We start from the raw sequence: 110495 nt of genomic DNA on the forward strand, positions 1-110495 counted from the left end.
ATGTAGTGAGCAAAGTTCACCCTTCACCTCTAAAGCTTCTACCAGTGACCATTGAATAGCAAAGTTGCAGAAAAAAGCACCACGGCATTTTTGACTTCTTGGTTGTGGATGATTTGTTGGGAGGGGATTCATCACCTGCAAGACCCTAGCCTTGTGGTGGTGCCTTTTTGGACGAGAGGAAGGAAGGGGATGCTTTGCAAAAATTCTGAAAGCTATGTCGTGGAGCCAACCCCTGACATATTGTCACCTCCAGCTGTATTTCTCCCCATAGGTGCGCTGAGTACACAAATGGCAATCCTCCTGGCAGTGGTAGAATGGGAATTGAGGCACTGAGGAGCTAATGAACCAGCATTCTCCTGTCAGCAAGGAGACCCGACTGCAATTATCTGGACCTCTACAGGGTTATGTTAAAAGCTGGGGAAAGTTCTAAGGCAGCACATGAGAAGCAAATACAGTCATATGGAGGTATATTCCCCGCAGATTGATGCCTCAAGTGCTTTTAATTCTTGTAATGCTTTCATGTCTATGCCTTGGTGCTGCTGACAAAGTCAATATCTGTTGCCCATCTCTAATGGCCCATGAAGTGAAAGGCTTTCTGGGCCATTTCAGAAGTCATTAAGAGTCAGTGGCTTCGCTGCTGTTCTGGAGTCACGAGCAGACCAAACCAGGGAAAGGATCCCGTATTTTTTTCTATAAGGGCTATTAGTAAACCAGAGTGATTTGAAAATATTTGGTAGCAGTTGTTCTGGTCACCATTACTGAGACTAGCTCCATATTCTACATGGTGTAATTGAATTGAATTTCTCAAGCTGTCGTCTGCACTTCCCCATAACATTAACGTTGGGAGGCTAGTCCGGAAAAATTACCACGAGGCTGTTGAGTTGCCGTATAAACTGCTGGCCACACCCTCTTATTTTCACTCTCTGACTCCTTCCTCACTTTCTCTTATTTTGCCTTCCATTTATATTTTATCCGATCAGCTAGGCCAAAGTTCCTTATTGCCCCATCCAGGCGTTAAAATTGAGGCAGACTGTCGTTTCGAAGAGTGTGGTGCTGGAAAAGCACAGCCAGTCAGGCAGCATCCGAGATGCAGGAGAATCAACGTTTTGAGCATAAGCCGTTTATCAAGAATTCTGCTGAAAGGCTTATGCGCGAAACGTCCATTCTCCTGCTCCTCACATGCTGCCTAGCCAGCTGTGCTTTTCCAGTGACTCCAGACCCACAGCAATGTGGCTGACTTTTAACTAGCTAATTAAGGATGGGCAATAAATGCTGACCTAGCTAGTGATACACACGTCCAATGACTAAAAAAGAATTCCTGATCTTCCAGTGGCCTTCCGGATACAATAACACATGTTCACCACTGGAAACTTGATTTCAATTTGATATGTTCCGTTTAAAGTTTTGTTTTTGACACAATGACGTGAAATGCCTCTTTCAAATGGGCTTTCTTTCTTTTGTCTTTTTATATCATTTATCAACACAGAGATCACAAATGTTGACCTTTCTGTCAGTGTAGTCTAACTATGATTCTAAACAAGTTGAACAGAACCTCCTAGTAGTTGAATGTCATCCCTTTAAGAAGGCCTGTGTACGGGCTCTGCATCGGGTTAAAATGTTACTTTATGCATTAACCAATAATGGGTTTCAAGAGGCAAGATCATGCCAGTGGGCCTGATAATGAACTGCTTGGGGTCAATAGTGACGATTACTTACAGTGTGGAAATAGGCCCTTCGGCCCAACAAGTCCACACCGACCTGCATCCCACCCAACAGTACGGGCAATTTAGCATGGCCAATTCACCTAACCTGCACACTTTTGCGTCTGTGGAAACCCACGCAGACACGTGGAGAATGTGCAAACTCCACACAGTCAGTCGCCTGAGATGGGAATTGAACGCGGGTCTCATGATGCTGTGAGGCAGCAGGGATAATCACTGTGCCACCCTGCCGCCCATGCATGATGGTGGTTTGCTGACACTGATGAAAATTCAACACACTTGGAAAACTCACTTGGTCTCTAATTAGAAACCGTGGTGTATTTGAAAGATTTTTTTTCTTCACTGTCATTCTGTTTAATTAGCAAGGCAATCAAAAAGGAATTGCCATTTTGGGATTGGAGAGTGTAAAGAAATGACCAACTTTATATAACGCAGTTCACAGCTTTGGATCGTGGCCAGGGTTCATCGCCTATAAAATACTTTCTAACTGTGGTCTCAACTCCATATTGTTACCTACCCGTTGATCTATCTCGTCCAGCCTTAACGCATCCAGTGTTCCAGCCTAACAGTGCTCTCTGGAGAAGGGAATTCCAAAGAATCTGAGAGAAAAACAAGCCCTCATGTTCGGCTTAAGTAGATGACCTCTTATTTTTACACTCTGTCTCCTTCTTCAGATCCCCCTCAAAATAACATCTCACCACTTCTGTTAATTTTTCTTATTGTTTTGCCTGAACTCCTTCCTGACCGACTTTTAAAAAAATAATCTAGACGCCAATGCTTAAATATTTGAATATTTCTCTGTATTTTTCGCAACTGTTTAACGTACGGGTTCCCTCGCAGGAAGGGGAGAAGAATGCGCAGGAAAATATCACAAATCCATCAGCTCCTGCAAATCCATTAGCTAATAAGAAAGTATCAATTATTGGAGGTACACACTGGAGTCAGTCGGTATCTGCCGGTCAGCCATCCCTTTCTGACACTCTCCCTGTGAAACCCTTCTGGTGCATTTGCCCTTCATGTTGTGAGCGATACAACATTTTGCGTACTCAAGGTATTTTATTATTTAATCAGGTCTCATTGTAAGACATTGATACAGTACACGGAAATTAAATGGCGTTATCTTGCTTAGAGATATGAAGGTCAAAACCTTGAAGGAATCAACATTGTAAAATTGGATGGGTTTCAAATTAAGAAACAAATTATGAAATGGAAAGTTATTTTTAACAGTAACACAGAAAATACAACATTTGTAACAATAAAGCATTCTAACATCTTCATCAGATGCAGCTTGATTTCCTGATGCTTTGCTCAAGTGTGGAGCTGAGGGTCTGGTGTTGCACTCCGCAGGAGTAAAGCTCGTGTGAGGTCCACTCAGAAGCTGGCAGGGTGAGGTAACTGCTTACACTGTACGTCTGGTCAGAGTCCTGTAGGGTTGAGCTCGTCTGGATGCCGGTCTGCCTGACTTTGCCGTCCACACTCCACACCAACGTCACCGACTCCGGGTAGAAATGACTGACCATACACACCAGCGTCGCCTCGTTGGCTCCTGCAATCTGCTGTTCAGATGGGGGGAGGAGCAACACTGTGGGCTTGCTTGGCTGACGACCTAGAAGCGAAAGGCCAAACACTCCTTGTGAGTTCACTTACACATATGAAAAATAAACTGTGTTAAACCCGTATTTAAACGCCGAATATGTCTGATTCTGAGCTGCAGAGACTTGTACTTGCCATGGGTTTGTATTTCTGAGAAATTTTACTTGGATGCATATATACTCATTAGTAAGTTCAACAAACGTATACAAAGCCGAATATCCTTAAACTGCAACTAGAAAACGAAGCGTTCTGTCACTCAGTCTTGCCGAAGAGTCTGAAAATTGCTGTTGTGGCGCAGACATATTTACAATGGGCTAAAAAAAGTCTGATTTTTTTTTAGATTACTTACAGTGTGGAAACAGGCCCTTCGGCCCAACAAGTTCACACCGACCCGCCGAAGCGCAACCCACCCATACCCCTTACCTAACACTACGGACAATTTAGCATGGCCAATTCACCTGACCTGCACATCTTTGGACTGTGAGAAGAAACCGGAGCACCCGGAGGAAACCCACGCAGACACGGGGAGAACGTGCAAACTCCACACAGTCAGTCGCCTGAGGCAGGAATTGAACCCAGGTTCCTGGCGCTGTGAGGCAGCAGTGCTAACCACTGTGCCACCGTGCCGCCCTTTTGACGCCTAGCTCTCAAAAATCGATATACATAATGGCAAGGAGGAGTGGTTCTTTGTGAAATAGTACAGCATTTGACTCTGGGGGGCTGCATTTTGAGAGCACTGCAGCATCAAACGCTGTGTTCCAGTAAGATGGTGGTCATGACATTCGACTAAGAGGTGAAAAGAGCCCAGTTCACAATCAGGCCAAAATCATCAATGCTGCCCTTATTTGGGGTTGGTGTGATGCAGTGGCAGCATCCCTACCTTTTGAGGCTTGGGATTCAGTTTTAAGTCCCATTCATTCGGGTATTGTGTAATAAACAGACACTCTGCTTGCTGGCAACTACCGAAATAAAAACTGGCACAAAGTCTTTTGTATTCACAAACATAGAAATTGCTCGGAAAACTCAGCAGATCTAGAAAAACTGAAGAAAGGTCACTGGAACTTTGAACATTCTTTCCAAAGACGCTCCACGTTCGCAGTCCCCAATACTCACTATCTGAACATTTCCTGATGAGCACCCTTAATGTATTTGTGTGGACAATTTCAGGCATAAAATACGTCTAAACCACAGGCATGTTATTTTAAACCCGACTGCTTTGTGACAGAATCGAAGAATGTGATGCTGGAAAAGCACAGCCGGCCAGGCAGCACCCGAGGAGCAGGAGAATCGACGTTTTGAGCATTAGCTCTTCATCAGGAAAAAAAAAATCCTCTTTGACTCTGATCTCCAGCATCTGCAGTCTTCACTTTCTGTCTTGTGACAGAGACTGGCTTCCATTTCAAATTGCGGAGCAATGTGTACAGACTTCCACGAACATCAAGCAAAGACAACTTTTACCCAAATTGTACATTTGACACACCCTTAGTCCGGCCCGTCTGAATTGATGTGAAACTAAAAAAAGTGACATTTATTTCAACTACATGATTTAATTCAAGTACTTCAAAAATGTCCTTTCTGGTGATGTGCGCTGATATCTGAAACTATTAATCATTTTTGACGAAAATTGAACCATTATGCTTCAGGACGTGATATAACCACAAGTGAACTTCCAATTACAGGAGACTTATGGATATTCACACATGTCGGCAATTAAATAAGGTGAATATAGCAAGTTGCGTTAGAGCTCTGTGATGCAGTGTTCCGACCTCCTATCTATTTCGGGGGTGTATAAACACACTTCGAAACAAAAATTATCTGCAACAGATTACACCAATTCGATTTTTGAACCAATACTACCGAATATTATTAATATTGAATCGTCCTTCACGATGACTTCTAAATTGCGTTAGTTATATTTTAGATTGATTGTCCCAGTATCACTCGGCTGAATTTTATTTACTCCTACGAAGACTACTGACCACTAGCAATGCCAAAACAAAGTTAGGCAGAATTATCTGGAGGGGATCATCAGTTGTGCCTGGTTATTCCTTTCTCTGATAGGTTCACGAGAAAATTACCGAACTCATTTACATACATACGCCTGTGACTGTACCAGAAACGTTTTCTAAATTATTTGTGTTAAGTCTAAACAGAATATGGGTTTTCCATTATTCATATTCCCTAGCGCAACGTCTTTGATCTGCAAATCCTAAGCTATATTTTCCAATGTATCTTTTTCTTACCAATAAAACACGTCACCGGAATCACTGTATTCAGCCCAATCGGCCAGTTATTGCCGAATTCTACCGAGGGGCCCGATTTCCAAGAGATTAGCCAAATCCAAGATCCACATTTAGACCCAAATTACAGCGCGGGTTCAGGAATGTCGCTGCGAGAGTTTATATTTCACCCGAATTCCCCGTTTGAATGTCAGGATCTGCCTCCACCACAGCCTCAGGCAGTACATTCCCGATCCTGAACACACCGCGTCTAATATGTTTCTCCTCGTGTCGCCTTTAGTTCTTTTGCGTTTCACTGTAAATCTCTGTTGTTTGGTTTGCCACCATTCCAGCAAGGGGAACATTTCTCCCAGTGGACTCTGCCTAGACATTGCATGGTCCTGGACGTCCCTATCAAATCTTGTCAGCTCCTCATTTTCTTTCAGGAGAACACTCTGCTTCTTGAATCAATCTGCATCACTGAAGCTCTGAACAGTGGAACCATTTTCATGCATGTTTTCTTTTCACATCTGTCTCGAAAGCCCTCACAATCCCTGCCAACTTGATCCGAAAGCACCTGATGTGGACGATTTAGTGTGTTATGAAAGTTCATGAAAACTTCCTGAAGGTAGTCTAATTCTACCTGCCGATGTGGAACATGGTCATGAAATCACCCCGTGGTTTGGTGCGATTTACACGAATGGTCTGCAAATGGAAACAACGTTGACCCCCGTTTCTACATGGGTTATCTTCATGAGTTTGAGCAGAGGTCGGCCAAAGGCAGATATTTTACTAGCCCATGGGGGTAGTGTTGGTGTGGGACGGGTTCCATGGGATTCATGGAATATAACGTGTTGGTTGAGTCCCCCGATTGTTTCCTATCAACATGGGCTTTTTCAAGACGGATCTCCAGTTGTTAATGGTTACCCGCTCACGCAGCGGTGGGAAATGGAGGGTAGAATTAGCACCAGTCAGCATTGGCGTGCCATTTTTACTGGAGGTGAGCAGAGCCCTCAGTCGATGTGCTCGCAGCAGCTTTATGCAGATTGCATGAAATTTTGTGGGGATCATCTCACGATATAACTCTCTATTTGACTCTCTGCGCTCACCTCTGCTCCTGGAGGCTGCCCCCATCCCCCCGCTCCTCACTGACGTCGACTCCATGGTAAATCCATGAATGCTGGAGAGGAGACGGCCGAAGCGCCGCTGCGCCTAATATTAAGCCAGCGAGTGCGCAACTCAAACAGGAGGGCTCAAACAAGTTATTCCCTTCATCTGCCTGTAAAAATAAACTAATTTCTCGTCTCTCGGTCATTGAATGATTCGGGCGGACGTTTGGGGTACTTGAGGATTGGAAGAGGCTTGGAACACGACTGAAATATCAAGTTACACTTAGTTAAGGGAAACTCGCAGTTCCAACATGAAAACGAGTTTCAATTTCTATCCATCACAATGTTTCAAGCTATTTGGATTTAAACCGCCATATCATTGATTATTGGAGAACATGGTAGGACTCCAAAACGAAGCTTCTTAAGATTTTAAAAACGTCTGATACATTAAATATATCACATACTAATAAACCTGGTATTTCTTTTGAGGATGTAACTCTGAAGATGGACGAGGGAGATCCAGTAGATGTAGTGTACCTGGACTTCCAGAAAGCTTTTGATAAAGTCCCACATAGGAGGTTAGTGAGCAAAATTAGGGCGCACGATATTCGGGGCAAAGTATTAACTTGGGTTGAAAGTTGGTTGGCTGAGAGGAAACAAAGGGTAGTGATAAATGGCTCCATTTTGGAATGGCAGGCAGTGACCAGTGGGGCACTGCAGGGGTTAGTGCTGCGACCGCAGCTTTTTACAATATATGTTAATGATATGGAAGATGGTATTAGTAATAACATTAGCAAATTTGCGATGATACTAAGCTGGGTGGCAGGGTGAAATGTGAGGAAGATGTTAGGAAATTACAGGGTGACCTGGACAAGTTAGGTGAGTAATCAGATGCATGGCAGATGCAGTTTAATGTGGATTAATGTTTGGTTATCCACTTTGGTGGCAAGAACAGGAAGGTAGATTACTACCTTAATGGAATCAATTTAGGTAAAGGGGCAGTGCAAAGAGATCTGGGTGTTCTTGTACACCAGTCAATGAAGGTAAGCATGCAGCTACAGCAGGTAGTGAAGAAGGCTAATAGCATGCTGGCCTTCATAACAAGAGGGATTGATTTTAGAAGCAAAGAGGTTCTTCTGCAGCTGTACAGGGCCCTGGTGAGACCACACCTGGAGTACTGTGTGCAGTTCTGGTCTCCAAATTTGAGGAAAGACATTCTGGCTATTGAGGGAGTGCAGCGTAGGTTCACGAGGTCAATTCCTGGAATGGTGGGACTACCTTACACTGAAAGACTGGAGCGACTGGGCTTGTATACCCTTGAGTTTAGAAGACTGAGAGAGGATCTTATTGAGACATATAAGATTATTAAAGGATTGGACACTCTGGAGGCAGGAAACATGTTTCCACTGATGGGTGCGTGCCAAACCAGAGGACACAGCTTACAAATATATGGAAGACCATTTAGGACAGAGATGAGGAGAAACTTCTTCACCCAGAGAGTGGTGGGTGTGTGGAATGCTCTGCCCCAGAGGGCAGTGGAGGCCCAGTCTCTGGATTAATTTAAGAAAGAGTTGGATAGAGTTCTCAAGGCTAGTGGAATCAAGGGTTTTGGAGATAAGGCAGGAACAGGACACTGAAATTTCAGCTACAGATCGACTTTCCCTTCTGTAATATCACTGGTTCTTAAAATCAGTTCATCACAGTTTTAACCTGAGTTTTAACATTGGGCTATGGTGACAGATCCGAATGTAGTTTAGGATTGCCTTATCATTTGCTGGTGGTAAACGATAGATTGCCCCTGTCTCCCACACACATACTGCACATCTCATTCAGTACAAGCAATGTATTTGGTTCGTAACAGTGCAGGTCAACTCATGCTCACTGATTTTGTAGAAGGAGCAGCGATGGAAAGAGGGCAAATTCTCAGAACATTGCTCAGCATTGAGTCCCCCACTTTGACACCGCTATGAGCATCCTCCTTGATTGTGTGACAGGCTAGAGCTACCAAAGGGAACCAGGTATACAGAGAATGCATTCAACATCGAGTTACTTCTATATAGGGTGTCAGTTAGTTCAGTTGCCTGGATGGCTGTTAAGCGGGGGTTCAATTTTTAGACCAGTTGAGGTTACCATGAAAGGTCCAGCTTTTCAACCTCTCCCCTCACCTGATGCCTCTCATGTTAAACCAGCTCCACTTCTCTCTCTCTCTCTCGCTAATGTGTGCACCGTCCTCTGGGAACATTATTCTTTTCACACCGCATTGTAATTTTAATTTTTAAAAATAAACGATTCTATAGTTTGTTTGATGTAACAGCGGGCAAATCAGATTCAGTCTCAGGACCAATTTTGTAGGAAATTGACAAAACAAACATTGCGTTTACATGCCGAAAAGCAATTTGATTTAGAGGCGTAAAGAATAAGTCACTTACTCAGAATATTCAGCCTGGTTCCGCTCCCGAAGTACCCGATGTAGCTATCGTCATATGAGTAACAGTAATAATCGCCAGCGTCCTCCGGCTGCACATTAGTGATGGTCAAATATCCCACGTTGGTTGATTCTTCTTCCAGGCCTGTAAATCTCTCCGAGATACCCTCACCTCTGTCATCGGTCCCATACAGGATAAATCTTGGGGCTCTGTCTCGTTTCTGGTGGTACCAAAAAACATAGCTTTCTGAAAGGTCGATTCCGTGGACTGTACAGGTCAGGCGAACAGTTTCTCCAGGTGTTGTGGACTCGGAAGCTGGTTGGACCAAGCGGACCTCCGCGCTCGTGTCTGTAAAACAGATAAACCATTTCATGATTAAAATCCACCGGTAAAAACGAACACCGTTCGACAACGTTACATTCAGATCATTATCAGACTGTGGATTAGGCCTAGGCTTTGTTTTAAAAGAAAAAATCCTAACGCTAAAGAAATTACAAATATTTGATGACACTTACAGGTCAGGCCAATTGTGAGCAAAAGCAGAACAAGAGTAGCGACCATTGTGACGGTGCTGTTGAAGAATGAATATCCAATGTTTCGGATCAGTGAATGTAAACTTTTATATCAAGGCTGGACCAACTTAAATATCACCGTCTTATTAAATAGGCAAACATATTGTCGTCCCGAAAGCGTTGATTGGTCACCCGAGCAGTATCCAGGTTCTTGTAGCCAATTGTATCAGTCACAGTGATTCGAAACAGGAAATTCACACGATAGAATTCAGCTTGTCCACTCTCCCTCCTCCTCACTAAGACGTACCTCTTTACATTATCGCTGTGACTTTAACAAAAATCCAAAGGCTAAAATATTTCCAAGCTAATATTTTGTAAAACCTAAAATTTGATCATATTTTACATTTTAAATCCCTTATAATTCGCATTTTCAGTCGCGTAATGTACTTAACAATTTTGTCATTAAAGCATTGACATTGATTCCTAATTCAAAAATGAATGAATATATCAACGTTTGTACTGTTTACTTTACACTTAAAATATGTAGTGGGCAATTTTTAATCGTGTGGAAAGTACAAAGTACTGCAAATGTAATTTACTGGTAAACTTATAAAATTCTAATCTTACTTTTCTTAAAATAATTAGTGCATAATGGCGGATTAAATTCACACATCTGAAATATCCAAGATTGAAAACATTTAATTTGTGTTCTCTCTCTATTTTTACCCTTGCTGTCACATTGCTGCAATGCTCCTTTAAATCACAAATTTCCAGCAAAAAATTAATTGTAAAATTTCTGGGCTTTCAGGCATCGATATTGGTACAAAGGGTAACTCTTTCACGAATTGACCTCTCTTATATGTGTCATAGGGTAACATTTATGAGTTATCGCTAAACAACACAGATATTTCGCTAAAGGAATGAAAGGGTATAGGTTTGATGCTTCTTGTAGGACGCCATCGCGAAAATAGGGCCACAACAAATGCCGTTTATGACGAATTTCCAAATGTTGTAAATCGAATAGTAACAAAAGATCGGTCTTTTGAACTGAACAAATTGCTGTTCGAGTGATTCTGTGCGTAACGTCTTTAAGTCGTAGTTCTCGGAGCTTCAGAATTCTGTGCATTTACGTTAGCATTGAATAAAGTTGGCTACTTGGAATTTAAAGGGTGTAAGAGAAATATTATTATAAATCACTGAGAGTTGTGAGGGGTTCATATTTTGCTTGCAGTCCTCTGACCATTTTTAGAACGGGAAATCCCCGGACAGAAGCTGCTCAGAGATAAGCAATGCAGTCAGCCTTTGGTAAAGGACAAAATAAGCAAATGTCAACGATATATTTAGTGTTTCTATATGTACACGCTGTTACACTGAAGTCGGATATTCCACGTGTATAATGCACGATAACCTACTCATCTAGCAGTACCTTCTTGCAACTTTTATCGTGCAATTAATGACCTTCAGTCGTGAGATTTTTGTGTCATTTATTGTTGAAGTCAAAATTGCCTTCCTCTACATGTGTTCCAATATAGTGTAATGAGCTACAAAATAACGGCATGAGCCCTTATTTTCTGAAGAAGGGCTCATGCCCGGAACGTCGACTCTCCTGATCCTTGGATGCTGCCTGATCTGCTGCGCTTTTCCAGCAACACATTTTCAGTACAAAATAACGGGCTGCATTTCAGTGGGATGTATCACTGCTTTGTTGTTGTGTTAAGAATCTTTGGTTGACTGGACAAAACTGATCAGACAAATGAGCCGCCCAGATGAAAGCAAATAATCTCCCCACATTTCCACGCAGTTTGTCTTAGAAGCAGGTCTGATCGAAGGCAAATAATTTTCATGTTGGATGCGGCTGATCGCACCGGGGTTAAACACTGTAACCAAAGCAAAGTATTGGAGATTCGAAATATGCTGGAGAAACTGAGCAGCTCTGGCGGCATCTATTGAGGAAACAACCGCTAACGCTTCGATTTCAACATGTCTCTTATTCAAAAGATTATATTTCTGAGTTCTGAAGAATCCAATTGGACTGGGAACATTCTCCTTGTTTTTATGCATGGTGCTCCCTGAACTGCGGAGTTTCTCCAGCATTTTCTGTTCTTCTTTCTGCCAGAGGAGCTGTTTACACTGCAGACACTTCAAACTCGCACATGAGCAACTGGCTAATTCTCAATTTCAGCAACCCTTCGCATTCGGCAACACTGCTTTAACAATGTGACAAAATGCGGTAGTCATAGCATATACTCTCAACCCTTAAGATTATCATTCTGACGGGTTGTTTTTCTTTAGCTGGATTATTATTTCAGAATACTGAAGTTACTATATGGGTGTGTCTCCCGCTCTATCTCCCTTCACTGCTTCATTTTACAAGGTGTGGGACTCAACGCAGCAATTACATTACCTTGATGCTTCTTTACTAGTTTGTCTTGTTTGGATTTGTAGGACTGAATGGTTGACAAGGGACTCTTGGAGAACGGCTTATTCATTGCCAAAAGAATCCAAATCGGAACGCCAAGTTGGCAATGTCAAATCCAGGAACAGAGGCCCCTCTGGACAAACTCCTTCAGCAAATGCGCTCTTGGTCTTCCCCTCCCTAAGGCGAACAAACCCGGTTTCTCAAATTTATCCAGGAATTGAAGTCTCTAATCACTAGGCCAATGCTCGAAACTCATTTCTGAATCAGGTCGAGTAGTTCCACAACCACCCGGCAACGTGCGGTTCAGAACTGAACACAAAACGGCAGCTGAGGCCAGACAACGCTTTATGAAGTTACACCATAAACTCTTTAGTTTTATACTTTGAGACACTTTATAGAGCCCAGGATCTGTGTCAGTTCTAACTGCTTTCTTAGTCTGCCCTACGACTTTCAATGCTTTATGCACCTCTGCTCCAGGGCCCCTAACGCTATAGAAATATATTTTACAGCCTTTTCATTACTTTTCTGCTTCACTTTTCTATGAAAATCTTCATCGTCCACAATGCTGTCAGACGTTTTGAGTTTTCTCTGCATTTTTTGTTTCGACCTACAGCATTAGTCTGAACCTCTAAATTATTCAGTAAGTCATGTTACCATTAGTCCGTCTCCACTTAACAAAAATCAATAAGTAGTCATTATACCAATCACTATACTAATTCCTATTTTTTTCTGACTCGCATATTTATATTTTCATTCATTTTCTCATTATCTCTCGTTTCACAACTTACACCTGTCTTCGATTTCCTGCAAAGGTATACAAGCAGTCTCAATATTTTCTACGTCTGCTCACTCCTCCAAGTTAACTATGATCAGTTTCTCTTCGAACTCCATCTTCATGTTGCTGTTTCAAAGATTTCCTCCATAAGGTTTCATGATTTTCCCACCAAGATCAGTAAAGCCGAAGCAGGCCAAATAACCAATCACGTTAACTGGCCCAATACCAAGCCTCCAGCTGAGTTTTCATTAATTCCAAAGGTGCGACCTTCATTAGGCAAAGGTTTGTTCCTGGTTCTTTGCCTGGACGACGTATATCCTTCCATTTCCCTTTGATTTATAATCATAGTCTAACTAAAGAAGACTGTGTTTTATTTCTTCGTGCTAGTTTCTTGTAAAAATGTAATTACTGACAATTACTTGAAATTGACTTGTTTGTTGAAGTTTTCTATCGTGCACACATCAGGACAACTTTAAAGAATACCAATTTATGGGAAGACCAGTATTTATAATGTATCAGAGGGGCGTACTGATTGACGGGAATGCGGAATCTGATCAGTAGAGAACCTGCCAGAGGCAATGCACCAGATCATGGTGACTAGTAGTTAACTGCCAGAGCATTTTGTAATGTAATACCAAATAGGTTGACTTTACTTGATTAAGACATCACCCTGAGAAATGAAAAAGTGAATCACTGTCACCTATTCTGTTCAGCTGAAAAAGGAGCAATGCAGGTAAATGTTCTCTTTGCTGGCAAGCAACAGGGCGTCCTGTATTAAAATATGTAGCCTCTGGTACACGTAAGTGCCCCACATTTTGAGCTCAATTAATAATCCAAAATTGGTCGCTCTGCAATTCTTCACAAACTTGGGAATATCTAGTAAATGTTGTCCAGTTGCACGATTAAATCCAATGTTAGATTGTGTGATGTAGGATCTACAGGCATGGATTGATTGTGCATAATCAGTATCTTACATGCTGCAAACAGCCAAAAGGATCCATTGTTTCACATCACCCACCATTTGTTGGGATGCATGGGCAATATATCTGATATCTGGTGAAAAGCTTCTACAAAGTTTGTTTTTCTAGAAGTACTTACGTTCTGTGTTACTACATGATTTAGAATTTTGTTTTTATTTTAGCAGCAAAGGGAATGAGGTTTAGAGGCAGTTTACTTTTCAGAAAGAAAAGGGGGATTTAACCTTCTTTGCACTCTACACTGAGTTTCCTTCACTGGATAGTTGATTTATAGATTCTTAAGGGGGTTGACAGGGTGAATATTGAAAGGATATTTCCTCACTTGAGACAATTTTGAACAGGAGATATTGTTTCAAAAGAAAGAGATGTTAATTTAGGTCAGATTAGAAGAGAAATTTCATTCCTCAGAGGGCTGAAAGTCTCTGGAACTTCTTGCTACAGAGAACTGGGGGTGCAGGGTCCTTATGGATGTATAACACTGAGATAGATAAATCCTTGATCAGTAGGGGAATCAAGTGTAATGGAGAAAACGTAGGAAAGCACATGTGAGAAAGTTTGGATTAGCCGTAATCCCATTGAATGGTGGAGCAGTGTCAAGAGGCAGAACGGCCTATACCTATTTCTGTTTCTTCTGGATTCATCCTCTTTTCGAGCAGTTTAAATTGTTTCAGCTGTCAATATTCCAGAATTACTTTCTTGTTGTGATTCAACTGACTTTAAATGATCCCAGAATTATCATCACTGTGTCTTACTCTCATTTCAGCATATTGAACGCCTTTATTTTTTTCAGAAAAACATTGCCTTGGTTTCAATCCTGGATATCCCACATATCATTTTCAGTCTGCACCCTCATTTCTTATTCGCGTTTTAACGAAAGGTATTTTTGTTTTTGCCTTTTTGTAAAAGTTGACAGCACTACTGTCTCTTTGCTGGAACATTTGCTGAACTGGTCCCACGATATGATATCTCTTTTTAATCCAGTATTAATTCAATTTTCACCATGATTTGCAACGATCTTTCCTTCAAATATGATACCATGAAACAATCCATAACCCATTAACTATCTGTGCAAATAATTTCATACTAACTTCTGACTTTTTTATTTCCTTCCTGACAAGTTTAAATGGAAATCTCTTGTCGCTGATATCTGAATAAGAGTAATGCTGTCTCTCAATTTGTAATGTCAAAGTATAACTCAAACTTTTGTTGAGCTCTTTGTTGCTTTGTGTGGACGCTCCAAATCTCCACTCAATTAACAATGAACCGGCTTCAAAAAAAAACGTAAAACGATATTTACCGATGATATCTATCGATTTCTATCATTAGAAATAGAACCAGAAGTAGACGTTCCATCCCTTGAGCCTGCTTTGCCATTCAGAAGGGTCATGGCTGATTTGACATTCAGCACATCCACTTCCCTGCATTCCCCCAGAACTTGTGATTCCCCTGCTCATCAACAATCTATCGATCTCAACCTTTTATATAAAGACTCATCCGCTTCCCAACCCTCCCCAAACAGGTCGCTGTAGCCAGCAGTTCCAAAGACTCACAACACTCATGTCATCTTAAAATGTCTCCTCTTTATTCTAAGATTATGTCCTTTGGTCCTACACTGTCCCATAACGGGAAGCATCTGCTCAGCATTTACCCCATCAAGGCGCTTAAGAATCCACCCAAGGAGTTGCTCATAAGTCAATCCCCCATACTGAGAATCTTCCTAGTCAGTTAAACAGAAATTAATGGGGAAACTCAGCATGCAGCATCTGTGGGGAGAAAACAGAGTTATTGTTTTGGATCCAGTGACATTTCTTTGTCCCAGTGAACCTTATCTGAATTGACATCTTTCCTGAAATAACGGGTACAAAGCTGCTCATTGTACTCCAACTGTGGTTTCACCATCATCTCGTCAAGCCGCAGTAAGATTTCCTGACACTTTTATTCCAACCCCTTTGAAATAAGGGCCAGTAATCCATTAGCTTTCCTGATTACCTGCTGCACCTGTGTATACGTCTTCTGTGATATGTGTGTAACTACGTCCAAGTTCCTTGTGTTGCAGCTTTCTGCAGTTCTCCATTTAAGTAACTCTATGTTTTTTTGCTTTCCCTTCAAAACGAACAACTTCACATTTTCCCACATTATACTGCATTTGCCAACCTTTTGCCCAATGACTTAACCTCTCAAAATTTCCCACTGAACTGTTTGTGCCCCTTTAGCAACTTGCTTTTCCACCTATTTTTGTGTTGTCTGCAAATGTAGCGACAGTGCATTTGCTTCCTTCCTCCAAGTAATTAATATGAATTGTAACAGATGTAATCTTATCACTGAGCACTGTGGAAATCCACTGGCTGCATGTTGTCAACCTGAAAAACAGCCATTTATCTCACTTGGTTTCCGACATTTATGGACAGAATAAATCCCCTCAAAATGTATGAAGAAGATATTCAAGATCCTACCTTTTTCTTACCTGAAAGGCAAGTGCCAGAACTTGTGATTGGATGTAATTTGGTTGGTCAAACTACCAGTATTCACGCAAAACACACTATATATACATATATGTATATATATATATATATATAAATTACTAATAATTAACTGTTCCATTATAGTAACGTCCCATAAACACACCCTTGGCAAAGGCAAATTCTGTCAAATAGGTTGTCTCCAGTAGGAGGACAAATATTCAGAGAAAACTCGGAGAGAGGAACAGAGCAACAGGAAGAGATGTACTGCAGCTTCCAAACCCGGCTTCAAGACCCCAACAAATGTTACTGAAGGTTAAAGCTGAAATCACAACCCTGGTTCTTTGGAAGCTGGATTCCATCATTTCAGGCTGCCTCTGATGTTACAAAGGCATCACAATGTACAGTAAAAGGAGGTTTGGGGTACATGAAAATCAAATAACAAGATTTTCACATGGAGGCACGGGGCACAGCTGAGACATTCACATTTGTTTACAAAGGAAGAAGGTAATTAGATTAGATTAGATTAGATTCCCTACAGTATGGGAAACAGGTCCTTTGGCCCAACAGATCCACATCAACTGTCCAAAGAGTAACCAACCCAGACCCATTCCCCAACCCTATATTTACCCCTGACTAATGCACCTAACATGATGGGCAGTTTAGCACTGCCAATTCTCCTGACCAGCACATCTTTGGATGAAAGAGAAGATGATTCAGACCCTTAACGGATTCAAAATCAATAAGAATGAGAGATTGTAGAGGCAGACTGGCACAAAGTGTGATATTGCACTGGACATGTTATGATACATCCAAGAATACTGAGGGAAGTAAGAATGGAAATTGCTGAAGGTCTGGCCATTTTCAGTCTCTCTTCGTGTCTAACAGCTGAAGAATTGGAAATTTTCAAAATATTGCAAAAAATATGCCTGACACAGGCCATTCATTACTCACCTCTAGATCCTACGTTGCATAGGTTTCTTCCTGTACAACAAACCCATTTTGAACTATTCACATTTCTTGTCATACCATGCCCAGCATTTACCACTCTCTTGGTTTATCCTTGGCTAACTCTTTTTATGACTGTACCCCTTTCTTTCTCTCTCTCTCTCTCACTCTGTATGTGTGTGCCCTATTTCCATGCACTCAATTTCCAACTCCCTCCCCATCCCATCATTAACATAAATATCACGCTTTTCCCCGTTTTCATGCATGAGCAACAAAAGATTAGAATGCATGGACAGCACATAATCGAGAAAGCTGATCAGAGGCTATCCTTTTTTATGAGTCGATCTGAATATACAGTTGAGGGTAGATGATGCTGGAGAACTTCAGAATGTCTGGCAGCATGTATGGCGAGAAAACAGAGTTAACATTTCAGGCCAGAAGAACCCTTCTGGAGTGAGTTACTCTTAGCCTCTTATCTGCTCTCGCTGCCATTGTAGTTATGTAGTCAGTTTTTGGTCAATTTTATTTTTATCTCAAAAATATTCCTGGTTCATAATACAATCTTTATATGTTCACATACTCACTAATATAACACTGTATATTATTTACATATGGAGAACAGATAAATGTTGGAGTGTGACTTTCTTGGCCGTTCCAACAAACTAGCCCAAGGAGTTTCTTACATATGAGCGATACTATTTGCATATATTAGAGGCAGCGGCGGGAGCGGGTTGGGATGGGGGGTGGGGTGGCGGAGCGTCCAGTAACTAAATGCACTCCCCACAATTGTACGTCGGCCGAAAAACCTCAGTTGTTCCTCACTGGGCCCTAGCAGCAGCGGCCCCAAGCATTAGTGCATCCCACAGCACATCCTAGACCTTCGAATATGCCATTCTGCATCATTCAGTCAAGGTCTCCTCGTTGGAAGACCAACAAATTTCAGGCGGAGGAAAGAGTGTCTTTCACCAAGTTGGTGGTTCTCCAGGTGCAGTTGATGTTTGGACTGGCGTATGTCCTGGGGAACAGACGGCAGCAGCTTGGGAGGTACCTCGATAAAAATCAATGCATCTCTATCCAGATCTTCTTTGAAAAGTCATTTTCCAATAGGAGAGGTGTGAGCGTCTCAGCATCTACCCCGACCCCCCCCCCCCCACCCCATGCCCTCACAGATTGCAGTGATACACAGAATGCAGGCTCACATGAAAGTTCTAACAGATAGTGCTCTTCTCACCACCAGCCAATCGGTGTCTTCGTGCTGATTGGAAAGTTTTGACGGTGAGACTTTCTGCCAAACAACTTTGACAATCTGCTCAGGGAATCAGCCAACAGGATGCATCTCTTCTTTTCCCAGAGATTCTCCAAGATGCTACCTGCTAACTACTTTCTGATGGATTTGTGGTCTGGGGTATTTTTCTTTGTGAATTTCTTCAGGAAGGACAGTTGCCACGTAATGCTCCAACTACTTGAAGTTTTCCGCAGTTCAGATGCCAGATCCATCTTTCATAACACCAGGGACAGGGAGAACTGAAGTATATAGTGCAATCTGCTGTTTGCATATGGAGGGTTTATGCACTGCTTGATGCAGTCACACATAAAGGTGGCCATTTGAATGAGGGGGGACACTGGGTACATTCTTATCCCCCTTTTCCAGAGGTTTGTACATGGAAACCTTGAACGCACACAATATTTTCTAAAATTCTGTTATGTAAATATCTGATGGACAGTTTTAAAGCAACACCAGGTGCCTGCATTCGAATAGGTTTCTTTTAGGGCAGCCATAGGGTTCTTGTGGAAGAGTGGTACTGTCACGTGCCACCAGATCCAGAGGTGCATAATATACACACATGAACGTGCTGATGAGAGGGCAATGTTGCACTACATACACTTGTTCACAGCAAACCGAACGCCCTCTCCCAACTGAATGTTTTAATTTAAACATTCGAAGGTTGTGTAAAGCACATTTCAATCGAAATATTAACAACCTAAGGTATTTGTATTCAAATTAACAGTCATTAGTTACATAAGACCTTAGATGCCTCAATTTTTAAAATGCATGTTTCTTTTGCACTCATGGAAGACAGGGAGAACTCGCCATTTGGATACAGAACTGGTTTGAAGGTGAAAGGCAGAGGGTTGTAGTTCAGGGTTGTTTTTCAGACTGGAGGCCTGTGACCAGTGGTGTTCCACAAGGATTGGTGCTGGGTCCACTGCTTTTTGTAATTTATATAGATGAATGTGAACGTAGGAGATATAATTAGTAATTTGCAGATGACACCAAAATGAGAGGTGTAGTGGACAGCCAAGAAGGTTACCTCAGAGTACAACTGGCACTTGTACTAATGGGTTGAGCAGTGGCAAATGCTTTTAATTTAGCTAAACGTGAGGTGCCACATTTTGGAAAGGCAAATCAGAGCAGGACTTATCCCCTTAATGGCAAGGTTCTGGGGAGTGTAGCTGAACAAAAAGATGTTCAAGTGCAGGTTATTTGAAAGTGGATTCGCAGTTAGATAACAAAGTGAAGAAGGCCTTTGCTATGCTTTTCTTTATTGGACAGATCATTGAGTGTAGGATTTGGGATTTGTTGTGGCATTAGACAATAGACAATAGATGCAGGAGTAGGCCATTCTGCCCTTCGAGCCTGCACCACCATTCAATATGATCATGGCTGATCATCCTTAATCAGTATCCTGTTCCTGCCTTATCTCCAAAACCCTTGATTCCACAATCCTTGAGAGCTCTATCCAACTCTTTCTTAAATAAATCCAGAGACTGGGCCTCCACTGCCCTCTGGGGCAGAACATTCCACACAGCCCCACTCTCTGGGTGAAGAAGTTTCTCCTCATTTCTGTCTGAAATGGTCTTCCCCGTATTTTTAAGCTGTGTCCTCTGGTTTGGCACTCACCCATCAGTGGAAACATATTTCCTGTCCCCAGAGTGTCCAATCCTTTAATAATCTTATATGTCTCAATCAGATCCTCTCTCAGTCTTCTAAACTCAAGGATATACAAGCCCAGTCACTCCAGTCTTTCAGTGTAAGGTAATCCCGCCATTCCAGGAATTGACCTCGTGAACCTACGCTGCACTCCCTCAATAGCCAGAATGTCTTTCCTCAAATTTGGAGACCAGAACTGCACACAGTACTCCAGGTGTGGTCTCACCAGGGCCCTGTACAGCTGCAGACGAACCTCTTTGCTTCTATACTCAATCCCTCTTGTTATGAAGGCCAGCATGCTATTAGCCTTCTTCACTACCTTCTGTACCTGCATGCTTTCCTTCATTGGTGTACAAGAACACCCAGATCTCTCTCTCTGTACTATCCCTTTACCTAAATAAAGGTAATAAAGGACATTGGTTACGTCATCTTTGGAGCATTGCGTACAATTCTGATCTCCCTCCTATCTGAAGGATGTGAAAATTGAAAGGGTTCAGAAAAGATTTACAAGGGTGTTGCTAAGATTGGAGGATTTCACGTGCAGCGAGATGCTGAATAGGCTGGGACTGTCTTCCTTGGAGCGTAGGAGGCTGAAGTTTATAAAATCATGAGGTTTATGGATAGGATAAATAGACAAGATCTTTTCCTTGGGTGGAGGAACCCAGAACTAGAGGGCAGAGGTTTAGGGTGAGAGGGGAAAAAATATAAGGGACCCAAGAAGTAGGTGTTTCATGTAGAGGGTGGTGCATGCATGGGATGAGGTACCGGAGAAATTGGTGGAGGATGGTACAATTACAACATTTACAAGGCATCTGGATGGGTATATGAATAGGGTTTAGAGGGTTTAAAGGGTTATGGGCTAAGTGCTGGCAAATTGGACAACATTAGGTTAGGATATCAGGCCCTTCCTGAAGAAGGGCTCATGCCCGAAACGTCGACTCTCCTGCTCCTTGGATGCTGCCTGACCTGCTGCGCTTTTCCAGCAACACATTTTCAGCTCTGATCTCAAGCATTTGCAGTCCTCACTTTCTCCTATCACGTCATTATGGGCAAGTTGGACTGAAGGGTCTGTTTCCGTGCTGTATATCCCTATGACTCTCTCAATCTATTTGCCTTATAGTGAAATAATCTGTAGTTTGGGTGTCCTCAAAGATCGTCCATCCGGTTCACCGCTGCTCCAGCCTTGTGACTGTACATTAGTCAGAAGGAAAGAGGTCAGCAGCGAACACAGCCTCTACTCCCCTGCACATCTGCTGTTGCTCGCTTCCACTTTTATTTAGCCGTGACTAGCTATCGCCGCCTATATTTCTCCCCGTGATCCCTTCATACTCCTGCTCTGTCCACGTTTTCTCTCTTTATGTTTCTCTCTCTCTCTCTCTCAGGGTTCCTACCAAGCACAAAGAGTGAAAAGCAGGCAGTTCCACCTCATTGATAGCCGCAGTTGAATATTTGTCTTTCAGCACACAGCGTCATACAGACCGACAGCCCAGATTCAAGGTAATTTGCGAAAAGAAAACAACAGTGTGGAGATGGAGGAAAAATAAGAAGCAATTAGATTACTTACAGTGTGGAAACAGGCCCTTCGGCCCAACAAGTCCACACCGACCCGCCGAAACGCAACCCACCCATACCCTTACATTTACCCCTTACCTAACACTACGGGCAATTCAGCCAATTCACCTGACCCGCCCATCTTTGGACTGTGGAGCACCCGGAGGAAACCCACGCAGACACGGGGAGAACGTGCAAACTCCATACAGTCGCCTGAGTCGGGAATTGAACCCGGGTCTCAGGCGCTGTGAGGCAGCAGTGCTAACCACTGTGCCACCGTGCCGCCCACAAATGTGGAGTAATAGAGCAAATTAGATTAGATTACTTACAGTGTGGAAACAGGCCCTTCGGCCCAACAAGTCCACACCGATCCGCCGAAGCGCAACCCACCCGTACCCCTACACCCTACAATTATTTTTCTATAATTGCAAATATAGTGGCTAACAGATGGTGAAGGAGCACTTGGTAATAACTTAGAAAGGACAATAGCCAAATACCTGAACGCAGGGGATATGGGAGGAAATGGATAGAGAGGAGCCAGGGTTCTAACTGGATAGTTCTTTCATAGAACAGAGACATGGAAGATGATTGAATTGGGCTTCGTCTGTCCAAAATGAATGCATGACCAAATGTCCCTATGAGAAAGTAGTCTTTTTTTTCTTTGTGAGTGCAATATTCTTAATCTGTTGGAAAAAGATACCATTAGTTACTTATGAAACTTTGCAAATGATAACAGAAATTACTTTCTATGATGACATGTCATGACTGTGCAATGATAACGCAATAAATATTGCAAAGACGGTTAACGTGGCAAATTTAAATGGACAAATTAATGCAGAATGTCGCCGTCAGAAGGCTCGCTACCCATGCTGGTTAACTGTGCCAGAAACATAAACCCGCTGGTGCGTTACTTCGGCATTAATCAGAATGCGAGACATTTTGAATTCCATTAACACTTGGTCAACACAAGAGGCCCTCCCATAGGTGTAGGCTTTCAAAGCTTCTGAGATAAAAGTTCTGAGAAGACCGAAAAGACATGCAGTAAGTGTCTTTTCCTTTACTCTCTGGAGCAAGGATTCATTAAAGTTAACATAGTATCCATCTTAAATTTTGATCTGTATCAGACAGATACAGATTTTAGTTAGACCTCCAAGAAGAACTGTGAGAGATACCGTCCAGGAGACACCATCAGGGAGAGACCTGGATCTCAACGGGGAATCGAAAAAAGGAAATCCAATGAAAGGATTGTTGCACTGAATCAGGCTACTAAAGGTCACAGTGTGCAATGCCAGAAAGCAAGATCAAGGAGCCTGCACTCAGTCCCAAAAATTGTTCTGCTCATGCATCAATGGGAGAAGCTTCCGACTATTCAACTACAGAGGTCATTGCATTTGGTGACTTCACTTTTCCAAACTGTTCACCTCAGAAATAACAATCTTCTTCCCAGAACATATCTGATCACAGTGTCACACCTTCTAACTGAACAGAAACCCGTTACCTTTGAATAGTGGTTGCTTGGAAACCACTGAATCTCTTATACACTAATATCACAATAGCACTCTCAAAGTACCTGTATTGTAAACCACGTGGCCCTCACCCAAAACTGGCCTTACTTTTATCTTATAAGTATCTGCTGAGCTGTACGTACTTTTATACAATTGTACCAGAATTTTGTCAATAACTATTACACTTTACTAACTAACTTCAAGCAACAGTTTGCTAATAACATGATCATTATCTTGTTAGGATTTAAAGCTTTGCTGCTATTCGTTATTTTATAATTGAAATATCAGAAGAAAGTAATTAGAGTTGAGTGAACAGCACAAACTTGTAGGTAACCGAACAAGCTGCAGATATGTCTGTTGTAATCATTATTGATGGAATCTTTCATTCTTCCTCTTCTGCATGCCTTTTAGTTGGACAATGGAAATGTTAGTCTTTCAATTGTTCGTAGACATTTTATTTGTGTCATAAAGTATTGTGGGGTTATCGAAATAATAAGAGTTCGAAATAGTCAATTCAGCGTTTTATTGGGCCCATTCTGGACTCTGGAGAACAATCCACCTTCTGGATCAGTGGTGTTGGAAGAGCACAACAGTTCAGGTAGCATCTAAAATGCAGCAAAATCGACGTTTCGGGCAAAAGCCCTTCATCAAATGCGAGCTGGCGTTTGGCCTCAGCAGTGTAAAGGTTGGTGCGCCAAACTACTACCGCGCCTCCCTTGTCTGCCGGTATGATGGTGAGGTTGGGGTTGGAGCGGAGGGAGTGGAGGGCTGCACGTTCCGAGGGTGAGAGGTTGGAGTGGGTAAGAGGGGTGGACAGGTTGAGGCGGTTAATGCTGCGGCGGCAGTTGGATATAAAGAGATTGAGGGCGGGTAAGAGGCCAGCACAGGGTGCCCAGGTGGATGGGGTGTGTTGGAGGTGAGAGAAGGGGTCGTCAGAGGGTGGGCGAGAGTCTTGGTTGAAAAAGTAGGCACGGAGGCGAAGGCGGCGGAAGAATTGTTCAATGTCTCACCGCGTGTAAAACTCGTTAATCTGAGGGCATAGGTGAATGAAGGTGAGGCCTCTGCTGAGGACTGATCTTTCATCCTCAGAGAGGGGGAGGTTTGGAGGAATGGTGAAAACACGGCAGGAGATTCCCCCCCAGACGTGATCGACGATGCCTTCCACCGCATCTCCTTCACTTCCTGCTCCTCCGCCCTTGAACCCCGCCCCTCCAACCGCCACCAGGACAGAATCCCACTGGTCCTCACCTACCACCCCACCAACCTCCGTATACAGCGTATCATCCGCCATCATTTCCGCCACCTCCAAACGGACCCCACCACCAGGGATATATTTCCCTCCCCTCCCCTATCAGCGTTCCAAAAAGACCACTCCCTCTGTGACTCCCTCCAGGTCCACACCCCCCACCAACCCAACCTCCACTCCCGGCACCTTTCCCTGCAACCGCAAGAAATGCAAAACTTGTGCCCACATCTCCTCCCTTACTTCTCTCCAAGGCACCAAGGGATCCTTCCATATCTGCCACAAATTCACCTGCACCTCCACACACATCATCTATTGCATCCGCTGCACCCAATGTGGCCTCCTCTATATTGGGGAGACAGGCCGCCTACTTGCGGAATGCTTCAGAGAACACCTCTGGGACACCCGGACCAACCAACCCAACCACCCCGTGGCTCAACACTTTAACTCCTCCTCCCACTCCACCAAGGACATGCAAGGTCCTTGGACTCCTCCATCCCCAGAACATAACAACACGACGGTTGGAGGAAGAGTGCTTCATCTTCCACCTGGGAATCCTCCAACCTCAAGGGATGAACTCAGATTTCTCCAGTTTCCTCATTTCCCCTCCACCCACCTTGTCTCAGTCCCAACCCTCGAACTCAGCACCGCCCTCCTAACCTGCAATCTTCTTCCTGACCCCACCCCACTCCGGCCTATCACCCTCACCTTGATCTCTTTCCACCTATCACATCTCCATTGCCCCTCCCCCAAGTCCCTCCTCCCTACCTTTTATCTTAGCCTGCTGGACACACCTTCCTCATTCCTGATGAAGGGCTTATGCCCCAAACGTCGAATTTCCTGTTCCTTGGATGCTGCCTGACCTGCTGCGCTTTTCTAGCAACACATTTTCAGCTCTGATCTCCAGCATCTGCAGACCTCACTTTCTCCACACACACACACACACACACACAGACAAAGACCCACAGGCACGCATATATTTTGTGGGGTGAATTTGTACTTGCAGGATTGCATTGTATTATGCTCAAAAACTGCATGCATTCATGTAGAACTCTGAGCTCAAAAACTGCATGAATTTATGTAAAACTCCGTTATCTCACTTTTTAGATTAGAATCAATCTAAACATCATGGCATAGACAGAGAACACAGGGGGTCAACACCTTCAACATATTGTCTAGCGATCACCATTGTTAACAGCTAACCCGAGAATGCAACTTTTTAAAAAAAAGTTTTGTGATTTACACATGAAAGAAGTGAAGCTACCACTGTATTCTAACAGATGAAAGGCTTAACAGACAGTCAATTTTTCAATGTATAATTTCAATTACATCACACTGTAAATTTTTGCTATGAATTCTGTGTTAGGATTGAGCCCTCCACTATCACCTGAGGAAGGAGCGTCGCTTCGAAAGCTAGTGTGCTTCCAATTAAACCTATTAGACTATAACCTGGTGTTATGTTATTTTTAACTTTGTACACCCCAGTCCAACAATGGCATCTCCAAACCGTTCAACTAAGTTCTTCAGAGGCTTGCAGAGTGATGTAAAAATTTAGAGTATTTGAAAAATATGAAACATTGGCTCTGTCCTATATACTACTTAATCATTGGATATTCTAAGACTGATTTCTATTTTTCAGATCCGCGGGGCTCCTTTCTTCAGCACTTATCGTATCAAATCACAGAGAAGAACACGGCGACCCTGGTGTGTTTGGTGAGCGGTTTTAACCTGGGCGCAGTGGAGATTGAGTGGACGGTAGATGGCAGTGTCGGGAATGGGCCGGGGTGTGGGGGAAGTGACGGTGTGGAACCCAGTCGGATCCAGCAGGAGACAGCCAATACGCTCAGTGTGAGCAGCTATCTGACCCTGACAGCCCTAAGTGGAACTCACACGAGCTTTACTCTGTGCGGTTAAAAACGAGGCTTTAGCAAACACTCTTCGAATAGATATCATGAAGTCTAGCTGTGTTTGATTCAAATATCTCATGTATTGATTTTTTTTATGCGAGCTTCAATTTTTATTTAAAATTAAACATGTTGTAAAGTATACCATATCAAACGCGACAGTTTGCAGTTTGTTAGTTGAGTCTCGCTCTCTGCACTTTACAGTGTTCATGCTGACTTGGTCAACACATCGACGTGCAAATACTGGCAGAAATCTCGGAAACAAAAGCAAGTCCACACAAGCTGTTTATGGGCTTTGCAGCAGACCGATGGCCACCTCTGATCTCAACCCCTTCGTTAAAAAAAATAAAATACATCTTTTAAAGCCGTTTTATCCTTGCTACACCACAACCTTGCAAAATTCCAATTCTTTTCTTAAACCATATTTTTGGCATTATACCTTTCTGTTGTTACTCTTTTATATTTGCATATTTTTCCTGTTGCCTTCCTTCCTTATTTCCTACTTTCTTATTCTGGTTTATAACTGCATTAAGAATGCAAGCAAAACTGGTAGCGATGCTGTAGTACTTGATTTACAGCATACGTTTTTTTTCATCTCGAGTGGGCGTTTCTGTTATCCGTCCACTGATCCTGACAATTGAGGACGAATTGGTCCTGCAGAATTTAAAGATTTGTCCCAATCTCAATGTTAACTTATTCAAAGCCGACAAAGGATTCACACATTAAAGGGCATTTCGAGTTAATACTTCAAGGTTATGGTTACAAATCTATGTTGCAACAAGTGTTATCTCTGTAGCAACTGAACCAACTCACATAGTTGTCATGGCTACCCTAGTATTTGTTTACATATTTTCCAAATTCTACATTGGATTAGTTCCAGCTTCAATTTGTCTTCCCAATTCCTCACAATGGGGGTTGGCCCATGGGAGATTAGTCCAGGAATAGCTGGTCAGGTATCTACTACATAAAACCAGCTGGCTGTTTGAAAGCTGCTAGCTGACACTGTCACAGTAACCAAGCATAAACAAACATGCGCCTCCCCTCCCTCCATGTGTTGCAATGGCGCCTTGCTATTGCCTCTAGACACTTGATCCGAAAATCCAGGGAATGCTCTGTGAACCTGGTTTTGATAGCATGACAGATGGTGGGTTTTAAAAAAAAATTTGGAGTTAAATACCGCATGATGACTGTTTGGATTTCTTAGGTAAGAATACTACCGTCCTTATCTGCTTGATCTGCGTCCAGTTTGAGACAATGTAGATTTTCCTTTCATAGTTAATCAATAATGTTTGCTTTGAAGTAGGTGCTTTTAATGTCAACTCATTGATAACAACATTATATATTTTTTATTTCACATGATCTCAGATGTGAGCTGTACATTTGAAATTCACCTTGACAAAAGTAAAATCTCGATGTATTGTTAGTCCATGTTGTTTTCAGACTGATTTCCAAAAGAGTAATTGCTGCATTAATTTCTGCACTTCACAAAATCCGTAAAAGCGTTCAAAAAATTGTAAAATGTAAAATGAAGGCAGACCTGTTCATGTCTAAAGGAGAATAATTCAAATACAAAAAGGTAATGCTAAACATATTTGAACGCTGAGTTGGCCCATTCTTGGAGTAATGTGCATTCAATTAACATTGGTCTTGAAATACGAAGCACAGCCGTATGCAGCCTCTGCCAGGCACTGCTTTCCTGGAGTTTGTGTCGGGTTGTCAGCTTTTCAACGCCATACACCGAAAAATAAGGGTTTGTCTCACAACCTTGAGCATGGCATTTTCTGCGAACATGCCACTGTATCCAGCTAATGATGTGAACAGTGAGAATAAATGCAAATAAAGTGAAACAGCCTCACGCCTCACATAAAAAGCTTGCAGCTTTGCAGCATTTAATTCATATGCACCACTTTGCCGACTGTTCTGCGTATGTAAAAACTTTATCAAAGAAGCATTAAGTGATCTATGTGTACAGGCAGATAGCCACAATCATTCACTGACAGAGGCTGTGTAGATAATCACCACCCTGAGGGTTCACATCATAGGATGACCCTCAGCATTCGGAATGTATCTATAATATCAAGTGGTCATATTGCCGACTTTTTAAAATGCATTTTGTTGTATTTAAGGAAACAGGCCAATAATTAATTTAACAATCAGAGCAAACTTAAAGCAAGGCAGGGTCTCTAATTTTCCAGGGCTGTTGATTAGGCTGTGGATCCAGGGCCCCAAATGTTGCAATTGATCGCTTGCATGTTGCTTTGCAAATTCTGGCAAAAGAACAAACGCTCAACGATATCAGCAGATGGACCTTCCAAACTCAAAATGTTCGCATTAGAGATATTCCGCCCTTTTCTTCCGCAAGGCGAACGCTGTGTGGCGACTTGATAAAAGTTTTCAAAATCATGAGGTGTGCGGGCAGAACTAATACCGAGAAAGACTCTCACTTGCAAAAATATCGACAAACCATAGGGCACCATCCTAAACCAGTCAAAGAAAATGATCTAACTATTCTCATCCCATTTCCCAGTATGCGGCCTGTAACCTTAAATGCCTTGGTATCTAAATACTTCTTAAATCTTGAGACGTTTTCGGTTTCTAGCACTCTCACAGGCAGTGAGTTCCAGATTCCCATCGCGCTCAGAATGAAAAAGAAATTCTCAGATTTCTCTAAATCTCCTGCCTCTTACCATGCTTGAAGTGTACTGTCTGGGTGTCTGCGGGAATAAGTTCGATTAAGACATTCAAAGGACATTATTTGATTATTTAAATAGAAGGACTGAGCAGGGAAAACGTGGTAAGGAAATGGCAAGCATGAAGTCAAAATGCCCAGACAGCCAAAGGCGGACACCATGGGTCGAATGGCTTTCTCCCGCGCCATTCCTATGCTGCCAGTCTACAGTATATGAAATATTATTCAGATAATTTTCATGTCAATACACAATATGGTGAAAATTGTTGCAATTCCTTCTTGATTTTTACAATCGGTCACACACAACTCATTTACTCGTTACATTTGACATTAGACATTTGACAAAAGTCGCATGCATTCCTATTTTATTGTACCAAAACCAGACAGAGTTATAACACCATTGATTTAACAATCCATTGGTCCAAGATAATTTTCTGCCAACAGGGCTCAAATCGTGGTGCTCTGCAGAAACTCCAAGGGTTCCAGCAATAGCATGTCCCAAGTCCATAGTGCTCTCATTAGAACAAAGAAAGAAGGAAAATCATCTGCAAGCTTTCCTCCAAGTGAATTCAGGGCTACACATGCAAGCTGTAGGGAAATGTGATAGTGATTGTGCAATGTTCTAAGTTAGACTTTCCTCGAAAATTATGCAAAAATAGCTGACCAATAAGTTGACTAAGAGCCACTCTAAGATGGGAGTGTTTTGGTGCCCGATGGTGTCTTGATTCCACTGGTAAGGGCAGTGAGTGCCTTTTGGTAATCATGGGCAATTCTGTGTAAATCAAAATCAACAAGCAGTGAGTGTTGCTTTCTTTTCAGTTGACAGTCTTATTCTACTGACATAAATGAATATTTTTGATGATGATCCTTACACAAAAATTAATATTTCTCTGCTTCCTTAATTCAGTGCTCCTGAAGTGGAATCAGAAGTAACAATTTGAAATACTATATGTTTCGTTTGATCTTGTGTACTATCTTTTTTCTGCTGGCTGCTTAATGTGTTGGGACCGTCAATTAGTTGTATCATGCATTGCCTTTTTACCTGGCTTCCTCCAGTATGATGCTGAAGTATAAAGTTTTAACTGTCTTTACAAAGCTCTGCTCTCTAATTTCTATCTGGCACAGCATCCTACACTGTTTTCATTGGATTCACGTTGTTGATCACTTCTCTGCGCACACAGTGATCCAGGAAGCTTTCGTGCTCCGATCACCAGAAATTTCCTGGAGCTACTTTCAACTCCACATTTCTAAGATGTTCAGAAGAAGCTGGACCACAACGGATTAATATAGTCCTGTCAGTTAAACACCATCATCGTGCAATTTATGCAAGAGTACTTAGGGCCCAGAGAAATTCACGATTCACATTCCATAGTCTTGATAAGACGACAATTCTGTTACTACAACCCCTATGCTCTTTCCCAATTTAACAATCATACACTTAATTGGCAGTGTCTGTACATTAACGCAAAAAAAGCAGTACTTTCTAGATTACATAATATTATGTCCGTTGTGCAGGGGCAACAATGACAGAGTTATAACACCATTGACTTAACAATCCACAGGCCCAAGATAATTTTCTGCCAACAGAAAAAGGTATCTTGTTGTGGAATTCCAATTCAATTGGTAAAGTCTGGACTTGAAAATATCATTGATAGTTGGTAATACATATCTATTACAGTAATATCCTCCAGGGAAGGAAAACCTATCTGGGTTGACCTACTTGTGAAACCAGATCTATGGAAATGTAGTTAGCTCTCAGCAACCAAATGAAATAGCTGAGCAAACGATTAGGGATGGACAACAAATGTTGGCTTTGCTAGTGATGTTCTCTTCCCAATTAATAAAATAGGTGACTAAGATGTACAAAATTGTCATCAGGTTCACTACAGCCTTGAATGCCCGATCTTTCTGAAGTTCATAGTTAAGGCTTCCTCCCACAGTCTAAAAATGTGCAGGTGAGGTGAATTGGCCATGCTAAATTGCCCATAGTATTTGGTGAAGGGGTAAATGTAGGGGAATGGGTTTGGGTGGGTTGCGCTTCGGCGGGTCGGTGTGGACCTGTTGGGCCGAAGGGCCTGTTTCCACACTGTAAATAATCTAATCTAATCTAATCTAATCTAAACATCTGATTTGCATCTCAAACGTAGCAGCATGTCACCTCCTTATCTGTCAGCAGGAAGGCGGTGATGATCTCGAGCTGTAATAAGCTATTCCGCCATTAGGTGGTGATATTGTATCACATAAGTTTGTCAAGTAGAAAATCACGCAACACCAGGTTATAGTCTAACAAGTTTAATTGGCAGCACACTTTGTCAAGTAGGACTGTGTGAACGATCTTTGAAAGTCCTGCTGCAAAATACATGACGTTTACAATATAAAAACTACTTAAATAGCACAATTGTATTAAGATTATCTATAATTCTTTGCTTAAGTCCTTTGATGTTTCATGAATTATCCATAACTCCATTGCTTAAATTTGGTCCGTGAAATCTCAACGGTATTCAAAACCTGTGTTAGACCACATCACACTGAATCAATAAGATGAGACATTAGAACTATCTTGCGTATTTAACAATTCATAATTTTATATCGTAGGTTACAGACTTTCGATGTTAAGCGCCCAATGTGATCTTTTCATCTCTACACATGCTCTCTTATTATTACTGCTTCATTAATGTGTGCAGCCAGCTTGGATTTTGATATTAAACATTGCCCCATATTGCTGTCTCTATCCACAGACATCATCCTACTTTTTAACGAGAACACGTTGGACAACTGCACAGAGCAGAAACAGAGATCCATCTTCACATCGAGGATCCCTCCTCCGTATTCTGTGTACTACGACCTTGCTAAGTGGGATAGATAACTGAGCTGTTATGAGTCATTATGAGTCAGTAGCAAAATTGTACCCAACCACCATCTTTAACTGCTAGTCCAGCATATCCCGAACTCAACCATTGCCAAAAATCCTGTTTGAATGCAGAATGTGGAAAGCCATGCCCAGAACAACACCACACAAGTATAAAATTTAATTAGCAGCCCAGCGAAGTTTCAACACAGAAGTCCCTGCATACCAACCAGCAGAAACAGCATGCGATGGACCAAGAATGGATCAGATCCAAGTTCTGCAGTCAATTGTGAATGGTAGTGGACTGTTGTGCAATTCAGTGGGTGGGAAGTCTGCAAATATTCTCAATCTTATTGATGAAGAAGCCAGGCACATCTGTGTAAAAGACAAGGTTGAAGTATTTGCACCAGTCTTCAGTCAGAAGTGCCATGTTGATAATCTACCATGGACTCCTTCAAAGGTTCCCAGCGTCACAGATCGCAGTCTTCAACCTCTTCAATTCACCCCACGTGATATTAAGAAATGATTGATGGTACTAGATACTGAAAAAAGCTATTGGTCCTGACAACATTCCGGCGATAATACAGGAGACTTGTGCTCCTGGGCTAGCTTGCACTGACTCAAGCAACGTGGAAAATCGCCTAATCCACAGGCAAATAAGCATGACGAATCCAACACAGCCAAGCACCGCCGAAACAATCTATTCTCAGTCATCAGAAAAGTGATAGAAAGAATCATCGACAGTATTAGCAAAGAATACCTGATTTGCATTAAGCTTCATATTGACTCTTGGTTTCTGTAGGATTCCTACAGCGCAATAGTGTCTCTACTTTTAAGACAGGAGGCTTGGGTTTAAGTTCCATTTACTCCAGAGATATATAATAGCATCTATGGAGAGATAAATTAGAAAACATTAAAAATGATTGGTTTCAGTTCGTCAGGGCCACTTAGACACTGACCTTATTGTCGAGTCAAAAACATGTCCAGGAGAGCTAGTCATGAGGGGAAGTCAGAATAAGTATCTCTGACATTGCGGCAACATTTTGTCCAGTCCTCCAATAAATATGGCGTTAGGCAGAAAACTCTTAGCAATCAATAATCTGAATTTCAGACATCTCTGCAGGAGTTCCTCAGAGTAGTGCTGTAGGCCCAACCATCTTCTATTACTTCAGTAATGACTTAACTTCCATTATGAAGCTGGAAGTGTGCATGTTCAATGACAATTTTACAATGTTCAACACGCGATTCACGACTTGTCAAATACTGAAGTAATAGGTGTCCATATGTAGCAAGATCCAAACGATAAGCAGCCAGGTGATAAGTGGCAAATGGCATCCACAGAGCAGAAGTGCCAGGAAGTGACATTTCCCACTTAATCAGCAATCTGGCGAATGTCGGTTGACTAGAAACTGAACTGGGCACACTGTGGCTATAAAAATAACACAGAAACTCGGATTTTTGCACTAAATAACTAATCTCCTAATTCCCAAAATCTGCCAATCATGGACAAAGTACGAGGCAGGTATTGATGGAATGCTGCCCATTAGTGTGGATAAATGAAGGCTAAATAACATTCCAGAAGCTCTACACCATCCAGGAAAAGCAACTTGCTTGTCTGACGTTTCATTCAGTATTTCCAACATGCACTCACCTCACCACAGATGATCAGGGACAGCATTGTGCATCAACTGCAAGATGCACTGCAGTAACTCAGTCCACTGCAGTCAGCGCCTCGCAGAACAGATATCTTGATCACATAGAAGGTTAAGGCCAGCATATGTATGAGTGTATCACCATTTGAAAGATTTCCTCTATGTCAAATCCAATCCTAACTTGGAATTACTTGCTGCTCTATAAAAATCCTGAACTCCCTTTCCAATAACACCATGATTATAAAAGTACACATGAAGAACTGCAGAAATGCAAACATTTTATCCCTGTTCAGTAAAACAAATGCACCTGACATCTACAGATCAGGAAAACGTTTGGAGAGACCAATTTAACATAAAATTGTAAGACACGTTGTGAAATCCGGATTCATAGGTGAAATCCAACAAGGATTCTTTAAAGGAAAATTATATTTAACAAACTTGATTCAGTGAAACGCTGAAGAATGCCTCTGAACAGTAAGTATTTGATGTTTTGAAACTGGAGTTATGAACATACCGATTCATAGAGCACTACATATAAGCGTTAGCTAGGTTAACTCAATTGGATTACAGGGACACTATTGAATATGTAACTACGTGACAGAAATCAGAGAACAATGGCGAGTGGTTTTTCTCAGGCTTACGTTAGTATGTGCTGCTCTAACTCCAGAAATAAGTGATGAGGCAGTTGTTCTCCTGTCCTAATGGACTGTTGACGTGGATATGCAGGCATTTTAAAAGAAAATAGTTACAGACAACAATAACTCAGAATGTTAGCAAATCTTGAGGAAAACGATCACACTGGATACAGACAAATGATCGGGCACATGGCAAATGAAATTTAACAAGGTGAGGAGAGAAGGACTTTTGATAGAAATTATGAAAAAATGAATGTAAATGTAACTGAATGACTTCCAACTATCCAGCTTTTAGTACGATCAGTCTTGAACCAACTTCGCTTTCCTGCATATGTATAAATAAAACCTACTGAAGTAACTTGTTCTTCGCCTGGACCTCATTGCTAATTTCTCAGTTGACACCCTCCGTTTTTGCTTTCCTTTATGCTCTTCGGGGGCTTCTGAAATACAAGCATAGCACCATCCAAGCCTCATTTCCAGTTGTGCTGCATCTTTTGTTTCGCTGAATTCAATCATTCTTGTGCAATAGTCTAGGACTTTGATGTATTGTTTCTCTTTTTTTTAAAAGAAAGCAGATTGCAATGCGCTTATGCAAATCCAATTTGAGCCTGGGCTCCCTGTTGGCCGATATCACGTGGTTATTGATTTGCATGAATCATTAAAATTCAGTAATTTTCCTGGTTTGCAGATACTTAATTGAGGGACTGGAAAGATCCCAGCAACACGTTCTTGCCCCAAGCACTAGAACCTTCACCATGTCTGAATGGGTTGGATTTCTCGCCGCACTGATGCTCTGTCTCCATAGTAAGTAAACATGTTAATCGGCTCTATGGCTGCTTTTTACGTTGCTTCTTGTTTGTGTTGTTACACTTGAGTTTAACGGCCGTGAACGAAAAAAAATATTCGTTTTTCCAACGTGATTGACCTATGACTTATTGCTTCACCAGGTACGTACGGGGATCCTGCGCTGACTCAACCAGGATCCATCTCAACATCCCCGGGGGAAACCGTGAAGATCACTTGTACCATGTCCGGAGGCAGCATCGGTAGCTACTACGCGAGCTGGTACTGGCAGAAACCCGGCAGTGCGCCGGTGTTGGTTTGGGACGAGACCAGCGAAACTGCCTCTGGAATCCCAGACCGATTTACCGGGTCTGTGGACTCATCGAGTAACAAGATGCATTTAACCATCACCAACGTGCAGTCGGACGACGCCGCCGACTATTACTGCGCTGTAGGAGATAGCGAAATATTGACATTTGGAAAAGGAACCAAATTGAACCTGAGCGGTAAGTAAACTATCGGTCAACTCAACACTAGGAAAATCACCGAATCGAAAACTCCAGTGCCGAGTCACGGTTGGTGATTGTACCTCGACAGGCAAAGCGCCGCACCAAACATTCAGTACAGTAATTACAATTTTCGCGCGACGCCGTTTCCATTCCACTGAAAGCAGCACCGCGATATAAACGCCGACCCGAGTGTGAGACGGCGGAAGGACAGTGTGGCGTTTTGCTGCAACTCCCTCTCATTTGTCTCGAAGCAGCGAAAACCACACAGTCCAAGATTTTCAGGTTTTTTTTCGCACTGGGCTCAGCAGTTTGATCAACTTTGATCAACGTTGATCCTTTTTCTGCGTTAACGCACACACAGGCAGGGTTATTGTTTTCTTAGTAAATCATAGGACCAGTTGCGCCTACTCGCTTAATTGTTTGGCCATGTTTCAGGATGGGTTTTTCAGGTCATTATCCTTGTGTTTGCGCACGTGCTGCTGCATGTGTAGTTAGTTTCAGTGATGTGGTGTTAAAAACAGAAAATGCAGATAATCAAACACTGTGTAATATCATTATTTAGCGGCACAGAGTGAAATGGGCTTAGACACAATATAAAAGAGAAAGGCGTCCTTTCGCTATACTTGTTCTTTCTTCAAACGCATCTCAGGAGGAGGAATATTTATCGTAAAATACTTTGCGCTTTGAAAATGTTTTAGAAAACTGTTGAATAATCCCGCGTGACACTGTCCGCTTCAGTGTCAGAATATTCAAATATACTCCAGATCGTACAGGAGTTGTGGTAAAGGGAACGTTAACACTTGACTGATCCCTCTCAATTTCAACGTGTACATTTTACCGTTGTAGAGGGCAGCACGGTGGCTCAGTGGTTAGCACTGCTGCCTCACAGCACTGGGGTCTCAGGTTCGATTCCAACCTTGGACAACTGTCTGTGTGGAGTTTGCACATTCTGCCCGTGTCGCATGGGTTTCCTCCGGGTGCTCCGGTTTCCTCCCACAGTCCAAAGATGTGCAGGTCAGGTGAATTGGCCATGCTAAATTGCCCAGAGTGTTAGGTGCATTAGTTCGACGGAAGTGGGACTGGATGGGATACTCTTCGGAGGGTCGGTGTGGGGCCGAAGGGTCTGTTTCCACATGTAGGAAATCTTAAAAAAAAGGAGAATCTCTCAGAATGTGACTGGATTGTTTATTCGAGACGGGTAACTCTGGTGCTGGGTATACGCGCTGATGTGCCTAACTTTGGAACTTCTAGATCAAGAATTGAAATAAGCACTATTTTAATCTTCAGATTATATAAACCGTTTCACACCGTGTTTGCAGCTCACGGTCGTCGGCGCGGACGATTAGTTAAAAATAGAAGAAATTGTAACAATCCTGCTTTGAGATTGTTACAACGACGCTGCATTTTATTTATAGTATCATGAGAATAATTCTATTTAATCAGAAGAAAGAGAATAAAGAAGTTGCTCAACATTACAAGATATACAAGCTTGAACGCAGGAGTGGTGTAGGGCTGGGGAGGTCGGAGAGGGACGGTGGGGGAGTGAGGGCGAGTGTAGTGGCAGTGATTAGATGAGCGCAGATGGTGCCCAAAGAGAGAGCAGCTCAAGGAATTAAGATTGGTATAGCATGTAACAGAACCTCAGGACAGGCCAGTGGCTGTCAATGTATACTGTTGAAGTGCAATCATTTCTGTAGTTTAAAAACCGCGAGGCCATTCACCAGTAAATAGCGCTGCGATAACGAGCCGTTGTCTTTAGCGATATTTTTGGCCAGAGGCATTTGTGTTTGCATTTCGACGACAGTGATGGATTCTGTTTATTCAATAACGACACAATTGGCTCCAATGTTATCAAATATTTGTTGGAAACGCATTCGTTTTGTTGAAACAGTATCTCCTAACACTGATGACACGGATGTCTCCGATTCTGGCATTTCGAATGCGATGGGAGAGCCCTCTGTGATTTTTCAGTGTTGCCACTGACAGGGGTAGGAGTGGGAAAGATGCAATCGATCTGAGCCGTAGGGATAGTAACTAAACAGAAATACAGCTATCAACCTAAACAGCCCACTCTCAAACACAGCCTAAAGCAAGAATTAAGAATAAGACCAGATTGGTGGCAATGGCGTGTATGGAATACATGTCCCAAAATGTTGTTTTGACAGCAGTGATTCCAGATTTTATAACAAATTCTGATTTGCCACTTTAATTTTGTGTCTAATCATCGGTTCCTGGGAGACTACGACAGGCAAAAAAATTGCAGATGCAGAAAATCTGAAACAAAAAGCAGAGAGTGTTGGAGAAACTCTGGCATTTCCTATAAAGAGAAAAGCAGAATTGACGTTTGTAGTTCAATGACTTCACAGGACTTTCTCTCTACAGACAATGGCAGACCTGCCGTGCTTCCCCAATGCTCTGTCGTGTCGAGATTTTATATAAGTTTCGTTTTAAATGTTTTCACTTGAGAGAATCTTCATTTGGTATCTCACAGTTGTCAAAAATGAAAACATCTTCTCGGGTAATATCTTCCCGACAGCTGCAGATCACAGGCTCCAGTTTAATTTACATCAAATTACTCCATTCTCTTAACCATCTCGCAGCTTCAGAGTGACATCGAATTTTAAGAGATTTTAAGAAAGTAAAATATTAATTGCAGTTTTATTACAATTTCATTTATTGCTACTTTACAGAGCCACGGAGACCCACAGTTTCCCTGCTTCCGCCTTCATCGGTTCAAATCACGGAAAAGAACACGGCGACCCTGGTGTGTTTGGTGAGCGGTTTTAACCCGGGAGCTGTGGAAATCGAGTGGTCGATAGATGGCAGTGTCAGGGGGGATAATGTTGAGACCAGTCGGATCCAACAGGAGACGGACAACACGTTCAGTGTGAGCAGTTATCTGACCCTGTCAGCCTCAGAATGGAACTTACACGAACTTTACTCCTGTGGGGTTAAACACGAGACTCTGACAAATCCACTCCAGGGAACTATTGCGAGATCCAACTGCATCTGACAGAAGATTGTCAGAAGATAAATGTTGTGCATTTATCCCCCTTATTAGAGAAGCTTCTTGAAAACTAAGTTCCCAAATTAGCTATTACATGTTCAATTTTAAACGGAACATTTCTAACAAACGCAATAGTTCAAATTGTCGGCTGCGTCCTACTTTCTGTAGTTTAAAGAGCGTTCACCCTGAAATCATCAATGTTTCAATGTAACGTTGCAAATATAGCTTTGTAATAAAATTTGTGTCCCATGATCTCAGATGCGGTTATTCATTTCTGTCCGACATCACTGGGGCCGCTTAGAGCAACATGCTGAGTATGTAAAAAGCCAAATTAATGGTTTATGCTTATTTGGACACATACGGTAGGTTAGTTAGAATTTATGAAATTAATCATACAACTTTAAAAAGATAGACCTCGCTAACTCATATCGGTATGGGAATGAGCGGCACTTCATGCGTATGCTAAAATCAAAAGCACATTGTGAAAGTACTAATGCATCTGGATTTACAAATTTAGAGTAAACGTTACACCTGCCTTTTCTTTTGGGGACCTAATTCTGCAGTGCAGTTTCTGACGTTGCACGACAGTTTCTTTTTTTCCGAAATAGTCCAACAACTTTAATCCTTGCTCATCATAGTTATTTTGACATGGGTGCCAAAATATTTTGTGAAACATAGCTGCAGATTTCATGGGGCTTTTTATCATAAACCAACTCACTTAAGAAACACGCTTTTAAAATCCTACTTCAGAGTAATCTTGAACTCGGTGCAATATCTATTCCTCTATGTTGTCTATTTTTGGAATGACTGAACAATTGAACATTATCACAAATATAAAAAGGTAAGTTGCTAAAACGATCTGAAGTTTATTTCAGAAGGTATTGCTTACAACGAATATTTCATAGATTGAATGCTTATGCGCTCATTTAAGGTACCATAAAACATAACTTATAATAAGAACCTGGGAAGTGATAGACCTGGAACATCAAAAAGTCAATTTGCACAATGGGTGGAGGCAGAGTGAGGCTGTTTAAATAAACTCCGCCATCTGCAGGTATCTAAGGGAAGCAGTTGGCAATTGGTTGAGAGGCAGGAGAGTGCCAACAAAGAGTAAGGATTCATTTCCTCATCGCCTGGGTGGGGAACTGGATTCTGGGAGCAACAAGTTCCAACGCAACCGCTTTTTATAACATATACTAAAGACTTAGATGAAAGGGAAGGGAGATGTATATAAAAGTTTGCAGATGACACAATGCTAAGTGTAACAGTGAGTTACATGACATCCTTAATGAAATCCCGTAGAGAATCTAAATGCCTAAAATATTGACAGCAAATTATCGCAGTGACAAATTATGCGTCCACACTGAACTTGACAGTAACAGAAACGGATATTTTACTCAATCCTTAGGCGTTCGGCATTGTGGATTAGTGAACAGATTTAGGTGTTCACGTGAAAAAGGAATGAAAACCAGAGCATTATTGTAGTAAGACATGGAAAAGACACGTATAATACTTGCTACAATAAGACTGGAAATAATGTTCCTCCAGTACAGAGTCGTAGTCATACCATATCTGTTGTGGTACGCTTAGTTTTTGGCACCAAAATGCGTAATAGATACATTGGCCTTTGAAGGGGTAGAATATAAATTCTTCAAGATGATACTCTGATTTTAAACGTTTAATTGTCTTATCAAATTTCTGATATGTATTTTGTATTCACTTAAATTTGAAGATGGAAAATTGGTCAGGTAAAGTTGTTGGAAACAATTAACAAAACACAGGTATAAACAAAAAAAAAACTGCTGGAGCAGATGATGCAAAAGAAAACTAGCGCAGTATTAAAATTTAACACGATTACCAGTGAAATCAGGAAGAAACCCTTCATAAACTAGGTTAAAAATCAGGCAGCGTCTCGAAAGCTAGTGCTTCCAAATAAAACGATTGGACTGTAACTTGGTGTTGTGTGATTTTTAACTTGGTCCACCCCAGTCTAACACCGGCAACTCCAAATCTTCACAAACTTGCACATTGCTTTCAACAGTGATGCGTAATCTTCAAAGATAATCGGTGAATAGAAATTACCAAGATTGTCATTGCTATATCTTTGTGAGGTAAGGGTAGCCAGAAACCCCGAGCTCAACTTCCACCTGCTCCAGAAGTATGAAGAACACCTCTGACCAGATAAATGATAAAACACCAATCAGAAAATATAGAGCAAAGATGAGCCAAGGAAGAAAAGCTACAGATTAAACATAATCAATCGAATAACGAACGCCTGGTTTAATTGCTATAACAGGATAACGGCGCATTCTATATAATGACAATAATCGGTGTTGATCTGACTTGAAATGTGTGCGTCCTCGAAATGCGAATATTGCTTTCAATCACAACAAACTATATTGTATTAAAGCAATAGGCTGAGGTCATGGGCTCGAGTTCCACCGTTGCATATGGTGGAATTTGAATTCGATTAATAATGAAAATCTGGAATTGAAAGCAGGCTAATCTCATGACATCAATGAAGTCGTCACCGAATATATTTTTCTAAATTACTTCATTTATTAATGTCCTTTACGGATGGTAGCTCTGCTATCCTGAACAGGTCTGGGCCACATGTGATTCCACATCTACATAAATAGTTAACTTTTAAATGCCATCTAAAATGTTCTAATAAGTAGTTCGGATGCAAATGATCCCTACAAAGTCTGCTAAAAGGAGTGAAACTGGACTGAGCTCCCAGCAATTATCCCGGCGCGAGAACCGGTAACAACGTACACCACAAAATTCCTTAATAATATGTTTTATTCATTCACGGGCATAGGCGTTGCTGATTGGGCCAGCATTCCTCGCTCATTCCTCGTGGCTCTCGTGAAAGTCTTAATGAGCTGCCTTCTTGAACTGCTGTAGCCCATCAACTATTTGTAGACCACGATGTTATGAGGGAGGAACTTCCAGGATTTTGAACCAGTTACAGTGAATGAATAACACTGGTTTTCCAAGTCAGGTTTGTGAATTGCTTTGAGAAGAGCTTGCAGCTGGTGGTTGAAATGACTCCACGAAAACCGATATCCTGTCACTAAGCCACCCTTTATTTATACGTACATGATACTGACCTAGCTAGCTCAGAGCCGGCTTCTGGAGTACCCAGAACACTTGACGCTCCTGTTAAGATCTGTCAACCAGGATTCCCTGATTAGACGAGGATAACAGCCCCAGTGAGGGAACTCAAATTCTATGAGGTTTACCTGGCTTAACTCGTTCCAATCACTACAATGGTATTCTCATGCATTTGCAGCCCTTGTTCTTCTGGATGGAAGTGATAAACCAGAAGTTGGACGAAAAGCTGTACAGGCCCAGGTTCTGAGGAAGGGTCACCAGACCTGAGACGTTAACTCTGATTTCTCTTCACACTTGCCGCCACCTGAGCTTTTCCAGCAATTTCTGCTTTTGTTTCTGTTTTGCATCATCTGCAGTTCTTTTGGTTTTTAGATCCTGGATTTGGAAACTGCTGTCATAGGAGCTTTGGCGAATTTGTCCAGTGCATCTTGCAGATAGTGGACACTGCTGCTACTAATTGTTGGTTGTGGAGTGAATGAATATTTTGGACGTGGTACCAATCAATCGGATTGTTTGATCTGGTTGGTATTAAGACATTTGAATGTTGTTGGAGCTGCACTCGTCCAGGCAAATGTGAAGTACTTTTAATCACATTTCTGGTTAAAACCTTGCAGAAGATGAGCGAAAAGGATTTGGGGCGTCAGGAGACGAGTTCTGCCACGGTATTCCTGGACTCTGACCTATTCTTACAACCATTGCATTTATATTACAAGTTCAAATGTATTTCTGATCAATAATATCCACCAGGATGTTGAAAGTGTGGGATTCTATGATGATAACGCCAGTGAATGTTAAAGGGTGATGGTTGTAACTTCTCATTTTGGAGATGGTCCCTGCCGAATACTTGCCAGCCAAGAATTAACAAAATTTTACAGCCAGTTTAATTATAGCTAACAAATATTTCCCAGGTCTTGTTGCATTTGGATATGGAATGCTGCAATATCTGTAGAACTGTAAATGGTGCAGATTATTGTTTAATCGTCAGTGAACATTCTGACATCTGATTTTATGAAGGTGGGAGGATCATTGATGAAGCAGCTGAGAATGGTTAGGCCTCGGACACTTCCCTAAAGGACTCCTTCAGAGATGTCCTGGATATGTGATAAATGACATCTAACAAGCACAACCACTTTCCTGTGTGCTAGGCCAGATTCCGACAAGTGATGCAAATTTTCCTCTAACTCCCATTGTGATAATGCTGCTCCTTCAACAAGGCTATGTTGTCTTTTTTATCAGGAGGTCGTAAAAACACAGTTTCCAAAAAGTAGAGTTTTACAGCTACTTTGATTATAGCAAACAAATACTGCCTCAGGCAAAAGGCTTTCAAATTTTTGAAAAAAAACTTACACATGAAAGAGGAGTGGCCACTTCTCCTGGCTCTTCTTGACTCTGGTTTGGGTTGTCTGCAAGCAGTAGAATTGAAAAAGCTGCTGGACCCAAAGAAGGAGCTATAAGCTGACCCTCCTCTCTCTCTGACATCTCTCCTGTAAGACCGTGTGTTTGATTATACCTTTTGTGTCAAGAGCTGTTTATGGGGATTGTTGCAAATGTTTGAAGCAACAGCAATAAGTTGGGCTTATCTGCTGGGTTTTCCAGTGTGTTAAATTATTCAGGATTCTGTTCTCTTCTGTTTGCGTTTCATTTGGTAACCTTGAAGTGGAATTAACAGACAACCTGTTTGATCAGATCGTGTTGACAAACCAGGAGCAGGTAAGTGACACACCAGGTATCTTTAGCTCAGATAAATTTACTGAGTTACAGCAGAAAGATGAAAATTTAAAGCAATTGCATCAAATGTCACACACAGAAAAATAATCTGAATGTATCCCTGAATGTCATGCTCTTAAAAATGATGTCTTAATTAGGAAATGCAGACCATCACGTCTTCAGGCAGATGGGAAATGGGCAGACGTTCATCAAGTTGTATTGCCAGTGGGTTATAGAACAGAGGTGTCGCAAGTTGTGCACGAGCTAACACTAGAGGGCCATTTACGAGTGAGCAAAGCTCAAGCTACAATGCAAACGCATTTTTACTGGCCTGGACTGAACAATGGTATAGTTGAATTTTGTCAGATATGTCATACATGGCAGGTAATTGGAAAACCACAGGCAATAATAAAACACGTGCACTTAATATCTATTCCTGAATTTGAGGAACTTTTTACAAGAGTCTTAATTGATTACCTACCTAAAACAAAACGTGGGATCCAGCATTTGTTCACAATAATGGATGGATTCACTAGAATTCCAAGGGCTGTTCCATTCTACAATATCACAGCTAAAAGGATTGTAGAGGAATTAATTAAAAACTTTCATGAGATAAGGACTTCCAACAGAGATACAATCAAAGCAACGGTTAAACCTACATCAAAATTATTCAAGGAAATTATGGACAGCTGAGGAAAAAAAAATTCAAATCTGCTATGCACAAACCAGAGTAGCAGGCAGTGCTAGAAAGATGGCATCAGACACTAAATGCCATGTTGAGGGTTATAGTCAGGACTATCCAGATAATTGGGATAAGGGAATTTCGTTGGTACCTTTTGTGAACAGAGACGCATGAAAAAAATCAATGAAATTCAGTTTTTGGGCATGAAGTAAGAAGACCACCAAAATCGATCAAAATCGAGAAATTGGTACGCTAGAATTCAGAGACCACATATTTGGGCTGCGTTTCAAATTTTAGGAATGATTAAGTGGAGTGGGGGAGTTGGCTTGACAGCATTTAAAAGAATCACAGCATACAATGAAACAGAAAGCAGACAGAAAACAAAAACTCACAATTTTGTTATTGTGAATGAGGTGTTAATGTTGCTTCCAGTGATAGGTGAACCTTTACAAGCAAAATTTAATTGATCTTATCAAGTCAAAGGGAAGTCAGTGACATGAGCTACTTCATAAGGACTCCGGGCGGAACGAACTCTCAGAGAGTGTACCATGTGATTGTGCTCAAAAGGTATTTTGGCAGGGAAGGAAAGCCAAAAGAAATTGTTATTGGTTACAACACGGAGAGCAAAAACAACTTCAAAGGATTCTGAATAGTACATTCCTCAAATTTGACAATGAAGAAGTTGTCAAAAATTGGGATAAATTATTGAGTTACCTTCCACAGGAAAATCGGAATTACCTAAAAGAGATTTTACTATCACATGAGGAGGCATGTGGAAATAAGCTGGGATACACTAACCTAATTATGCATGATATAGATATAGGAGATGCTGTCCCGATTAAGCATCATCCTGATAGACATATTCTTTAAAGTTAGCACAGGTTCAAAAGGAACGCATGCTCCAAGACAACATAATCAATGTGATTTACAGTGACTGGATTTCACCCATAGCAATGATGCTGAACCCAGATGGAACCTAACGGTTCTGTGTGGACTATTGCAAAATGAATGAAGTTACACAAGCTGATGTCTGTAAAATTCCACGTTTGGAAGACTGTGTTGAAAAGGTAGGACAAGCAACTAAATTGCACTTACTCAAAGGATACTGGCAGGCACCTTTGTTTGAAAAAGTGAAGGCAAGTTTGGTTTTCATAACGCTGAATGGATTGTATCAGTTTAAAGTCATGCCATTTGGCGTGAAAAGATGTGCCAGACATATTTCGGAGACTAACCAATAAGGTTACTGTTGGATTACCCTACATGTTGATGACCTGGTGATTTTTAATCACACATGGAAGAAACAATTGCAACATTTATCATCATTTTTTGATGCACTTTGGAAGGCAGGCTTGGTGATAAACCTGGCTAAAAGTGAATTTGCCAAGCAAAAGTCACCTTCCTGTATGGTGTTATTGGACATGGATAAATGGCTCCCTGGTATGCCAAAACAATGGTAATTGGGGCGTTTCCCATGCCATCAACAATAAAAACAGTCGTACAATTCCTGGCATTGAATGGATTTTATCGAACATTTATGCCAAGTTTTTACCTGCTCCATTCACTGAATTGCTAAGGAAAGACAAGAAGTTCCAATTGCCAACAGACTGACAGAGGCCTGTCGACACATTTGAAAGCTGTGTTAACCACTGCCGCAGTATTATCCACACAGAATTACACAAAGCCATTCAAGGTGGCTATTGATGCAAGTGATGTGTGTGTCAATGCTGTTCTCTTGCAAGGAGATGACCACAAGATGGAAAGATCTATTGGCTGTGTCTCCAGGAAACTGAACATTCATCAGCAGAAATATTCAACAGTTGAGAAGGAGTATTTGAGCTTAGTGCTGGTGTTATGAAATTCCGATGTTTATGTTATCAGTAACATATCTGAGACAATCTGAGACTGATCAGAACCCATTGATGTCTGTGGAGAAATTTAAGGACAAAACTTCCAAACTGTTTAGATGGGGCTTGTTGTTACAGCCATTCAATTTGAAAGTTGCACATATGGCAGGACAAGAAAATATGATTGCTGATTCATTTTCAAGACTTGAAACAGAAACAGAGGCGTTTGATGGCAGGAGTAAAACAGATTGAAACAGAATGTAACGGTGCATGTTTGCATGTTTATAGTCAATGACATGTATGCATATGCTATAGAGTACGAACAGTTTAGGACTAAGGGGATTTAGAATTAAGCCATCTTCGGGTATTGATGGTCCATTTTTTTAAAGGGGGAGATGTGATGATGATGGTGCTCCTTTAAAAAGGTAATGTTGCCAATGTTTTTTTTAAGAGATCGTAAGAGCACAGGTTCTGAAAACGTTTAGGGTTGAAGGGTTTTATGGTCAGTTTGATTATAGCGAACAAATGCTGCCTCAGGACAAAAGGCTTTCACGTTTTTGCAAAACAAAAACCTGTACAATGAAAGGGGAATGGCCAGTTATCCTATCTTAGCTTTGCTCTGGTTAGGGTGGTTAGCAAGCAGTAGAGTTGGAAGAGCTGTTGGACCCAAAAAAGCAGGTCCAAGCCGATCCTCCTCTCTCTGACATCTCCTCTGTAAGGTCCTGTACTTGATTTTACCTTTTGTGCAAAGGCGTGTTTCTAGGGATAGTTGCAATTATTGGGAACAACATCATTAAGTTCGGATAATTTGCTGGATTTTTGGATAGGTTATGTTAGTCAGTGTTATCTTCTCTTTTGTTTGGTTTCATTTGGTAATCTTAGAATTGTTTATTTTTTATTTGTCATTTCTACCATGTATAACTGATACAGTAAAAACGGGGCAGCTACATGGACAGCACAATTCGTACGTGGCATAAAGTGCATAAGAAGTGCAAAACACGTAATTCACAGTGTAATAGTAGAATGATAAATATAGATATTTTTCTTGCAGCAGTTCGAAGTCGTGCGAAGAATTTCAGATGGAAAGAGTCTGATTATACCATGTTAAGGAGCCTGATGGCTTTGGGGAAGAAACTGCTGCACAGTCTGGCTGTGAGAGACTGAATGCTCTGGTATTTTCTGTCAGACGGCAGGAGAGGGAAAAGTTTGGAAGAGGAGTGTATAAGGTCTTCCACAATGCTCTTAGCCTTCTGCATGCAGCATATGATGTAAATGTCTGCAATGGAGGGAAGAGAGATCCCAATGATCTTCTCAGCTGTCCTCACTATCTGTAGTAGAGTCTTATGATTTGAGATGGTGCAATTCCCGAATCAGGCAGTGATGCAGTAGTTCAAGGGTCTCTCAATGAAGTCTCTGCAGAATTTAATGAGGATGGGGATTTGGGAGCTGGGCTTTCCTCAGCCTGTATAGAAAGCAAAGACGCTGCTGGGATTTTTTGGATGTGGAGCTGCTGTTGAGAGTCCACGTGAGATTCTCCGCCAGATGTACACCAAGGAATTTGGTGCTCTTCATGATCTCCACGGGAGAGTCATCGATGTCCAGCAGAGAGTAATTTCGGCGTGCACTCCTGTCAACAACCATTTCTTTCGTATTTCAGAGAATGTAGTTGCTGGCTGTGCACCAGTCCATTAGTGGCTGCACCTCCTCTGTTTGCTGACTCAGCATTTATGCTGATGAGACCATCCACAGTGACATCATCAGCGAACTTCATGATGTGATTCGACCTGTGCATCATTGCACAATCTTGTGTCAGCAGGGTGAACAGCAGTAGACTGAGCCCGCAGCCCTGGTGGGCCCCGTGCTCAGTGTGATGACATTGGAGATGCTGTTCCCAATCCGGTCCGACTGTGGTCTCCCAATAAGAAAGTCCAGGATCCAGTTACAAAGGGAGGTATTTAGGTGCAGCAGACACAGCTTTCCAATCAGGTGCTGAAGAATGATGCAGAAGTCTCTGAATAGTAGCCTGATGTACCTGTTATTCTTCACCACGTGAGTGAAGGCCGAATGGAGGGTAGTGGAAATAGCATCATCAGTTGAGCAGTTTAGCCGACACACGAACTGCGAGATGTTCAGTTTTGTTTAAAAATTTGGTTTTGTTTAAAAATAGGTGGTTGTACCAATTGCAACACTCCTGGATATCCGTGTTACACCTGCATAAACCAACTCGCAAAGTTAGGGTCTGGGCTACTTTTTGAGAGGGTTAACACGATTAACTCCAGTTTTGCTACAGCTCATTGGCAGCAAACTCAATGAAATGCAGCCTTGATGTTAATAGCTGTCATTCTCACCTCAATTCTGAAATTTGGCTTCTTGTCCATATTTGAACCAAAGTTGTAATGAGGTCAGGAGCTGAGTTAGTCTGGCAGTTAAACAGGGCGTGTTTGTGAGCAGCTTACTGCTAAGCAAGTGCTGCCTGATAGCACTGTTGGTGACACATTCCATCATTTCACTGATGATTAATAGGAAACTGATGAAATGGGAATTGACCAGGGTAGCATTCATCCTGATTTTTATGTAGAGGACTTACCTGGGCAATTGTCCACATTGCTGAGTAAAAGCTACTCTTGTAGCTGTACTGTAATATGTTGACTAAAGGCACTACAAGTTTTGGAGTACAAGTCTTCAGCACAATTGCCTGAATCATCTCAGGGCCATTGACATTGCAGTACCCAGTGTCTCCATCAGTTTCATGATATCATGTGGAATGAATCAAATTGGCTGAAATCTGACATCTGTGATTCTGTGACCTCTAAAGAAGGCCGAGATAGATCACCCACTCAGCACTCTCAGATGAAGGTTGTTACGAATGCTTCAGCATAATGAATTGCACTAATTTGTTGGACTGTTCAATCAGTGAGGATGGGATGTTAGTGGAGTCTCCACCTCAATGAGTTATTTAATTATCTACTATTATGGACAACTGGATGTGGCAACAGTGCACAGCTTACACCTGAACCGTTAATTGTGAGATCACGTAGCTCTGTCTATCACTTGCAGCTTATGCTGTTTGTCAATCAATTAGTCCTGACTTGGAGTATCATTGGGTTGACACCTCATTTTGAGGTATTGTGATTTGCTCCTGCCATGTCGTACTGCAATCTTCATTGAGTGGAGGCTCGTGCCAAATGTAAGAGATCTGAAGTATTTCGGTAAAACAACATCCTGGCCAGGTCAGTCTCATGGATCATACTAAGCAGATAACATCCTGGATACTACCATTTTCTGGTATGTCATGTCCTACCAATAATTGCAGCTGAGGTGATGGTACCACATAGTATGCAGTCAAGAGGGAGTTTCTCTTAACAACATGAACAGTTGTTTAAGTCTTTAACAGTTAGTTCTAATTCCATGAAATCTCATAACATCATGAGAACGATGTGCAAGGCTATCTCCTGTTAATTCTCTTGTAACCTTTCTCATCTATCCCCACCATGAATCAAGTAGCCCCCATTTTGACTTCATTTAAATGATGAATTGAATGTGGCAAAGGCACAGAACGGATTCATGCTGGGCTGCTTTAATATTACTAACCAGAAGTGGATCTGTGGCGCCACTGTTGCTTGAGCTGGCCAAGTCCTAAACGATATAACTGGTAGACTAGGTCTGTTGCAGGCGGTCAGGGAACTAAGGGAGAAACACGTATAGATCCCATCGTCAACACTTTACCTTTAACTGACATATCTGTCCACAACAACTTTTATAAGAGACGCAGTCCTTGTGAAATCGATGCCACTCTTTATGCTAAGGATACCATTTACCCTGCTATATGATCCAACAAATGTGGGGAAATGGTATTAGTTTTGATCACTAACTCAGGACTGAGCATCTGTGTGTCTGTATGGACCATGAGAAGCAGCAGAATTATATTCAATCAGAATCTGTAATGTGATTTTTAGCAGTTTGACCCAGCATATCTCCTTTTCTCCGAACAATATCAAGTCAGGAGATCAACTCTCACATAATCCAGAATTCAACAGAGCCAAAGCTAGCACCTTGCATACCTAAAGAAAAGGTGTCAACGTAACCAAACCACTGCACAAGACGGCGTTCATGCCACGTATTGTAGGAAACACGTGATTGACATAACTAAACAATATCCCAACTAACTGAGCAAATCGAAGCTCTGAAATCCAAACATATCTAGCCCTGAATGATTTTCGACAGCTAAACAACTAACTGGAGGATGTCAGATCATAAATAGCCCCACCTTTAGCCTGATGATCAGTGTAAATTATTATGGCAATGCATCTCTCATCAAAAGCATGTACTTGACAGTCAATCTCAGTCTCATTCTGAAGTTCTTAGCGTCACATATGATAGTCATCCGTCAATTTTATTTACTCTGTGTGAGATCAAATAATCGATCACTGTCACATGTCCCCAAAGGGTTAACTGAAAAGTTTATAAGTGGTCACTTACAACGCCCTGTCAGGTACAAAGATACATAGTTACAATCCCCAGTTACAGATTAGAGAAGAAAACAGTTACATTACAGCTGTACAGTGTGATAATAGGCCAGAAAAAAAGCAAGAGAAAATGTTAGAAAGATAAACATCACAGTTGCCCTTCGAAGGCTCTCCGCAGCAGTCCAATGCAGGGGGCCTCCAAGTGGTTTGACTGCTGGCTGCTGACAGGCTCCACACTGGGCCGTTATCTCCACTCGGCACTGAGCCGCTGATCACTAGCGTCCCCATTCTGCCTGCTGGTCGCAGGCATTCCCGTTCCTTCCGCTGGAGTCTCAGCTGCCCCTGCTTTGGAAGCAGGGAGTGGGAGGCCGAGTAACCAAGACTGAGAGAAGGGAGAACAGAGGGAGAAAAAATGAAAAAAGAGTATGTGGAGCGGGAGAGCTCCGGCTGGAGATTCCCACTCCGCCGCTATTTTACTGTTTGGCTGAAAGAACAGGATATAGGAAAGTCAATTGGCTTTGAGAATATTTCGACAATAGTATGTTTTTAAAAAAATAATACGGACCCCATCCCAGGGTACGCTGTTCTAGTATAGCTGGAACAATCCTCGATCCATGCCAGTAGCTCACCTCGAACACCATGGGCCCTCACCTTACTCAGCAGCCTCCAGTGTGGCACCTTATCAAAGGCTTTTTGAAAGTCTAGATAGACCACATCCACTGGGTTTCCCTGGTCTAACCTATTTTTCACCTCTTCAAAGAATTCTAACAGGTTTGTCAGGCACATCCTACCCTTTCTGAATCCATGTTGACTTGTTCTAATCCGACTCTGCTCTTCAGAGAATTTAGAAACCTCATCCATAACGATGGATTCTAGAATTTTACCAACAACCGAGGTTAGGCTAATTGGCCTATAATTTTCTATCTTTTGTCTTGATCCTTTCTTGAACAATGGGGTTACAACAACGGTCTTCCAATCATCCGGGACTTTCCCTGACTCCAGTGACTTTTGAAAGATCTCAACCAATGCCTCTGCTATTTCCTCAGCCATCTCCCTCACAACTCTAGGATGTAGCCCATCGGGGCCAGGAGATTTGTCAATTGTAAGACCTTTTAGCTTTTCTAGCACTATCACTTTTGTAATGGCAACCATACTCAATTCAGCCCCCTGACTACCTTTAATTGTTGGGATATTACTCATGTCTTCCACTGTAAAAACTGATGCAAAGTACTTATTAAGTTCTCCAGCTATTTCCTTATCTCCCATCACTAGCCTTCCAGCATCAGTTTGAAGTGGCCCAATGTCTACTTTTGCCTGTCGTTTGTTTTTTATGTATTGAAAGAAAGAAATATTCTTGATGTGTGGCTTTTACAACGGGCTGTATTTAATCTTCATAATCATGAGAATAATTTTGTGTAATGAAAAAAAATTAAAGTAACAGTGAACATTGATGTAGTCTGAAACATGACCTTAGGACAATCAATGCAATCAAAGTTAATAAATGACTCCTGAGCAGCAATGCATACCATCTACAAGATGTACTGTAGATAGTCACCAAGGCTCCATGTGCATTCACTTCGAAACCCTCCACCAATGCTACTAATAAAGACAAGAACAGCAAGGGAATACCAGCACATGTAAGATCCACTCCAAGACACTCACAATCCTGACCTGGAAATATACCGCCGTTCCTTGATTGCCACTGGGTTAATATCCTGAATCTCCCTCCCTAAGTATGTCACGAGACATAGCACGAGAACTGCAGTAGTTCAAAAGGCCGTTCACCACCACCTTGTCACGGGCAACTAGGAAAGGCCAATAAATGCTTGCCAGCTAGAGACAACACATTTCTCAGCGAGTTCACAAAAAGTACTTCAGAAGAGCAGACTTCGCTGTAAAGTAAGAACGCGGCAGGCCAGTTGAACACAGTAAGGATCACTAAACAACCACATTATAATGAGCAGATTGTTTTATCGATATTGATTGGCAGATAGATTTTAACAGTGCAGATATAAACTTACTATTTGCAAATTAAAGTTAGATCGGGGATATTAATATCTAAGGTAGATGTAATCGGTTATTTGTTGGAAAATATTTTCTTTTAGTGACATATTATCTTTTGACACTCTGGCACCAAAAGATGTATTTGATTCTGGTACCTCAAATGCTTTAGGACAGTCCTGTGCAATGTGCCAGGGTATTCTCGATAACAGGCGAAAGTAAGAACTGCAGATGCTGGAGATCAGAGTCTGGATTAGTGTGATGCTAGAAAAGCACAACAGGTCAGGCAGCATCCAAGGAGCAGGAAAATCGACATTTTGGGCAAAAGCATTTCATTAGGAATGCTAACTCTGATTTCTTCTCACGGATGCTGCCAGATCTGCTGTGTTTTTCCAGCAATTTCTGTTTTTGTTCCATTTCGATTCCAGTGCTGAAGAAGGATTATAGGACTTGAAACGTTAGCCCTGTTTTGTCTCCAGAGATCTATCAGTCTTTCTGTGCTTCTCAGGCAATTTCTGCTTTAGTTTGTCTCAGATTTTCAGCATTCGCACTTCATTCCTTTCGACCATAAGACCAGAAGTCTTATGAGCAGAAATTAGCCCATTCAACCCAGTGAGCCTGCTCCACGATTCAGTCGTGGTTGATAGGTTTCTCAACCCCATTCCCCCGCTTTCTCCCTGTAACCCTTGATCCCCTTAACAATCAAGAACCTATCTATCTCAGTCTTAAATATATTTAATAATTTGGCCTCCACAGACTTCTGTGGCGATAAATTCCACAGATTCGCCAATGTCTGGCTGAAGACGTTTATCCTTATCACAGTTCTAAATGGTCTTCCCTTTACTCCATGGCTGTACCCTTGGGTTCTAGTCTTTCCTACCAATGGAAACATCTTCTCAACATCTACTCTGTCTAGGCCATTCAGTATTCTTTATGTCTCGATTAGTCCTCTCTTCATCCTTCTAGACTCCATTGAGTATAAAATCAGAAACCTCAAATGTTTCCCATATTCTAAGCTTTTCATTCCTGGGACAATTATCATGAAGCTTCTCTGAATGAACTCCAGAGGAATAGATCCTTCCTGAGATTTGGCTCCAAAACATGCGTCTTGTAGAGCCTACGAAGTACATCCTGCTTTTATATTCAAGTTGTCTCAAAATAAATGCCATCATTGCATTTGCCTTCCGAACTACTGACTCAACCTGCAATTTTACCTTGGGAGAATCCTGGACTAGAACTCCCAAGTCTCTTTGCACTTGAGACTTCTGAATTTCCTCCCCATTTAGAAAATAGTCCACGCCTGTATTCTTCTTACCGAAGTGCATTACCTCACACTTTCCCACGTTGTACTGCATTTGCCATTTCTTTGCCCACTCTCCTAACCTATCTAAATACATCTGCGCCCTTCCCACCTCCTTAATGTTACCTTTCCCTCTATCTATCTTTGCATAATCTGAAAACTTAACCAGAACGTTCTCAGTTGCTTTATCTAGATTATTAATGTATAAAGTGACAAGTTGTGATCCCAACACTGAGACTTGTAGAACATGCATTGTCACTGGCTGTCATCCTGAGAAAGAGCCATTTCACCCCACTCTCTGCTTCCTGCCAGACGGCCAAGCTTCCATGCATTTAATATCATGAGCCCTTATCTTACTCAGTAGTCTCCTGTGCAGCACCTTGTCAAAGGATTTCTTGAGGTCCAGGTAGATGCCATCCATTGGCTTTCATTGGGCTAATTTCTTCATTACTTCCTCAACGATTTGTCAGGCATGACCTTCCTTTGATGAAACCATGTTGACGTTGCCGTATTTTGCCACATATTTCCAAATATTCAGAAATCTCATGCTACCCAAAACCATTGTTAGACTAATTAGTCTTTAATTTTCCTTACTCTCCTTTAGACAGGGATATCACCTTAATGATTTTCCAGTTTTCTGGGACTCGCACGGATTCTAGTGATCCCTGAAATATCATCAATCACACCACCATTATCTCTTCAGTTATCTCCCCTAGAATTCTGTCCACCTGGTCCAGATGGTTTATCCATCTTCAGGCCATTCAGTTTTTCTAGCACCTTCTCCTCAGCTCTGCCCGCTCAGTCGCTTGAATTTTTAGAATATTACTAGCGTCTTACACCGTGGAGACTGCCACAAAGTAATTGTTCAGTTACTTTGTCATTTCCTTGTTCCCCACAATATCTCTCCAGCGTCATTTTCTAGCGGTCCAATGTCCTCTTTTGCCTCTCCTTTGCCCTTTATATGTTTAAGGAAACTCTGACAATCTTCCCTTATATTACTGGTTAGGTTACCCTTGTATATAATCTTCTCTCTCCTTTTGTTTTGCTGCCCTCTTGCTGACCTTTGTAATCTTCCCAATCATTGGCTTTCCCACTGCCCTTCCCCGCGTTATGTCCTCTCCCTTTTGCTTTCATGCTATCCATGTCATCCCTAGTCAGCCATGGTTGCCTCATTCTCGTTGTAGCATGCTTCTTTTCCCTCGGGGTGAATTTCTGCTGTGTTTCCTGAATTACTCCCAGAAACTCCTGCCATTGCTGTTCCAATGTCTTTCCTGCTAGGTTCCTCTCCCAATCTATTCTACCCACCTGCTCCCTCATGCCTCTGTTGTTGACTTAATTCCGCTATAATACATTTATGTGAATGTGAGTGACTCCAAATAAGGAGTGCAGACTTGTGTGTACAAGTTTGCTGCTCTAAGAGTAATTGAAAGTTGCCTGACTCTTTGATGGATATCCTATCAGTAGACTAAATATAAAAAATATAGAAGACGGAGTTCAATGGAAAAAAAACATGACTTATCCATTTTGAACCTGAGAGTAATGTAAACTAAACATTTACTTAATGTTGTGTCATGAGGAGCTGTGCACTCATGAATTGATATAATTGTCCATGAAACAAAAACGCTGAAATAAGGTGTACGAATGAAAATAGTGTGAATGCATTGCTGGTGTTGATCACAAGATGATTGGAAAAAAGTATGTAGGAATACTACATCCCCAACACAGAAACTTAATCAGACAATATCTGGAATTACACCTTCAGAATTCGGCAACAACATGTTTTTACTTGTGAAAGGATAGAGCACAAATTTGTCTTGATTATACTTTTATTTTGAGTACTAAATTGTGCGCAAAGATTTTGAAAGACTATTAAGTTAGATGAATGTTTATATCAAAGTATTGCAAAGACGTTTTTGTTTTATCCTTCCGTTTTAAAATGGAGGAGTAACCTATTTAAGTATTTCAAATGTTCAATGAATGTCAGGCACAGAATGTCTACCTCAAATCGGATGCAAACCATTAAAAAAAATATACTTTTAAGTTGCTGTTAGGTCATCAAAGATAACTAATTATAGGACCTTTTCAAAAGTTCATTTGATATAGCTATTGTATAAGAACACGTGAAGAAATATAGATGAAATAAAAAATGAGAACTCAGGATCAAATATGCTTTGATTGACCAGCGAAAACAAACTGCCTATTTCCATGCTATTGTTTCTGTGCAATTATTAACAGTGAAAAACTGTCAATACACCAGAATATGGTTGCACTGTATTCACTGCCAACAATACGTGTTGATCTAATTTTAAATGCAGGTGGATGCAAAGCTTGAGAGGCATTTTCAATCACAATTATTCTGTCCTCTTTTGAAAAAAACTGTTAATACATCAACAGTTTTTGCAGCCCACAAGCCACTCTCCATTGTTGTAGTAGTAGCCAAGAATTTAATCAGATAAACATGAGACCACTTCTGAAGTACAGCATTTACAGTTGTGGTCTCATTGCTTATGGAAAGACACACATGATTTACAGGAACTAAGATGAAGATTCGAAATACGTATTCTCCTTGAAAGAAGGGTGATGTAGAAATGGAATAAAATGGCCCTGCTTCCTAGCATTATAATAATGAGAGATGATCGCATCGAAGTACGTAAAATTCTCAAGCTGCTTGAAAGGTAGATGGCATGATGCTGCCTTAGGTGACAGCTGGATCTAGAAAAACAAGGACGGAACCTAGTCATGCATAATAGGTATGATGATATAGTTATTCATCCGACAGCTTTGAATCTTTGGATGTTTACCCAACAGTGATAGGAATATTTAGAACTTCACGTACATTCAAAGCAGAAGTTTTGTATCCAGAAGGATTCATGAGATTTGGGATAGGAATGAAAATCGAATTGAGTCAAAGAATATCATTATCATGTTCAAACGTGGACCAGTCTCGAGGTTTTGATTGCCCACTTCTATTCATTCTTATTTCTCATGTTAATTTTAAATGAAAATGAATCAGTCCTTTCTCGCTGTCAGCTGGTGCCACTGTTGATCAGTCTTAATTAAACAGCAGAGAGCATCTCTCACAGTTAAGGGCTGGTCCAAGGTTACACTTGCGAAAATAAACTCAACATAAGACTGGCAAACATGCCTTTTAGGATGGATTCAGTCACGCTTCCAAAATGACACCATTTTCAGCTCCAGGCATTGAGTCAGCATTTCTTTTTCATCAACATGTGAAAATTGAATCAGATTTAGTGTTACAGATGTTCTGTATATTAATTCTGACTTAAATTCTATTACGTTAGGGGTCATCCCATAAGAGTGACTCACTGTGAAGCAAAATACTTAAAAAGAGGAGATATTGCAATAAATGATTTAAATATTTTTCACTTCACAATGTTCGTGCTGGTGTTTCCCTGTTAATGAAGCCGAATGACGTTGCTGGGATAGAATGATGATTAATTTTCAGTGCTCGACAGAATGCACATCATTACATACACATAAAACAAAGAACTGTGGATGCTGAAAATCTGAAACAAAAGAATGCTGATGAAACTCAGCACGTCCAACAGATCTGTGGAGAGAAAGCAGGGTTAACTTTTCAGATTCTTTAGTTCTCCACACTAATTATCTTAGCAGCAATGTCGTCTCTGCATTTATTGATATTTGTTTTCCATGGCAAACACAGAAACAAGGTATGGTTTAACTATTTTAATTGTATTCTGCGCCTCTGATGATGTATTCTGACACAGTGGCAGTGTCACAACCTCTGGGTCAGAAGTTCCCGACTCAAGTTCAAAAGGCCCCGGAGTGTTTCATAAAATGGCTAAACAGTTTGATTAAAATACATTCATAACGTAACATGTTACATCCTGTCATCTTTTCTGATGGCGAGGAAAATTCCACTGGAATCGAGGATAGGTAAATTAACTCTACTATTTAAAAAGAGGTAGAAAGGAACAGGTTTATAAACTGAATGGCCTAGCATTGGGGATGGGAACATTTCTAGAGTGCATATCAAATATTTAACACCAGAGGACTTGGAAAGTAGGTGAAGTACCAGAAAGAGTAAACGTGAATTTACGAAAGGGAAACCAGGCCTCACAAATCTTTTGGGGGTTTTTGAGAATGTAACTAGTAATGTTGATTTGGTTTGGAGGTAGGCAACTGATATTGAACTTTCAGTAATATTTTGATAAGATTCCACAGAAAAGATAAACTTATAAAGCGAATGTACTTGGGATTGGGTTAATGTACTGACGTGGATGGGGAGCTGGTCAGCAGGCATAAAGCAAAGAGGAATAAGTCGGCTATTTCCTGAGTGGCAAGCAGAAACTACAAGCGCACCATAGGGATCAGTGCCAATTCTCCAGCTCTATCCGCAATTTAAGCATGATTTAAAACAGAGAAATGAAGGTAATCTCCAGAGGTTCACAGATGACACAAATTTGTGTGGGAGGATCAACTGTCAGGAGGTTGCCAAGATGCTTCGAAACAACTTGAACAAATTGTGTCTGTAGCAAAATGCATGGCAGGTAACGTTCGTTGTGGATAAATGTGAGGCTATTCACTTTTGTAACAAAAACAGAAAGGCAAACTATTACCTAATCGGCTACAGACTGTAAAAGGAGGAAGGTGTACAAGACTTGGACGCTTTTGTAAACATTCGCTGAAAAGAAGAATGCAGATGGGGCAGGTAGTGAAGAAGGCAAATAGAAGTTGGCCTTCATAGCAACAGGTTTGGAGTACAGGAGCATGGACGATTTATTGCCAGTGTACAGGGCCTTGGTAAGACCATAACTGGAGTAATGTGGACAGTTTTTTCTCCTTATCTGAGGAAGGATTACTGACTATTGGACGAGTGGATAAAGGTTTGCCAGACGGAGTCCTGAGACAGCAGAACTGCTGTTTGAACAGAATGAATCAGTTAGGACGATATTGACTGGAAGTGGGAGAAATGAGGGAGGATCTCATCCAAATGTATAAATTTCTAACAGGAATAAAAATTGAACACAGAAAAGATGTTCTCGATATCTGGGGAGTCCAGTACCATGGGGTACAGCTTTTGGACATGGAAAAGGTTATTTAGAATGGAGGACTAAATAAATTCCTTCATCTAGAGAATGATGAGCCTGTTGAATTCTCTCCCACAGAAAGCAGTTGAAGTCTATTAATTAAATGATGTCAAGAGGAGATAAATCTCGCTCTTTGGGAAGTTGATAGTTCTTAAAGGGATCTGACTGCATGGAGAAGAAGTGAGAATATGGTGCTAAGATGGTTGATAAGCCTGATCAGATTGAATGGTAGGGCAGTTTTGAAGAACTTACACCTGTTCCTATTTTCAATTATTTATGTCAATTATTATTTGCATGGGGTAGAGTGATTCTTGGGGTGCATTTTATATCAAATGCCATTCTGTTCTCATATCCACTCCTTGCCTGCCTTACTACACTTTTCATCTCTATTCTTAGCTTGCTGTATTTGACATGATGTTTGGTTGAAGACTTAAATGACCTGTATTCTGCATCCCCTTTTAATCTATCTGTGGAAGCTAATGCTGCATTTTAATTTCTCCCTCCGGGTAAAGATATTGTCCCTAAAATCCTTTCTGTATTGATTAATTACGGCATTAGATTTAATGCCAATACAATTGGCCTCTTACACTGATGAGAACGTTTGCTCGAATAATATTTCAATTTTAGCAATCATTTTAACTGATATAAAGTGAATATGTTTTTAAAATGATTCTATTAAGACCAGCAAATGATTGCTGTTGAAACCAATTTTATTAATCAATTTATTTACACTTGGAAGATAAATATATGCTCGCTGGTTACCAGAGTAAATGTTGCAAAGTCCGAAGTTCCCAATGCCCATTTGATTCTTGTAGAATGGTCATCGATGTTTTCAGTAAGAAATACCAAATAATTCCCAGAAATCAACTATTTGCAACTAAGTTCAGAACCCAAGAAGGCACTCCTGAAATTATCAATGCTGACGCAATTGCTACGGGATCTTTATGTGTCAACTGCTACTGCATTATTCTGTGCAAGGGGCACATTTTCTTTGCAAAATGTTTTTCTTTATGGAAATAACAAACTAAAATTGTTGCATTTTAAATCACAGTGAAGCAATTTAAATCCGGCATGTTGGCTGAAAACTCGGCTATAATTCCAACAAAAATACTTCGATTTATCTGAAAATGTACGTGACCTTCATTCCCTGCCACTTTCAAATACTCCCGACCTGATCTAAAACGTGCATTTTCCCTAACTGTACAGAATACTCTCTGAATATAGAATATTCCTGCTGACATGCATTGGTAAACTAATTTTGGATTAAATGGAACACTAACCTACAGTTAGGATGTAAAACTTACTCCTGACACATGGCTCATCATATTCATGAGTGAAGAATTTGAATTTATATTAAGCATTACTCTGGGGACTGATTCTGGAAAATGTACAGCAAAGATTATTTTGTGAGGATTTGGGTTCTCAAGCCTGTTCAAACTGCTGGATCAGATAACTTTATACAATTGTGCTGAAGGCATTGGAAAGAATATTAGCACAGAAGATCACTGCGGATGCCGGAAATCACGAACTGGAGTTGTAAAAATCACATTTCTAATTTTGCACACTAAAACTGTTCCGGTCATTATGTGATTAGTTAAAATCCCTTGACACTACTGCCTTATTATTCTGACAAGGTCAGAAGTAACTAGATACCAGATTATTGTCCAACACGTTTATTTGAATTCACAAGCTTTCGGAGCAGTGCTCCTTGATCAGGTGCCTGTTAACTCCCATTTCTCAAGAATCCCCAACTCGTATTACCTTTCTATAGTTCATCGTCCCTGATCAGTTACAAACGAAGAGAACGTTGAAATAACATTGACCAAGATGTCAGAAGGTTGTTGAAACACTAAAGCAGCATGATAGTCACAGTTACTTGAATAGTTTTAGATTAATTAAGCAGGACAAGCGGTGATCTTTTAGTAGATCTGGTAAACTAACTTTGTTGTTTTTGTTTACTAGTTTATATAGTGTTGTGTGGTGCTCATGAAATTCAAAATGACGTTCCATGAAGAGACTCACACAAGAGATTTTTTCACAAACCTAACGCTCATGGAATGGAAATTTGTTTAATCAAAGTTAGTTAAGTAAGAAGAGAGAGACTCTTGGGGATTGGTTGGACGTAAGGATGGCCGAGAGGTCGTTAGTAGGATCATTGCATCGGTTGATCCTTTTCATTGGCCTGAACATGGGGGCAAAATTGAACATTTACAGGTGCGAGAAAACGCTGAGGTATTTGGAATTGTGAAAAGTATATGATAGATTTCAAGAAATTAGGTTATTTCAGAAAATAGTTGACAATGGTGAGTAACATTCGTGCCCTGCAAAGTCTAAGCAATGATGATTTCCAGAAGGAGGGAGTCTAAAAATCGCACCTTGACATTCAATGGTATTGCCACTATTGTATCACTCACTATTAACATCGCATAGACTTTCTTTGAACAGAAATTGAACTGGATTAATGACGTTAATACTGTGGCTTCAACGATGCTATGAATCCTGCATCCAGTGACTCATCACCCAACTACCCAAAGCATGTTTGTTATCTACAAGACACAAATCACGAGTGTGGGGGAAAGCTGTCCCTTTGCCTGGAGAGTTTCAGCTATTGGAAAATGAAGAGCATGAAAGCTTGGGAAGGATTAAAGTATGAAGACCACTGGCGATCAGTTGCAAGGGGTCTGTGGAATGCTAACCAGTCAAAGGACTACTGTGGCAGGGTGGGATAAGGATAGTGGAATGCTCCTCCACCAATTAGTAGAGTACGGTTGAGGCTGAAAGGTCATTATGGCGGGATGAGATAACAACAATTTGTAAAGTCTGCCTCGCCTGCTAAATGTCATCACGGCAGCTTGAGACAGGTCGTGACAATATTTATTTAGGACATGGCAGTAAATATTTAATTAATAGTTAGTCGAGTCAGTCTGCTTGAGACCCTTGACAGTAAAATATCTAATCCTGACATTAGAACAATATTAAATAGGATCTGGGATGGAAGACCATTGTTACAGAGGTAGCAGTAAAATATCTAATTATGACATTAAACTAATATTAAGTAGAATGTAGGAAAAACCATAGTGGCAGAAGTAGAGTAACGTTGGTTTACTGTGTAGTTGGAGTGAGGTAATTCTAACTAACACAGTTAGACATGCTGATAAGCTAAAAAAAAATCAAAAATGTTGTAAAGAGCCAAAGACCTTAAGGATTTGGGGGCATTCAAGAATTTGTTTTCTGAGTGTCATGATTTTTTGTTTGCAAATAAAAGACCTACTCCTTGAAGAACTCTCTGCATCTCCTCGTGATTCTCTACATTTTGTCCACGACAAGCTCCAGCATCACACAAGCAGGTCAACACCAACCAAAGCAAAACAACCTACTCAACTGCCACCATATCCTCAAATATGCACTCCCTGTATGATTGAAGCACAGTTACTTTTGGATAGTATCTTCCAAACCGACAACCACTTGCTCTAGAAACAGAAAGATAGCAGGCACACCAACACATCAACAAATGAAACCTTCCCCCTGAACCACCCACCATCCTGACCTAGTAATGTTTTACTTTTGTTTCACTGTTACTAAGTTGAAAGCCTGAAATTTTCCTGCCAACACATTGCAGGTGTAATTCATACTTGGACTGCAGGTGTTCAAGATGTCAACACACCACTACCTTCTCAAAGGCAATGAGGAATAGTCAATAAACGCCAGTAAGCAACATGCATATACTAGATTAGAGTGGTGCTGGAAAAGCACAGCAAGTCAGACAGCATCTGAGGAGCAGGAAAATCAACGTTTTGGGGAAAAGCCGTTCAGCTGGAATGAAGGCAAGAAGCCTCCAAGGTGGAGAGATGGGGGCAGGGGGGTAGTGCTGGAGCTGGGGAGAAAGTAGCAAAGAGTGCAATAGGTAAATTGTGGTGGGGATGGAGGTGATAGGTCAGGGAGAAGGGTGGGGGAAGGTAGCAAAGGGTACAATGGGTGGATGGAGGTGGGGATGAATGTGATAGGTTAGAGGGGAGGGTGCAACGGACAGGTGGGAAGGGAGTTTGGCAGGTAGGACAGATCATGAGGACAGTGCTGAGCTGGAAATTTGGAACTGGGTTAAGGTAGAGGGAGGGGAAATGAGGAAACTGATCCACATTGATGCCCTGTGGTTGAAGTATTCCGAGGTGGTAGATATGGCATTCTTCCTCCAGGTGTCAGGTGGTGAAAGAGTGGTGGCTGAGGTGGCCCAGGACTTGGCATATCCCTGGCAGAGTGGGAGGGGGTATTGAAATGTTAGCCCACAGGGAGCTGTGGTTGATTGGTACGGACGTCACGGAGATGTTCGCTAAAGCACTCTGTGAGGAGGCAACCAGTCTCCCCAATGTAGGGGAGATTGTGTCAGGAGAAACTGATACAATAAATGACATTGGTGGATGTGCAGGCGAAATTTTGATGAATGTGGAAGGTTCCTTTGGGGCTTTGGCTGGAAGTGAGGGACGAGGTGTGGGCACAGTTTGCAATTCCTGCTGTGGCAGGGGAAAGAGCCAGGGCAGAAGGGTGGGTTGGTTGGGGCGCGTGAACCTAACCGGGTAGTTTTTTGCATAACGTGAAAAGGAGTGGGTGAGGGAAATATGCCTCTGGTGTTGGAGTCATTTGGAGGTGACGGAAATTTCAGCGGATGATGCAGTTTATGCAAAGATTGGTAAGGTGAAAGGTGAAAACCAGGGGGTGCTGTCCTTGTTACAGTTGGAGAGGCGGGGTGTGAGGGCAGAGTTGGGGGATGCGGATGAGATGCCTTGGAGGACATCTTCAACCATGCGGTCTCTAAAGGAGGCCATCTGGTGTGTTCTGTGGTGGAACTGGTCCTCCTGTGAGCAGATGCGGCAGAGGCAGAGGAATTGGGAATACTGGATGGCATTTTTGCAGGACGTAAGGTGGGAAGAAGTGTAATCCAAGTAGCTGTGGGAGTCAGTGGGTTTGTAAAAAAAATGTCAGTGTCAAGTTGGTCATCATAAATGGAGATGGAGTGGTCCAGGATAGCGTCTTTCCCCACTGGTTACATCCCCTTTCACCTCACTGAAATTGACACTGACAATTCTTGCCTTTTGTCCTTTGCCATTTTTCATAAATAAACAAAACATGATAGTATGATTAATGATCCTTTAAAAGCCCCCATATTCCTCAGGATTAGATATTGCATGGCTCCTCTTCCTTTGAGTAAAAAGTGAGGTCTGCAGATGCTGGAGATGGTGTAATTGGCAAACACGTGGCAAGTGTAAATTGAGGGAAAAATGTCAACTGGGGTACTCTAGTAGCAAAAAGAAAGAAGGCCCATGGAGAAGCTGAGCTACCTGGTGGAGCATGTAGGCAACTCGTTGAAGGCAGAAGAGCAGTGGGGGAAAGTAATTATTAAACTACAAGGCATAGGTTTGGGGTGAGAAGGGAAAGATTTAAAAGGGACCTAATTGGCAATTTTGTCATGTAGAGTGTGGTGCGTGTACCAAAACAGCTGGCAGAGGAAATGGTGGAGGCTGGGACAATTATACCATTTTAAGCACATCTGGATGGGTATTTGAATAGGAAGGGTTTCGAGGGATATTGTTCAAGTGTCGACAAAGGGGATTAGATTCACTCAGGACATCTTTCCGACTTTGACCGAAGGGTCTGTTTCCATGCTGCACATCTCTATGACTGTAAAACAAAAATATTAATAACAAGGGCTCCATAGACAGATGCACAAAGTACAACGTAAAGGTGTCACAGCGAATTTTCAAAAAACAGAACTTCATGCTCAACTAGCATTGTGTCCAGTTCCGAGTACCACGAATAGGGGTGATCTACATCTCAAACAAGTATGCTGTTTTGGAAAATGCAGGAGGGCGGGGGGGGGGGGGGGGGGGGGGGGCGGGGAGGTGATGGACTCTCAGTGGAATGTAACACGAACAGCTAAGTTTCTGGTCCTGAGAATGGCTCTAATTTAATGAAGGATACGTCGGGTTCCAAGCAATCGATTATGGTAGGGGGTTGGCTAGTCAGAGGCACAGACAGATGTCTCTGCGGTCAGCTGTGAAAAATCAGAGTGTGTTACCTCGCGGTTGTCATGATCAAGGATATCTCAGAGAGGGTACAGAACGTTCTCAACCTGGACAGGGACCAGCAGGTGGTCGCTATACACATTGGAACTAACGACTTAGGAAGGGAAAAGAATGAGATTTTGAAGGGAGAACGTAGAAAGTTTGGCAGGAATTTAAAAAGGATGTCCTCGAGTGTAGTAATATCTGGATGACTCCTGGTTCTATGAGCAAGTGAGGGTAAGAATAGGATGGTAGAGCAGACGAATTCATGGCTGAGGAAGTGGTGCAGGGAAGAAGGGTTCACATTTTTGGAACACTGGAATTTCTTCTGGACAGAAGTGACTTGAAGAAGAATGTATTGCATCCGAATTGCCAGGGGAGAAATGTATACTGGCAGGGAGAGTTGGTAGAGCTGCTCTGGAGAATGTAAACCAGTAAGTTGGGGGTAGGGTGGGGCAGGAAAATAGTGAGGAAAGACGTCAATTTCAGATTGGGACAGTTGGGAAAAGGAGTGAGTCAAACAGTCAGGGCAGGCAGCAACAAAGCAGAGAGCAAAGTATGACAGATTAATTAAACTGCATTTATTTCAATGAGAGAAGCCTAACCGGGGAGACAGATGAACTCAGGGAAAGGTTAAGAACATGGGACTAGGATATCATAGCAATTACAGAGACGTGGCTCAGGGATGGACAGGGCTGGCAGCTAAATGTTCCAGAATACAAATGCTATAGCAATGATAGAAAGGGGGGCAAGAGAGGACGAGTGATAATATTTTTGTTAAGGGATAGAATTTCGGTGGAACTGAGAAATATGAAAGGAATAGTCGCATTATTTGGATTATATTATAGACTCCACCCCCCCCCCTCCTCCCAGGAGTCAGCAAAACATTGAGAAACAAATTTGTAAGGAGATATCACTTACCAGTTCGAACAATAGGGTGGTTATGGTAGGCGATTTTAACTTTCCAGATATAGACTGGGACTGCCACAGTGTTTAGCGTTTAGATGGAGAACAATTTATTAAATGTGTACAAGAAAATGTTTTGATTCAGTATGTGGATGTACCTAGTAGAGAAACTACAAAACCTGACATACTCTTGGGAAATAAGGCAGGGCAGGTGACTGAGGTGTCCGATGTGGAGCACTTTGGGGCCAACGACCATATTTCTATTAGTTTTCAAATAACAATGGAAAAGCATGGACTGGATCAAAGAGTTGAAGTTCTAAATTGGAGGAACGCCAATTTTGGTGATATTGGGATCGAACTTTCAAACCTTGACTGGGAGCAGATGTTCAAAGGTATTAGGGATAAAATGGTAACTAGAAAGTGAATATGGTGGTTCAAAGCAAGACAGCCTTTGTGTGGACCCAAAAGAGATGAGGTTGTTACTAAACGAGTATTTTGCATCAGTGTTTACTACAGAAAAGATACAGAATGTGGGGCAACAGATGATGATATCTTGAGAAATGTCCATTTTACGAGAAAGAGGTGTTGGATGTTTTAAAATGCATAAAAGTAGACAAATCTCCAGGACCTGATCAGGCATACCCTAGAACTCTGTAGGAAGCTAGTGAAGTGATTGCTGGGTCCCCTGCTGAGATATTTGCTTCATCGATAGTCACAGGTGAGGTGCCAGAAAACTGGAAGTTGGCTAACATGGTGCCACTGTTTAAGAAAGGCAGTAAGGAAAAGCGTTCCTACTGAAATCGGTGGTGGGCAAGTTGTTGGAGGGAATCCTGAGGGACAGTGGTGGGCAAGATGTTGGAGGAAATCCTGAGGGGCAGGATTTACATGCATTTGGAAAGGCAAGGACTGATTAGGGATAGTCAATATGGCTTTGTGCATAGGAAATCATGTCTCACGAACTTGATCGAGTTTTTTGAATAGGTAACAAACATTGTTGACGGCCGAGTGGTGGACATGATCTGTTTGGATTTCAGTAAGGTGTTCCTCATGGTACACTGATTAACAAGTTAGGTCATATAGAATGCAGAGAGAACTAGCCATTTGAATGCAAAACTAGCTTGAGGGTCGAAGGCAGAGATTGGTGGTGGACGATTGCTTTTTAGCATCAGACACCGAAAAACAAGGATTGGTCTCACCATCCTGAGCATGGCATTTCCTGTGAACATGCCACTATATCCAGCTAACTAAGTGAAGAGTGAGAATCGATGCAAATGAAGCGAAACAGCCTCATGCCTCACATCAAAAAGTTGCAGTTTTGCAGCACATAATTCATATGCACGAATTTATAGGCAGTTCTGCATAAGTTAAAGCTTCATCAAAGAACCATTAGGCGATCTGTATGTACAGGCAGATAGCCACGATCATCCATTTACAAAGGCTGTGTGGATAATCAACAACCCTCAGGGTTCACATCAGAGGATGAGCCTAGGTTTTCAGGAGATATCAACAATATCAAACATGTCATATTGCTGACTTCTAAAATGTATTTCATTTGTTATGTTAAGGGAAACAGGCAAATAACTATTCTAAATTTCAGAGGAAAGTTCAAGCAAGGAAGGGTCTGTAATTTTCCAAGACTGCCGATTCCCTAAATGTGGCAATTGATTGCTTGCATGTTGCTTTGCAAATTCTGATTAAAAAACAACCTCAACGATCTCAGCAGGTGGACCTTCCAATCTCAAAATGTTCGCATTTGAGATGCTCCACCATTTTCTTTGGCAAGGCGAATGCTGTGTAGTGATTTGATAAAAGTTTTCAAAATCACGAAGTGTCGTACAGAACTAATAATGCGAAATACTTTCACTTGCAAAAATGTCGAAAACCACAGGGCACCATCTTAAAGAGTTTTGCAAAAGAAAGAAACGAGATGCAAAGAAACTAAAACCCATTCGCACAGCAAATAGTCATAGAGTCATAGACATCTACAGCACGGAAAAGGTCCTTCAGCCGATTGAGTCTCTACCTGTGAAATGATCCACCTGTTTTTATCTCATTTAGCAGCATATGGCCTGTAGCCTTATATGCCTTGGCATCACTAGTGTGCCATCTAAATACTTAAATGATACGAGGTTTTCGGTTTCTGACATCCTTACAGGCAGTGAGTTCCAGATTCCCACCGACCTCAGAATGAAACAAAATATTTTCTCAGATTTCCTCTAAACCTCCTGCCTCTTACCGTGTTTGAGATGTACTGTCTGCAATTTTTTGGAAACAGGCTTGACTGAAACATTCAAGGGGACATTGTTAATTTAAGTAGAAGGAAGGAGCAGGGAAAACGTGGTAAGGGAATGGCAAGCACTAAGTCAAAATGCCCAGACAACCAAAGGCGGAGACCATTGGTTGAATGGCTTCCTCCTACACCATTCCTATGCTGCAGTCTATAGTATATGAAATATCATTCAGATAATTATTCATGATAATACACAACGTGGTGAAAATTGTTGCAATACTTCTTGAATTTTTGGAACAAGCCTCACACAACTCATTTACTCTTTACATTTGGCATTCGGCATTTGAGTGACAAAGTCTGTTCTATGCATTCCTATTTTATTGTATCAAAACCAGCAATGCATCGTGGCGGTAATGCATTCTCTTTCAAGATGCACGACAGGAACTGTAAAAGGTTCCAACAATAGCAGCTCCCAAGTCACATATTGCTCACATTAGAACCAAAAAAAGGAAGGCATGAAGGAACAGCGTCATCTGCAAGTTTCGCTCCAAGTCGCAGTTGTGATTTTAGAGCTACACATGCAGGATAAAGGAAAATGTGATCGCCATTGTGCAATGCCCTAAGTTAGAATTTGCTCGAAAATCTGCAAACGTAGTTGACCAATAAGTTTACCAAGAGCCAGTCTAAGATGGCAGAGGGTTTTAGTGCCTAATGCTATCTTGATTCTGCTGGTAAGGACAAATGAGTACCTTCTGGTAATTGTGGACAGACGTGTGTAAGTCAAAATCAGCAATCAGTGGCAGTGTTACACTCCCACTCCCCTTCAGCTGACAGTCCTATTCGACTTATATAAATTAATAGTTTTGATGATGATGCTCGCACAAACATTTGTATTTCTCAGCCAACTTGATTCTATGCTATTGAATGCTATCACTCAATGCTACCACTCCCAGTGTTTCTTTTGATCTTGAATGCGATCTCATTTTTCTGCCGGCTGCTTAATTTTTTGGAGCTGTCAATTAATTGAATCATGCATTGCCTTTTTCCCTGGGTTCCTCCATGTGATGCTGAGGCATAAAGACATTACTGTCGTTACAACGCTCTGTACTCTAATTCCTAACTGAGCCAGCATCCTTCACTGTTTTCATTGGATTCACGTTGTTGATCACTCCTCTGCGTACACAACGATCGAGGAAACCTTTCTGGTCCAATCACCAGGAATTTCCAGGAGTCACTGGATGTTCCAAGAAGCTGGACCATAAAGGATTAATGTAATCCTGTCGGTTACACACGATAATCGTGCAATTTATGAAAGAGCATTTAGGACCCAGAGAAATTCACGAACTACGTTACATAGTCTTGTTAGGACGTCAGGTCTTTGCTACAATTCCTGTGCACTTTCCCAATTTGACAAGCAGACACTTAATTGTCAGTGTCAATACAATAAGCTAAAAAACCCAGCATTTTCTGGATTCCAAAGTACTATGCCCATTGTGCAGGGGCAATAGTGACAGAATCTTAACGCCATTGATTTAACAATCCATCGGCTCAAGACAAGTTTCTGCCAACATAGTTTAAATCCCGACAACGTACCTTCTTGTGGAATTACAACTCAATTGGTAAACTCTGGAACTGATAATATCATTGATAGTTGGCAACACATAGCTATTACAGTAATATCCTCCAGAGAAGGAAAACCTATCTGGTTTGGCCTACTCTTGAAACCAGATCTATGGAAATGTGGTGTGTTCTCAGCAACCGTATGAAATAGCTGAACAATCGATTAGAGATTGTTCTCTTCCCAATAAAGAATAAGTAAATAAAATGTACAAAATTGTCATTAGGTTCACGATAGCCTTGAATGCCCGATCTTTCTGAAGTTCAGTCTATTAAACAGCTGGCTTACATCTCAAACGTCGGAGCATATCACCTTCTCCTCATCTATCAGCTGGTAGGCGCTGACGATCTCTAGCTGTAATATGGTATCCGGCCACTAGGTGGTAATATTGTATCATATATGTTTTAAATTAGATTAAATTCCCTACAGTGCAGAAACAGGCCTTCGGCCCAACCAGTCCATACCGACCCTCCATGTTTGTCAAGGCTCTGTGAAAGATCTCTTTGAAAATCCTCCTGTAAAATACATACCATTTACAATGTCCAAACCATGAAAATAGCACATTTATATTAAGACTAGCTATAATTCTTTACTTAAACTCTTTGATGTTTCATGAATTGTCCACAGCTCCATTGCTTAAATTTGGTCCATAAAATCTCAAGGATACCTAAAACATGTGTTAGACCGCATGACATTGAATCAATAAGTAACGATGAGACATTAGTACCACCTTGCGTGTTCAATAATTCATCATTACATTGTATCGGAAGTTGCAGAGTTTCGACGTCAAACGTCCAATATGATCGTATCATCTCTACGCTTGCTCGCTAATTTTTCCTCCTTCATTAATAAGCGCAATAATACACTTCAACGGGAGCCAACTGGTGTATTTTGATATTAAACGTTGCCCCATATTGCTAACTCCATCCACAGGTACCAGTTAATGTTTTAAAGAGTGCACATTTGGCAATTACACATTTATAATGGAAGCGTTGACCAGTCTTCACTGCCACCGTGCTAAATGGGATGGATTTTAAATACTTTCAGTATCCCAAGACTGAGCAGTCGTGAGACATTATGTCCTTTCGTCAGCAGCAAAATTGTATTCAACAAAAATCTTTAACTTCTGGTCCACCATATCCCTTACTCAGCCATTACCATCAATTCTGTTTCAATGCAGAACGTGGAAGACCAAACCCAGAGCAGCACCATACATATTTAAAATCAAAACATCAGCTTGGTGAAGTTACAACACAGAATTACTTGCATACCAACTAACTGAAACGGCATGTGATGAACCAACAATGGATCAGATGCAAATTATGCTGTCCTGCCACAATCAGTTGTGAATGGTAGTGGACTGCAAAACAATTCAGTGGACGGAAAGGCTGATCAACTACTCCCAATGTTCTGGATGTAAGGTTCATTGCTGCGTTGGAAGGTTAGCTTTCAGACCTTTCGCCACCATACTGGATAACATCATCAGTGAACACCCCCCCCCCCACCTCACCTCCCCCTCCCCCCTTCCCTCCCAGTGAAACGCTGGTTTTACGTCCCGCTTTCTTTTTATGTGTTTAGGTTTGCTTGGATTGGTGATATCATTTCCTCTGTTGAAATCAAACCTTCCAGCTCAGTGAGCAAACTTACATCCAGAAACTCAACCTGAGCTACAAATCTACTTAGAACTCACTAATTTCCAATCTTACTGTTAAAAGACCCCATGCATCAGTGTAACAGAGAAGGCTGAAGCATTTGCAACAATCTTCAGTCAAAAGTGCCATGTTGGCAATCCAACTTGACCTCCTTCAAAGGTTCCCAGCATCACAGATCCCAGTCTTCAGCCTCTTCAATTCACCCTATGTGATTTTAAGAAACGATTGTTGTCACTAGATACTGAAAAGGCTATTGACACTGTCAACATTCCTGTGATAATACAGCAGAGGTGTGCTCCAGAGCTGGCTGTACACCGACGCAAGCAATTCCCGAGCAGTTGCAGCTCTGGCATCCAGTTAATAACGTGGAACATCACCTGATCCACAGGGATAAGTGCAGAACGAATCCAACACAATCAAAGCCCAAGCAATTTACTCTCAGTCATCAGAAAAGTGATGGAAAGGGTCATCAACAGGATTAGCAAAGGATACCTGATTCGCATTAAGCTGCATATTGACACTTGGTTTCTGTCAGATACTTTCAGCGCAATGTTGTGCCAGGAGGTCTGGGTTCAAGTTCAGTTTGCTCCAGACCTGTATAATAACATTTAAGGAGAGAGTAATTAGAATGCATTAAAAAAATCAGTTTCAGTTCGAACACGTGGACACTGATCTTATTGCAACCGAGTCATAAACATGACCAGAAAACCTGAACTCGAGAGGGGGGAGTGAGAGTAAGTATCTCTGATATCGAGACAGCGTTTGGTCCATTCCTCCAATAAATCTAGAAATGGGCAGAAAACTCTCAGTCATTTTAGATCATATCTAACACAAAGACCAACGGTTGTGCTGCTGGGCGATCAATAGTCTCACTCCAGACATCTTTAGATTACTTACAGTGTGGAAACAGGCCCTTTGGCCCAACAAGTCCACACCGACCCGCCGAAGCGCAACCCACCCATACCCCTACATATACCCCTTACCTAACACTACGGGCAATTTAGCATGGCCAATTCACCTAACCCGCACATCTTTGGACTGTGGGAGGAAACCGGAGCACCCGGAGGAAACCCACGCAGACACGGGGAGAACGTGCAAACTCCACACAGTCAGTCGCCTGAGGCGGGAATTGAACCCAGGTCCCTGGCGCTGTGAGACAGCAGTGCTAACCACTGTGCTACCGTGCCGCCCTATCTCTGAGGAGTTCCTCAGGATTTCCTCCAAGTCCTGCTGTAGGCCCAAACATTTCCCATTGCTTCATTAATGACCTTACCTCTAGCATGAAGCTATAAATGTGGATGTTCAATGATAATTTCACAATGTTCAACACCCAACTCATAACGTCTCAAATACTGATACGTGTCCATGTCTACCAAGATCCAACCAAATGATAATTGGCAAGAGACATTCACAGAGCAGCAATGCCAGGAAGTGACATTTCCCACTTATTCAACAGTCTGTTGAATGCCGTTAACCTTAAACTGAACTGGACAGACTGTGGCTATAAGAGTAACTCAGAACCTCGGAAATTTGCAGCTATTAACTCATCTCCTAACTCCCAAAATCTGCCAACCATTCACAAAGCACGAGGCAGGCATTTATGGAATGCTCTCGATTTGCGTGGATAAGTGAAGGCTCAATAACGCTCAAGAAGCTCCATGCCATCCAGGAAAAGCGACCTGTTTGACTGGCAATTCAGTCAGCATCTCCAACTTGCACACATCTAACCACAGATGATCAGGGACAGCATTGTCCATCATCTACCAGATGCACTGCAGTGACCCATCAAGGCTCCGTCGTCAGCACCTTGCAGAACAGATATCTCAATCACTTAGAAGACCGAGAAGATTAAGGCCAGCATATGTATCGGAATATCACCACCTGCAAGATTTTCTCTATGTCAAACCAATCCTAAATTGGAATGACCGATCGCTGTATCAAAGTCCTGATCTCCCTTCCCAATAACACTGTGAGTGTACCTACATCCCCAGCTCCCTTTTATCCAACTCCTACAACCACATAAAGAACATGGTTTGAAGGAGATGACTCACCAACCCCTCGGCTAACGTGTGCACTGCAGATGCTGGATATTAGAGTCAAGAGTATGGTGTTGGAAAAGCACAAGTCAGGCAGCATCCGAGGAGCAGGAAAATCGACGTTTCAGGCCTTTAATCACCATCACCTTGTCAAGAGAAATTGGGGACATGCGATATTGCTTGGCTTATTTATTAGTTCATATCTCCCAACGAAAGTGTGTATATGTTTGTTTTCTATATGTATGTGTTTGTGAGTATACACACTTAATAAAGATTTGTTAAGTACACATGAAGAACTGCAGAAATGCAAAACATTTATCCCTGTTCAGCAAAAAAAATGTGTCTGACATCTACAGGCTAAACAGCTAAACGTCAGCAGTTGGAAAACATTTGGTAACACCAGTTTGGCATAGCATTCCTAGGCACGCGGCAAAATCGGGATTTATGGGTGAAAACCAACAAGGACTTATTAAAGCGAAATTGTGTTGAACAAGCTTGATTTAGTGAAACGCTAAAGAAAGTTTCTGAATAGTGAGCATTTGATGATTGTGACTGGAGTTGTAAACACACCGTTTCACAGAGTACTGTATAATAAACATGTTAGCTAAAATGAACTGAATTCGCTTCCAGTTCAATATTTAGCTAAACGACAGAAATCAGCGAACCATGGTAAGTGGTTTTTCTCAGGCTGGCGTCAGCATGTGCTGCTCTAATTCCAGAAATGAATGATGAAGTAATTCTTCTCCTATCCTAATGGACCGTTGGCGTGGATATGCAGGCATTTTTTAAGAAAAACTTAGTTACAGACGACAATAACTCAGAATTACCGAAAATCTTGAGGAAAGTTATCACATTTTTCCACAAGACAGAAAAACGACTAGGCACATGGCAAACGAAATTTAACAACGTGAGGTAAGAATTAATTCTGATAGAAATTATGAAAACAAAATGAATGCAAATGTAACTGAACTATTTCCATCCATCCATCCTTGAGGACAATCAGTCCTGAACCAACTTCGCCTTCCTGCATATGTATAAATAAAACCTATTTAAGTAACTTGTTCTTCACCTGGACCTCATTGCTAATTTCCCAGTTAACACTTCTTTTGCTTTCCTTTATGTTCTTCGGGCTTCTACAAGCATAACACCATCTAATCTTCATTCCTAACTGTGCCCCATCTTTTGCTTATCTCGATTCAATCATTCTTGCGCAATAATCTATGACTTTGACAAATTGTTTCTCTTTTCTAAAAATAAGACCGCAATGCGCTTATGCAAATCCTATCTGAGGCTTGGTCCTGCTGGCCGATATCACGTGGTTGTAGATTTGCATGAATAATTAAAATTCTGCAATTTTCCTCGTTTGCAGGTACTTAATGGAGGGATTGGAAAGATCCCAGCAACACGTTCTTGCCCCAAGCAGTAGAACCTTCACCATGACTGAATGGGTTGGATTTCTCGCCGCACTGATATTCTGTCTCCACAGTAAGTAAACATGCTAATTGTCTTATGGTTATTTTTTACGTTGCTTTTTTTGTGTTGTCACGCTTGAGTTTAACGGCCGTAAACGAAAAACAATTGTAATTGCAACAAGTGATTGATCTCTGACTTGCTGCTTCACCAGGTACGTACGGGGATCCTACACTGACTCAACCAGGATCCATCTCAACATCCCCGGGGGAAACTGTGAAGATCACCTGTACCATGTCCGGTGGAAGTATCGGCAGCTACCGTACCAGCTGGTACTGGCAGAAACCCGGCAGTGCCCCGGTGTTAGTTTGGGACGAATATGGCGATACGGCTTCGGGAATCCCAGACCGATTTACCGGGTCTGTGGACTCATCGAATAACAAGATGCATTTAACCATCACCAACGTGCAATCGGAGGATGCCGCCGATTATTATTGCGCGGTAGCAAGTAGTGGAATAATGACTTTCGGGAAAGGAACCAAACTGAACCTGGGCTGTAAGTAAACTGTGGGCCACCTCAACACTAGGTCTCGATTTGAGTTCGACATTTTCGTGGAAAATCACCGAATTGGAAACACCAGTGCCAAGGTCTGGCCTAGCGATTGTATCCTGACCCTCAAAGCCCCGCTCCAAGCGTTCAGTTTTACTTAACTACAATTTTCGTGCGACGCCGTTTTCATTCCACTGAAAGCAGCACCGCGATATAAACGCCGACCCGAGTGTGAGACGGCGGAAGGACAGTGTGGCGTTTTGCTGCAACTCCCTCTCATTTGTCTCGAAGCAGCGAAAACCACTCAGTCCATGATTTTCAGTTCTACCTTTCACATTAATCCAGATGACGGGAGTGAACGTAGTTTTTGTGCTGGGGTCAGTCAGTTTGATCAACGCTGATCCAATTTCTGCGGCGCAGTCACAGGCAGACGGTTATTTTATTTATAAATCACCGGACTAGTTACTCTTGTTCGTTCAATCGTTCGGGCATATCTTCGGATGTTCCCCCCCCCCACCAACCACCAGATCATTGTCCCTGAAATCGTGCTGCCGAATGTGTGGTTAGTTTCAGTGAGTGGTTATATACAGAATATGCAGATATTCCAACGGTGTGTAATATCATTATTTGGTTGCAAAGGGTGAAATAGGTTAAGGCGCAACATACAACAGAAAGGCATCATTTCAGTACATTTATTCTTTATTCAAACAAAAGTCTCTGGTACACATCTCAGGAGAAGGAAAATTTACCGGAAAATACTTCGCGCTTTGATATTAAGTTAATTAATGTCTTAGAATATTGTTGAATAATCCCGCGGGATGCCGTCTATTACAGTCTCAGAATATTCACCTATACTGAGGATGGTACAGGAGCTGTGGTAGAAGGAACTGGTAACACTTAACTGATTCCTCTCAATTTCAACCTGCACGTTGTAACAATGTACAGGTCAAAGCGAATCTCTCAGAATGCTTTTGCAGGAGCCGGTGTGGGACTGGGTGTACAAAGTTACAGATCACACACACCAGGTTATACTCCAAATAAACCTGTTGGACTATAATCTGGAGTCTTGTGATTTTTAACTCTCAGAATGCGGCCACACTGTTTATTTGAGAGGGGCAACACTGGTGCTGGTTAGAAGCGCTGACGTGCCTGACTTTGGAACTCGGTGCCAGAACGAATTGCTGCAGCTTCTAGATCAAGATTTGGAAAAAGAACTGTTTTAATCTTCGAATTACATAAACCGTTTCGCTCAGTGTTCGCAGCTCACTCTAGTTAAAACGCGAATGGCTATATATTTATTTATAGTACAATGAGAATAATTCTGTTTAATCAGAAGAAAGAGAACAAACACGTTGCTAAACAGTACAAGGTATACAAGCTTGAACGTAGGAGTGGTGTTGGGCGGGGGAGACAGGAAGGCGGTGCTGCGGGAGTGAGGGCGAGTGTAGTGGTAGTGATCAGATGAGCGCAGATGGTGCCCAAAGAGAGAGCAGCTCAATGAATTAAGATTGGTACAACATGTAACAAAACCTCAGGACAGGCCAGTGGTTGTCAATGTATACTGTTGAAGTGCAATCATTTCTGTAGTGTAAAATCTGTGAGGCCCTTCACCGGTAAATATCGCTGTGATAACGAGCTGTTGTCTTTCACGACATTGTCTGAGAGATTGATACTGGCCAGGGGCATTTGTGTTTGCATTTCCAAGACAGTAATGGATTCTGTTTATCCAATAAGGACGCAATCAGTTACAAGATTGGTAAATATGTTTTAGGAAACTCAGTCGTTTTGTTGAAATGGTATCTTCTAACTCTCTGACGAGAGCCCTCTGCGATTTTCCAGTGTTGTCACTGATAGATTGTGGATGCAGCAAATCTGAAATAAAAAGCAGAGAATGTTGGAGAAACTCAGCAGGTCTGGCAGTATTTGTGAGGAGAAAAGTACAATTGACGTTTGGAGTCCAGTGACTTCGCGGGATTTTCTCTCTACAGACAATGTCAGACCTGCTGTGTTTCCCCAAATATTCTGCTATGTCCAGATTTATACTTTTTGTTCGTTTTAAATGTTCTCACGTTGGAGAATCTTCGTTGGGTACCTCACAGTTGGCAAAATGAAAAACATTTTCTCAGATTATATCTTCCCTAGAGCTGTAGATCTCATGTTCCAGTTTAATTTTCATCAAGCCATGGGTTTCTATTATGCAACTCGTAGCTTTAAGAAGTGACTTCGAATTTAAAGAGATTTGAAGGGAGTAAAATATTAATTCCAGTTTTATTACAATTTCATTTATTGCTACTTTACAGAACCGCGGAGACCCACAGTTTCCCTCCTTCCGCCTTCATCGGTTCAAATCACGGAAAAGAACACGGCGACCCTGGTGTGTTTGGTGAGCGGTTTTAACCCGGGAGCTGTGGAAATCGAGTGGTCGATAGATGGCAGTGTCAGGGGGGATAATGTTGAGACCAGTCGGATCCAACAGGAGACGGACAACACGTTCAGTGTGAGCAGTTATCTGACCCTGTCAGCCTCAGAATGGAACTTACACGAACTTTACTCCTGTGGGGTTAAACACGAGACTCTGACAAATCCACTCCAGGGAACTATTGCGAGATCCAACTGCATCTGACAGAAGATTGTCAGAAGATAAATGTTGTGCATTTATCCCCCTTATTAGAGAAGCTTCTTGAAAACTAAGTTCCCCAATTAGCTATTACATGTTCAATTTTAAACGGATCATTTCTAACAAACGCAATAGTTCAAATTGTCGGCTGTGTCCTGCTTTCTGTAGTTTAAAGAGCGTTCACCCTGAAATCATCGATGTTTCAATGTAACGTTGCAAATATAGCTTTGTAATAAAATTTGTGTCCCATGATCTCAGATGCGGTTATTCATTTCTGTCCGACGTCACTGAGGCGACTTAGAGCAACATGCTGAATATGAAAGAAGTCAAGTTTAATGGTTTAATCTTATTTGGACACATACGGTAGGTTAGTTGGAATTTATGAAATTTATCAGACGACTTTTTTTAAAAAAGATAAACCTCGCTAGCTCAGATCGATATGGGAATGAGCGGCACTTCATGCGCAAGCCAAAGTCAAAAGTACGTTGTGAAAGTGCTAACGCATCTGGGTTTACAAATTTAGAGTAAACGCTACGCTTGCTTTTATTTTGGGGACCTAATTCTGCAGTGCAGTTTCTGACGTTGCAGGACAGTTTCCTTTTTTCCGGAATAGTTCAACAACTTTAATCCTTGCTCATCATAGTTATTTTGACATGGGTGCCAAAATATTTTGTGAAACATAGCTGCAGATTTCATGGGTTTTTTTTATCAGAAACCAACTCACTTTGAAACACGCTTTTACATTTCTACTTCAGAGTAATCTTGAACTCAGTGCAATATCTATTCCTCTATGTTGTCTTTCTTTGGACTGACTAAACAATTGAACATTATCACAATTATAGGAAGATAAGTTGCTAAAACGATCTGAAGTTTATTTTAGAAGGTATTGCTTACAACGAATATTTCGTAGATTGAATGCTTATGCGCCCGTTTAAGGTACCATAAAATATAACTTATAATAAGAACCTGGGAAGTTATAGACCTGGAACATCAAAAAGTCGATTTGTACTATAGGTGGAGGCCGAGTGAGGCTGCTTAAATAAACTCCGCCCTCTGCAGGTATCTAAGGGAAACAGTTGACAATTAGTTGGGAGGCAGGAGAGTTCCAACAAAAAGTAAGGATTCATTTCCTCATCGCCTGGGTGGGGAACTGGATTCTGGGAGCAACAAGTTCCAACGCAACCGCTTTTTATAACATATACTAAAGACTTAGATGAAAGGGAAGGGAGACGTATAGAAAAGTTTGCAGATGACACAATGCTAAGTGTCACAGTGAGTTACATGACATCCTTAATGAAATCCGGTAGAGAACGTGAATGTCCAAAATACTGACAGCAAAACATCGCAGTGACAAATTATGCGTCCACACTGAACTTGAGAGTAACAGAAACGGATATTTTACTCAATCCTCAGGCGTTGGGCATTGTGTATTAGTGAACAGATTTAGGTGCTCATATGAAAAAGGAATGAAAACCAGAGCATTATTGTAATAAGACATGGAAAAGACACGTATAATACTTGCTACAATAAGACTGGAAATAATGTTTCTCCAGTACAGAGTTGTAGTCAGACCATATCTGTAGTGGTACGCTTAGTTTTTGGCAACAAAAGATAGATATCTCTACCGGATTTCATTACGGATGTTATGTAGATCACTGTGACACTTAGTATTGTGTCATCTGCAAACTTTTCTATACGTCTCCCTTCCCTTTCATCTAAGTCATTAGTATATGTTTTAAAAAGCGGTTGCGCTGGAACTTGTTGCTCCCAGAATCCAGTTCCCCACCCAGCTAATAGACACATTGGCCTTTGAAGGAGTCGACTCAGGCGACTGACTGCGTGGAGTTTGCACGTTCTCCCCGTGTCTGCGTGGTTTCCTCCGGGTGCTCCGGTTTCCTCCCACAGTCCAAAGATGTGCGGGTCAGGTGAATTGGCCATGCTAAATTGCCCGTAGTGTAAGGCAAGGGGTAAATGTAGGCGTATGGGTGAGTTGCGCTTCGGCGGGTCGGTGTGGACTTGTTGGGCAGAAGGGCCTGTTTCCACACTGTAAGTAATCTAATCTAATATAAATTCTTCAAGATGATCCTCTGTTTTTAAACGTTTAATTGCCTTATCAAATTTCAGATATGTGTTTTGTATTCACTTAAATTTGAATTGGTCAGGTAAAGTTGTTGGAAACAATTAACAAAACACAGGTATAAACAAATAAACACTGCTGCAGCTCATGATGCAAAAGAAACCTAGCGCAGTATTAAAATTTAACATGATTACCAGTGAAATCAAGAAGAAACCCTTCACAAACTTGGTTAAAAATCAGGCAGCGTCTCGAAAGCAAGTGCTTCCAAATAAAATTATTGGACTGTAACTTGGTGTTGTGTGATTTTTAACTTGGTCCACCCCAGCCTAACACCGGCAACTCCAAATCTTCCCAAACTTGCACATTGCTTTCAACAGGGATGGGTAATCTTCAAAGATAATCGGTGAATAGAAATTACCAAGATTGTCATTGCTGTATCTTTGTTAGGTAAGGGTAGCCAGAAGTCCCGAGTTCAACTTCCACCTACTCCAGAAGTATGAAGAACACCTCTGAACAGATAAATGATAAAACACCAATAAGAAAATATAGAGCAAAGATGAGCCAAGGAAGAAAAGCTACAGATTAAACATAATCAATCGAATAACGAACGCTTGGTTTAATTGCTATAACAGGATAACTGTGCATTCTATATAATGACAATAATCGGTGTTGATCTGACTTGAAATATGTGCGTCCCCGAAATGCGAATATTGCTTTCAATCACAACAAACTATATTGTATTAAAGCAATAGGCTGAGGTCATGGGCTCGAGTTCCACCATTGCATATGGTGGAATTTGAATTTGATTAATAATGAAAATCTGGAATTGAAAGCAGGCTAATCTAATGACATCAATGAAGTCGTCACTGAATATATTTTTTCTAAATTACTTCATTCAGTAATGTCCTTTATGGATGGTAACTCTGCTATCCTGAACAGGTCTGGGCCACATGTGATTCCATATCTTCATAAATAGTTAACTTTAAAATGCCATCTAAAATGTTCTAATAAGTAATTCGGATGCAAATGATCCCTACAAAGTCTGGTAATGGAATGAGCCCCAGCAATTATCTCGGCAGGAGAACTGGTAACAACATACACCACAAAATTCCTTAATAATATATTTATTCATTCACGGGCATAGGCGTTGCTGATTGGGCCAGCATTCCTCGCCCATTCCTAGTGGCTCTCGTGAAGGTCTTAATGAGCTGCCTTCTTGAACTGCTGTAGCCCATCAACTATTTGCAGACCACGATGTTATGAGGGAGGAATTTCCAGGATTTTGAACCAGTTACAGTGAATGAATAGCACTGGTTTTGCAAGTCAGGTTTGTGAGTTGGTTTGAGAAGAGCTTGCAGGTGGTGGTTGAAATGACTCCACGAAAGCCGATATCCTGTCACTAAGCCACTCTTTATTTATACGTACATGATACTGACCGAGCTAGCTCAGAGCCGGCTCCTGGAGTAACCAGAACACTTGACGCTCCTGTTAATATCTGTCAACTAGAATTCCCTGATTAGACGAGGATAACAGCCCCAGTCAGGGAACTCAAATTCTATGAGGTTTACCTGGCTTACCTCGTTCCAATCACTACAATGGTGTCCTCATGCATTTGCAGTCCTTGTTCTTCTGGATGGAAGTGATAAACCAGAAGTTGGACGAAAAGCTGTACAGGCCCAGGTTCTGAGGAAGGGTCACCAGACCTGAGACGTTAACTCTGATTTCTCTTCACACTTGCCGCCAGACCTGCTGAGCTTTTCCAGCAATTTCTGCTTTTATTTCTGTTTTGCATCATCTGCAGTTCTTTTGCTTTTTAGAACCTGGATTTGGAAAATGCTGTCATAGGATCTTTGGCGAAATTGTCCAGTGCATCTTGTAGATAGTGGACACTGGTGCTTCTAATTGTTGGTTGTGGAGGGATTTGGACGTGGTACCAATCAATTGGATTGTTTTGACCTGGTTGGTATTAAGACATTTGAATGTTGTTGGAGCTGCACTCGTCCAGGCAAATGTGAAGTACTTTTTTTAAATCACATTTCAGGTTTATACCTTGCAGAAAGTGAGCGAACAGGATTTGGGACGTCTGGAGGCGAGTTCAGCCACGGTATTCCTCGACTCTGACCTATTCTTACAACCATTGCATGTATATTACAAGTCCAAATGTATTTCTGGTCAATAGTATCCACCAGGATGTTGAAAGTGTGGGATTCTATGATGATAACGCCATTGAATATTAAGGGGTGATGGTTGTAACTTCTCATTTTGGAGATGGACACTGCCTACTACTTGCCAGCCAAGAAATAACAAAGTTTTACAGACAGTTTAATTATTGCTAACAAATACTTCCCCGGTCTTATTGCATTTGGACATGGAATGCTGCAATATCTGTAGAAGTGTAAATGGTGCTGAATGTTGTTTAATAGTCAGTGAACATTCTGAGATCTGATTTTATGAAGGTGGGAGGATCATTGATGAAGCAGCTGAGAATGGTTAGCCCTCGGACACTTCCCTAAAGAACTCCTTCAGAGATGTCCTGGATATATGATAAATGACCTCTAACAAGCACAACCACTTTCCTGTGTGCTAGGTCAGATTCCAACCAGTGATGCAAATTTTCCTCTAACTCCCATTGTGATAATGCTGCTCCTTCAACGAGACGATGTTGTCCTTTTTATCAGGAGGTCGTAAAAACACAGGTTCCAAAAAGTAGAGTTTTACAGCCACTTTGAATATTGCAAACAAATACTGCCTCAGGCAAAAGGCTTACAAATGTTTGAAAGCAAACTTATACATGAAAGAGGAGTGGCCAGTTCTCCTGGCTCATCTTGACTCTGGTTTGGGTTGTCAGCAAGCAGTAGAATTGAAAAAGCTGCTGGACCCAAAGAAGGAGCTATAAGCTGACCCTCCTCTCTCTCTGACATCTCTCCTGTAAGACCGTGTGTCAAGTGCTGTTTATGGGGATTGTTGCAAATGTTTGAAGCAACAGCATTAAATTGGGCTAGTCTGCTGGGTTTTCCAGTGTTTTAAATTATTCAGGATTCTGTTCTCTTCTGTTTGCATTTCATTTGGTAATACTGAAGTGGAATTAACAGGCAACCTGTTTGATCAGATCGTGTTGGCAAACCAGAACCAGATGAATGACACACCAGGTATCTTTACTCAGATAAATTTACTGAGTTACAGCAGAAAGATGAAAATTTAAAGCAATTGCATCAAATGTCACACACAGAAAAATAATCTGAATGTATCACTGAATGTCATGCTATTAAAAATGATGTCTTAATGAGGAAATGCAGACCATCACATGTTCAGGCAGATGGGAAATGGGCAGACGTTCATCAAGTTGTATTGCCAGTGGTTTATAGAACAGAGGTGTCGCGAGTTGTGCATGAGCTAACACTAGAGGGCCATTTACGAGTGAGCAAAGCTCATGCTACAATGCAAACGCATTTTTACTGGCCTGGACTGAACAATGGTATAGTTCAATTTTGCCAGATATGTTATACATGGCAGGTAATTGGAAAACCACAGGCAATAATAAAACACGCACACTTAATATCTATTCCTGAATTTGAGGAACTTTTTACAAGAATCTTAATTGATTACGTATCTAAAACAAACGTGGGAGCCAGAATTTGTTAATAATAATGGATGGATTCACTAGATTTCCAAGGGCTGTTCCATTACACAATATCACAGCTAAAAGTGTTGTAGAGGAATTACTCGAAACTTTCATGAGATAAGGACTTCCCACAGAGATACAATCAGAGCAACGGTCAAACTTACATCAAAATTATTCAAGGAAATTATGGACAGTTGAGGAAAAAAAATTCAAATCTGCTATGCACAAACCAGAGTAGCAGGCAGTGCTAGAAAGGTGGCATCAGACACTAAATACCATGTTGAGGGTTACAGTCAGGACTATCCAGATAATTGGGATAAGGGAATTTCGTTGGTACCTTTTGTGAAAAGAGAGACATGAAACAAATCAATCAAATTCAGTTTTTGGGCATGTAGTGAGAAGACCACCAAAATCGATAAAGGAGAAATTGGTACGCTAGAATTCAGAGACCTTATATTTGGACTGCGTGTCAAATTTTAGGGAATGATTAAGTGGAGTAAGGGAGTTGGCTTGACAGCATTTAAAGGTATCACAGCATACAATGAAACAGGAAGCAGACAGAAAACAAAAACTCACAATTTTGCTATTGTGAGTGAGGTGTTAATGTTGCTTCCAGTGAAAGGTGAACCTTTACAAGCAAAATTTAATTGATCTTATCAAGTCAAAGGGAAGTCAGTGACATGAGCTACTTGATAAGGACTCTGGGCGGAACGAAATCTCAGAGAGTGTACCATGTGATTGTGCTCAAAAGGTATTTTGGCAGGGAAGGAAAGCCAAAAGAAACTGTTATTGGTTACAAAACGGAGAGCAAAAACAACTTCAAAGGATTCTGAATAGTACATTCCTCAAATGTGACAATGAAGAATTTGTCAAAAATTGGGATAAATTATTGAGTTACCTTCCACAGGAAAATCGGAATTACCTAAAAGAGATTTTACTATCACATGAGGAGGCATGTGGAAATAAGCTGGGATACACTAACCTAATTATGCATGATATAGATATAGGAGATGCTGTCCTGATTAAGCATCATCCTGATAGGCATAATCTTTAAAGTTAGCACAGGTTCAAATGGAGATTGAACGCATGCTCCAAGACAACATAATCAATGTGAGTTACAGTGACTGGAGCTCACCCATACCAATGATGCTGAACCCAGATGGCACCAAACAGTTCTGTGTGGACTATTGCAAAATGAATGAAGTTACACAAGCTGATGTCTGTAAGATTCCACGTTTGGAAGACTGTGTTGAAAAAGTAGGACAAGCAACTAAGTTGGACTTACTCAAAGGATACTGGCAGGCACCTTTGTTTGCAAAAGTGAAGGCAAGTTTGGTTTTCATAACGCTGAATGGATTGTATCAGTTTAAAGTCATGCCATTTGGCGTGAAAAGATGTGCCAGCCACATTTCGGAGACTAACCAATCAGGTCATTGTTGGATTACCCTACATGTCGATGACCTGGTGATTTTTAATCACACACGGAAGAAACAATTGCAACATTTATCATCGTTGTTCGATAGACTTTGGAAGGAAGGCTTGGTGATAAACCTGGCTAAAAGTGAATTTGCCAAGCCCAAGTCACCTTCCTGTGAGGTGTTATTGGACGTGGATAAACGGCCTCCTGGTATGCCAAAACAATGGTAATTGGGGAGTTTCCCATGCCGTCAACAATAAAAGCAGCAGTACAATTCCTGGGATTGAATGGATTTTATCGAACATTTATGCCAAGTTTTAGCCGTGTTGCTGCTCCATTCACTGAATTGCTAAGGAAAGACAAGAAGTTCCAATTGCCAACAGACTGACGGAGGCCTGTTGACACATTTGAAAGCTATGTTAACCACTGCCGCAGTATTGGCCACACAGAATTACACAAAGCCATTCAAGGTGGCTATTGATGCAAGTGATGTGGGTGTCAGTGCTGTTTTCTTGCAAGGAGATGACGAGAAGTTGGAAAGATCTATTGGGTGTGTCGCCAGGAAACTGAACATTCATCCGCAGAAATATCCAACAGTTGAGAAGGAGTATTTGAGCTTAGTGTTGGTGTTATGACATTTCGATGTTTATGTTATCAGTAACACATCTGAGACAATCATATACACTGATCATAACCCATTGATGTCTGTGGAGAAATTTAAGGACAAAAATTCCAGACTGTTTAGATGGGGCTTGTTGTTACAGCCATTCAATTTGAAAGTTGCACACATGGCAGGACAAGAAAATGTGATTGCTGATGCATTTTCAAGACTTGAAACAGAAACAGAGGCATTTGGTGGCAGGAGTAAAACAGATTGAAACAGAATGTAATAGTGCATGTTTACAGTCAATGACATGTATGCATGTGTTATAGATTACTAACAGTTTAGGACTAAGGGGATTTACAATTAAGCCATCTTTGGGTATTGATGGTCCATTTTTTTTTAAAGTGGGGAGATGTGATGATGATGGTGCTCCTTTAAAAAGGTAATGTTTTCCATGTTTTCTTTTTAAGAGATCGTAAGAGCACAGGTTCCAAAAACATTTAGGGTTGAACGGTTTTAATTTCAGTTTGATTATAGCTAACAAATGCTTCCTCAGGACAAAAGGCTTACACGTTTTTGCAAAACAAAAACATGGACAATGAAAGAGGAGTGGTCAGTTATCCTATCTTCTGGTTAGGGTGGTTAGCAAGCAATAGAATTGGAAGAGCTTTTGGACCCAAAAAAGCAGGTCCAAGCCGATTCTCCTCTCTCTGACATCTCCTCTGTGAGGCCCTGTACTTGATTTTACCTTTTGTGCAAAGGTATGTTTATAGGTATTGTTGGAAGTATTGGGAACAACATCATTAAGTTGGGATAGTCTGCTAGATTTTCGGATAGGTTATGTTAGTCAGTATTATGTTCTCTTTTGTTTGGTTTCATTCCGTAATCTTAGAATAGCTTATTTTTTATTTGTCATTTCTACCATGTATAACTGATACAGTTAGAACGGGGCAGCTACATGGACAGCACAAACTAAACCTTCGTACGTGGCATAAAGTGCATAAGAAGTGCAAAACACGTAATTTACAGTGTAATAATAGAATGATAAATAATAGACACTTTTTTTGCAGCAATTCGAAGTCGTGCAAAGAATTTCAGATGGGAAAGAGTCCGATTATACGGTGTTAAGGGGCCTGATGGCTTGGGGGAAGAAGCAGCTGCACAGTCTGGCTGTGAGAGACTGAATGCTCTGGTATTTTCTGTCAAACCGCAGGAGAGGGAAAAGTTTGGATGAGAAGTGCATGAGGTCTTCCACAATGCTTTTAACCTTTTGGAAGCAGCATTTGATGTAAATATCTGCAATGGAGGGAAGAGAGATCCCAATGATCTTCTCAGCTATCATCACTATCTGTAGTAGAGTCTTATGATTTGAGATGGTGGAATTCCCGAATCAGGCAGTGATGCAGTAGCTCAAGGGTCTCTCAATGAAATCTCTGTAGAATGTGATGAGGATGGGGGTTTGGGAGCTGGGCTTTCCTCAGCCTGTATAGAAAGCAAAGATGCTGCTGGGATTTTTTGGATGTGGAGCTGCTGATGAGAGTCCAGGTGAGATTCTCCACCAGATGTACAGCAAGGATTTTAGTGCTCTTCATGATCTCCACGGGAGAGTCATCGATGTCCAGCAGAGAGTAGTTTCGCTGTGCACTCCTGTCAACAACCATGTCTTTCGTCTTTCAGAGAACGTGGTTGCTGGCTGTGCACCAGCCCATTAGCGGCTGCACCTCCTCTGTTTGCTGACTCATCATTCATGCTGATGAGACCTTCCACGGTGACATCATCAGCGAACTTGATGATGTGATTCGACCTGTGCATCATTGCACAGTCTTGTGTCAGCAGGGTGAACAGCAGTCGACTGAGCAACCAGCCCTTGAGGGCTCCGTGCTCAGTGTGATGATATTGGAGATGCTGTCCCCAATCCGGTCCGACTGTGGTCTCCCAAAAAGGAAGTCCAGGATCCAGTTACAAAGTGAGGTATTTAGGTCCAGCAGACACAGCTTTCCAATCAGGTGCTGAAGAATGATGCAGAAGTCTCTGAATGGGAGCCTGATGTACCTGTTCTTCTTCTCCAGGTTGGTGAAGACCGAATGGAGGGTAATGGAAATAGCATTATCAGTTGAGCGGTTTAGCCGACACACGAACTGCGAGGTGTTCAGTTTTGTTTAAAAATTTGGTTTTGTTTAAAATTATGTGGTTTTACCAGCTGCATCACTCCTGAATATTCGTGTTGCACCTGCATAAACCAACTCGCAAAGTTAGGGTCTGGCCTACTTTATGAGAGTGTTAACACTATTAACTCCAGTTTTGCTACATCTCATTGGCAACAAACTCAATGAAATGCGGCCTTGATGTTAATAGCTGTCATTCTCCCCTCAATTCTGAAATTCGGTTCTTGTCCATATTTGAACCAAAGTTGTAATGAGGTCAGGAGCTGGGTTAGTCTGGCAGTTAAACAGGGCGTGTTCGTGAGCAGCTTATTGCTAAGCAAGTGCTGCCTGATAGCACTGTTGGTGACACATTGTATCATTTCACTGATGATCAATAGGAAACTGATGAAATGGGAATTGACCAGGGTAGCATTCGTCCTGATTTTTGTGTAGAGGACATACCTGGGCAATTGACCACATTGCTTAGTAAAAGCTACTCTTGTAGCTGTACTGTAATAGGTTGACTAAAGACATGACAAGTTTTGGAGTACAAGTCTTCAGCACAATTGTCTGAATGATCTCAGGGCCAATTTCCTTTGCAGTACCCAGTGTCTCCATCAGTTTCATGATATTACGTGGAGTGAATCAAATTGGCTGAAATCTGGCATCTGTGATTCTGTGACCTCTAAAGAAGGCCGAGATAGAACATCCACTCAGCACTCTCAGTTGAAGGTTGTGTCGGATGCGTCAGCATAATGAATTGCACTAATGTGTTGGACTGTTCAATCAGTGAGGATGGGATATTTGTGGAATCTCCACCTCAATGAGTTATTTAATTGTGCACTATTATGGACAACTGGATGTGGCAACATTGCACAACTTACACCTTAACCATTAATTGTGAGATCATTTAGCTCTGTCTATCACTTGCAGCTTATGCTGTTTGTCAATCAATTAGTCCTGACTTGGAGTATCATTGGGTTGACAGCTCATTTTGCGATATTGTGTTTTGCTCCTGCCATGTCGTACTGCAATCTTCATTGAGTGGAGGTTCGTGCCAAATGTAAGAGATCTGAAGTACTTCGGTAAAACAACATCCTGGCGATGTCAGTCTCATGGATCATACTAATCAAATAACATCCTGGATACTACCATTTTCTGATATGTCATGTCCTACCAATAATTGCAGCTGAGGTGATGGTACACATAGTTTGCAGTCAGGAGGGAGTTGCTCTTAACAACATTAACAGTTTAAGTCTTTAACAGTTAGTCCTAATTCCATGAAATCTCATAACATCATGAGAACGATGTGCAAGACAATCTCCTGTTAATTCTCTTGTAGCCTTTCTCATGTATCCCCACCATGAATCAATTAGTCCCCATTTTGACTTCATTTAAATGATGCATTGAATGTGGCAAAGGCTCAGAATGATTCATGCTGGGCTGCTTTAATATTACTCACCAGAAGTGGATCTGTGGCGCCACTGTTGCTTGAGCTGGCCAAGTCCTAAAGGATATAACTGGTAGACTAGGTCTGTTGCAGGTGGTCAGCGAACTAAGGGAGAAACACGTATAGATCCCATCGTCAACACTTTACCTTTAACTGACATATCTGTCCACAACAACTTTTATAAGAGATGCAGTCCTTGTGAAATCGATGCCACCCTTTATGCTAAGGATACCATTTACCCTGTCATATGATCCAACAAATGCGATGAAATGGCATTAGTTTTGATTTACTAACTCAGGACTGAGCAGCCGTGTGTCTGTATGGACCATGAGATGCAGCAGAATTAGATTCAATCAGAATCTGTAATTTGATTGATAGCAGTTTGACCCAGCATATCTCCTTTTCTCCGAACAATATCAAGTCAGGAGATCAACTCTCACATAATCCAGAATTCAACAGAGCCAAAGCTAGCACCTTGCATACCGAAAGAAAAGATGTCAACGTAACCAAGCCACTGCACAAGACGGCGTTCATGCCACGTATTGTAGGAAACACGTGATTGAAATAACTAAACAATATCCCAACTAACTGAGCAAATCTAAACTCTGAAATCCAAACGTATCTAGCCCTGAATGATTTTCGACAGCTAAACAACTAACTGGAGGATGTCAGACCATAAATAGCCCCACCTTTAGCCGAGGCTGATCAGTGTAAATTAATATGGCAATGCATCACATCAATAGCATTAACTTGACAGTCAATCTCTGTCTCATTCTGAAGTTCTTAGCGTCACAGATGATAGTCAACCGTCAATTTTATTTACTCTGTGTGAGATCAAATAATCGACCATTGTTACATGTATCCAAAGGGTTAACTGAAAAGTTTATTAGTGGCCACTTACAACGACATGTCAAGTACAAGGATACATAGTTACAATCCCCAGTTGCAGATTAGAGAAGAAAACAAAGTTACATTATAGCTATACAGTGTGATAATAGGCCAGAAAAAAAAGCAAGAGAAAATGTTAGAAAGATAAACATCACAGCTGCCCTTCGAAGGCTCTCCGCAGCAGTCCAATGCAGGGGGCCTCCAAGTGGTTTGACTGCTGGCTGCTGACAGGCTCCACACTGGGCCACTATCTCCACTCGGCACTGAGCAGCGTCCCCATTCTGCCTGCTGGATGCAGGCGTTCCCGTTCCTTCCGCTGGAGTCTCAGCCGCCCCGCTTTGAAAGCAGGGAGTCGGAGGCCGAGTGACCAAGACTGAGAGAAGGGAGAACAGAGGGAGAAAAAAATGAAAAAGAATATGTGGAGCGGGAGTTCCGGCTGGAGATTCCTACTCCGCCGCTATTTTATTGTTTGGCTGAAAGAACTGGATACAGCAAAGTCAATTGGCTTTGAGAATATTCCGACAATACCGACCTCATCCCAGGGTACGTTGTTCTAGTATAGCTGGAACAACGGAATTTACCGCACAATGTGCCCAACTGTAGCTTGTGTGCTCAAAGTAGGCATATACAACATGGGCAATGAGAGTCCATCAATAAACTCTTAGCCATTAGCAAACTAATGGAATGGGCCTAGATAGAGCCATGAAGAAACATTTTTTCAAGATGAACCAGGTGACTGACATTCATTTTGGGTTCCAGCAGGCCAGCCCAGTACGTAAAGTCATTTACAGCTTTTGTCCAAGCGTTGACGTTTTGTGAACACAGCATCATCGAGAATGATTGTGCTTGACATCAAAGCGTTATCTGACCAAGTGAGGATTGAGGAACATAAACTCGGGGTCAACCAAGGTCAGGGTAAAAGGCTGGATAAACTATGTTAAATGACAGAGGAAAAAGTAAGGGCTGCAGACGCTGGCGAACCAGAAGCAAAAAGTGTGGCGCTGGAAAAGCACAACAGGTCAGACACCATCCGAGGAGCAGGACAGTCAATGTTTCCGGCATAAACCTTTCCTCAGGAATGTTGAAGGTGTGAGCGAAGGGGGTTGAGACATATTTGGTGGTGGGAGGAGGCTGAGAAATGGAAGAGGATAACTTCTTCATAGTGGGATTCCTTGGAAGAGGCTTCGCAGTCAGGTTTTCAGCAACTAGGAGGAAGTGAGGACTGCAGATGTTGGAGAGTTAAATTCAAAAACGCACTTGTCCCTCCACATTCCTGATGAAGGTCTTATGCCCGAAGCGACGACTCACCTACTTTCTGGATACTGCCTGACCAGCTGTGCTTTTCCAGCACCACACTTTTTTTTAATTTCAAAAATACACTTTATTCATTAAATACTTTGATGATCTATACAAGTGGACATGCTATACATATGTAATCATTCCATTTCTTTGCATACCGAAACAGAGTAATTGTTCCTATTTACAGGTCTGTACAATTAAACTTTTTAGCTGAGGCGTCAGCAGAGCCCAAATGACTGCGCGGGCCCCTCTGTTCTTCTTTAGACAGGCAGATGTTAAATGGTGGTCTTTCCCCACCGCGCTTTGGCAGCAGTTGTCCCAAGCTTCAGTGCACCCTCAATACGTAGTCCTGGACCTTGGAATGTGCAAATCAGCAACACTCAGTCGGGGTCAACTCCTTCAGCTGGAAGCTCAACAGGTTTTGGAATGCCCAGTGAGCGTCCTTCACCGATTTGATGATCCTCCAGGCACAGTTGATGTTCGTCGCGGTGTGCATCCCAGGGAACAGGCATTGTAGAGCACTGAGTCCCGTATCACGGTGCTGCTCGTGATGAACCTCGACAAACACCACTGCATTCCTCTCCAGACTTTTTCTGCGTAGGCACATTCCAGAAGGAGGTGTGTGACAGTCTCGTCCGTACAGCAACCGCTTCGAGGGCAGTGTGCAATGTGTCTGAGAGCTTGGGCATGCATAAAGGATCTCACAGGCAGAGCCCTTCTCACCACCAGTCAAGCCATGTCTTGGTGTTTGTTGGAAAGTTCTGGCGATGAGGCATTCTGCCAAATGGCTTTGACAGTCTGCTCAGGGAACCGCTCGATAGGATCCGCCCTCTCCTTTTCCCGAAGGGTCTCAAGGACGCTACGTGCTGACCACTTCCTGATGGTGTTTTTCTTCATAAATTTCTCCACGGTGGACAGGTGATACGGAACGGTCCAACTACTTGGAGTGTTCTGCGGCAGCGAGACCAGGCCCATCCTTCGCAACACCGGGGACAGGTAGAACCTCAGTACGTAGTTACACTTGGTGTTAGCGTACCGGGGATCCATGCACAGCTTGATGCGGCCACACACAAAGGTGGCCATCAGGGTGAGGGTGGCATTGTGTGCATTATTTCCCCCATTGCCCAGATGTTTGTTCAGCGAGTCCCTTCAGACCCGGTCCATCTTTGATCTCCATATAAACTGGAAGATGGCCCGGGTGACTGCAGCGGCACAGATTATGGGAATAGGCCAGACCTGTGCCACATATAATAGCAATGACAGTGCCTCACACCTGATGACCAGGTTTTTTCCCGCGATGGAGAGCGACCGTAGCTTCTATCTGCCCAGTTTTTGCCTTACTTTGCTGATACGCTCCTTTCAAGACTTGGCGCACGCCCCAGCCCCCCGAACCAAATACCCAGCACCTTCAGGTGGTCGGTCCTGACGGTGAAGGGGATCGAGGATTGATCGGCCCAGTTCCCGCAGAGCATGGCCTCGCCCTTGCCACAGCTTACCTTGGTCCCCGAGGCCCATTCAAACTGGTCACATATGTGCATGAGTCTGCACATGTACAGTGGATCCGAGCAGAAAACAGCAAGGTTATCCATGTACAGGGAGTCCTTAACCTGCAGGCCCCTGCTGCCAGGAATAGACACCCCTCTCAGGCTCGCATCCTTCCTGATGGACGTGGCAAATGGCTCAATGCAGCACACAAACAAGGCAGGAGAGCGAGGGAAGCTCTGCCTGACTCCACATCTGTCTGGGAAGCGATCTGATTCCCATCCAGTGATTGAGACTGCACTGACGATGTTGGTGTAGAGCAGTCTGATCCAATTGCAGATTCCCTCCCCAAAGCCCATTTTGGAGAGAACATCTCTCATATACCTGTGTGATATCCTGTCAAAGGCTTTCTACTGGCCCAGGCTGATCAGGCAGGTGTCCAACACTCTGTCCTGCATGTAGGTGATCGTATCCCTGAGGACTGCGAGACTCTCAGCGATCTTCCTGACTGGCACAGCACAGGTTTGGTCAGGGTGAATCACCGACCCCAGAGCAGACCTGACCAGGTTGGCGATTACCTTTGACAGAGTTTTGAATCCACATTCAACAGTGAGATTGGCCTCCAATTTTTTGAGTTCCTCCCTCTCCCCCTTCCCCTTGTAGATGAGGGTGATGATGCCTTTCCTCATGAATTCACTCATGGTACCTGCCCAAGTATACTGAGATACACCTCCAGCAGGCCCTGGCCAATCAAGTCCCACAGAGCGGAATAGAGCTCGACCGATAAGCCGTCACTTCCGGGAGTTTTATTCTTTCCGAAGGACTCGAGGGCGTTGGTCAGCTCGTCCAGAGATAGCGGCTGGTCCAGCCTTTCGCGTGTTCTGTCGTCTAAGACCTCCTTGATAGAGGACAGGAATGACTGGGAGGCCGCGCTGTTGGTCGGTTTCGCGTCTTTACAGACTGGCATAGAAGGATTTACTGCTTTTCCAGCACCACACGTTTTGACTATGTTAACTAACAGAATCAACAGATCGAATCCAAGGTATGAGTTGTGGTCCTCCTGTGCAGCTATAACCTTGTCTGCCTCCCTGTGACTGAGCACACTATGACCTACATACCACTGTTTGCTATGATCTGCCTGTACTGATCGCAGAACAAACGATTTTCACTGTACTAGGTGCCTGTATCTACAAAAAAAATCAAATCAAATAGTTTAACTAATGCATGCAAGGATGTGTTCAAAGGCACTCCCATGACTCGCAAATAGTTATGGATTTGGTACACAAAATACCATTACACGTGCCATTCAGGACAAAAAAATCGACCTTTCATTAGCTTCGTATACTTCACATGTTCTAGTTGCCAACTAAATGCTTAATGTTAGTTGTTCATGAACCCAAACAGTTTAAAAAATACAACCTTGTTACAGTTAAGCGTGGTAGATTTATTTAAAGCTAAATTCTACCTAAATACATTGGAAAGTTAACATACTTTCCTAATGAAATTACATTGCACTTAAAATGACTAATTTTATAATTAGCTATTCCTAAAAGGCATGTAATGTTCTGACTGGTCCGAAAGTGCAAGTGTAACCAGTTTTCGGGTCTTAAACTAAGATTTAGCTCAGACATATCCTGATCCTTTGCTAAAGGTTTATTGGCTCGTACGGATATGGTTTCAAGTTGTGTTACAAAACCATTCAGGGATTCCGCTATCCTTGGGAGTCCGATGTACCTGAATTGCACCTCATCTTAACAAATTATAGACTTAGAGGGGGGTTTTCCTTTATTGCTGACAGGTTATCAACGAGGAAATAAGGTTATTCTTTCTGCCTTCCATTTCCTGCTCTCAGACATATGTCCGAGGTGATATTCAGTTTCCCTCTCAACAATTTCCCACACTACCACTATTCTTCTTCACCCTTTTCATCCATGTTGTCCCTTATATAGTGGTCTGTTTTTGTCTTTCATTTTATTTCACTCTTCAAGGGGAAACATCTCCACTGGCTGTAATCATGCTGAGCATAAAGAAGGTAGTTGCAGTTGTTGAAGGTCAGTCATCTCAACCATAGGATGTCATTGCAGGAGTACCTGAGGATTCTGTCCTGGGTCCACTCATCTTCAGCTACTTGATAAATGATCTACCCTCCATCATAATGATCAAACAATGTGCAACGTCATTCCAGTCAATATCAAAACAGATTACACACGTACACAGTGAGAGCCGGATAATATTCCAACTGCAATGTTAAGCTCCATTACTGCATTTTTATATTCCTCTGTATTTTATAATGTTTATGCCAGGGTTCAACGTCATGAATTGGAAATAAACTTCGCAATTGCAAAGTGAGATTGACCAAATATCTTTATTTCATCAGGTTTGAAAGGAGTCCGTGCCCTGACTCAGCCAGGATCCACCTCAAAATCCCCAGGGAAAACTGTGAAGGCAATCTGCACCATGTCGGGAGGCAGCGTCGGGAGCGATGGGGTTCAGTCAGGTATTCCATATCGTTTCAGTGGGTCCATGAACTCATCGAGTAACAAGATTCACTTAACCATAACAATCTGCAATCAGAGGATGCCGTCAATTATTATTGTTATGGGGAAGGACTTTCGAGAGAGGAACTCAGCTGAACCTGGGCAGTAAGTGAATTATTGATCATCTGAAAATTGGAATTCGGAATTAACCAACGTTCGATCTGTGTTTGTTTGTTTTCAGTCGCAAATCTCTGAATCCATAAGCACGAGTGTGGAGTCATTCTCAGTCATCCCGCGATTATTTTGCTTATTTCAAATCATTTTATTTCCTCGGTGCAGAGGCGCACGTCAAAAATGTTTTACAGACACTAGGCAAGTTGACATTTTGTAAATCAGAAGGATTTCTCTCAATTGCATTCATTGAGAACTTATGAATCGCTGATGTTCAGGTGACAGCAAGATACCTGAAGTCCAAGTGACTGCGCATGTCCTGACCCTGCATTGATAATGTATTAAGATGACACTGTCGCTGAGAGCTTTGCGTTGTGAGACAACCTAAAGGAATCCAGTTCCACTCGAACCTTATATCATACTGAAAACGTTCGGAACAACAAGCCATTTCTGCGCAGGTAGATGAAAACCACATTATTGCTGACGGAGTCAGTGTTTTGAGGCAAGTGTTTTACGTCAGGAATTGTTCGGTCCGCATTGTCGTCGCTGAAAGAGTAATATCAACAAACTACGGTAGTGCTGAGAAAGGACGCAGACATGTTCTCTAAAACAGCGGAAGAGAGTGTTGGAAAAATTGATCCAAAGGATACAATCAGACTTAGATTAGATTAGATTAGATTACTTACAGTGTGGAAACAGGCCCTTCGGCCCAACAAGTCCACACCGACCCGCCGAAGCGCAATCCACCCATACCCCTACATTTAACCCTTACCTAACACTATGGGCAATTTAGCATGGCCAATACACCTGACCCGCACATCTTTGGACTGTGGGAGGAAACTTCTTTGATGAATACAAATTCTGTGGTTCAATCCCATGCGGCCTTATAGGTGTTGCATCTGTGGCTTTCATAGCCCCACTCTAAAAACTGAAAACATTTCTGAAAATGTTCGCGCGATGCGTTTCCATTCCACTGAAGGCAGCACCGGGATAGAAGCGCCGTTCTTAGTGTGAGCCTCGGGAAGGACAATATGACGCTTTACTGCAACTCCCTCTCGCTCTTCTCTACGCAGGGAAAGCCGTTTAGTCCAAGATTCGCATCCTTACCTTTCACAACAATCTCCATTACTACAGAGAACTTTTTTTTTGCGCTGGGCTCAGTCTCTAATGATCAACGGAGATCCAATTCTGTTCTGACGCAGCCACAGCCAGGGTAGTTATTTCTTAGTCAATCATCGGACCTATCCGTCCAATTGCTCGTTTGTGTCTGAGAATAGGTTTTTAAACCATTGCCTTTGTACCTGCACTCTCTCAAATGTTGGTGAATGCGTAATCTGTGTCAGTAAATTATTCGCAGAAAATGTCGATAATCTAACATTGTGTGTAATAATCATTATTTGGCTGTACAGGGTGAAACGGGCGAAGGTGCAATGTATAAACAAAATCTCCCTTTGTCACATTTGTTCTTTTTCTCAATACATCTCTAGCACATATTTCAAGAGAAAGAGGATTGACTGTAAAATACTTCGCATTTTTACAACACTGTGAACAGATGATTTAGAATTTTGCTGAATAGTCTCGCGGGTCTCCTTCTATTTCGGTGTCAGAATATTCAGTTAAACACCAATTGTACAGTGACTGTGCCAATTGAAACTGGCGACACTTACTTAATCACTCGCAGTTTCAACTCGTTCATTTTTACGTTGTACATATCAAGGTGAATCGTTCAGAATGCGAATAGATCGTTCATGTGAGACGGGCAAATTTGATGCTGTGATGTAACTGGCATTAAAATTCAGTGTCAGAACCACTTGTAGCGGTTCAGAGTCTAGATTAACAATTAGAAAACGTGTTTTAATTCTTGCTTCAGATTAAGTAAACCACTTCACTCCATATTTGTCGCTGGCCTTAGTCAGCGCTATGGGAAATTTATAAATACAGGATATAAGACCATAAGACCATAAGACATAGGAGTGGAAGTAAGGCCATTCGGCCCATCGAGTCCACTGCGCCATTTAATCATGTCTGATGGGCATTTCAACTCCACTTACCCGCATTATCCCCGTAGCCCTTAATTCCTAGTGACATCAAGAATTTATCAATCTGCCTTGAAGACATTTAACGTCCCGGCCTCCACTGCACTCCGCGGCAATGAATTCCACAGGCCCACCACTCTCGGCTGAAGAAATGTCTCCACATTTCTGTTCTGAATTGACCCCCTCTAATTTGAAGGCTGTGCCCACGGGTCCTAGTCTCCCCGCCTGACGGAAACAATTTCTGAGCGTCCACCCTTTCCAAGCGATGCATTATCTTGTAAGTTTCTATTAGATCTCCCCTTAACCTTCTAAACTCCAATGAGTACAATCCCAGGATCCTCAGCCATTCTTCTTATGTTGGACCTACCATTTCTAGGATCATCCCTGTGAATCTCTGCTGGACACGCTCCAGTGCCAGTATTTCACTCCTGAGGTGTGGGGCGCAAAACTGGATACAGTACTCCAAATGGGGCCTAACCAGAGCTTTATAAAGTCTCAGTAGCACATCACTGCTTTTATATTCCAATCCTCTTGAGATAAATGACAACATTGCATTCGCTTTCTTAATCACGGATTCAAGTAAAAAGTGAGGTCTGCAGATGCTGGAGATCAGAGCTGAAAATGTGTTGCTGGTTAAAGTGCCAGACCTCGCATTTGCTCACATTGAACTTCATCAGGAATCTGATGAAGGGCTCTGGCTCGAAACGTCGAATTTCCAGTTCCTTGGATGCTGCCTAACCTGCTGTGCTTTAACCAGCAACACATTTTCAGCTCTAATCACGGATTCAACCTGCATGTTTACCTTTTGAGAATCCTCGACTAGCACTCCCAGATCCCTTTGTACTTTGGCTTTATGAATTTTCTCACCGTTTAGAAAGTAGTCCATGCTTATATTCTTTTTTCCAAAGTGCCAGACCTCGCATTTGCTCACATTGAACTTCATCAGCCATTTTCTCCCATCTCCCAAACTGTCTAGATCCTTCTGCAGCCTCCCCACTTCCTCAGTACTACCTGCCTGTCCACCTATCTTCATACCATCGGCAAACTTCGCTAGAATGCCCCCAGTCCCTTAATCCAGATCATTAATATATAGCGTGAACAGCTGCGGCCCCAACACTGGACCCTGTGGGACACCGCTTGTCACCAGCTGCCATTCCAAAAAAGAACCTCTTACCCCAACTCTCTGGCTTCTGTCAGATAGCCAATCCTCAATCCATGCCTGTAGCTCACCTCGAACACCATGGGCCCTCACCTTACTCAGCAGCCTCCCGTGTGGCACCTTATCAAAGGCCTTTTGGAAGTCTAGATAGACCACATCCACTGGGTTTCCCTGGTCTAACCTACTTGTCACCTCTTCAAGGAATTCTAACAGGTTTGTCAGCCACAACCTACCCTTACTAAATCCATGATGACTTGTTAGAATCCGACCCTGCTCTTACAAGTATTTAGAAACTTCAGCCTTAACGATGGATTCTAGAATTTTACCAACAACTGAGGTTAGGTTAATTGGCCTAAAATTTTCCATCTTTTGTCTTGATCCTATCTTGAACAATAGGGTTACAACAGCGGTCTTCCAATCATCCAGGACGTTCCCTAACACCAGTGACTTTTGAAAGATCTCAACCAACGCCTGTGCCATTTCCTCAGCCACCTCCCTCAGAACTCTAGGATGGAGCCCATCAGGGCCAGGAGATTTGTCAATTTTAAGACAGTTTAGCTTTTCTAGCACTATCTCTTTTGTCATGGCAACCCTACTCTACTCAGCCCCCTGACTCCCTTTAATTGTTGGGATATTACTCATGTCTTCCACTGTGATGACTGATGCAAAGTACCCATTAAGTTCTCCAGCTATTTCCTTATCTCCCATCACTAGCCTTCCAGCATCAGTTTAAAGTGGCCCAATGTCTACTTTTGCCTGTCGTTTGTTTCTTATGTATTAAAAGAAAGAAACATTCTTGATGTGTGGCTTTTACAATGGGCCGCATTTAATCGTCATAATCATGAGAATAATTTTGTGTAATGAGAAAAAATTAAATAACAGTGATTGATGTAGTCTGAAACATGACCTTAGGACATAAAATGTTAATAAATGATTCCTGAGCAGCAATGCATACCATCTACAAGATGTACTGTAGATATTCACCAAGGCTCCATGAGCATTAATTTCGAAACCCTCCACCAATGCTACTAATAAAGACAAGAACAGCAAGGGAATACCATCACTTGTAAGATCCCCTCCAAGTCACTCACTATCCTGACTTGGAAATATACCACCGTTCCTTGACTGCCACTGGGTAAATACCCTATATCTCCCTCCCAAAGCATGTCACAAGACATAGCACAGAAGTACAGTAGTTCAAAAGGCCGTTCACCACCACCTTGTCAGGGGCAACTAGGAAAGGCCAATAAATGCTTGCCAGCAAGAGACAACACATTTCTCATCGAGTTCACACAAAGTACTTCAGAAGAGCAGACTCCGCTGTAAAGTAAGAACGCGGCAGGCCAGTTGAACACAGTAAGGATCACTAAACAACCACATTATAATGAGCAGTTTGTTTTATCGATATTGATTGGCAGATAGATTTTACCAGTGCAGATATGAACTTACTATTTGCAAATTAAAGTTAGATCGGGGATATTAATATCTAAGGTAGATGTAATCGGTAAAAATGACAGAAGTTATTTGTTGGAAAATATTTTCTGTTAGTGAAATATTATCTTTTGACACTCAGGTACCAAAAGATGTATTTGACTCTGGTACCTCAAATGCTTTAGGTCAGCCCTGTGCAATGTACCAGAGTATTCTCCATAACAGGCGAAAGTGAGGACTGCAGATGCTGGAGATCAGAGTCTGGATTAGTGTGTGCTGGAAAAGCATGGCAGGTCAGGCAGCATCCAAGGAGCAGGAAAATCGACTTTTCGGGCAAAAGCACTTCATCAGGAATGTTAACTCTGATTTCTTCTCACAGATGCTGCCAGATCTGCTGTGTTTTCCAGCAATTTCTGCTTTTGTTCCATTTCCATTCCAGTGCTGAAGAAGGATTATAGGACTTGAAACGTTAGCCCTGTTTTGTCTCCAGAGATCTATCAGTCTTTCTGTGCTTCTCAGGCAATTTCTGCTTTAGTTTGTGTCAGATTTTCAGCTTTCGCACTTCATTCCTTTCGACAATAAGACCAAAAGTCTTATGAGCAGAAATTAGCCCATTCAGCCCATCGAGTCTGCTCCACGATTCAATCATGGTTGATAAGTTTCCAAACCCCATTCCCCCGCTTTCTCCCTGTAACCCTTGATCCCCTTAACAATCAATAACATATCTACCTCAGTCTAAATATACTTAATGATTTGGCCTCCACAGTCTTCTGTGGAAATAAATTCCATAGATTCGCCAATGTCTGGCTGAAGACGTTTATCCTTATCACAATTATGAATGGTCTTCCCTTTACTCCATGGCTGTGCCCTTAGGTCCTAGTCTTTCCTACCAATGGAAACATCTTCTCAACATCTACTCTGTCTAGGTCATTCAGTATTTTTTATGTCTCGATTAGTCCTCTCCACGTCCTTCTAGACTCCATTGAGTATAAACTCAGAATCCTCAAATGTTTCTCATATGCTAAACTGTTCATTCCTGGGACAATTCTCATGAAGCTTCTCTGAATGAACTCCAGAGGAATACATCCTTCCTGAGAAATGGGGCCGAAAACTGCGTCTTATAGAGCCTATGAAGTACATCCCTGCTTTTATATTCAAGTTGTCTCAAAATAAATGCCATCATTGCATTTGCCTTCCGAACTACTGACTCAACCTGCAAATTTACCTTGAGAGAACCCTGGACGAGAACTCCCAAGTCTCTTTGCACTTGAGACTTCTGAATTTCCTCCCCATTTAGAAAATAGTTCACGCCTGTATTCTTCTTACCGAAGTGCATTACCTCACACTTTCCCACGTTGTACTCCATTTGCCATTTCTTTGCTCACTCTTCTAACCTATCTAAATACGTCTGTGGCCTTCCCACCTCCTTAATGTTACCTTTCCCTCTATCTATCTTTGCATAATCTGAAAACTTAACCACAACGCTCTCAGTTGCTTTATCTAGATTATTGATGTATAAAGTGACAAGTTGTGATCCCAACACTGAGCCTTGCAGAACATGCATTGTCACTGGCTGTCATCCTGAGAAAGAGCCATTTCGCCCCACTCTCTACTTCCTGCCACACGGCCAAGCTTCCATACATGCTACACCTTGCCTTTAATATCATGAGCCCTTATCTTACTCAGTAGTCTCGTGTGCAGCACCTTGTCAAAGGCTTTCTTGAAGTCCAGGTTGATGCCATCCATTGGCTTTAATTGGGCTAATTTCTTCATTACTTCCTCAACGATTTGTCAGGCATGACCTCCCTTTGATGAAAGCATGTTGACGTTGCCGTATTTTGCCATATATTTCCAAATATTCAGAAATCTCATGCTTCACAATGGATTCCATGATCTTACCCAAAACTAATGTTAGACTAATTAGTCTTTAATTTTCCATCATTTGCTTTACTCTCCTTTTAGACAGGAATATCACCTTAATGATTTTCCAGTTTTCTGGGACTCGCACTGATTCTAGTGATCCCTAAAAGATCATCAATCACACCACCATTGTCTCTTCAGTTATCTCCTCTAGAATTCTGGCGTGCTGTCCACCTTGTCCAGATATTTTATCCACCTTCAGGCCATTCAGTTTTTCTAGCACCTTCTCCTCAGCTCTTGCCCGCTCACTCGCTTGAATTTTTGAAATATTACTAGCATCTTACACCGTGGAGACTTCCATAAAGTAATTGTTCAGTTACGTCATTTCCTTGTTCCCCACAATATCTCTCCAGCGTCATTTTCTAGCTGTCCAATGTCCTCTTTTGCCTCTCCTTTGCCTTTTATACATCTAAGGAAATTTTTACAGTCTTACCTTATATTACTGGTTAGGTTACCCTCATATTTAATCTTCTTTCTACTTTTGTTTTGCTGCCCTCTTGCTGGCCTTTGTAATCTTCCCAATTATTTGGTTTCCCACTGCCTTTCACCGCGTTATGTCCTCTCTCTTTTGCTTTCATGCTATCCCTGTCGTCCCTAGTCAGCCATGGTTGCCTCATTCTCGTTGTACCATGCTTCTTTTCCCTCGGGATGAATTTCTGCTGTGTTTCCTGAATTACTCCCAGAAACTCCTGCCATTGCTGTTCCAATGTCTTTCCTGCTAGGTTCCTCTCCCAGTCTATTCTACCCAGCTGCTCCCTCATGCCTCTGTTGTTGACTTTATTCCGCTATAATACATATATGTGAATGTGAGTGACTCCAAATAAGGAGTGCAGACTTGGTGTACAAGTTTGCTGCTCTAAGAGTCATTGAAAGTTGCCTGACTCTGTGATGGATATCCTATCAGTAGACTAAATGTAAAAGAATATAGAAGACGGAGTTCAATGGAAAAAAAACATGACTTATCCATTTTGAAACCAAGAGTAATGAAAACTAAACATTTACTTAATGTTGTGTCATGAGGAGCTGTGCACTCATGAATTGATATAATTGTCCATGAAACAAAAACGCTGAAATAAGGTGTACGAATGAAAATAGTGTGAATGCATTTCTGATGTTGATCAGAAGAGGATTGGAAAAAATTATGTAGAAATACTACATCCCCAACACAGAAACTTAATCAGACCATATCTGGAATTACACCTTCAGACTTCGGCAACAACATGTTTTGACTTGTGAAAGGATACAGCACAAATTTGTCTTGATTATACTTTTATTCTGAGTGTTAAATTGTGCGCAAAGATTTTGATAGACTATTAAGTTAGATGACTGTTTATATCAAAGTATTGCAAAGACGTTTTTGTTTTATCCTTCCGTTTTAAAATGGGGGAGTAACGTATTTAAGTATTTCAAATGATCAATGAATGTCAGGCACAGAATGTCTACCTCAAATCGGATGCAAACCATTAAAAAATATATTTTTAAGTTGCTGTTAGGTCATGAAAGATAACTGATTATAGGACTTTTCAAAAGGTCATTTGATATATCTATTGTATGAGAACACATGAAGAAACATAGATGAAATTAAAATGAGAACTCAGGATCAAATATGCTTTGATTGACCAGCGAAAACAAACTGCCTCTTTGCATGCTATTTTTTCTGTGCAATTATTAGCAGTGAGAAACTATCAATACACCAGAATATGGTTGCACTGTATTCAATGCCAATAATATGTATTGATCTAATTTTAAATGCAGGTGGATGCAAAGTTTGAGAGGCATTTTCAATCACAATTATTCTGTCCTCTTTTGAAAAAAACTGTTAATACATCAACAGTTTTTGCAGCCCACAAGCCAGTCTCCATTGTTGTAGTAGTAGTAGCCAAGAATTTAATCAGATAAACATGAGACCACTTCTGAAGTACAGCATTTACAGTTGTGGTCTCATTGCTTATGGAAAGATACACATGATTTACAGGAACTAAGATGAAGATTCGAAATACGTATTCTCCTTGAAAGAAGGATGATGTAGAAATTGAATAAAATGGCCCTGCTCCCTAGCGTTATAATAATGAGAGATGATCGCATCGAAGTACGTAAAATTCTCAAGCTGCTTGAAAGGTAGATGGCATGATGCTGCCTTAGGTGATATCTGGATCTAGAAAAACAAGGGCGGACCCGAGTCATGTATAATCGGTATGATGATATAGTTATTCATCCGACAGCTTTGAATCTTTGGATCTTTACCCAACAGTGATAGGAACATTTAGAACTTCATGCACATTCAAAACAGAAGTTTTGTATCCAGAAGAATTCATGGGATTTGGGATAGGAATGAAAATCGAATTGAGTCAAAGAATATCATTATCATGTTCAAACGTGGACCAGTCTCGAGGTTTTGATTGCCCACTTCTATTCATTCTTATTTCTCATGTTAATTTTAAATTGAAATGAATCAGTCCTTTCTCGCTGTCAGATGGTGCCACTGTTGATCAGTTTTAATTAAACAGCAGAGAGCATCTCTCACAGTTAAGGGCTGGTCCAAGGTTACACTTGCGAAAATAAACTCAACATAAGACTGGCAAACATGCCTTTTAGGATGGATTCAGTCACGTTTCCAAAATGACACCATTTTCAGCTCCAGGCATTGAGTCAGCATTTCTTTTTCATCAACATGTGAAAATTGAATCAGATTTAGTGTTACAGATGTTCTGTATATTAATTCTGACTTGAATTCTATTACGTTAGGGGTCAGCCCATAAGAGTGACTCACTGTGAAGCAAAATACTTAAAGAGAGGAGATATTGCAATAAATAAATTAAATATTTTTCACTTCACAATGTTCGTGCTGGTGTTTCCCCGTTAATGAAGCCGAATGATGTTGCTCGGATAGAATGATGATTAATTTTCAGTGCATATCATTACATAAACATATAACAAAGAACTGTGGATGCTGAAAATCTGAAACAAAAGAATGCTGATGAAACTCAGCACGTCCAACAGATCTGTGGAGAGAAATCAGGGTTAACTTTTCAGATTCTTTAGTTCTCCACACTAATTATCTTAGCAGCAATGTCGTCTCTGCATTTATTGATATTTGTTTTCCATGGCAAACACAGAAACAAGGTATGGTTTAACTATTTTAATTGCATTCTGCGCCTCTGATGATGTATTCTGACACATTGGCAGTGTCACAACCTCTGGGTCAGAAGTTCCCGACTCAAGTTCAAAAGGCCCTGGAGTGTTTCATAAAATGGCTTAACAGTTTGATTAAAATACATTCATAACGTAACATGTTACATCCTGGCATCTTTTCTGATGGCGAGGAAAATTCCACTGGAATAGAGGATAGGTAAATTAACTCTACTATTTAAAAAGAAGTAGAAAGGAACAGGTTTATAAACTGAATGGCCTAGCATTGGGGATGGGAACATTTCTAGAGCGCATGATCAAGTATTTAACACCAGAGGACTTGGAAAGTAGGTGAAGTACCAGAAAGAGTAAACGTGAATTTACGAAAGGGAAACCAGGCTTCACAAATCTTTTGGGGGTTTTTGAGAATGTAACTAATAATGTTGATTTGGTTTGGGGGTGGACAACTGATATTGAACTTTCAGTAATATTTTGATAAGATTCCACAGAAAAGATAAACATATAAAGCGAATGTACTTGGGATTGGGTTAATGTACTGACGTGGATGGAGAGCTGGTCAGCAGGCATAAAGCAAAGAGGAATAAGTTGGCTATTTCCTGAGTGGCAAGCAGTAACTACAAGCGCACCATAGGGATCAGTGCCCATTCGCCAGCTCTATCCGCAATTTAAACATGATTTAAATCAGAGAAATGAAGGTAATCTCCAGAGGTAAACAGATGACACAAATCTGTGTGGGAGGATCAACTGTCAGGAGGTTGCCAAGATGCTTCGAAACAACTTGAACAAGTTGCGTCTGTGGGAAAATGCATGGTAGATAACGTTCGTTGTGGATAAATGTGAGGCTATCCACTTTTGTAACAAAAACAGCAAGGCAAACTATTACCTAATCGGCTACAGACTGTAAAAGGAGGAAGGTGTACAAGACTTGGACGCTTTTGTAAGCATTCACTGAAAATAAGAATGCAGATGTGGCAGGTAGTGAAGAAGGCAAATAGAAGTTGGCCTTCATAGCAACAGGTTTGGAGTACAGAAGCGTGGACGTTTTACTGCCAGTGTACAGGGCCTTGGTAAGACCATAACTGGAGTAATGTGGATAGTTTTTTCTCCTTATCTGAGGAAGGATGTACTGACTATTGGACGAGTGGATGAAGGTTTACCAGATGGACTCCTGAGACAGCAGAACTGCTGTTTGAAGAGAATGGATCAGTTAGGACGATATTGACTGGAAGAGAGAGAAATGAGGCAGGATCTCAGCCAAATGTATAAATTTCTAACAGGAATAAAAATTGAACACAGAAAAGATGTTCTCGATATCTGGGGAGTCCAGTATCATGGGGTACAGCTTTTGGACATGGAAAAGGTCATTTAGAACGGAGGACTAAATAAATTCCTTCATCTAGAGAATGATGAGCCTGTTGAATTCTCTCCCACAGAAAGCAGTTGAAGTCTATTAATTAAATGATGTCAAGAGGAGATAAATCTCGCTCTTTGGGAAGTTGATAGTTCTTAAAGGGATCTGACTGCATGGAGAAGAAGTGAGAATATGGTGCTAAAATGGTTGATAAGCCATGATCAGATTGAATGGTAGGGCAGTTTTGAAGAACTTACACCTGTTCCTATTTTCAATTATTTATGTCAAGTATTATTTGCATAGGGTAGAGTTATTCTTGGGGTGCATTTTATGTCAAACATCCTTCTATTCTCATATCCACTCCTTGCCTGCCTTACTACACTTTTCATCTCTATTCTTAGCTTGCTGTATTTGACATGATATTTGGTTGAAGACTTAAATGACCTGTATTCTGCATCCCCTTTTAATCTATCTGTGGAAGCTAATGCTGCATTCTAATTTCTCCCTCCGGCTAAAGATATTGTCCCTAAAATCCTTTCTGTATTGATTAATTACGGCATTAGATTTAATGCCAATAGAATTGGCCTCTGGCACTGATGAAAATGTTTGCTCGAAAAGTATTTCAAATTTTAGCAATCATTTTAACTGATAGAAAGTGAATATTTTTTTTTTAAAAAATGATTCTATTAAGACCAGCAAATGATTACTGTTGAAACCAATTTTATTAATCAATTTATTTACACTTGGAAGATAAATATATGCTCGCTGGTTACCAGAGTAAATGTTGCAAAGTCCGAAGTTCCCAATGCCCATTTGCTTCTTGTGGAATGGTCATCGATGCTTTCAGTACGAAATACCAAATAATTCCCAGAAATGAACTGATTGCAACTAAGTTCAGAACCCAAGAAGGCACTCCTGAAATTATCAATGCTGACGCAATTGCTATGGGATCTTTATGTGTCAACTGCACTATTCTGTGCAAGGGACACATTTTCTTTGCAAAATGTTTTTCTTTATCGAAATGACAAACTAAAATTGTTGCATTTTAAATCACAGTGAAGCAATTTAAATCGGGCATGTTGCCTGAAAACTCGCTATAATTCCTACAAAAATACTTCGATTTATCTGAAAATGTACGTGACCTTCATTCCCTGCCACTTTCAAATACTCCCGACCTGATCTAAAACGTGCATTTTCCCTAACTGTACAGAATACTCTCTGAATATAGAATATTCCTGCTGACATGCATTGGTAAACTAATTTTGCATTAAATGGAATACTAACTTACAGTTAGGATGTAAAACGTACTCCTGACACATGACTCATGATACTCATGAGTGAAGAATTTGAATTTATATTAAGCATTACTCTGAGGACTGATTCTGGAAAATGCACTGCAAAGACTATTTTGTGAGGATTTAGGTTCTCAAGCCTGTTCAAACTGCTGGATCAGGTAGCTTTATGCAATTGTGCTGAAGGCATTGGAAAGAATATTAGCACAGAAGATCACTGCGGATGCCGGAAATCACAAACTGGAGTTGTAAAACTCACATTTCTAATTTTGCACACTAAAACTATTCCGGTCATTATGTGATTAGTTAAAATCCCCTGACAGTACTGCCTTATTATTCTGACAAGGTCAGAAGTAACTCGATACCAGATTATAGTCCAACACGTTTATTTGAATCCACAAGCTTTCGGAGCAGTGTTCCTTGATCAGGTGTCTGTTAACTCCCATTACTCAAGAATCCCCAACTGGTATTACCTTTCTATAGTTCATCGTCCCTGATCAGTTGCAAACGAAGAGAACATTGAAATAACATTGACCAAGATGTCAGAAGGTTCAGGTTCGCCCTGGAAAATGGTAAGAAGCAATGGAGAGAAAAGAATTAATTGTTGAAAAGCAAATTTCAGTGAGTTGAGAAGGCTTTAGACTTTGATAAATTGGAATTCGGTGGCACAAGATAAGTATGGATAGGAAACGCAGAGTCACTGTCCATAAACGTGTGTACCTCAATTGGTGTAGTGTTTGTCAGAGGGTGGGAGAATTGAAAAGTTAGTCGAGAAAAGGTGTGAGGATAAGTCTAGTAACGACAGATCAGAGTTTAACCTCAATTTGAAAAGGTTGTTGAAACACTAAAATAGCATGATAGTGACAGTTACTTGAATAGATTTAGATTAATTAAGCAGGACAAGCGGTGATCTTTTAGTAGACCTGGTAAACTAACTTTGTTGTTTTTGCTTACTAGTTTATATAGTGTTGTGTGGTGCTCATGAAATTCAAAATGACCTTCCATGAAGAGACTCACACAAGAGATTTGTTCACAAACCTAACACTCATGGAATGGAAATTTGGTTAATCAACGTTCGTTAAGCAAAGGGAGAATCGTGGGGACTGGTTGGACATAAGGATGGCCAAGAGGTCGTTAGTAGGATCATTGCATCGGTTGATCCCTTTCATTGGCCTGAACATGGAAGCATAATTGAGCATTTACAGGTGCAACAAAACGCTGAGGTGTTTGGAATTGTGAAAAGTATATGATAGATTTCAAGAAATTAGGTTATTCCAGAAAATAGTTGACAATGACAAGTAACAGTCGTGCAGTGCAAAGTCTAAGCAATGATGATTTCCAGAAGGAGGGAGTCTAAAAATCACGCCTTGACATTCAGTGGTATTGCCACTACTGTTAACATCGCGTAGAATTTCTTTGAACAAAAATTGAACTGGATTAATGACGTTAATACTGTGGCTTCAAAGATGCTATGAATCCTGCATCCAATGACTCATCACCTAACTAACCAAAGCATGTTTGTTATCTACAAGACACAAGTCACGAGTGTGGGGGAAAGCTGTCCCTTTGCCTGGAGAATTTCAGCTATTGAAAAATGAAAAGTATGAAAGCTTGGGAAGGATTAAAGTATGAAGACCATTGGCGATCTGCTGCAAGGGCTCTGTAGAATGCTACACTAGTCAAAGGACCACTGTGGCAGGATCGGATAAGGATAGTGGAATGTTCCTACACCAATTAACAGAGTATGGTTGAGGCTGAAGGTTCATTATGGCGGGATGAGATAACAACAATTTGTAAAGTCTGCCTCGCCTGCTAAATGTCATCTTGGCAGCTTGGGACAGGTCGTGACAATATTTATTTAGGACATGGCATTAAATATTTAATTAATAGTTAGTCGAGTCAGTCTGCTTGAGACCCTTGACAGTAAAATATCTAATCCTGACATTAGAACAATATTAAGTAGGGTCTGGGATGGAAGCCCATTGTTGCAGAGGTAGCAGTAAAATATCTAATCACAACATTAGACTAATATTAAGTAGAATGTAGGAAAAACTATAGAGGTAGAAGTAGAGTAACATTTTTTCCTGTGTAGCTGGAGTGAGGTAATTCTGAATAACACAGTTAGTCATGCTGATAAGCTAAAAAAAATTTCAAAAATGTTGTAAAGAGCCAAAGACCTTGAGGTTTGGGGGCATTCAAGAATTTGCTTTCTGAGTGTCATGGTTTTTTGTTTGCAAATAAAAGGCCTACTCCTTGAAGAACTCTCCACGTCTCCTGGTGATTCTCTGCATTTTGTCCACGACAAGCTCCAGCATCACTCAAGCAGATCGACACGATCCAAAACAAAGCAACCCACTCAACTGCCACCATATCCTCAAATGTGCGCTCCCTGTTTGATTGAAGTGCAGTCACGTTTGGATAGTATCTTCCAAACCGACAACCACTTGCTCTAGAAACAGAAGGATAGCAGGCACACCAACACATCAACAAATGAAAGCTCTCTCCTGAACCACCCACAATCCTGACCTAGGAATATTTTACCTTTGTTTCACTGTTACTAAGTTGAAAGCCTGGAATTTCCCTGCCAACACATCGTAGGTGTAATTCACACTTGAACTGCAGGTGTTCAAGATGCCAACTCCCCACTACCTTCTCAAAGGCAATGAGGTATGGTCAATAAACGCCAGTCAGCCACATGCACATACTAGATTAGAGTGGTGCTGGAAAAGCACAGCAAGTCAGACAGCATCCGAGGAGAAGGAAAATCAACGTTTTCGGCAAAAGCCCTTCAGCTGGAATGAAGGCAGGAAGCCTCCAAGGTAGAGAGATAAATGGGGGCGGGGGT

General features: G+C 41.6%; 1 protein-coding gene and 1 pseudogene across 1 annotated transcript; one reads left to right on the forward strand and one right to left on the reverse strand.

Moving 5' to 3' along the window:
• Positions 1–2998: 2998 nt before the first annotated feature.
• On the reverse strand, positions 2999–12069 carry LOC132827238 (immunoglobulin lambda-1 light chain-like). The gene is made up of 3 exons (XM_060843866.1): positions 11985–12069; positions 9072–9416; positions 2999–3327 (listed from the first exon to the last, which is right to left on the reverse strand). Exons 1-3 carry the CDS (start codon positions 12067–12069, stop codon positions 2999–3001), a joined length of 759 nt encoding a protein of 252 aa, XP_060699849.1.
• Positions 12070–34872: 22803 nt separating this feature from the next.
• LOC132827239 (uncharacterized) lies at positions 34873–77686 on the forward strand (annotated as a pseudogene).
• The last annotated feature ends 32809 nt before the right edge of the window (positions 77687–110495 follow it).

This window comes from Hemiscyllium ocellatum, chromosome 24, assembly GCF_020745735.1.
Source record: "Hemiscyllium ocellatum isolate sHemOce1 chromosome 24, sHemOce1.pat.X.cur, whole genome shotgun sequence".
NCBI classification, from domain to species: Eukaryota; Metazoa; Chordata; class Chondrichthyes; order Orectolobiformes; family Hemiscylliidae; genus Hemiscyllium; species Hemiscyllium ocellatum.

What these genes read in the sequence shown, in the direction of transcription:
- LOC132827238 (XM_060843866.1), bottom strand. Translation starts at nt 12,069, where the DNA reads ATGAATAAGCCGTTCTCCAAGAGTCCCTTGTCAACCATTCAGTCCTAC. An exon ending in ACTAGTAAAGAAGCATCAAG is followed by an intron (nt 9,417 to 11,984) that starts GTAATGTAATTG and finishes TCTGTTTTACAG; the next exon opens with ACACGAGCGCGGAGGTCCGC. An exon ending in AACCAGGCTGAATATTCTGA is followed by an intron (nt 3,328 to 9,071) that starts GTAAGTGACTTA and finishes TTTCGCTTCTAG; the next exon opens with GTCGTCAGCCAAGCAAGCCC.